Here is a 126006-nt window from a genome sequence, read left to right as displayed (position 1 = left end):
GGACATGTCAATCAATGACGACGTAGAATCATAGAATAGTTAGGGTTGGAAAGGACCTTAAGATCATCTAGTTCCAACCCCCCCTGCCATGGGCAGGGACACCTCACACTAAACCAAGGCCTCATCCAACCTGGCCTTGAGCATTGCCAAGGATGGAGCATTCACAACCTCCCTGGGCAACCCATTCCAGTGCCTCACCACCCTCACAGTAAAGAACTTCTTCCTTATATCCAATCTAAACTTCCCCTGTTTAAGTTTGAACCCGTTGCCCCTTGTCCTGTCACTACAATCCCTGATGAACAGTCCATCCCCAGCATCCTTGTAGGACATCCTGACATCAGTGACATCTTGTGGCACAGACAGAGCTGGGCTCCTGGCCTATGTGATGGAAGCTTTCTACCCAGAAACTCCAGAAAAAGTGCATTAGTTCAGCATAACAGTGGGAGAAACTTGAGAGCTGTGACACAGAAACCCTTTGAAAAGGGATTGGGGAGGACGGTGGACCCCATGGACCCCGTGGAGAGAGAAAATTGAGGAGATGTGGGCAGAATGAAACTTGAAGAGAGCCATGAGGAGCTTATGATGGGATGGCAAAGTACAAGAAATTTCCTGTTGTGCTTTCTGCATTTAGTGAACAGGTACAGCAGACATCCACACACACACTGTCATGACCTTTGTCCTGACCAGATCACACTAGTGTAAGGACCACAGAAACCAATCACATGTACATAACAATCTGAGCAGACATCTGCCAATTTAATCATATCACTGGGCTGCTCTCTCTTCAGTCAGTGTTAGACATATTCCTAGTTTTGGAAGAGACTAGCTTATTTATCATAAAAATGGGCTTCTCAAAGCAGATTTTGATACAAATCAATGTGCCTACCGTGAGGCAGACTGCACAATACGAAGTGGTAGCAGAGGAAGAGACTTTTGTATGCTCTGAGACCACTGTTCAGTAGAGTGGTCAAGCTTGCCCTGAGATGGCTAAAGTGAAACTAATCCTATTGCACTGAGGTGTGCAGGAACCTTTGGGTTAAGGGGCAGCCATGAAAGAGACCCACAGGCTCCATGTAATCCCAGAAAGGTACAAAAGAAATTTGGAAGCTGTAGAAGCACATAAAGGATGGCTTAGAAGGGACCTGTGCAGGACATCAAATGAAACCTCATATTCTATGAACCACCCAGTAGAAACTAGAAACTCAAAGCAGGAGACAGTTGCAGAGGAAGAATCTCCACTGTCTTCTCAGAACCTCAGTGCAAGCCTGAGGGATGCAAGCTCTTTAAGATGAGCTACAACTGTGAGCAGTGTATCAAGATGCATGACTCAGGTAACAGAAAACACCCAAACCTGTCCATCAGGTCTGCACTGCAATTGCTTTTTTAGTTCTGAACAATTTACTAAGTATTAGTTCTCCTTGCAGCCAAAAGCAATCATGCATAGGTCCTTCATCACACTGTAAAAGGCACTCATCCAGGAAGTTGCCTAAGGAAAGGCCTATTGGGTGGGAGAGACAAAAAAATTAAGGACATTTTACATGAAAGCTGTAAAAATATAACCTATCATCCCCAAAACAGCTTCTTTCATTCTTTATGTCTTTGGCCAACTTTCACATGTGTTTTGAAAAGAACTCTAAAGTGATTTAGCACCAGGTATTTCTCCTGAGATAAGATCACAGAACCTAAAGCCTGAAGGCTGGCAAAGGCTTACTGACATCACCTCTGTTGCTGCATCTAGGACAATAATCTACCACTTGTTCCTGACCAATAAAAGCACAATGCGAGGGACTGTGCTGAGCTCCCAGCCACACCTTGTGAAGCAATATTTTTCTGCAGGGGACTTTCTCTTCTGAGTCACATACCAACATATACGTATATATAGACATACCTACAGACAAGGAGCCTATTCATCAGTCGGTTACTCCTAGTACAGGTATTTCTTGGCTAGTTGCTCAGAGTTTTCTGCAGGTTCAGACGTGCAGTAGGGTTCCTGTGCTTTGATATCAGTTGGGTTATTACAGCTGTCTTCAGTTTAGTCAAACACAATACCCTTTATTACAAACCCTGCTGTCTCTGTAAGTAAAGGGGTTGTGGGGATGTAAAATAAGACTGATATTGTCTTGGATAGTCCTTGTGAACCAACCTCTTCTCAGGTTACTCTCTCAGATACTATCTAAATTCAAAAATAGTCTGAACTGTGGCATTTCTAGCCAGATGAAAGTCTTCCCTTCTCCTTGGAAATACATTTCTATTTCCTCATATGTCCTCTGAAGCTGACCAAAAATGGCTTAGGGCATGTCCTCACTGTCTCTGCTTGGTCATGCATTAACAGATGCAGATAAAAATTCAAATCCTTCTGCCCAAATCTAGGTGGGTGAGGCATGAAGAAGCTGCAATTTGGAGGTTAACTGGCCTGTTTAGGCATGTCCATAGTCTGCTTCATCACCAGCTACTCTGACTCTTGTGTCAAGTCACCCACAGACGCAGGTCTTCTCTCCAGAAAGACAGGAGACTTCACAAATAATTTCTGTCAAAGACAAACACCATGACCACTGGATAGGCTGAGGCACAAGATGTGTAACAACTCCCAAAACCCTCTTTCTGGGTGCTTTTCATGTGCATTTGGAGAAGGCTTGGGATAGGGTAAGAGATTCTTCACATCAGCTAGCAGAAGAGTATACAGCTTGAGAGTGACATTGGGGTCCAGGCAAAAAAGCATAGTTCAGGAATTTAGCAATGTCAGGACTTAGGATATTTTGGGAAGCAGCTGGGTAGTTGTGTTAAACAGCTGAAGAATAGGGCATAGGATACTATGTCTCTTTATGAATTTTTGTCAATTTAGAACCTGGCTGATGTGAACCAAGTGCCTTAACACCCTCAGGAACCTGACCCCATGCTCTGACATATCCCATCTTTCTAAATACACCACCAGGCATTTGAAAGCTTTGGGCACGTAGCAGCTTTTCATATGGTAGTACTGTGCATGCAGGCAAGCCTGAAAGGACACTTTGATGTGTAAAACAACATTTATGATTACATGTTATGCCGTCAATATTTTTGTGTACTTAATATTTTTTGGGTACTTGGTTGGATTTAAGCTTTGCTTTATTGAAGTACAAGAGTAGTTTCTTCCCTGACAATTTTGGCGGTGATTGATGTGAGTTTCTACCTTTTGAAAGGAGAATGACATTTTGAGAAAAAGATATAATGAAGTGAGTGGCCCTCACCTCCTCCAGTTCTGCTCAAAACCCAGAGGTCCTACCCCCAGCATTTCTGTCCCATCAGAAGTACCCCCTAAGCACAATAACTGACCTAAAGTCACAGTAAAAGCAATGTTTTTATGTTTGCGTGAGACATCGTGGTGGTTTTTGCTGTAGACAGACACATGATAAGGAATTAGCTATGAATCTGAAGGTATTAAGGTGCCAAGCTGTTTTTCAGTGACCCCAAACTCCCCTTGCTCTCCCATTCCTGTCACCAGAAAAGACTGTGTGAGCTTCAAGAGGGATCAATCAGACTAGTTCAATCCACCTTCTTCAGCTGTGTACACTCAGCCTGCTACTAAACAAAAGCCTTTGTTTAATGCCATTTCGGTGAATGGCCAACTGCAAGATTGTTCAGATGGAAACTGATATGAAATGCAGATTCTTTCAAAAGCACAGCATTTAAATTTTACTATAAATGTCAAAAAGACTAGGGTGAGAGGGAGTGGCTGGGACAATGCCAGTGGTATCTAGCAAAATCTGCATTTTATAGCCTACTTTTACCTCTGTAACTCTTTTACATCCAGCACAACCAGTCACCCAATATTTTTTCTCATGGAGCTTGATCATCTGAATTTGCTGATGCAGGAACTCAGGAGTTTGCTTAACCTCAGTGCAAGTCACACAGGTTGAACTATGTCCCACACTCTCAGTTCTTTGAGATTTTAATTTCATACGTTTGCCAGAAGTGAAAATAGAGTTTTGAGATTATTTGGCCTGGGTTCACTGTGGTTTATCTGTATGTATTTCTCTAGCTCATGCAGTAAATTTGAGAAATTTGGCTACTTCTATGTTATGCTGTTTCACATTCTTCCCCCTTACATGTCACTACATAAGAAATTTTACTTATTTATGAGCTCCATAAGAAAGTCTTGATTTTTAAATTATGTAAAAAATTAGTTGTTGCACAGCAGGTTGCAGCAGAAACCTATCACATGCAGTAACAAACATGAATCTCGCTATTGTTCAATCAATCAGTTGTACACTACAATTTCTTTCTTATGTGTTTCATTTCTTGTCCGTACAGCTGAGCCACCCTGCTCTTAGCATTATTTTACCAAAGGGTAACTCCTTCCTGTGGAAAGAACTGGTGAAAGCTTACTTGATGTCATGAAATAAAGAATAGACAAAAGTGGCAGAGCAAGTACAGAAGAAATCTTTAGAAAAGTCACATAAGCCTAAAAGATCACTTTGGGAGTGTGGGAGGGTTCTTACTCTTGATGTTTCTGACAAGTCAATAATAGCCATGTTAATGTCATCCTTCACCACAAGCAGTGGATGCAGCTTTTGGGTCCTACCTTAGCCAGGCAATAAAAAGGCTCAACTACTTTAAGCCTTTTTCCAGTTCTTTGCAGTCTGTGTCATGCAACAATACCCCTGAAGACTTTTTATCCACCTAAAGTATTGGGGAAGGTGTAGTAAATCCTCACTGTTCTTTGAGACTGCAGTAAATACATGAAAACCTGAGCCAAAGGATTTTCTTGTTAAAATTGCCTATGAAAAGATGTAACAATTGACAGGAACTTCAGATACTGAGTTTTCAGGATCACGTGCATCAACGAAAAAAAATGGTAAGGGTTGCCTCTGATCTCCAAAAAGGTGTTTTTATTAGGTGTCAAAACCAGTATGTTTACACTCAATTCTTTAGTTTATAGACAGGCCCTAGTCTTCCGTATGCACATATTTTCTGTAAAAACAATTCCTTGAAATGGTCTGTCTGTTTAAAAGCCTGAATGATAGCCTGATTATATTTAGCAGGAGCCAGGTAAGTCTAGAAAATGCCTCCAACTCAATGGCATCTGCATGAAACCTTCCACACCTTGTGAAAGCCCTTGAGGCTCTGCAGAGCTCATGGCCAATAGATTTGCCCTGCTGAATAGCCTGTCCCAGAGCAAACATATTCAGCATTACTTGCTCTGTTTTACTTTTCTTGATTTCTACAATTTGTCGCCAACAATTAAGGGGCAAGGTTTTTTTCTTTTAACCTTTATTGCTTGCTGTAGTCATCCATCATGACTTTTCTCATTGTTGTCACTTGATGGTTTTCATTCTTGTTGACACTTAGTTTTGTTCAGTGTGAATGCTTGGAGGGGATTCAGTGACTTAGCATTGTTTGAGTTATGCTCCTACTGGTTTTGCCTCAAACAAAGAGCGATGACACAGACTAGCACAATCGGAGACATGATCCTGTAAACAGTGGGAAGAGTGAAATCATACATGCCCCTAGCTTTCATAGTTATGTAACACAGGAAGACTAGGTGAAACTTAGGAAGAAGATATAGAGCACTGCAACTACATTAAATCATTTGCGGTAGATTCTGACTTGTTTCTTGGATGTATGTGACTCTTACCTTTGATTATAAGAAGATGCCAACCCCTACATAGAATCATAGAATGGTTTGAGTTGGAAAGTACCTGAAGATCATCTAGTTCCAACCCCCCTGCCATGGGCAAGAACACCTCACACTAAACCATATTGCCCAAGGCTCTGTCCAACCTGGCCTTGAACACTGCCAGGGATGGAGCATTCACAACTTCCCTGGGCAACCCATTCCAGTGCCTCACCACCCTCACAGTAAAGAACTCCTTCCTTATATCTAACTCAAATCTTCCCTGTTTCAGTTTAAACCCCTCACTCCTTGTCCTATCACTACAGTCCCTGTTGAAGAGTCCTTCTCCAGCATCCATGTAGGCCCCCTTCAGATACTGGAAGGCTGCTATAAGATCTCCACGCAGCTTCTCTTCTCCAGGCTGAACAGTCCCAACTTTCTCAGCCTATCTTCATACGGGAGGTGCTCCAGCCCCCTGATCATCCTTGTGACCTCCTCTGGACTTGCTCCAACAGCTCCATGTCCTGCTTATGTTGAGGACTCTAGGACTGCACACAGTGCTCCAAGTGGGGTCTCAGGAGAGCAGAGTAGAGGGGCAGGATCACCTCCTTTGACCTGTTGGTCACACTTCTTTTGATGCAGCCCAGGATAAAGTTGTTTTCTGGGCTGCGAGCGCACACTGAAGCTGGCTCATGTTCAGTTTGTCATTGACCAACACCCCAAGTCCTTCTCTGCAGGGCTGCTCTGAATCACTTCTCTGCCCAAACTGTAGCTGTGCCTGGGATTGCCCTGAGCCAGGTGTAGGACCTTGCACTTCACATTGTTGAACTTCATGAGGTTGGCATTGGCCACCTCTGAAGCATGTCAAGGTCCCTTTGGATCCCGTCCTTTCCCTCCAACTGCACCGCACAGCTTGGTATCATCGGCAAATTTGCTGAAGGAACACTCAATCCCACTGTTGCCAACAGAAAGTCCACCACATAAAGTGATGGAATTAATTGCCAAAATTATGAAAAAATTCCAGCCTTTTCAATCATTTTAGTAACAAGTGGTCACTGTGTTCTGACGTTAGATGCATTTCTGCATTTCTGAAAACATGCTTCGTGATCTGCAGTCAGTCTGGGATGAAAATTATGAGTAGCAGGCTTGTTACATAATTATTTTCAAACTAATTCCAGGCTTCTGGTGTGATGAGGTTACCTGGACATTTTCCATCTCTTCCAGGAATATAAATTCCTGCCAGTGTCAGTAGAGGGCTCACAAAATAGCTGAAAGAACTCTAAGCCTGTTGGTATATACTGCAAGAAAAAAAGAATTACTGGAAGCCAGAGCAAAAAGGAGCCAGTAGAATCAAGGAGCCATCAAAGTGTTATGTTGAGGCTGAGGCCTTACATGCAGGAGGCTATAAAGAGAGCACATATGGAAGATAGTGTCTAGCTGCTCCTTCATTTTATTTCTGACAGATAAGGACAGAAGATTCACTGTGACTTTATCTTTTTATCTTCACTGTATCTCTAATGAAGCCATGTTAGAGCATTCTGAACCAGAGCAGTTCCTGGGGTACAGCCACCAATGCAGCTGGAGTGCAAAACACACAGACTGTCTGCTCCCCAGGGACTCACCTCATCAGGTCTTTGGTCTCTGTGCCTATCTCTAGTGTCTGGATCCTGCTGAAGCCAGTGTGAATCTTCCTTTCCACCTCCCTGGGTTTTGGTAGAATTCAGAGTCTGCTGAACACAGGACTCTTAGGACCCATGGCTCTGGTGTCACAGCCAGATATGCCATCAAGTTTTGTTCCCAACTGACACACTCTGTCTTAGAAAGACATCAGTTGAGTCACGTTTTCTTACACTGATTGCTATAGTTGGAAGAATGCTTGAGGACCTTAAAACTACCATGAATAAATCTTCCCTTTAACTTCCAGTGTGAGAAAAGGTCACCCATCTGCTTCTACTTCTTCCAGAAGTTCCAGTGGGATCCATCTGCTGCAGTCTGTGGGAATGTAATGGGATAGATTCTGGAGGCTTTCCTCAGAGCTGTGAACAGCCAGGACTCTACCACTGCTTCGCATAATAGCAAAGCACTTGCATTCCCCTCAGGCTAGCAACTGGAGATGACATTAGACATGGATGTGGTGCTCCAGTCACTCCCTCATCTCCATCCAGGGCTGTACAACAGACAGTTTTGCCTAGCACTGTTTGTTTATGACACCGTAAACTTAAAATACACCTAGTTCTTTGCAATGAGGACTTTCTCTGACTTCCCATTTCCCTGAGGCCAGCTTATTTGCCCTGAGCTGGCTCAGAAGTCTCAACTGTTTAGAAATGTAAAAGAAGATAATAAAGAGTGACAGCTCTTCATCAAGGACACATCCTCCAGCTTGTTCTTTACAGTGCTCAGTAGTTCAGTGTAAAGCTGTAGAATATATTATCACTGGAGATGAAGCAGAAACAGCCTTTATGTGTGGAGAATGAATCCAAAAACTTTTCGGGCATAAGGTCAGGGGTTGAAGACACAAACAGGCTCTCCCTGGGGGGCATCCTTAAAGTAGTGCAATTAATATACCAAGTAACACAAGAGCATTGTTGTGCTGCCAAGTAGATAATAATAACAGATAAAGGGAGAGAAAGCTGCAGGCTCTGAATAGCATTTGCATGGCTCCCATAATGTGTCTGGAACAAGTTCAATTTCTGGTATGTCATGGTGGAAAGAAAAAGCTTTTGCACCAATAAAAAAAAAAAAAAGGATTTAGCAGCGAGATGTTGGTCAGTGGTAAAAAGCTCAAAGCGATGCCCTCATACTCACAGAGGGACTATAGCCTCCAATATTTGGTGTTATCAACTATTGCAAGAGACTCCTAAGTCCTCTTTTTCACATTTGAGCCCCAACAACATCATGCCTACACAGACTTCTACATAGACTGTAGAAGTAGCATCAGCTCTTAAACATTTAAGTCTCATTTCTTGGATTTACCTTCTATGAACTCTAGGTTCTCAAAACAGTGTTTTGCCTCCTTGAAGTGACCACACCAAGATCCACACTTCCCTTCTCTGAGCAGCTGGAACAGCCGTACAGCATTTCCCAAAAGAATATGTCCAAGAAATTTCATTTGGCCTAGGTCCTTACCACAAAGGTGTATGTAACCATGTACAAAGAAGTATGTAAAGGCATTACCTTGTCACAGTTCCCTTCCCACAGACAGCCCAACTTGCTGTTCAGAGGCATGATTCAGATCTGTCATGTCAAGAATGGCTGCAGCTCCACAGAAGGACTTTAGAAGTACAATTATGTCAGCAAAGCCTTTATAGGCTCTATAGTCTGATGGCTGAGGTCCCATGGGGAAGCAAAAATCCTGGATGACCCCTCTCAAATCCACAGAACAAGGGCAATCAGCCAGGGAAGGCTACTCCTCTGTAAGCTAGTGGAGAGAAGGAGAGGAAAATGAAGGGAACAAAGTCTCATGCACTTAGAAGTCTGGTGTTACAATGAATATTTGAGGCATTTCTGCAGAATTAAATTAAAAAGCAGGGTTTCTATAAAGCAGAGAAAAGCCACTGCAATATGAAAGCCTGAGACATCTTACTTCTTTCTACATGTGACTGACATAAGTTGTCACCCAAATTTAAAGCAAATGCTTCTATGTACAGAGTGCAGAAGTTATGGCTTAGAAGAGAGGAGGGTTGTGCATAACTGTGAAATAAAGTTAGGATTTTCCTCAGAGTCTGAAAGGTCAGAGAATGGGTTTGTCAGTCTTCAGCATGGTAGAGATGGCTGGTTTAGCCTGCAATGCTTTTCTGGTAGCCAGGAGAGTAAATGCATGGTGTCAGCTTTTGATAGACAAGATGATTTCCACCATGGGAGGTTTAGAGAGGGAGCATGTAGCCAGCCTAATTGTCCCACCAGAGAAAAGGGCTTAACTAGCTATATTTTGGAAACTAGATGCTGAATATTCCCCTCTTGGTACTTCTTGTTAATTATTTCTTTTTCCTCTCTAATAAAAAATCATGGTTTTGTCCTCAACATAAAAAGGACATGGAACTGTTGGAACAAGTCCAGAGGAGGGCCACGAGGATGATCAGGGGACTGGAGCACCTCCCGTATGAAGATAGGCTGAGAAAATTGGGGCTGTTCAGCCTGGAGAAGAGAAGGCTGCGTGGAGACCTCATAGCAGCCTTCCAGTATCTGAAGGGGGCTTACAAGGATGCTGGGGATGGACTGTTCATCAGGGACTGTAGTGACAGGACAAGGGGTAATGGGTTCAAACTTAAACAGGGGAAGTTTAGATTGGATATAAGGAAGAAATTCTTTACTGTGAGGGTGGTGAGGCACTGGAATGGGTTGCCCAGGGAGGTTGTGAGAGCTCCATCCTTGGTGGTGTTCAAGGCCAGGTTGGATGAGGCCTTGAGTGACATGGTTTAGCGTGAGGTGTCCCTGCCCATGGCAGGGGGGTTGGAACTAGATGATCTTAAGGTCCTTTCCAACCCTAACTATTCTATGATTCTATGAGGAATGAACTTACCAAGTACCAAAGATTTTTTCGTGGAGCTTATTCAGATATTTTATTAGTGACCTCTCTACAGTTCAACTCAACCCTTGCTGTTGCCTGTCAAGACCACAAAGAAAGGAGAGTTGAATAACCATTGGTCCTGTCCACACAAGGACAGTAAAACTTCAAAGCATTCCCAAAAGTGCAGAGTAACTTGGTAGCCGAACTGTATCTCTACGGTTATAGCTTAGCCTAAGCTCTGCTGAGTGAGCTGTGTTTAACTAGGAACACCAGCTTCCACTCCCAGGTTTTGCAGGTGCAGTGACAGAAGTCAGTTTCCAGCTTCACTTGCCTTTGACCGGCACATTTGCCACCAAAACTGAACAGCAAAGACAACATTAATTCTTTAGCTCACACAGAGCTTTTCCTGCTCAGACCTCAGCCTCTTCACACAAAAGGATAAAAGTCACAGCTTTGAAAGTAGGTTTTGACTGACCCATCCACACTCCCATGAGTCTCTGGCATGACAGAATCCTTGCAACTGGATGCAAGGATGAAATAATATGCACCCCTCTACACTCCCTCTCTTCCTTCTGCCACACTTTTGTTGAAAGAATTTCCATCATTCATCAAAATCACTGCAAGATGTGACTATTCCTCTAGGGATATACTTATTTTCTTTAATGAACTCGCTATCCTTTTACCTTACAGAGCTGCTAGAGAACTTTGTCAGGGCCCACATCTTAGAACAATGAAAGAAATCTTGCATGCTTGACTGGAGACCCTATTGACCAAGCAGGACTTTACCAGTAGTTACCATTTTCAGCATTGTTCCCCAACCACCTGGGCCAAACCAAGCATTTCGACCTTTACTATGCCTAAACAAATTGTTACAATCCAATCTGCTTAAAGAAGGTTTTATAGGAAGCAGTCATAGTCAAAGTCATGGATCTCTTCAGTGCTTTTCAATTAATTTTTGTAGCTGTAATGACCAAGTTTCTTTGCATTGATCCTCCTTTGAACGCTGAAATTAACTCATTTACAAGAAAAGTGTCAATGTCTACGCCACAAAGACATGGCCACAGGTCTGGCAGACATATCCAAATTGCCAGCTGGGGTGCTGCTGAGAAGGCAATCATGAAATTCCTCAAGTAGGCTTTGCCAGAGGTCATGCCACTACCAACTACAGTGCTCAGCTAGTTAGTTCAAAGTTGTTCTGCTAGGCTGTGCAAATTCTCACAGAATTGCTACTCTTTTCTCCTCCACTGCTCCAGTCAAGTACAAAGAATGGTTGGGTGATGGCAATAAACTGCAAGACTAAGAAGTAGTACCATAATTAAAAGAAATGTGAGCAGCTACAAGTACTGCAAAAGCAAGAAAAAACATGAAGCTCCTGGAATTTTCCTAGAGCCATTTTTTGACTCCCACAGGAAAGAAATGGGGCTCTTTGCAGTTAATAGTGAGTGAAATTTGAGGTCAGGTCATTCCTTGACACAGAAACCTCTGTGACCAGTTCTCAATGAAAAAAAAACCTCAAAAACCAAAAAAACCCCAGTTCAGTAGTATTACTAGAGTTTATCATAATAAGGCAGCTTTTATTTGTAAAGATAAGCTTTTACTGATAGAACATATCTAGTGCCTCTAGTAAACCAAACCACAACTGTAAAGACAAAATTTTTATGGTCTAACTACGCCTGCAGCAGGGCTCTTTAAGTGGCGGAAAACAATCTATACTCAGCTGGTGGGTATAGATTAATAAAGTTAACTAAATCAATCAGCTGCTTCTACTACTGTCAAGGATCCCTGTCGTTGCTCTCCATCTGCAAATACACAGATCTAGCCAAGTTCTGCTACTACTGAGCAAGACTAGCTGAGGTTTGAAGTTATGGCTCAGGTGACATTCAAAATTAGGCTGACAAATGACACATTTTGAGTCAGGAATGCAAGATAATCCATCTGTATACAGATATTTCTCCAGCATTACTTCATAGTTCCTTATATATGCCCAGAAAGTTCAACAAGGTTTTCCAGAATCTCCTGGGAAAGAATCATGGAGCTGGTACAAATCACGACATCCTTGATACCCATCTCTAAGAAATCTCGGTGACAGAGGATTAAGGAGAGACTCTTACATGCCTTCTATGTGGGTATGTGTGGGGAGGAGATTTAGGTTAACTTAGGTGCCAGTCATCTGAATTAATTCTTCTATGAGGAAACAACAGAACCCCAAGTACAGTATCTTGATGTGGTGATGGAGTAGCATCTCTAATTTCTCTGTAGAGCAATATTCAGAAGCTTCTTGCACATATACAGGTGAGTTAAACAAAATGGGTAGGATTTGAAGAGAAAGACGATGCAGTCGGAAAAAAAAAACCACCAAAAACACCCCTCAAAAAACCAAAACAAAACCAAACAACCTAACAAAAACCAGACACTGATGGTATCGTAAATATCTGTCCTGGAAACAACCCTTTTGTTGTGTCAAGTGGAATCTTTTTTGATTTTCCTGTGAAAGACAAATGATTATATGTTATGGCCAAGAAGAAGGAATGACCTCTAGTTTCCTTTATTGTGATAAAGTTTTGTGGCTGTTTTGCATCCAGGGTAGTTGTTTGATTGCAAACATATTAGTCCAGTAACTTCTTTATTCCAGATAATTGCATTTCTTGTGTGCACCTTCTCCATTCTTGTTAGTGGAGACGTTAAATTAGTGCAATAAGCTATTTGGATATAGGATCCATGGGTAATTTTCGTCCTGCACTTGGTTACCATTCAGAAGGCATATATGCACAGAAGATATCATTCCTAGTGCCAGTTCTTGGAAATACTAGGGTGGACTTTCTAACCAAAGCCACAATCTAATTAATATTTGGTCCTAAAAACCTGCTCATTATAATAATAAGTATACACAGCTTCTGTCCTCAGTTTATACAACCTTTAAATGTCACCTAACCCAGTTGCTCTTTTGATTAAACTTTAAAAAGTAGCCTCAGAATGCTTCCTGCTGTATAAGTATGTAGACTGTGATGATTATGAAATTGGCTTGTTTGGGATGAATACTTTATAATGTTGCAATAAATTCATAACTACCTGAAAAATCCAGAAAGAGCAAGAACATGAAATAGTTATCATCTACTTCTTTTACAATGTCAACTCAAGTTCAAGCCTTCATCAGTGGATTTCTCTTTTTGATAGCTCCTGGTCTGGGTATTCCATTGCGGAGAAAATCAATCCTGATCCTTGGTGAAGCTCGTGATCTGTAGAAGCTGGCAGAGAACCTCTTTAATAGAAATGACAGGGAGATGGTCTTTCAGAGCAGAACATCAGACTGTTATGTCTGGTCTGAACAATCACATCATGCCACAGAGAGAGTCTGGGAACTACCTGCTGCTGCCCTGTTCCAGTTTCGTATGGTTTGGCGTTTCAGTGAAAAATTTGAAGACGTAAGTAAAGAAAGCATCAGAGCTGCCCTATGTGGCAGGTGCTACTATCACACACAAGCAAGAAACAAGAAGGGACAGTCACACAATGTATGAGGAGATTAGAGAAAAGCATGCTCCCAAGCAAGTACTCTGCCTTTGAAGCCGTATCTCTCTGGCTTCAGGTCTACAAAATTTAACCATGTTGATAACATACAGAGGTGGGTTGATCCCAGCCAGCAGCCAAGCACCCACCCTGCCTTTCATTGACAGCCCTTTTCAGGGGGATTAGGGGATAAAAGGAGGGCGAAAAGACTCATGGGTTGAGATAAACACAGTTTAATAAAGAAAACAGAAGGTGCACATGAAAAAGAAGAAAAAGAGGAATTTATGCACTGCTTCCCATTGGCAAGCAAATGTCCAGCTACTTAATGAGAAGTAGGGCCTCAGTCCATGTAGTGGTTGCTTCAGAAGACAAACACCGTAACCACAAATGTCCTCACTCCTCCTCCTTTTCCCCAGCTTCTATTGCTGAGCATGATGTTGTATGGTATGGAATATCCCTCTGATCTGCTTGGGTCAGCTGTCTTGGCTATGTCCCCTCCCAATTTCTTGTCCACCCCCAGTGTACTGGCTTTTCGATGAGAGGTGGGCGAGATAGAAAGCCTTGACACCATGCAAGCACTGGTCAGGAATAGGCAAAACACTGGTGAATTATGAACAGTGTTCTAGCCACAAATGCAAAGCACAGCACCATACAGGTGAAGAAACTTGACTTCATAACTTCATTCCAGCCAGATCGGTACCAATATGAACAGGAAAAAATTAATTGCAGTTATCAAACTACTGTTTTCTAGCACTGCTTTGTTTATGGGGAGCAGCACATAGTGTGCTTTATTTTCTCTGGAGAGAACAGGAGAACAAAAGGAGGATGAAAGCAGATTTTTTTTACTCCTGAAGAAAACCAAACAGCTTTCACACAGGTGTGAAAACTAGAAACCTGGGGCACTAACAGATTTACCTGGACCCATCAAATGGCTAATTTCAAACTGAAATTAATCAAACATCAGTAACACTGTAAAGTGGTCAATGGCTAGGGTAAAAATATGTAAGAACTTTTCTGTTTTTAGCTTCTCTATCATTCAGTTTCATCAGTATTCAAAATATCTCTGAAACAAGGGAAAAGCAGGGCCAATACATTATTTTAACCAGAAACAGGTGTCAAAATATAGAAAGTCTACTTCACCCAGACTATCAATCCAGATGATAAAATCCAACAATGGTGGGCAAAACCTTCAAATATTAACCTGTTTTAACAGGCTTATTCTGTTTAGATTTTAGATCATTTAGAATTTAGATAATTTTGTCTTTTTCTGTGCTGTGCCAGGCCTCAGTGCAAAGAGCAAAGCCCCTCATCTTGAAAACAAGACCACTAAAGACATCTTGTGCAGGCATTCAGAGACTGCAGTAGTGTTAATGTCTGAAGACAGTGGGTTTATTTAGCTTGCAGTAGGGTTAGGGGAGGTTCTTGCAAGTAGTAGGATAGGCTAAGATCTCCACCCCTTGCTGCAATTATAAAGGCACTGACATCTAAGGGACGAGTCAGGGAGGAGTTGAAGGGTTGACTCCTTTCCTCTGGAGCACTGGGTGAGAATGTTACAGAACTGTTTAACTAGTAGGCAATGAATTGTTTCTTGGGATGAGAGCTCATCTCTTTCTTGTGTCTCCCAGTGAGAAAAATGTGGCTGAAGTTTCTTTTGGCTATTCTTCTCCTGCATGTAACAGCTGCAAAGGAACCTGAGCCGTAAGAATGATCATATTATTACTAATAGTATTTATGATAAGGCTTTAAGACAGTGCTAAAATTAGTGCCACTAATTTTACTTTAAATAATAAATACTGCCATGACTAATCTTTTATATCTGGAGTGTTAAGTTAAACTGGAATGTAGATGGGAAGTGAATGATTCTCATTTAATGTGAAGCACACCTTCTGCCTTCTGCAGTACTTCTACAGAAGTTGACATGTATGTTCAGAAAGAACAATAGTAGTAGTAACAGCAGTGTACTCTGCTAAAAGCAGGTGAGTCCAGGACTTAAGTAAAGGACAAAAAGACTAGAGATTGGGTCACTGGCAGAGCTGGGATTGGTTGGGAGCCAGAACCCAGGGCTGGGTTGGTTGGGAGCTGGAGGGCAGGAGTGAGGGGCACTGGCAGAGCATCCTGTATTTAATCTAAACTAATCAGTGGGTACAAAATAACAATGCTTTGTATTTCTCTCATCTTGTTGAGACTGTTTCTTCTTTTTTATGATGTAATCACTTTGATGTTTGGATCTCGTAGGCAGTATGTCCTGATGGTGCCTGCTGTTCTCCAAACTGACTCTCCAGGTCAGGTTTGCCTGCAGTTCCTTAACCTCAATGAGACAATATCCATCAGAGTCATCCTAGAATATGGTGCTGTCAACACCACTATTTTTGAGAAAACCATGACCTCAAGTAATGATCTACAGTGCTTCAACTTCACGGTAAATTCATTTTAATTAATGTCCCAGTGGAAAAGAAATGTAAGGTGGAATAAGACTTGTTGAAGAAAAAAGGAAGCAGAGGAGATATATATAGTAACAGACAAGGAGGCATTTTTAATAAACATAAAAAATTAGGCCCCAAAAAAATGATAAAAGGTGATGAAAGTGGTGGAAGTGAAATGTGTGTCTCTTTTTAGGAGTCCAGGCCACAGGTGTAGTTGTTCAATAGGTTCTGGAGCAAATTACTTCAAGACTAACAACCTCCCCTTGTTTTTCTGTTTCCTTACAGATTCCTCCTGTCAGTTCTGCCCCATTGGCTTTCATTTCCTTCTCTGCTAATGGTACCACAGTCAGACTAGAAGAGCGGCGGTCAGTGATGATCTGGAACACAGAAAGCATTGTCTTCGTGCAGACAGACAAACCCATCTATAAACCAGGACAAAGTGGTGAATATCTATTTAGTTTATAAAACATCCCTTAGGAAGCAATTTCTTCAGACAGAATTTCTCTGCATGGTGTTTTCAGTCTGAGCTACAGCCTAGGCAATTTCTTCAGAGTTTCTGTTAAGACCATTACAGGTGTGGAGCTCAGAAAGTCATCTTCAGGATGGCAGGAGATATGGGAGCCCATGGTATCTATAATTTTATTTGCCCTTCCTTTGATGCTGGTCAGCATCAAAGACAGTCTAAAGACCAAGAGTGAAAGTCATTATTTTAAAATCAATTCTATGTCTTTAAAGACAAAATCATGCTACTTACCTTCTGAGTTCTGATGGCTTTGGACTTTATATTGTTGTTTTTCCTCCACTTATCCTATTCCCTTATGCATACTTCTCATCTGGCAATTGAACAGAGCTCCATGTATGCAAAAAACCATTTGTCTTTATCCATTCCTTATTTTACTCCCAGGCTTTAAGGCTTCTAACACACAGCTAGAACACCATAGGAAACACTATGATGATACTTCTTTCCAGAGCTCAACCAGATCATATAGCCCTTAGATTTGAATCAACTATGCTTTACGTAGGGATGAGTTCTAGCTACACAGATATATAGCTTGAAGGAAAGCTTGCCAATCAGAATATGATGCAACCTAGTTGTCCACAAAACGTGGCTTTATTAGCTGTCAAATGTCTTGGTTTTGAGGTGGGGGAAGCAGTAGTCTAAATTAAATTATGGAAAGGTAATGCTTTTTAAGGACATTTTGGAAACGCACATTTATACTTTTCCTTGCTGTTGTGGTTTAATCCCAGCTGACAACTAAGCATTCACCCTTCCTCCCAGTGGGATGAGGGAGAGATTGGGAAAAGTAACATTGAGAAAACACGTGGGTTGAGGTAAAGGCAGCTTAAAGGGATAGAAAAGGAAGAAAATAATAATGATAATCATAATGACAAAAAAATTAATATACAAAACAAGTGATGCACACTACAGTTGCTCACTATTTGCCAAATGATGGCCAGCCTGTTTCTGAGCAGCAGCCCCTGGCCAGCTTCCCCCCTAGTTTATATACTGAACATGATGTCATATGGTATGGCATATCCCTTTGGCCAGTTTGGGTCATTTGGGTCAGCTGTCCCAACTTCTTTTGGCCCTCCAGCCTTCTCACTGGAGTAGTTCTTTGCTCTCCTTTTATTATTCCTTTTGCAAAAAAACCAAAAGAAACCCCCCAAAAAACCCAAACCAAACCAAAAAATCTGTAGAAGATGAGAACAAACTGAACTAAGAGAAATTACACTGCATTAGGAAAAACTGACACCTCATCTACTTCCAGTAATATTTAGAACTTTCTTCTGTTCAAAGCAACAAACCCTGCTTTAGAGATGGGGAAATGAAGAGGAACAAGTTTGCTTGCATCACGCAGATGGTCACTGAAAGAATTATGGCTGTCACTTAAGACTGCCTGACCGCACAGCAGTTGTTATCTGACATTAAGCAAACTTTCATGAATGAATGTGAGAACTTGATACTGGGGAAAAGTCCCTTCAGCAAAGTCTCTGTAGGATTCTTTTACCTTTAGGTGAATTTTATGAGCTGCATCCTGTGTAAGTGGGACTTCTAGAAGATCCAGTGAAACTGGGAGTTCTAATGAATGCAAAACACTGTGCTCAGCCAAATAAACTACAATTAATGCTAACAGCCTGTTCCTTGTCTTTTCAGTGATGTTTCGTGTTGTTGCCCTGGATTTCAATTTTAAACCCGTTCAGGAGATGGTGAGTGACTAGTAACATTCCCCTGTATTTAAAACTGCTTCTCAAATTTTAAGTAAACAGCTGCTGTGGATAAAATAAAATGTTGCAGAGACTAAATGCCAAAGAATTAACTTGAATGCAGTAGGCTGGATTCCTGACACAACACCTTTTGCTATTTCTGGGGAAGAGGCTCAAAATCCCTTCACTTTGTCACAGCAGACATTATTTTAGCTCTGACCAGAAAGCCCATGGTTCAGTCTCCTGCTATTACTGTACAGCAATTGTTGCTTGCAAAATTTGGTAAGTCATCCACCTGCTACTTTGCCCATTTTAGAAATGGTAAATGCAATTGAAAGTTGTTACCACAATTATTTATCTCATCAAAGGCACTCTTCGCATTGCCATCAAGCTGCCTTCATGCTCATAGTGCATAAAGCAAGAAACAGAAGGGTCTTTACTGGCCTCCTGTCATGTGGTTGTAATGCAGAAGACATCAGAGTGTTACCAAAAGAGCCAATATAATAATCAGAGTTAGGATATAAAATTGAAGAAGCCCTAGTCATGGTTTTCATGCATCTCTGTAACTCCACTTACTCAGCTACTCTGGGATTGCACTGAATTCAGTAAGATCAGAAATGCTCTGACATTCTCATTTGATCTCTTTCCTTTATGTAATGTTCTTATTGAAGTAAAACTGCTGTTAAACCGATTAAAGTAAGTGATGAAGATATCTGATCAATGGCATTATACTGATTATTGATTATGCATCTCTCACAGTCACGGTGAAAAATAATTTGTGTTTGTTCAGCCACCTAATCTCTTCTCCCACTTTGTTTATTCCTTTTTCAGTACCCCTTGATTGCAATTCAGGTAAGAATTCTTTCTCTTTGTACTATATTATTCATCTACAAATAAAATCTAGGGCACACATGCTTGCATTGGTTTGTATGTGTCTACATCCAGACAAATCTTGCTCCTGGGTACACTGACAAAAAATTAGCAGAAACTCCATAAAATCCCAGGATTTTGTTTGAACTTTACTAACATGGAAAACATACCTATACTAATTTCAGCAGTCAAAAGTTGTACTGTTCTTATGCCTACTTTTGTCTCCTTCCCACTCCACCGGTTTTCTCAACTTATTTTTGGGTCTATCTTCTCACAAATCAAGTGTTCTGAAAACTATGAACAAATACAAACTGTGGATACAACTCATAGAATCACAGAATCATAAAATGGTTAGGGTTGGAAAGGACCTTAAAATCATTCAGTTCCAACCCCCCGGCCATGGGCAGGGACACCTCACACTAGACCATGTTGCCCAAGGCTCTGCCCAACCTGACCTCGAACACTGTCAGGGATGGAGCATTTACCACGTCTTTGGGCAACCTGTGCCAGCGACTCGCCATCATATTAATTACAGGTTATGTTAGCACTTCAATTGCATTTTGTAAGGATTTTTAAAATAGCAATTGCAGTTCATGTCTAGATAGTATTCTTGCAAGTTTTCATGTTATTCCATGAAGTTTAGTTGTCATTACTTGGTTTGCAGTGGAACATACATATTTGGAGCTCTATGTGTGTTTTTCTGCAGCCAGTGCTTTAAAGAATTCAGGAAAATGGTGTGAGTTTTCTTCAGTCTAACCAGAATAACTCATGCTAAAAGGTAAATGACACCCTAGTGAATACAGAAGAAATGCTTCCTTCCTTCTTCCAGCAGCTGAAAAAAGCTGGGGATGCTAAAGGCTAAGATTTGTGTGGGATAAGCTCAGCTGAAGTGGGAGCACAAAGATTTTCTTTCTCTCCCCTCTTGACGCAAAAATAGAGCAACATGTACTAAGGAGCAGGGAAGAGCAGTATTGTTCAACATCACCTGATGATTGAGACCAATACTTAGGCTAGCAGAGGATGCCTATATCTGAGATCAAGAGATGAGACTCTAGCAACATTAGCAATTAGAGTACCAAGGCATAATTTATCTCAATACCCATGCCTTAAGCAATTTCCCCAATGATTTAAAGCAGCTTGTCCTACTTTCTTTTTTGTTTCTGGCTTTGTGTGCCAGTAGCAGAAGATTTCCAAGGAAAAAAAGAAAAAAAGAAAAGAGTCTATATTGTTTTCCTTCTGCAGGATCCACGAGGCAACAGGATCTTTCAATGGCAAAACGTGACGTCAGAGATGTACATTATCCAAATTGAATTCCCCCTAACTGAAGAGCCTATCCTGGGGAACTACAGAATTATAGTAGCAAAGAAGTCGGGAGATAAAACAAATCACTCATTCATTGTGGAGGAATATGGTAAATGCCACCCGTTGGTTTTGTTTAGAGTAGAAAATATTATTAGATATAAGCCCCTATCAATCAGACCTTTTGACTGCTGAAACTTCAAACAGCTTCCTGGCAAATGGAACTTCAATCATTTGTCATTAAGAACTGGAGAGGGAAAAGGAAAAAAAAAAAAGAACAGCAAAAAGCCAAATAAGAGAAATTAACCGTTTTGCACAGGTTCAGCCAGGAAAATAGTCCACATAACAAATCAATACATTGATTGCAAAACTCGCTATGACAAACTAACCTTCTTCCAGACATGTCTATGAGCTTTCTTGGCCAAAGCTCTGTAAGGTGTCTGGACATCACAGGTTCACCTCAGAAGCTCTGCTTTCTCTTCAAAGCTTTATAGAAATAATTTAGTGAGCTTTTGCAGGTCAGACCACTTGTCAAACATTTTGACACCCCAGTTCTGAAATCCCATTCCCTCTGTGCACTAACACTAGTGATAAATCCTCATTTTCTCCTTCGTTTCAGGAAGGCCTGCAAGTTTGCAATTTGTCAGTGTTGGTTTTTTTCTTTTCATTCTCTGTCCTAGTGTTGCCAAAATTTGATGTCACAGTCTCTGCACCAGAAAGCCTTACAGTTCTGGATTCAGAATTTACCGTGAAAGTCTGTGGAGTGTAAGTACCAGGTGTAGAGTGGTTAGGAAATATGCTGAAAAGCAAGAACTTTCCAAGGACTGGGGAAAGAGACAGGCTTACTCAAGAGACTAAAATAAATAGCGCCTCAGAAGAGGCTGGAAGTTGGTCAGGGTTGACTTGGTGGTTGGAGCTTTTCATTTACTTGTGTGCTCATCTCATTTATTGTAAGAGTATTCTCTTCCAACTGGTGTTTGGTGAGTTGAATAAATCTTTTGAAAGGTCTCTCCTGATAAAGAAGGATATTTTCACTCCCAATAACCCATTTCAGATGGAGACCTTCATACAGCAAAGCGCCACTGAATTCTAGAAGGGGTCTTAGGGTTCCAGCTGTCTTTAACTCCCCCTTCCAAGCTTAGTCCTTCAGAAGGACCTTGCTTACTCTAAGATCTTGTAATATAGAATCCAGGGTTGAAATCCTGATCCTCTTGCAGATATGAGGAGTTTTGCTTTGACTTTATTGTACCTAGAAGCCCAGTCGAATCTGAACAGTGGATACAACAGTCATAATTTGGTTCATAGATATGTCTGTCCATCATGCTTATAGAGGTATTTATTTTTAGGGACAAGGTAGAATTCATTAATATTTCAGCTTCTGAGTTGTATTATCTTTTGTAACAGGAGGAGAGTTAAGAAAAGCCTGTGAAACTATTCCATTCTCTGGCTTCCCAGCTCACTTCTGGTCCTGGATCTATTCCTGCATATGTTAGCTTAAGTCAATTTTTCAAGCATCACTCATGGACCTATTTCCTTTTCCCACAGGTACACTTATGGCCAGCCTGTTGAAGGGAAGGTCCAGCTCAGTGTGTGCAGGAATTTTGATTCACATGGGAGGTGCAAGAAGAGCCCAGTTTGTCAATCATTTACCAAAGATGTATGATACACAATTGTTATTCCTCTTTGTCCTCTTTATTGTTTTCTTGCTTCTCTCCCATTGCTCATCACACTTTTCTTTCTCTCTTTAATCTTCATCTACTCATCTTGCTAGAGACTCTGGGCGCCTCATTTCTCTTCTTGGTTTCATACAAGCCTGAAGGAGGTCTGACATATTTCTTCTTCATGGCTCTGTTTCCCTTCTGAAAAGTGTAGACAGTGATATCTCCATCAGTCCAGTATAAATCATGTTCAAAGTATTCGGAAAAGACTTCACGTGCTAAAGAAGGGTCCTGTATATTGCTGGCATTCTTTGAAAGCTGTGATCCTTGGTGACAGGATTTTTTTATTTCCTATTCCAGCTGAAGACTGGTTGCCTCTCCCAGGTTTTCAGCTCCAACATCTTTGAGCTAAATCGCATTGGTTACATGAGGAATCTTGATGTGAAAGCTGTTGTCACAGAGAAAGGAACAGGTAATACCTTCTAGACAGTCAGAAACTGCAATGGTGGTGTGGTCAAAAGGAGAGTAGAAGATATTCAGCATCTGCCTGATGACTGCAAGAATGTCTTCCTGAAGAAGATCCATTTTTATAAGCACAGTAACCATCTCCAGGCTGAAGCTATATGAAAGACAAAGTGTATCTTCCCTTGGACATTTCTTACAGGCCTGCAACTCACAGCTGCTCAGATTATTTCCATAACTCGGGTGATGAGCAGTATACAGTTTGAGAATGTGGATCGCCACTACAGAAGAGGAATTCCTTACTTTGGACAGGTAAGTAACGGTGTGGAGAGCTTGTATTGAACATGACTGACAGGCAATCACATAACAACAGTAATAGGAACATTTGGGGCACTGTCTGGGGTGGGTGGTGTTTTCTCCGAGTCTCCATTTTGCATACAGTGTGCTATTAGTAATTCCAAATACTGACAAGTATTAATATACTCTGAGTTTAATTTTGTCAGAAATACTTTGCATCAAAACAATCCAATAACTATCACTTTTCTAACTTGCATTTTTAGCTTGATATAAATCACTGCCTCTCCCTTCAGGACTGACCACCATGTGACAGCTAGAGATTAATAAAAACACTGGGGGATAAGGGAAGAGAGTGAGAGGAATTTAAGAAAAAAAACCAAGGAAATAACAACAGTTTCTGTCTTAAAAAAGCTTTTTCATGATTTTAGGTTTTGTGACAAATCCCACATAACTGTCAGTGGTTTAAAGGGTAGGGATAAATCTCTCTCCTTCAGTTCATTTTTTTCAATAATGGAAGGATAGGGGATATCTTACCTATAGCACATAAAGGAGAGAAGATATTGTCTTTCAAGGATTTTTTTTCCCCTCTGGAAGATGTCTGTATAACTTTCTCACTTAGTCCCCACTCCGATCTCCAGATTGCTGTGCACTTTATCACCCCTTACTGAAGGAAGGGGATCAACAGGCACCCGTGGAATAATGCGCCACAGTGAATTCCTCAAACACATGCATTTGTGCACACTAGAGGTTAACCATGCTGAAAGACACCTGGTAGGAGGCTGGGAAGTCACATCTGACACAAAGCTTCTGCTGCTGGCTTCAGACAGCTTCTTTGCTTTTGTGCAACACCCCCCCCCCCCCCCCCCCCGAATGTCATATTAGGGAACTATTCTCAAAGTCCGATACTCATACTTTCTCAAAATGCAGTATATCCCAGTCCCTGTCCTGGTGCCACCACGTAAGATTCATAGCTTTTCCCTGCTTTGTGAAATGTGTGTGCTGGATGTATATTGTGTGCATTTACTTTTGTTGCATTCAGTCCCTCTGAAGTCAATATCACCCTGAATACTGTTAGCTCTCTGTTATTTTTGTTTCAGAGGTCATTCATCTCTGTGCTGTTTCTGGACAGTGAGGATAGGCAGTGTCTTAAGCTTGTAATTAATATATTATTACTTCTGCCATCTTTCTTTGGGAAAAAAACCAAAATGAAACAAAAAAACCCAACTTAAAATGAATATTCAGTTCTAGCAACCCAGAATTTATCTAATGATGCCTGATATCTTTTATTTGTTTGTTTAACACATGAACAGCAGAAACAGTGGGGACAGAATGAGAAAACAGTTTAAAATAAAGAACTGGAGGAAAGGTCTTCAGATACTGAAAGTATCAGCAGCATACTCTCAAGACTAGCAAAGATAAAAATGGAGGAAAAGGAGCATATCTTCAAGCTGGGAATGTGTAGCCAGAGGTGTCTAAACAGGAAAGAGATGAGACATAAGGAGTTCTTGCTCCGCAAAGGACATTATCAATGATGCAGCAGATGCTGAAGAAGCTCCTGCTCCAAACCTCATAAGATAGCTGAAATAGATGCCAGAATGTGAAGAAAGACATTTCAATTCTTAAATATTGCTTTAAAGGGATTAAAAAAAGCAATTCTGTTTGGCAAACAAGGGAGCACAAAACATTAGCATCTACAAACAAATAGATAACATGCTTGAACATGTCTCACATTCTCTTCTACAGATCAAGCTGGTAGACAAAAACAACTCTCCTATTTCCAGTGAGGTTATTCAGCTATTTGTCAATAACAAGAACACAGCCAACTTCACCACTGATGATAATGGCATTGCAGAGTTTAGCATTGACACATCCAAAATGTTTGATCCTGAGATCAGTCTAAAAGTGAGTACCAAACAAGACTGAACAGAGACACAAAGAGAGATGACTGCTCTCAAACTGAACCCTAAAAAGATGGGATGAAGTTTGAATTCTGGTAATAAAAATAAAGCTTTCTCTGGCTTATTTCATATTCTAGAGGTCTCAAAAATTACTATAAAAGCAGTTAGGAAAACACCTGAGTTGTTGCAATGCAATGGCTGTTGCAAGGCTGTAAGACCATTGTGCTGCTGTTCCCTTACCAGTTTGGCTTTAGATGCAATTCTGAAATAGATGCATTCTATCACCTGATCATTCTGATGTCGGTATGTGATGATTTCCCTAGTGACATGTGTTTTGTTTTCCTTTTCTTCCTCACTCCCTCTCCTGCTCAGGCAACTTATAAAACCAGTGACCGGTGCTACTCTGAAGGCTGGATAGAGCCTTCCTACCCCGATGCATTTCTTTCCATCCCACGCTTCTACTCCTGGACTAGCAGTTTTGTGAGGATTGAACCTTTGTGGAAAGATCTGACCTGTGGGCAGAAAAAGATGATCACTGTGCACTACATTTTGAACACAGAGGGATACAAGGGCATAAACACCATAAACTTCTACTACATGGTGAGTGTGAGGTTGTTGCATGGTTTGTTGCATGGTTTGTTTGACTGGACAGCTTTCTGACAGTCCATTCACAGCAATTACAGCAGTGAGTACTCTTCCAGCTTTTGGATTTCTAGCCAGCACAATGATAGAAGCAACTCTGAGGTGGTTTGGCAGAGCTTCCCATCAGGGAAAGTGATCCCCATTTCAGGCCGTGTTACTCTACCTTATAGTAAAGAACCACCTTCATAATGTCTCAAGACAGGGTTCTTGTCCCTTCCCTCCAAGAAGCTCTTTATGGTATTCCTTGCGTACCCCTTCCCTTCATTTTCCTTTTGCTTCCTGACCAGTGAAAAGGGTACCAGCAGTAGCAGCAGCAGTGACAGCATCCAGCATGCCCCAAGGCTGATTTTTAAGCATTTCAAACCATCTCAATGTATGTGCCCTGTCCATGTACATTGAACTCGATTGCTGCTTTCTCCCTCCAACCTCTGTCAACATATAAATGTATTGCTCTTCTCTGAACAGGGCATGGCAAAAGGCAAGATTGTCCTTACAGGGGAAATTAAAGTTAATATCCAACCTGGTAAGTTAAGTTGCCAATCCATGTGTCTGCATTAAAAAACAATAAGAAGGGATGGTTGAACTGAGGACCAAGTCAGGACTTCCTGGATGTATACAGCAGCTCCTGGGAGGGATGCATCGCTCCCATCCATTTGTGTGTGCATGATACTACCACTATCACCTTAAAGTCAGATTAGTCCAGCACCTAGATCATTTGATATGAGTCAAGTAGTGTCCTGCAAAGATCTTCCCGAAGGATAATATAGAGAATGCAAAGTGTCTACCTTAAAAGGCTATTTGAATCTGGCTATATGTTTGAATCCACAATAAATCTGAGCGTGTCTAGATCTAAACCCAGGCATGTCACCTCCTGGCAAATCCAGGATTTTTCAGTTTATTGTCTAAATAGAGATTTCTCCACTGACTGGTACAGTTATATGCCAGTTGAGGATGGCTACTACTACAGTAGGTCTTTGCAGTTCTCTCCTTACTTGTCCCTTTCTCTCTCCTAACAGATCAAAATGGCACTTTCACCATCCCACTTGTGGTCAGTGAGAAAATGGCTCCAGCCATTCGGTTGCTGGTGTACATGTTACACCCTGACAAGGAACTGGTGGCAGACAGTGTCCGGTTTCCAGTTGAGAGGTGTTTCAGAAACAAGGTGAGAGACACTAAGATACAGCAATTCTTACCTGCTGCCAGATAAATACAAATTCTTTGTGTACACATTCATTTTCCAATTTATTTCTTGTTTCTATCCACTTCTCTCAACATTACTGTCTTCATTCCCCTTTTTTCTCTTTGGCCTTGTGTCTCTCCTCTTTCACCACCTCCTGGCCTTATCATCAAATGGTAAAGCCCCTTTGAACATTAAAACCTGCTTTTTAGGAAACCCATACTACTCCCAGATGGTTCGTGCCTCTCTTGAGCTATATTAGCATGCTATTTGGTTTAAGCTGCCTTTTCTTTAGTATAGTGAGCACACTTCAGCCTTATCCCACTTCACAATCTAATCTTTCACACTTTCGTTATTGAAAAATGCAATTTGCAAAAGAATCACACTTTTAGTTTGAATCACTTGAGGTAGACTTTATTGAAGCTATCAGAGGAATTTAAGTGTGCTTCCTGCCTAAGCCCCCATTATAGCAGAGGCCTGGTCAACAGAGGCAGTGGGGACCAAACATCCCTCTACAGGCAGGCTATCTGTGCTTTATCAGAAGAGCCTTCTGCTCTCCTTCTTGCCCTCCATACACACAGACACAGAGCAGCCCTGAGCAGTAGTGATGAGCCATACCAACATCTCTTTGATACAGGTCCAGTTGCAATTCTCTGCAAAGCAGATGCACTCAGCTTCCAACGTCAGTTTAGTCATTGAAGCTGCTGCCAACTCCTTCTGTGCTGTGAGGGCAGTGGATCAGAGTGTGCTGCTTCTGAAGTCTGAGACAGAGCTGTCTGCAGAAACGGTAAGCTGCCCAAACAAACACATTGTCCTTTTTTTTTTCCTCCTCCATTTCAGTGTCTCTCCACTTGAGATTGTTAGACCGTGTTAACATCAGCTGTTTTTTGCATGTGCTGCTCATAAACCATCTGTAATAGGCAATACACAGCTTTTGTTTCTTGGCAGTTGGAAGTCCTCTTTCATGTGGGGTTTAGTTTAACCAGTCTGATAACAACTGTTATTAGCTACACTTCCCAGCTTGGTGTCATCAGCAAACTTGCTGAGGGTACACTGCCTCATCATCCGGATCATTAATGAAGATGCTGAACAGGATTGGATCCAACATTGACCCCTGGGGTACACCTCTAGTTACTGGCCACTAATCATCACCCTCTTGGTCCAGCCGTTCAGCCAGTTTTCAATCCAGGAAACAGCATTGTTTCAAACAGGCTAACATCTCAGCTCTGGCAATCTGCAGCACATGGTGGTGTAATCAGGATTGATCTTTCCATACAAACAAGTTTTGTGTTTCCTTCCCCCTCACAGATATACAGCCTGCATCCTCTGCAAGACTTTCAAGGCTATATCTTCAATGGGCTCAATCTAGAAGATGATCCCAAAGACCCCTGTGTCTCATCTGACAACATCTTTCACAAAGGCTTGTATTACACACCTGTAATGTCTGGATTAGGACCAGATGTATATCAGTTCCTCAGGGTAAATGTCCTGTACATTACTCAGATCTATTCAAGTGAGTTTCCACTTACGTAGCTTTAGATATTTCTGCAAATAATGCTGTTAGTAAAGCTCATACATGACAAACTATCCTCATGGACATCTGTTCTCAATTGATGCTGGTGCCTACTGTGATTTTCCAGCATGCATAACACTCCCACAAGTCTCAGCATAGATGTCTCTGAGCATGTCTCTGCATAGATGTCTCTGGACATGGTGGAAAAACCGTAATGAGAAAGTGAGACTAATGGAATAAACCTCAGCTACAGTATGGTTATGGCTAACACAAAAGTGTTTTTTTTACAGGATATGGGCATAAAATTTTTTACCAACTCAAAGGTTCGGCAACCAGTTGTGTGTACTAGTGAGTCTGTAAGACCTCCACCATATTTATTGAATGCAGGATTCATGGCTTCTACACACCATGTCAAATCATCAGGTAATATAGGTGACAAGAAAGAGATTTTATCTTTCTCCTTAAATGAAGTGGTATTCATGTGACATGGACATGGACAGTACTCATGAATCATATTGGTATTGATATTTAATATTGGTCTAGCACAAAATGAGGTAGCTTAAGATAATGGCCAATACCCACAAATGTCTTTCTGATTCATGTCCAGTTTCATGCTGGAAAGTGTTGTCAAAAAAAGTGTTGAGTGTCACACAAAACTAACACTGTTGCCACTGATTCCCTTCTGACCAGAGCTTGTTTGGAAAGACAGTGCAACAGTGTGGACAGCAAACAGATAGAAGATCCAAGTGACCTGAGTTCTAGCCCTAGGTATCTCGCTCATATTTGGAGACCAAAGGACTTCAAGTCATGTTTTCTTTCTTTGTGATATCAGATTATACCTTACTCAGAGATACATTAGTTAAATTAATCAATATTTGTGCAGCATTACTGATAATCTCAGAGAGATGCTAATCATCCTTCACACTGGCCCATGCATATTAGAATCTGTCCTTTCTATGAGTCTTTGTTACATGACCCAGGTTTCACTAAATTCCCATTATCTCTTACAAGCTGAAATTGCTAGAGAGGAACGTGGGAAGAGGCTTACTCTTGAGACTATTAGGGAATTCTTCCCTGAAACTTGGATTTGGGATATCGTCTTGATCAAGTGAGTACTACTTCTTCCATCTCTTTGCCTTTTTATTCAGACATACTGAATATGTCCCCCGATGTCCTGCAAGGTGGCAATTCCTTGCCACCTCTTCTTTCCTTCTGGCCTGGAAGACCTAGCTTTTTCAATCATCACCTGACAACCTGCCCTCCTCTTTTCCGTGATAAAATTACCCTGTCCCAAAGACATCTATTCTCAAATGTGTGTACCATGAGTCATATTCTCTTCCTAAGAAAATGAACACCTCTATTTAAAATATGGGTCTGTCCTCAAGAATTCTGAGTTTTCTTTCTAAACTCAGGGAAATGATGAGCAGAAGAACTTTCAAATGGGCTTTTCTCAGAAGACTTGGGTGATAAGTTCTGGGGGAACTTGGATGTGGGATTTCTGCAGATGGAGCAGGAATAATGCTAATTTTCAAAACCTATTGCCTTTACTGAGAAGCAAGATGTATGAAATTTAGCCTTTCTAAAGTCATCCTTTATGCATTCCCATCAGCTCTACTGGAAAAGCCAGCATCTCATATACCGTCCCTGACACCATCACTGAATGGAAGGCCAGTGCCTTCTGTGTGGAAGAGTTGGTTGGATTTGGTATGGCTGTGCCTACCACTCTGAAAGCCTTCCAGCCTTTCTTTGTGGACTTGACCTTGCCATACTCTATCATCCGAGGAGAAGATTTCCTGCTTAGAGCAAATATCTTCAACTATCTTGACCACTGCATTCAGGTGGGTACTTCTGCCCACATTCTTAGACCTTACTGCATCTCCAAAGAAGCAGCAGCAAAATGATTAGTATAGGTGACTAGATCTGTCCCTGCCCTTGATTGACATACTGCTCATTGTATCTGACCATAAACTATCCTGACTTGATTTGTCCTCCCAAACCACTACAAAGCAGAGCGAAACCTGTAGACTAGGATGGGTGTATAAGCAACTGTCTCACTATCCATAGAGGAAGGAAGCAAGTGTTTGGCAGAGTATCATTCATCATCCACAGTCATGCAAGCCATCAATGGCTGTAGTGGAGTCTTTTCTTTAGGGATGTATGTGAAAGTGCAAAGAAATGAAGGGCTTGTGCTTACCAAATGATGAGCAGGAATTGGAGAACAGACAAACCCTTCCTCCCTGGGGTGAAAGTTCACAGAAGTACCAAAACAGGGCACACAATAGTCCAGTACTTGCTCTACAGAGTATTTGTCTAGCTAAAGGCTCTATTGCTCCCAGGCACTGGGGGACAGTACTCTCAATATTCAGTACTTTCCCGGCAAATTGGTTCCAGACAACAGTTACACTGTACTTCTGCGTGGAGAAAGCCTACACATGGTTTAAAGGATACCTGAAGAAAGAAAACCAGGGATCTTTTATTTGGCTTCTTGTTTCTTATGCTGTACCTAGGAACTCTGAAAAAAAGAGGCAGATGTGGAGTCTAGATTTCTTCTGCTTGCTGAAATGTTGAAAATCAGCCCTTCAGTCTCACAAGAAGATCACCACCAAAAAAAGTAAAAATCAAGAGAAAATTTAGGAATGTTTTTTATTCCAAACAGTTTGACCTAACAAAACAAAAAAGTTTAGTGTTTTAAACAACCTAGAAAAAAAAATGCAAGCCTCTGTTTTTGAGTCTTTTGTCTCTTAACCTTGTTTTCCAAGTGTTTCAACAATAACAGAAGAACAAACACTGATCAATGGTTTCCTTTGCAAGTTAGTTCAAGACCATTAACACCAGGTCAACTGAATATAACTCAATATCCTGATCAGGAATCAGATGCATGCATAGGATATTAAACATCTCAATGGAGAATGTCATGAGAAGCAACCTGTTAAGGTTACATCTAATGAATGATTCATCCAACACCATCATCTCCGGCCTTAACCTGCTCTACACTATTAACATTGGACTTAAAAAGAGACTAGCTCACCCCCTCTACCAGTAAAGCACGATTTGCCTATGGTACTAAATATTCATCCCATCACATCCCTCTTTCTGTTCTCAGATTAATGTTTCGCTGTCAGATTCCCTTGATTATCAGGCCAAACTCATCTCCCCAGAGGATGATAGATGTGTATGTGCCAAACAAAGAAAGACTTACATCTGGAATATTTCTCCCAAAGAAATCGGTAAGTGTAAATTTATTAATTAAGTGTAAATCGGTAAATTTGAATTTACCCCTTTTTTCTGTCCTGAGATTGATACTAATCAATTTATACCTCACCTGAAAAACCAAATCCTCTTCCACCCTGGAGAACTTGGTCTCCTACTGGTCTTTCCAGCTGTCTGGGCTAAAGACCTCCACAACTGCAGTGTGTTTATCATTCCCATTTTCAGAGATCAGTTCTCTTCCCACTTCTTACCTAGAGTGACTAACCATTCATTACGTTGCACTACTTAACATCTGTAGATATTCTTTACCACATGAAATTTCTCTACTTTAGCCATCATTCTGCATGACAGAGGTCCATTTTTCTTCCTTTCTGCTACTGTTTAAGGTAACGTAGTATTCAGCATTACTGCAGAGACCAAGGATGTTGAACCTTGTGAAGATGATGCACCTAGGAATGGCAGTATTGACTACAGGGATACCCAGATCAGAGCACTGTTGGTTGAGGTACTGCTGACAGCTCTTACTGTCTGCCCTGTACTCCCTTCCATGAGGAAAGAAAAATGCAGCAGAACTGCCGAAAGCAAGTAAAAGCTTTTCAGATTCCCTAAAGAGCTCCTGATTTGGCTCCACCTTCATCTGTCTGGGACAGGGTCTGGCTGTTCAATCTAAGACCAAGTCCACTCCCATCTGATGTCCTCTTCCATGAGGATCAGTGGGTGTTGGTAAGTGCATGTCTCCCTCATGCAGAGGAGAAACTGGAAATGAGGGACTCCATCTGATGGGAACTCCCTTTTAGTAGAAGCTGCATCAAGTATGAACGTGTAAAATGTTGCTTCAGTCCAGATGTCTTGTGATTCAGGAGGTTGGGGTGAAGGGTGGTTCTTCTGTCACTGCATTTCTTCTGCATGCTTTGTTCTCACTCACTGCTTGTGTCTCTTCTTCCCATGGCCATGCAGCCTGAAGGAATCAGAAGGGAAAAGACTCAAAACTACCTGGTGTGTACAAAAGGTAAAGTTCTTATATATTGCTGTCCTGAGAGGAACTGAAGGAAAGCTTGGAGTTTGAAGTGTTGCTGTCCCTCCCCTTTTTCCTGGAGTTGCCCACATGGCAGCTAGTGTGAGTCTCGCAGTTCAGTTCCCTGTCATGAAATTCCTGTGTGATCTGGTGCATATGTCATGTAGACACCATCTGTACTGCAGCCAACAGTGCTGAGATGCTAAAGGAAAGCTGCTGTGAGACTATCAAATTGAGACATCTTTTTGTGCAAAATCTGTCCTGCATTTCATGCACTTCTAGAAACTCAGTTGACTCATGTTTACTGCTGTACTCCATTTGAAGGATAATTATAGCTTGCAGCTTTCCTTTTCTAGTGGGAATGGGAGAGGAAATGTAAAGCTCCTTTCCAGAACATCTCTGGTACTGACAGCAAACAGTTTCTAAGATTTCATGAAAGCTCTGATTAAAAGAGGCACAAAAGCACCCCTGGCCCTCACCAACCAGCTCTCCCCACAGTCCCACTGAAGAAAGCTCCAGAATCCACAGACACTAGAGCCTGTGAGCATCAGCCTTACCCTGCTCAGCTGGTTTCTGTTCAGCAATGACAGTTACTGCACTATTCGGTCTGGTTTTCACAATTTTGTTTTTTCTGTGCTCCCTTCTCTCTTGATGTCCTTGGTGACAGCTGTGAATTTCTATCTACTGCTGTCTCTTGTGTGCAATTTTGCGCTGTGCAATTTCTACCAATTGTGTGCAATTTCAGTGCTATAACCAATGTTTCCATATAAGCAACCACAGATATTGAATATTTTTCTCCACAGATGATGTGGTTATTCAAGATGTTCCTCTAAGTCTACCTACAAATGTGGTGGAAGGATCAGCCAGAGCTTCCTTTTCTGTTGTTGGTAAATACATGATTAATAAAACATGAAAAGAGACAAAATGTAAAAACATGAAGTGAAAGATTTTTCAGGATTCAAAATGTGAGTTTCCACCCATCAGTTGGAAGCTTTTGAGCAAAGAGACTGATTCTCATCTTGGCCAGGAATGTTCTTTGCTGTATCAGAGAAATTAAGATTAAATATCAGTTACACCTTTCTTCACTCTTCTGTTTAGATTTATTACATTTGAATGTTTTGCTATGAAGTAGCATAGTTCTGGGTTATGACCTCAGCCTACATCAGCCATACTCATGCCAGTATGACCTTTTTCCACTCACCCATCTGCACATCTGAGATGCTAATGGAATCTTTTCAGTCTTTTCCCAAAAAGGACTTGGACTTGGTTACGTGACTCACTAGTCATATAATCTCTGCTTTGTAATATTGGTGATTTCAGCTCATTCCAGAAATCTTTCGCTGGGTCTGTGCTATCTCTCCTAAAAATAGCAGTTTAGAAGTTGTCTATGATACATCTACATAACCAGTGTTCCTTTCCAGCACTAGTTGTTACTTCTGCAATACATGGTTCACTGTAGCATTACTGGGCTGTTCCTCTTTCATCCTCTGGAAACAGAAGTTTTCTGAAAGTTCTACTTTTCATTTCTGAGAAGTATCTGCTTGAAGTGGCACTACAATAGATAACATTTCTGATATGGCCAATTTAGACTAAGTAAGGAAAGACAGGGGAAACATTTCTTTGCTGACTGCAAAACAGAACAGAACAAATCACTTGGCATTGAGAGCTTCATGCTTGTTGGAAAGGCTTATGACACGAGCTAGGCTTTCCATGACTGTGCCTACAGAATGGAAATTAGTGTTTGTTTCAGTGGCCATGAGTTGTACTAATCCTCCCTGACATCTCCTCTTCCCCAGGCGACATCATGGGCACTGCCATGCAGAATGTGCACCAGCTCCTCCAGATGCCGTTCGGCTGTGGGGAGCAGAACATGGTCCTGTTTGCACCCAACATCTATGTCTTGGACTATCTGAATAAGATAGGGCAACTGAGTGAGGAGATCAAATCCAAGGCCATAGGATACCTAGTGAGCGGTAAGAGCTTTGTGCTTCCCTTACACTGTATGCTGAAATTCCCATGGAGGCCCAGTGAGCAGAAGCAGCAGCATGGCTATCCTAGTAGTACGGCACTGCTGCTGTAGCACAGCTCAGTGACCCAAGGATCTGCCCTGATCAAGGCACTTGTTATTTTTGCTTTATCTTCTTTTTTTCCTTATCCTATTTTTCTGAGGCTCAGCTGTTATGTTTCCTTCAAGATTCTGCCTTTCAGTCCTTTTCTCCTTTTCCACCCAGCCACAGCGTGTATCCTAATCATGTTAGCTTAGCTAGAGCACAGAGCTGATACAGCTCTGCCTATTCCGTGACTCAGTGTTCCTGCACAAAATGACCCATGCTTCCGTCAAAGCTCCCGCTGGGATTCCCTGCTGGTTGGTAGATATACACTGCCTTTCTACTCTTTCCTACAGTGGTTTCAGGTAAATCTGATAGTAAACAGAACAGGGTTTTGTTTTTAACTCATGGAACACTTCCTCTTCCATATGTCTGCAGGCTACCAGAAGCAGCTATCATACAAACATCCTGATGGGTCCTACAGTATTTTTGGCACCAGAGATAAAGAAGGGAACACCTGGTGAGTGACTGCGAGTAGAAACGGCTCAGAGATGAATTTGCATTGAATTTACATGACTCAGCTGACATTTTGGTTTGGTCTCCTGCTATCTCTCATGAAACCCAATGCACTGCAGTGCTTTGTAGCTAGGATCAGCCCCAGAGTGAGCAGGACACCCTTCCTGTGTCCCATATAGCTAGAACTCCTTTAACTACTGTCTCCTGGAGGAGCACAAAAAGAGAAGGCAAGCCAACAACATACTGGCTGAAGCTCTTCATGCTTATGCGTGAATGGGAGCATGACTTTTTCTGTTCCTACTTCCAATCCTCATCTCACAGCTTCATCTTTCCCTTGCAGGCTCACTGCCTTTGTGTACAAATCATTTGCACAAGCTAGTCACTTCATCTATGTTGATGAAAATGTCCAGGCTCAAACCCTAATGTGGCTGGCAAGCAAGCAGAAGCCAGATGGCTGTTTCCGAAGTGTTGGGACACTCTTCAACAATGCCTTGAAGGTTGTAGAGAATTACATCTTGGTCAAACTTACACTATTTTTAATGTTAAGAACATGCTCTCCCATTACAGTCAAAAATTATACTTTACTCCAATTGTTTGTCCTCTGCCAAGGGCTAACTTTCTGCACTTTACAATGACTATTTTCTGCTCAGTCAGAATCCCCACACTGTACTTTGAGCACCTGAGACAGGGTTACGGGGCAATAAGCTTGAGAGAGTGATGTTTTTTGAGGAGATAGCAACAGGTTTCTCTTGATTTAAAATCTATTTAAGAGCTTCTCACTCATGTCATTCATTGATTATTCCTCTCTCCATGTCTTTTTCAGGGAGGAGTAAATGATGAGCTGTCGCTTTCTGCCTACATCACCATTGCCATGCTAGAAGCTGGTCACTCCAGCTCGGTAAGGAGACCTTCAGGTGCTGCTATTCAGCTGAAATTGGTCCCCAGTGTTGACTTAGCTCCAGCATCTCCTGAAAAATTGTCTAGATAATAAAGAGAGAGAGAGAGAGAGATTGCAGGAAATATAACTGTGCTCGGTATCTGCACTAGTTGCTGTGAATTTCAGGTTAGATATAAGGAAGGTGTTCTTTACTGTGAGGGTGATGGGGCACTGGAACAGGTTGACCAAAGAAGTGGTAAATGCCCCATCCCTGGCAGTGTTCAAGGCCAGGCTGGACAGAGCCTTAGGTGACTATGGTCTAGTGGGAGGCATCCCTGCTCATGGTAGGGGGGTTAGAACTAGATGATCTCAAGGTCCTTTCCAACCCTAACCATTCCATTGATTCTACAATTATCATCGAGGTAAGCAGAAGGAATTAGCTGTGAAAGAAACAGGACAGTCTTCTGTTTATAGGCAATCATCTTTCAGAGCATGCTGAAACACTACTTGATTTTTCTGATGTTTCCTCCAAAATCCCTGCTGCTTATAAAATTCTGCATTCTCTCTGCTGAAGTCACTATACAAACTAAAGTCCCATTCTCATTGCTGTGATAGTGACAAGATAAAGAACAGGTTTAAAAAAAAGAAATGTTTGATCAGGTGAAGACCACTGTCCTGAATTAGACTCATGTGTTTTTACTGGTTTATTTGTTGTTCTCTTTTTATAAAGTATCCTGTAGTCCGAAATGCCTTTTTTTGTCTGGAGGCTGCATCTGAGAAGAATATCAGTGAAGTTTACACTCAGGCACTCATGGCCTATGCTTTCTGCTTAGCTGGAAAGGCAGAAAAATGTGAATCATTCCTCAGAGAGTTGCAGAAATCAGCAAAGGAAGCTGGTGAGTTTCAGCCTATTTGGGAATTTTGAAAGTGGGAAGAGGGAATAGATCTTACTGGTGGTATGTGGTCTAACCTTGACAATAATGAGACCATAGCCACTGGAACCAACCTCCACAAATAATCTATGGAGTTAATTTACAGCACATCTGTTGCTCTGTACAGAGTACTTGTGAGAAAGAGTCCGGGACACAGTATGTCTCTGAGGCAGCATAGAGCAGTGTCACCGACAACCCATTTTGCTTGCTCCTTACACTCTTTTTGTTCAGATGGCTCACAGCACTGGGAGCAAGAGAAGAGGTATCCATCAGAAAAATCTCCCTCCTTCCTTGACCATGCCCCATCAGCTGAAGTTGAGATCACCAGCTATGTGCTGTTGGCATTGCTCTGCAAACCCAATCGGAATCAAGAGGATCTCACAAATGCCTCAGGGATTGTGCAGTGGATCATCAGGCAGCAGAATCCCTATGGAGGTTTCTCTTCCACCCAGGTACCAAAACTCCCTTCCGCTTCCCAACCATCCTAGGAATTGGGGCAGGTTCAGGGTGCCAGTGGGGCTTTGACTACCTAGTCTTATTTCTCCTTTGTATCTGCTGCCTCAAACACAGAGACCAAACCTTTCTCATAGACAGACCAAAATAATTTCCCCCTTTTCTTCTTAACTATGGAAAGGTTAAAAGCCATACAAGAGTAATTTGACCAGCAGCAAATACAGATACTTGTGTTGGGGATGGGCCTAGAAAATACCAATTCCCGGCTCTTATAAGACCATGAAGTGCTCTGTAGGTCCCTAGAAAACATATGCTTCACCACTATGAAAAACTCAATTGCTCAGATTTTGTTCTGAGACCTTTATATGAGTAGAGACATTTCTTCCACCCTAAAACATATATGCCAAAATGAAATGGTTCCTTATATATGAGAACCCTGGAATGATACACAAATTCAGGGTTTCTTTAGCCAGGATAAAGCGACTCTGCTTCATATTGGAACCATGGCTTCGACCTCTCTGCACCGGTCACGCTGTGTAGCTAATTGCTTTTTATTACTTTCTTTTTCTTCAGGACACAGTCATTGCTCTTCAAGCCCTGGCTGCTTATGGTGGGGCCACCTACAGTCCTGTTACGCAAAATGTAGTGAAGATCACTTCTCAAAAGCCATTTGAGAAGGTATTTATTGTCAACAATGCAAACAGGCTCCTGCTGCAACAGACTCCCCTTCCAGAGGTCTCTGGGAAATACAGCCTAGCAGTGAATGGCAGTGGGTGTGTGCTTATGCAAGTAGGTGTCCACTCTCCCCTTCATTGTGCTTCACATCACACATATGATACAGCCGTGTTTTTGATGTTTCTCTCTCTGACTTCACTTTATTTTTCCTAATTATTTGATTGCCATAAACTATTTTAAAACTCTTTTTCCCATCCCACATTCTGACTGCTGTGGAGCCACAGCATGGAAAAAAAGGAGTCCTTTCTGATCAGCAGCTGGTTTCTCTCTGGGAGGTACAAGTACCTTCATTGTTAAAGAGCAGAAGTCTGGTGTGTCTGTCATTGATGTAAACAAGGATCTTCCACATAAAACCAAGGACATTGCCAGGGAACTTCACTACATCTGACACTTGTTCTTTGGAATGCAAAAAAAAACCTTGGCATGCTTGAATAAAATGGCTTTTCCCTTTTCCAGACAGTACTGAGATACAGTATTCACCTTCCGGAGGGGGCCTTTGGATTTTCTCTCTCAGTACAGACATCAAATGCTTCCTGCCCACTGGATCGACCAGGAAAATTTGATATTGTCCTCATAAGCAGGTAACATGCCATCAACAAACCAGCTGCACAGAAGACAAGACATGCAGGAAAGATTGCTGTGTGTATCCAGTTCTGCTTGTAAAGTCAAGAATCATAAAGTGATCAATGTGTTGATGATATCAGTCTGTAAGACACAATGTCCCAAAAGATCTTGTGACAGTAACTGATGGTGGTAGCACATACTTGGCCCCCTCATACTAGGGGCTTGTGCCTCCCTCTGGCTGCATGAGGCCAGAAGGATGGTCCAGTCTGACAGGATCCTCTGTTGTTTCAGTTACACAGGGAAGCGCAGCAGCTCTAACATGCTCATAATAGATGTGACGATGCTCTCTGGCTTTGTTCCTGTAAAGTCTTCCCTGGATAAGGTAAGCTATAGGAGCAAGATTAAATGAGTCGCCCCAGGGGCTGAGAAGACTGGTTCTGATGAAAACAGAAGCCTGGTTAAGAATCATTCACTCACAAACCCTGTGACATGTTTGCATGGCTGCACTTCTCATTACTGGGTGGAGGGAATGCCCTACAGGAAGCTGTGACCACACAGACCTTCCCAGATTAAAAACTAATTCCAGCTTGAGCAGCTGGCAGCTGCAACTGGGAGCTGACACTGCACAGGTAGGGAAAGAGTGGGAAATCTGCCAGACTCTACAACACCAAAGTCAAGCAGTATTCCTCAAATTAACTGTAACGCCTCTCATGCACTCAGGAAGTGCTAAAGTCAAGTGGCAGGAATTGCTTAGTCCTCTCCATCTATATAGCATCCTTTGGTCTCTATCAGCTGCTAGCTCTTGATAGCTGGCTAGAAGAAGAATCCTGCAGCCATGCAGTGGTAGGGTCTGAGGTAGAACTTGTTTTATAATGTTTTAAAAATATATTTATCTCCAATTCATTGTTTTAAAGCTCGTCGACAGTCATACAGTGATGCAAGTAGAAAACAAGAAAAACCATGTTCTCCTTTATCTGGAAAATGTAAGTTCTGATCGCTATTTATTTGATTTTTGCAAAGAGTGCAAACAGCATGTAATAGATGCACCTACAGTATGAATAAATTGTATGTACCGTGTTCCCTCACTCATCAGTTTTCCCCTGTAAAACTTAAGCTGCTTATTCCTCAAACTACATTTAACATCCCAAACTCCCAAATAGTTTCAAACTGATGCCTGCCCAACTAACAACTGTAAGTTAATAAAAAAAAAGTACATAGAAATTAATCAAAATTCCTTCTCCTTTCAGTCAATAGCAGATAAACACCAGAAAAGAGGTCCCTTTGTGTGTATGTCCCCTTGGTGGGCTTGTCATAAACCTCAGTTCTTCCAACAGGACATGAAACACTGCTCTGCTCTGGAAAGATTTTCATTACATCTCTTACGCTAGTATTGACTAACAAAAGTCAATACCCCAGTGATGTACATTGGTTCCGATAAGTTTCTTGATGGCACACAATGCTTATGTCTGAAATTGGTGGGATTGGAATACCAGACTTTATCATTCTTAAGAAATAAGCTTACTCTTTTGGGACCTTTTTTCCCTCTCTGGCAATAGGATGTGTAATAACTTCAGAATCAGGTAATACGAGCAGGATAAGAAAACTATAACTCTTCATTTCAGTTTCACTGTGGAATCTCCAAATGTATTTCAGATAATGGATGTCCCACATGTGTATGTGTGGCATCAGTGGGATTTGGAATACACAATCTATCAGTTAGCACCCTTGTCTGCTCCAGATGGTGTTGTAGAAATAAAAAGACTTATGTGATCCTCGTCCCTCCATTCGCAGATCTCGCAGAAGAAAGGGAAAGAAATCACTTTCTCAGTTGAGCAGGACTTCGTTGTGACCCATCCCAAGCCAGCTCCTGTGCAGATCTATGATTATTATGAAACTGGTAAGTCTCTGATATTAAGCAGTACAAAGTTTGGGGGAGGGACAAGGGACAGCAAAACACTGCATGCATTAAGGGAGGTACAGAACCAGCCCTCCTGGAACCAAGATTTCTCTGAACTCTTATCAGGATCTGGATTTAGTATCAGGGGAGAGACTTATTTCACTTCTGTGATCTTATGCGCAAGGTGATAAGTGGGCATGACAAGAAAGCTACAAAAATTCACATGCCAGAATGAAGGAGATTTCGAGGATCTCTGGTTTAAGTATGTGTGGGGTGTATCTACCTCCACTGAAAAGCACCCAAAGTGATCTGCAGGCTAATAGGAACATTTCTTTCCTTCTTCTCCAGAAGAGTATGCTGTTGCTCAGTATACGTCACCTTGCAAAGAGGCTGTTGCAGAAATAGACTGATGGTTAGAGAAGGTAAGTGAAATCCAGAAAGAAAACCCAAGCAGGTGAGAAGGTAAAGTATAAAGCAGCATGTGCAGCAGGACTGGCACGGTGAAGAGAGCAGTAACTGTTCTTGCAGAAATGGACTCTGCAGTCATCACCAGGCTTTTCAGAGAGCAGCCAGAGACAGTGGCCAGATCCTGTCTTATGCTGTCACAAGTCCTGTCACCACGACACACGCTCAGTGGACTCCAAGGGAAGACCATGTCACTGTTCATGGGAAGAGCTCAACCTCTAGAGTGAAAGTGAAAGTGCAGAATAATGGAGAGACTGGGAAATACCTTCAGAATTTCCTCAAAAGCATACACACTTAGCAAGGAATAATCTCCCTACAGCCATCCTTGAAAGCCTGTCCTGGCTCAACACAGCAGTTATGCTGACAGTTGTCTGCTGAGCAGTTTCTGAGGGATATGGGCACATATCCCATGTAATCCACACAGTTTTCTGCCAGACCTTGGTCCAGCATTTGTCTGTTTTGCACACAAGGGGCTGATTACCCTGTACCTGAAACCATATTGTACATCCTGCTGGTTTGTTCTCATTGAGGTTATTTTCTTTTGGATTTTCCCCTACAGGACCATCATAATTGTTGGACAAGTGGTCAAGCAACCTATTTTCTTCTGTCATTAGTCCTGACAAGGGCCATTTCACCTTACTAATCACAGTGGGAGTCTGACATCGTTTAAGCTAGTGTCTCATTCTCTGTTTCCTTTCATGGCACATCTCTTTAGATCCATGTCATAATCATGTATACCTTTCCATCAATAAACCTCCCTTTTACGTTGGACATTGGCTTTTCTCAGTGTCACAGAACAGACATTTTAATGACAGTCCACATGTTACGTTTGATGGCTGGAGAGGATGAAGAGAGAAACATGTCTGTCCTGCCTTCTCTCCCAGCTATAGCTGATAACCGCTTGCAGCTACTGTAAATATGCAGCATATTCAGTCCCTCCACCTTCCAGAGAGCAGGACCCATTGCTCATGGTTGCTGAAGAGCCTCTCACCTTTACATAGCCCTGCTGGGGTGCTGCCTCTCCCCTGTAACATAAAAGTAGGGCTTTATGTATGGACATCACAGAGTGACTCTGCATCATGCTTAGTAGAAGAGGTTGAAGAAAGGTGCATGTTTCAGTCCAAGCCTGGCAAGCACCTAGTCCCACACCCTTGATCTGCCCCCTGACTGGCTCTCCAGTCCATGAGACTGGCCAGAGTTTGTCTGAAAGAGATGATGAACCTGGATCATGATGCGTTGTCCCAGCCACCAGCAACAAGCTTCCCTGTTTTCCTGCACTCTTGTCATTGCCCACTTTGTTACGCTTAGAATCCTGGTGGTTTCAAACACAAATGCTCTTTGGCTACAGCATGCCAGAGTCGGTGGGTAGGTGGGTGGGTAGGAAGAGCACGATCCAGGTGTTACCAGAGCCCTCTCAGAGGGTACAAAGGGACAGGGAGGCATGGCTAGAAATGAGGGAGCAGAGCAGCATCAGGAGGGCTCAAGAGAGAAGAATGGATGCATCTCCTCTTACACAGAAGCAACAACCTGGCCAGCAGCCTTCACCCACCCCTCCCATAGCTGCAGCTGCATTGCTCACAGGCAGAGGGGTCCAGACCCATGCTGGCTTATCCACAGTGTAGTGGGGCCATCCACCACACAGGAGTGGGGAGAAAAGAACAGAGCTGTCATGGGGCTGAGGGGGAAGTACCAGCCATGCAAGGGCATGAACAAGAATTTAAGCAAAAATGCAAACTGTTCAAATGCTGGGAATAGTATGTTTTTTGAAGGGATCCATTTCATAAGGTAACTTACTAAAATTGTGTGTGGACTTGGTTTTTTCTTTTTTCACAATGAAAATCATGTCAACACAGAATATTCCTCAGAATATTCCTCTTCCCTAATCAATTTCTTTTGCAAAAGGTACTAAATAATTTGAGTCAGTGTTTCTGAGCTGCCGAGGCCTGGCTTGTGAACAAACTTAACGTCTGAGTCTCCACAGGCAGCAGGGTACCCAAATACTCACAGCATCCATTAGCCATGTGTGAGTTTTAGAATTGCTCAGGGCTGGCCATGCAGGATATGCATGATATTGATGTTACAAAAAGCCATTTCATTAAGTTACACAGATGAGGAATTTGTGGGGCATGAAACTGTTTTGGGTAGAGTGCAGATTTCCATGCTAAGTTCCAAAATTAAAACTTCACTGGCAGTAGAAGGGAAGCCAGAAAGGCTGTGAATTTTGCTTTCCTGACACACCCCAAACTGTAGCAACCATCTGGATTTGAATGAGCATCAGACTGGACTGTAGCAAGAGAAATCAGTAGCTACAGCAACAATGCTGAAAAGGAAATCAGCCTGAGTGGATGTGGGTACAGGATGTGCATCTTTCTGGGGGATTTGAGGCCAATCAAGCCAAGGCTTCAGCATCTCACATGGAACTCATAAAAGTCCCCCTGAGGTCTGGCCAAATGTTATTCTGTTCAGCCAAACATCATTTTCTGGGAATAAACAAGGTCCTGAAAAAAAAAGCAAGCTGCATTTTTATCATTCTTTTGGAGTTTTCTTTTCCTCTTAGGCCAAACCTGAACTATTAAAACATCAAGTGCATATTTTCCACTGCAGACTCTTCCTCTGCAGGCTGAAAATGTAATGTTTATTATGTGATTTCATCCTGTAACTCAAAAAGATACTTGCTGCTTGCAGGCAGATCTAATGAACACCCCATGCTTATGTTCTCCCTCCAGATTTTTACATGTAGACCATGGTCTCCCTGACTCCTACTCCCGCAGAGAACAGCAATATTACTTAAACCGCATCCCAATACCTCCCAGATTTCTGGAAACTGTGTGTCTCATTTCAGTTCTAGGTTTTGTGCACCTGAAACTGAGACAAGTATATTAATTGTTGACTGAGCAAGATGGAGACACCCGCTAGGTTGAATGTCGTTTCTTCCTCTGTAATCTGATAATCCTGAGGGGTCAATACAATTCAGTCCTGGAGACTCAGGGAGTGTTCTAGGTCTTAGATGGTCAAAACTACTTTAATTTTTGCAAGATGTACAGGCTAAGCAAATTCTGTTTCCCCAAGTGGTAAATGCTCCATCCCTGGCAGTGTTCAAGGCCAGGTTAGACAAAGCCTTGGGCAACATGGCCTAGTGTGACATATTCCTGCCCATAGCAGGGGGTTGGAACTGGATATCTTAAGGTCCCTTTCAACGCAAACCATTCTATGATTCTGTGACTCTACGAAGTGTGAAAAAGTCAGGCTCACTGATCTGAGAGATGCCTTGAGCTCCTATACACTGGTTTACCGTGCTTGGTATTGCACATCTCAGTTTAAAAAGCTGCCTGAGAACAGAGACAGATACAAGTACCCACTGAAACAGTTGTGCAGGTCCTTGGACTGAGTTAATAATACTATGAGAAATGGGAAATTCAAAACTTTGCTATGGTTGTCTGCCAGTGCCCTTGTGTCCGCTCTGCAGCTTCTGTACATTGCTCTATTAGAAGTACATTAAAAGCTACACTGAAATTCAGCTTCTTGTGAATAAAAAAGAGGTAACAGAGTATAATCACATGAGAATGTCTTGAACTAAATTGCTCTGTCAAGCTTACTTCTCTGTGTTAAAGCCTTCTTTGTAGAGTTTATTTGTGGCATGGCAATTGCTTTGCTGCTCATGTGGAGTTCACACTGAAGGATCTGCTAAGGGCTGATGCAATGGCCTAGTTAAGGAGAAGAGGACTTACAACTGTTATAGAATTACAATGTTCCACACTCATTCTGGAAACTGAATATAAGCTTTTTTTACTGTAGATGTTGTCTCATCCACAATGTGGGCAGCGGGATTCAAAATCTAGAGAAAGATGAGCTGCAGAGTAGCAGCATTCTCTTGCTCAGGTTCCTCAGTTGCTTTAGCCAGCACTCTCATTAGACAAAGGAGTCCTTGGTCCAGGGAATTTGATTGTTTCATCTTTAGACTCAAATCCTCTTCTATCTCTGCAGTGTCACAGGTAGTAGTGCCAAGCTGTTAAACAATGACACAGCAACACCTCAGCCCTATAACTTCTTTTATCTTCCAGATCTTGTTACCTACTTGATGTTCAGGTCTTCTCCTCACCACCCTCCCTCTGTCAAATATGAATTGTGAATTATGACCAACCAAACCACTCATCAGAGAAAACCAGCAATGTGCCAGAAATGTGCGAATTTCTTCCAACAAGAAATGGTGATGTGTTAAAATGCCTGAGGAAACCCCTCAGTCTTGCTTTCTGATCTCTGTGATGGGTTCATTTGCCATCTGCCTGATGGACAATTAGGGAGTACCATGTCTGTAGTCAAATGACCCCCAACGTCTGATTCGTCAGACAGGTGACACAGAAACATGGTCACATCTATGGCACCACTGGCTGAGAAAGGCATAGCGTCGGTTAAGGGCTTCTTGAGCAACATCACTCATGTACTTTTTAATTTTTTGTTCATAGTAACAATGAAAAATGTCCCCAAAAATGTTTCAGGTGGAGAAACAATGTTGTGTCAGCTAGTCCTGTAGCTCAACAGCAAGAGAAAGCTTCTTTCTGCTCAACTTCCTGAAGGGTCGCCTATTGAGGGTCAAGAAAATCCTAAATGCAAAGCATTAAATCAAATACAGGAAAACTTCTTTTTCTTCCTGTTTCTGATCCTCTTGCAAGCGCAGCACCTAGATCTCCTGATGCCTTTTGATCCTGCCCTGGAGTCCTCCACTCCCCTGCCACACCAGTGCTCCTGCTGGACAAACTAGGACCTCTTTTAAGAACACGATTTCAGCAGGGCTCCTGGACCCCATGTTGTCACACTGTGAGTATAACCTAACAGGTGGGAAACTTAAAATGTCTTATCTGTGAGTGATGGCAGGCAAAATATGAGCGAAGCAGGCAGAGGTGGAGGGAGTAAAGGAATCACCATGCTGTGTATTGACAGGGCTCTGTGTGCATGCTGTGAAAGTGCTAACCTTGCACATTTTTTTCTTTGGCTCAGTACCCATGAAGAGGTGAAGGCTGGGTTATCATCAGAGGCAATTGTGTAACCATGCCACGTGTTTTCTGCTTCACTAGAAGTGACCAGCTCTAGGCCCCACTGATTCCACTTTGTCCTTCCTGTCAAGGCAACATGTCCGCACTCACCCAGTGACCCAAGGTCTGTGCCATGATAAAGCTCATCTGGAAAGTCCTGTGCACTGAGTGTGGGATGCACAGCTGGCTCTCTCCTCACTGCTTAAGCAAGGTCTTGTCCTATTCCCTTCCAATCACTTATGTACAGAGCAGGGTATCCCAAAACAGAAGGGAAGTGCAGTGGTATGATGCAGCCAGAGCAAGCTCTGTAGCAGGACACTGTGTAAAAAAGGGTCCTGATAGAATGGCATGGCCTCCATCTGCATTGCAGCATTAAGGCTCATACCCCTTTCCCTGACCTGAAAAGCCAAGCATGCCCTGCCTAACAAGGTGCAATAGAACAAAGCAGAGTTGCAAGGAAGGATTAAACATGACAGTATCTGATTTCCTTCCCTTGTACTCCATTAGGACTTCTTATCTTGCTTCCCTGTAGCATCCTTTGTCTGAAAAACCTGGACAAACACTATCAGCTGAATCCCATCTCCCCTCTGCATGGGGGAAAGATCCGTGTCTTTGAGCACCAAATGACATTTGGCTTAGCTGTGACACAGAGAGGGGCCTTGACTTACCCGATGTTACCCAGTAAGGCAGTAACTGAGCTAGGTGTAAAGCCCTTGCGTCCTGCTTCAGATGAGCCAGCAGGTTCTGTGCCCGAGGCCCCAGCAGTGCCGAGCAAGCTCCCCTCTCAGCATGGCTGGAGGAGCAAGCCTCCCTGCACAGCCACCACAGGAAGCTGGTGTTGCAAGTACAGCGTGGTCCATCCAGCAGATGACACAGACACAGACTTCTGCCGCCTTCTTCTATAAAAGCCATTCAGAGGGGGCAGTGATCTGGGGTTTCACTTTTCTGTAGCCAAAATGAACATAAAATCTAAATAAGAACAGTCTTGGAAACACCCATGCCATGTAAGTACTGTGTTTTTCTCTACTGGTGCTCTTGCTCATGGCCTTGTGCCATGAAGTTTGGATAGTCTCTGGGGATGGCTACACCATGGCAACTCTGGACACCTCTTCTGTTGCTTCATCACCCTCGGAGGGAAGCATTTTTTCCTTCTATCTGCTCAGCATTTCTCTGTATGCCACTGTGCACCTCCGAAGAGCCTGGCTCAACTTCATTCCACCTGCCTTGAACATCAACAGTAGAAGTGCCTTCATGAGATGCCTGTACTGATGTGAGGGGAGAGGGAGTCCAGGCAACAAAATCACAGCTAAAGCTAAACACAAAGTCTATATGCATTACAAAATGTGTTTTTATGTGGTAAAGTTGTATCTGAAGAGTCATATGACTCGAAAAGAGTATAGTTAATTGTGTCAAGTGCTGTTTCCAGATAGATTTGTAAATGTTTTGGCTTTTTGTCTCCCCTTCTTTGGCAACAGTCTGAGTAATACAAATGCATAAATTAAAACAGGTTTTCATTTTTATTACACCAGGAATTATCTTCATTTCTCTGTAATATCCAATATCCAAAATATCTCCGAACATGTGAACAGCTAGTTCATTTTGTATGTATTTTAAAATTATTAGGTAACATTCACTCATTACTTTTAGTAGATTTAATAGTAGGATTTCAATAACTGATCATCCTCTGTGTGTACCATTCATTTTAAGTTTCAGACAGACACACTACAGATTTCTCATGCTGGAAGCTTAACAACCTTGGTTGCAGCATTTTTTGCAACATACAGCGCATGTTTCTTGTAAGTCAAGACCAAGTTTATATGTAAAGGCGATGTCTGTTATAATATAGCTGGGAAAGCTGGATATGCCCTACTTTGTATAGGGCTTACCCTACAAATGGGCTAGCCTTACATCAAATATAGCTATAGGACTATTTATAAATGCCAGCTACCAATTTAGCTTGCAATTTAATCTATGAAGTGCATTAAAATAAGAGTAATTCATTGATGTATTTGCCATGCCTCAATTTACTTATTTGTTCACATGACACCACAGGAATATGTTATATTTGTCAGCTCAGCTCCCTGTGCCTGGGAAAGACAGTTAATCTGCCACCAGGCCGTTTGTCTCTGGTTAAGATCTTCAACAGGCTACTGAAGTGGATAATCTGTATTTACTCTGATATTTTCAGTTTAATTTGAAGTTTGCATTTTATTGCATATCTTTCTTTATATGCATGTTGAAACTTGCAAAATGTTCATATTGTCTGAGGTTTTGTGATAGATGACCTTCTCTTCACTGTGGCCTGTGAAATATTTTGCCACCCCATTTGTCTATCTGTGTGTTGCTGCTACTTCTATTGATTTATACAAGTACTTTTTCTTGTAATGCTTTTTTGTCATTTGAGATAAATTGCATTGGGATTCTTTGCTTTAGATACACGGGCCAGGAAAACTAATATAATTATTCGGAGTTCCTTTAGAATAAAAATACTGATTTTTTTTTTTTTCAGCCTTCAGCTGAGCACCTAACATGTTAACCAGAGTTGTAAATCTAAGTTTTACAGTGATTTTTTTCTCACCAGTCCCCATGCAAAGCTGATGTAGGTACTGAAAAGAGACATTCCCTTTGTTACAGCAGCTCGTTTCTACCAGGGGCTCTTGCGTGAAAGTGCAGGGACCACCTTAGGCACAATACCACTGTTACAAAGAACTGTTTCCTCAGCTTTTTTCTTTTAACACATGCCTCTTATTGAAAGCCAAAGATTGAAGTTAAGTTTATTGTTTTGGTTTGGCTTTAAGAGCTGAACATTGGGTTACAGTCCTTGAAAAGGCAGAACAGGGACATATTAAATAACAGGTGTCTTTCTTGAGATTATTTACCTTTGGTGACAGTGGTTCCAAAATTGCTTAAGATTGCACACAAGGATTCCTGTAGATAAAAGTGTTGGAGTAGTATTAAGGATATTACAACCACCACAGACACCTTTTCTTCCTGCAGTTGCAGAGGCTGGTGAGCCACTGTTAATGGACAATTAGTTGTCATCTATGAACCTGAACTATAGAAACTGAGAAGAAGTCAGAGGAAAATAGACCAGATTTGGGTTAAGGAAATTAATATTGCACATTGAACATCTTATTTTATTTTCATGGGGAAATATGTTTTCTACAGCAGTCCTAAACTTGAAGGTATAGGACACTTCACATTTTTCCATCACTTTTGATAGGCAATGCAGAGAAGACTGTAAGGCTTATAGGAAATTTCAGAATAAGGTTTGGTGTGACTGGAATTTATCAATATTTATGATGGCCTGTATTAATTTATTAATTGCACCTTTTGTGCCCATCAGTGCAGCTGAAAATAGTAAATTTTAAAGTGCTGGTGGAAAGGAACCTGTGAAGGAAATACAGTGAAAAATTAAATGCTCCAGAAAATAATAAAATAAAATAGTCATAATGATACAGGCAAAGTAGAAGTGCTTCCATGGCATCCGTTTCTTATTGACCTGGTGTCTTGCTCCATTTCAATATGATAGTACCTGGAAAGGAAATCCAATGTGTCAGCACATACAACTTGTCAATCACTGTAATCTTTCTGAGATTTATCTGCAAGTAAGGTAATTTCCCAAATGTTCCTTGGAACAAAATAAAGTTTTAGAATAATGTCATAGTTTCAATTTAGAATTGGAAATAAAGAAGTTTCAAAAATCTTCTGTGAAACAGCTGAAAGATACGCTGCCTTTAAAAGTGAGAGTAAACCTATGTAACCATTCACTTTCAAGGAGGATGAACCAAAATTAATTGTTGTCATTTACTATAGAAATCCACTATGCTTGGAGGGTTATAAGAAATTTGATATAGGCATTTTGGCTACATCAACAATTTATTGTGATGTGGCCTAATTCGAATTCTTTATAATTAACCATTAGGTACAATGTTTCACTTAGGTTTTGTAGCAGCTTAATATGGTTAAGCTGAAAGGATTAGTCACTGAAGATAGTAGATAAACACAGATTGCTTGTTGATCTGTCAGGTACACACTGACCTCAGACACATATGAAGTATTATCATAAGAGGAAATCTCTTTCCTGTGGTTAAAATCATGACTGCCAATTCACTGGTCACTGAAGCCATCACTGTGTATGGCAAAGATGTTGCATGCCCTTTTCAGCACTGCTATCTTTTATTAGACCAGTAGCCTTGTTGGAAGAAGTAGCCAGTCTTTCAGACACATAATCTCTCCTTCAGGTCTGAAGAAGCATCCAGAAGCTTTCAAACTAAGTACAAGTTCAGACCACTTGTTCTGAGCTTCGTGAGAGAGGAACCAGCTGAAGCACCAGCTGACTGCCTGAACTAAAGGGCAGTTAGTGCTTGTGGAGCAAACTGGGCATTAGGGAGTCAGACAGCTAGGTGGTTCCTGGGGGATGAAGAAACAGGTATTTTACACCCCATGGATGGTAAATGGCTTAGGGGAAGGAATTAGATGATAGTGAATAGGATCTCCACAGAATCACTGGTTTTGATGACTCCATAGATCTTTTATTTTAGTTTTCCATGCTCATCCTTAAAATGTATTTTGCATGTGCCCATTTGGATTACTTTTTTAGTTTCAGTTTACAGCAGCCTGAATGACAACAGGCAGCTTGGGATGAGTCGTGTTCCAGCAAATGCCCAGGGCACCATTCCTTTGAAAACTGCTATTTTCCACAAGTTACTTACAGAAGTTGAAGATGGGAGTGAGAGGACAGACGATAGGAGGCACTCCTGGAGAAAGCTCTGCTTATTACTTCATAGTTACACAACCACTTTTTTATCAGTATTTCCATCTCGAACTGATAATCTTCTAAATCTTTCGGTTTGTGTGAGTACATGTTCATTCCTCCCCCATATGGCATTGATATAACACTTTCCCCCAGCAGTCACTGCCTGCCTCCTGACTGTTTTCCCAACTTCTGTGGTTTATAAATCATGTTAAATTTTATTCCACAAGAGGCTGTGCCTGATTTTTGAGCATCATCCTGAAACTTCCTTTTATCCCCAGACATCTCTCCTGGGCCTCTGCACTGCTCTTCCCTGTGTTTTTTCCAGCTACTACATCAGAGTCAAAGCACACTGTATAGCTAATATTCAGTCTTAACATTCACTCTTTTTCAAAGCTTACTCTTCAGACAAAGAGCATATAGGGCTGCTTGTGCTGTTGTGATCTAACAAGCTCCCTTGCACAGAACAGAGAACCTCTGCTATTAATGTGGCTTCACAGAGACGGTTTGTGTTGAAGCTTTTTCTCTTCACAAGGATCATAAATCTCTATAGTGTTACTGAGTCCTTCCACTGCACAGGCACTGGAGGGCATGCTGACAGCCCTACAGCTGCAGTTCTGCAGTTTTCTGGGGACTGGTGCAAAGCAGTCACTTAGTTAGGGCTCTCAGGGAGTCCTCATAGTTTGGACTGAGTATTTCTGCTCAATGACATGCTGGAATTTAGTAAACTTCTTTTCTTACCAGATTGAACTTCTGTATAAGATGCTACAAGCAGAGGTTTGCAGAAGACCCAAGTCAAGTGAGCAGCACTGTTTGTGAGTGACTCTTGTTACAAACAAGATTCATGGCAGCACAGATCTGAATCTGGCAAAGGGAAGAAGGAGCCACCTGGAACACCTGAGACATCTGCACTGCTGGTGACACCAAATAACGGAAGATGATCACCATGATGGGGAAGCAAGGATGTCATTCAACAACATGGTGTAATATTTGTGCATAGTCACAGTGGAAGCAGAACTTATTTCCATATCTAGACTAGCACCCCACCCCATTTTGGTTTATATTCCTGACAGATTGCCTAACCCATAGTAGCTTTATTAGCAGCTTTGTCAGCAAACTACTGCAGTATTCTGTTAACATAACATGGGCAGTGTTTCTCTGTGTGGGTTTCATTTTGTTCTTAAAATACCTATAAAGCTGGCTTTGGGCTTCAAAAGATCACCGTACCCCATATTAGAGTGCTGTGATTGGATGCTGCCCAAAGGGAATATTACCTTATGTTGGACAGAGTTTGGGTTAGAAAGGACCTTAATATCATCCAGTTCTAATCCCCTGCCATAGGAAGGAACACCTTCCACTAGACCACGTTGCTCCAAGCCCCATCCAACCTGATCTTGAACACTGCCAGGGATGGGGCAGCCACAGTTTCTCTGGGCAACTTCTGCCGGCACCTCACCACCCTCACAGTGAAGAACTTCTGCCTAATATCTCATGTAAAGCTACCCTAAGAGAAGATAGACTGTATATTATGCTGCCTTGAGATGAACAAAGCTTTCCCCAACACTGGATTTTGGTGGGTTAAAGGAAGCAGTATTTGAATCATTCAAAGATTTCTCATACAAGCAGTATCCAATAAATACCCTTCCCCCACTTGGAAAGTCTCTGGGCAAATACTGTCCCTCTGTTCCAGCTCCTCCTTATTGCCTCTCCCCACTTCCGGATGGGCCCTGGCCCCCAGCCCTTATCTCCTCCAGCCCCTGGGCTGTTTGCAGAAAGCGGTTATAAAAAGGCTGACGGAGCAGAGAGTGGAGCGGAATTACAAGGTGCAGGAAAACAGCAGCACCGGACCACAGTGTATCTGCTTGACTCACCACAACCTGCTCTGCACCATGGGGAAGAATGGGCTGCTCAGCAAACCAAACATCTTCCTCCTTCTCCTCTTCTTCTTTCCTGGAAACAGCTCTCCTACCACAGAACCGTAAGCAACACATGTGCAAGGGGTGGGGGGGAGGTCTTAGTGCAGCTTTTTCCTTCAGTTTTCTTCCTTTCTGTCAAAGAGCGGTGCCAGTTTCTTCCATTGCTGCCTGGCATCCCACTACCAGCCAAGCCCTGAGCTTCCTGAACAGGGAGCTCTGCCAGTGCTCCCCACTCCCACCCTGAACCCCCTGCTTGTCCAGCCCTGGGACACCTACACCTATCCTCTCCCCAGCTTTGCCAGAGCTCACACTCCTGCCTTGTAGCTGCCTGCTAGTCCAGCTCTGGCTCCTCACAGCATCTTTGCCTGAGTATATTCTTGCCTAGAAACCTTTAGGTAGCTAGGGTTTTGTGGACATGATGCTAGAATCCATGTACTGACCTTTCCTGCAGTGTCCTTATTTCAATCCCTGGGTTGTTTCTCCCTGTTTTCTTGTTGCTTTCAAGCCAGTTTGCTCCCCTTTCTCCTGCTTCTTTCAAGCCAGTTTGTTTCCCTTGGCAGCATCAGATGTACTTGTTCCCAAAAGAGGATGTGTGACCTAGATTCTCCTCTTCCGGCACGGAGCCTGGCACTGGCACCCTCCTCTGGGTCATCCACCCCAGGGCTCAGCAGACCAGCAGCATGGCTGCGGCGCCTGCTCTGCTGAGGAGAGAGGAAGCCCAGGAAGGCACAGGCTGGCTGGAGTCTGGCCTCCCCATTCAGCCTCCCCTACCACAAAGGGTTGCTCTGAAGCCTGTAGTCTGGACAGGAACAGCCTCCCTCCTCAGACCCTGCCTGCTGTCACATATTGTGCCTTCTGCTACATTGTGCTGGCAGAAGCACAGTTCTCACCACCACCATTGCAGCTCTTGTAATGCTTGCTACAGGGATTTCATGCCCACAAGCAGCACTTCAGTAGGGCTAGCATCTGTAGCAGGAAGTGCAGCGCTACTGCTGCTGCTTGCTGTGTGGTCAGAGGTGATGTAGTGACCAACTCAGACTGAAGGACCTTTCACTCGTACTGTACCATCAACCCCTCATTCATCTGCCCTGTCTGGATGCTTCTGGGACAGATCAGCCAGCGAAGTCTGCTGTGACGTCAGGCAGAGGTCTCTGGTGTCCCTACAGTGATCTGATGCAATTAATTAATGATTAAATATTTTATTCATACCCGCCCAAGATCAGAGGGAAAGCAAATGAATTGGTCAGACCTCTCCTCCTATGAGCAACATGCTGCTCTTTGTCGCTGACCTGAGCCCCATTTTGGGAGGGGAGAAGGAAGAAAGGCGAAAGGAAGAGGTGGGGAAGAGAGGGGTGTAGTTGGGATCCACAGAATGAAGACAGAAGCCCCGCAGGGAGGCAGTGGAGTCTGAGCAGTCAATTGCTAGGTAGTATGAGGGTAGTGGCTCTGTTTTAAGTGCCGCAGGGTAGATCAAATATTGCGTACAATCCAGAAGGAAAGCCAGCCTTGAACAGAGACAAAATGAGGCTTCCAACTGAGAGTTGCTTACTGTGCTCTGCACAAGTAGGGAGTTTGCTCCTTTGAGCAGCAACAGTTGCTGCTATTTCTGTCTCCAATGTGTCTGGCTGCACAGGAGACAGTTAAGTCTCAGACTACATATTAGAAAAACTTATTCACCAAGTTAGTGCAGCACTGGAACAGGTGACACAGAAAAATGGTGGAAATTCTATCTCTTGAGCCCTTTGCAATGGTCCTGTTACGGGAGAGAAGTTGGGCTTGAGACATCCAGAGGTGCCTTGCAAGCAAAAATTCTATAAGACACTGACAGCAAGATGATCTTTTTTTCTTGCTCCTGGTCTGCGCTGGAAGGATTCAACAGAAGGTATTGCTCCTCTGTTCTGGTACATGGTTGTGCATGCAAGCCATTTCACTATGCAGTGGACATTCCTGGGAACACACTGCATATGATTGGAAAGGCAGGGTCATGATGGCACTTAAATTGGCACGTATGAATTTGGATTGGTGGAGCTGATAAAATTCACTGCCTTCTTTGGCTGGGTGTTTGTTCTAGGAGGTTGCTGAGAGTCAATACACAGACATTAGCCCATCTTAAGCTAGAGTATTACCTTCTCTATATAGACAAACTCATCATTTTTGCGTCAGCCATTTTCTCTGGGTCACCTACTGTTTCTTGATGCTTGCTTCTGACAGAGTTACTGCCTCTGTTGTCAGAACAGTTGGTTGCATGCAGGGAGGCTGCTGAGGTCTCTTTTGGCAGCTCAGATGCTTTTTTGTCCTGGAATGTCTATACATGGGCTTTGTGACCCAAGTTATCTAAAGCTCTCATAGAACTTTAATTCATCTAGCTCTTTTCACCAACACATCCCAAAACAGCTAAAGGGAGGTCTATAAACAGCATAGTTTATATCCTTGTTTTCAAAGGCAGGGAAGCCGGTGTAAGGGGGAAGTCTATGCATTGGCCAAAATTTCAGCAGAACAGTGAACAGGAAGAGGAATGAGGCCAAATTCCCCACAAACTAGGTCATGCTGTCCCTTCGGCAGATGGGATATTACAGTCAAGTTGCCAGTGCAACTGACAGAGGGTAGAGGAAATCAGATTAGGGGAAGCAGGCACAGGGCGAAGCTGTGGTGAGAAGGCTGTGGAGGAAGAGGAGCACTAAAGCAAGCAGGTATTCACAAGCTCTAAGTCACTCCTGGGGTGGCTGAAGCTCCCTACTTTCACTACTTCTGCAACAGCATGACCAGAGTTGCCATCTGGCTTCTCACCACACTTTATCCTGTTGCTTGGTGGTGAGGGAAACAGAGGTACTGCCTGGGCCCCGTGGCCTCCACAACAGCTTTAGGACTTCCCAAAAGCCCAGATCTCAGGCAATAATGTAGCTCTGGATGAGCATAGCTGTGTTTCCCCAGGGCTGGCACCATGTGGCACTTTAGCTTTCTCCATGGAAAAGTATGAGCAGTCCTGACCACAGGTTTTGCCCCATGCATACAGTGATTAATATACCCTGCAGACTGAACTTCCATCAGAACCTTCTGCTTTGGATAGCTTGTATGTTCACAGGGGAAAAAGAATACTAAGCCCATAAAAATGGTCCATCAGACCAGAGGACTACGTTGGCTCTGTATTCTGTCTACATTGGTGGTCAGTTGCAGGTACTGATGGACCTTGATGAGGAGCAAGGCAAGTACTGTGAAAATGAGTTTCCCATCTGCTGAAGACTTATGGAGCTCCTATCAAAAGTTCAAGGTTTTACTGTGGCACATATTACACCTCTGCTGCTATGTTTTCTAGCCAATTCTGGGCAATTAATTTACCCAGGACATTTTTAATAACCTTCATATCAGGAGTAGCTGATTTTCTTGCCCTTAAGAGCCTCATACCAAATTTTATGTAGCTGGTGCTACAGGGCAGGTAACATACGCCTTCGTTACTGGCAGGTGGGGATTAACAGCTTCTTTTAATGGCCTGAACTTGACTGGACATGCAGGTAAGGCCCTAATTATCCAGCTGGATAATATCCAGTTGGCAACTGCTGGATCCTTTTCATCCTCACAAAGGGAAGGACAGTTGGCTGCTGTCTATTGCTTGTGCAGCCTGGGCACACTGCCCTTCTTGGATTCAGGAGCTCAAGAGCCATGGACTGTCCACACCAGAATTGTATATTCGGACTTTACAGCAGCTGGTAGCTTGAAGTTTCTCAGTTTAAATTTGTACGTTAGTGAAAATGTTTCTGCTCCCTTCTGTAAGACAGCTGCTTAGTATTTTCACGTGGTGGTGTTCACTACACATATTGTCACGGGTGATGAACAAACCATATTTTCTTTTGTGCACATCATGACTTTATATCTTTTTGATGTGACATTTTCCAAGCTGAATTCTTAATCTATGCAGTGTCTCCTTTTATGAAAATCATTCCAGATTTCATATCATCATGGCCATCTTTCACTGAATCTTTTCTTCTAAATCCATTTTTTAAATGCATGCCATATGTGAGATGTAGAATTATACAATGACAAAATAGTGTGTTCTGGTTTGTCCTCTTTTCCTTTCTGAATGCTTCCCTACAGTCAATGTGTTACTTATCACTAAGTGAGAATTTTGCAAGAGTGATCAACAGCACCCATGTCTGAGTAGTAATAGCCCACTTACTGGTACAGAGTATACATGATACTATACACACTGCTGGGCTAATTTTTTTCATAGAAAAAAGATCATAGAGTCATAGAATGGTTTGGGTTGGAAAGGACCTTAAGATCATTCAGTCCCAGCCCACCAGCCATGGGACACCTCACACCAGACCATGTTGCCCAAGACTCTGTCCAACTTGGCCTTGAACACTGTCAGGGATGGAGCATTTACCACTTCTCTGGGCAATTTGTGCCAGTGCCTCAGCACCCTCACAGTAAAGAACTTCTTCCTTGTGTCTAACCTGAATTTCCCCTGTTTAAGTTTTAACCCGTTACCCCTTGTCCTATTGCTCCAGTCCCTGAAGAAGAGTCTCTTTTCAGCACTCTTGTAGGTTCTCTCCAGATACTGGAAGGCTGCTATGAGGTCTCCATGCAGCCTTCTCTTCTCCAGGCTGAACAACCCCGATTTTCTCAGCCTGTCTTGCTCCAGCCCTCTGATCACCCTTGTGGCCTCCTCTGGACTTGTTCCAACAGTTCCATGTCCTTTTTATGTTGAGGACACCAGAACACAGTGCTGCAAGTGGGGTCTCATGAGAGCAGAGGAGCAGAGTCACCTCCTTTGACCTGCTGGTCACACTTTTTCTTCCTCTATAGATTATTATCCATTGATTATTTTTGCATTGTGAACAGTTTATTTGCCATTTTTGCTGCACAGGCCCACCATATGACAAAAGTTTTCCACAAATCTGTAGGTCAGTTTCCACAAATATAGAAGTTGTCCAGTTCCCCTGGACAATTATGAGAAAATTGTATTTCCCACATCATTTAGAAGTCTACCAAAAAACAGGGGTCCCAACACAGCCTCCAGAAATTTTCACTGGTTTTGTTCCTGATCTTTTAACTTTTGATAAAAGTTAAAGGTTGTTCTGCTCTTTTTAACCCTTTGTTTCTGATCTTCTAACCAATTAATCAAAGTCAGAATTAAAAATTTGATTTATTAATAAAAACTAGTAAAATTATCCAGTTTATTGTATGCCAGCTTAGTTTAAGGGTCCTTTGTGAGGGACCTTCGTTGACAGCTCTTTGAAGATGCAAGTACATTTGTGTTACAATAAACCACTGCTCTCTGAAGTCCTTTGTGTGCTCATCTTAATAAGGTCTCAAACTGCAAGCACACACATTTTTACTAAGCATGAAAAGGATTTGGAAACCTGGATAGGCAAAGACAGGAGCGATCAGACAAGTGGGTGGTTTTTCTCAACCCTAAACCTGCTGAATTTTCAGCCTTTCAGCTAATGCCTTTGAGTCTCAATAGGAGATTGTGGGATATACAAAAATAATGAACAGCCTGGAACCTTTCACACCATCCTTACTCCCTGCTGTGAAGCTGAACAAAACATGCTTTGTAAAGGACTCTCTATTAGCATAGAAATATTCCTTCCACTGCAAGCATTTTCCTGCTTTTAAGCTAATTAGTTAGGCAGTTTAATACGTATAAACCCAAAATAAAATGAATGCTCATGTGTACATCCACTGCAATTCATAGGTAATGGATTAAGCATGCTGATTTGCTAATTTCTTTTCACTTAGTACTGTTTCTTTGAAACTGTTTCACATTTCTGATCCTCTTGATTCTTGCTTCCCTCTGTTCCTAGGCAGTATATGGTGCTACTGCCCTTTCTGATACACACTGATTCTCCTGAGAAAGTCTGTGTTCAGCTGACCCACCTGAATGAGTCTGTGACGCTGAGTGCCACACTCGAGTATCAGGGGGAAAACAGGAGCCTGATCGATGACGTGGTGTCAGAGAAGGATGTATTCACCTGCATGCCTTTCTCTGTGAGTATCTCGTCTCTGTGGAATGATCCCTTGTGTTTACTGATGTGGCATAGTATATCTAAACAGTCCTGAAATGAGAAATAAGATGTATTGCAATCAGAAATTTTGAAGCTAAGCCAGAAAAAAAAATAAATTTGACATGGAAAATTAACTGTGGTATCCTCATGAGGAATATTTATCCACAATTATCAGATGCTGTGTCCCACATGATATTTCTGTGCATTCAGGTCTTAGAGAGTTTTTTCGGGATCCTTCATCCTAAAACCTCAACAGACAGAACATACCCCATGTTTGTTTGATCTGTGCAAACCTCAGAGGAAAAATAGTGAAGCGTAATGAGAACCATAGATAGCTGGGGAATGGTTAAAGATAGTGAGGTCCATGAGGTCATTTGTCTTCTTCTGGAGCTTATTCATGACTTTCTCCTGTAGAGGGCTGGTTGGTGAGTAATATAAGCAACTGGACCATCACCTAAATAATGAATCTGGGTTGATTTCCATTTTGATAGATTGTAAGATGGAATAAGATCAGATTCAATATTTCTCTAAGGAAAGTATATAAATGAAGGGAAAAGGTTTCTAGTATTGAAAGAAGAGGAAGAAACAAAATGGAGAAAACTCAAGGAAATGGAGATCTACCATTGCAAAAATTCCTGAAAGGAAAATTACTTTCTTGAGACAGAGGAGACAGGCTCTCCAAGTTCATATCAGAAAATCATGTTTTTCTCTTGCTTCTAGCACTGAGCCTTTGTTGTCTGTTTAACCAACTTTCAGACCTAGCTAATACACTATCTTTCAAAGGCTCAGTGAAATGGAATGAATCAGTAAAGCAGTTATCCTCTTCATTTTCCTTAGCTTCCAAAATCCAATGGCACATCAGTCACGTTTCTCACCATAACAGTGAAGGGCGCAACACTACAGTTCAGGAGCCGCAAGTCGGTGCTGGTCAAGAATTCTGAGAGCTTGGTCTTTGTCCAGACAGACAAACCTATCTACAAGCCTGGACAGACAGGTATGGGGAATTGGGTTGGTATTGACTCTGACAGCAGAAAATCTTACAGGCTTCATTTCCTAGAGGCCCCATACTTTTATTATATTTTTCAGACTTCTTGGGGGGAGTTAAAGCACTCAGTAAATCTTATTTCTGTCAGCTGAGATCTAGGGCAGGTGGTACCTTTGTCATTCCTATCCTATATATAAGGAAGAAGTTCTTTACTGTGAGGGTAGTGAGGTGCTGGAACAGGTTACCCAAAGAAGTAGTAAATGCTCCATCCCTGGCAGTGTTCAAGGCCAGGCTGGACAGAGCCTTGGGTGACATGGTCTAGCGTGAGGCGTCCCTGCCTATGGCAGAGGGGTTGGAACTAGATGATCTTAAGATCCTTTCCAACCCTAACTATTCTATGATTCTATGATACTCCACCCTTCAGGCACAACATCTCAGCCAGATCTAGGCACAGGCTCTGATTTATTCTACAGTACTAAAGGCACAAATCTGGGATGACTTAAAAGCATAGTCTCCCTTGGCTGCACCTGAATAGGCAAATCAGGACAGGCACTCGCAAGCGACAATTCAGTTCAGCCAAGATGTGATTATCCTTCTAAATTTATTTGCCTCTCACCATATGTAAGAGAAAGAGCCTGAAGTAATTGCTTCCATTACTTGGACATTTTGGTTCAACCCCTGCTGATCTATGGAATGAATCTGTGCTATAAATCATTGTAAAAGTGAGATTTCCTAGTAATCACTACAAATTTAACAGTCGAATTTCCTTCTTTTCTGTTTCACCCTTAGTTCTATTTCGGATCGTCTCTCTGGACAAAGATTTCCACCCGCTGAATGAGAAGGTAGAGCCATAATTCCTCATTGTTAGCCATGAGGCTTAATTCCCAATTAACACCATCACTATCATCATCCAGAACCACTGAAGACAGCCTCTAACGCATATGATCATTTCTTGATCACACCATCCTTGACCCATTCCATATCATATCCTGGACACGCTCCACCTGTCTCTTGACTGAGAACCATATGCCATTTTTCAAAGGAATATAGCTGTTTAAAACCAGATTTGCAAAGGAATGTATATGGGTAAGCATGTAGGCAGGGATCTCCTTAAGAAAACAAATGGGTGGGACAAGTTTCCATTGAAAATGACAGATGCACAGTTATTTCTGGCAATGGGTGCAACCACAGGCTTAGAGGCAAAGAAAGCAGTACGACAAAAACTGGTTGAAAGGAACTGGTCAGGGGTGTAAATCCACCCTTTAGTGTATTTGGTAATCAGTTCCTCATGCAGACAAGTTCTTTGAAAATTCTAACTTCATCACATTTTCATACTGTGGTGAGACAAAAAGTTGGGGCTTTAAAATATTAAAGAAGAGATTCCCTTAACTATCAAGAACTAACAAAATGGAGCAAATACAGAAAAGGAAGGTCATGAAGGACATAAAGGACATTTTGGAAGGTTGTTCTACTGCCACTAGGTCCAAATCTGGAAATGTCTTCCATCCATGTATGACTGATATTTCTAACACTGATTTTATTTTGTTCTTTCCCCACAGTTTCCATTTGTCTATATTCAGGTGAGTGAGTAACTACCTGTCTATTATTCCAGCAGAACATGCAGGCACAGAGGTAGTAGGCTCCAGCAATTGCATTTTCAGGCTGAGATGCCAGGGAAAAGATATGGGCACATGACCTTTCTCATTGTGTAATGGGAGGCTGGGTAATCTGGTATCAAAGTAAGTTCCACCAATGGTTCTTTGACTAGGGAATGTGCTGTAGGAACAAAACAGTTAATCAGTGCAAGCTATGCTGTGAACAGAATTACACTTGCCTACAGGTCATATCAGAATGGCTTACTCCTCTTCACAAACAGAACTAAGACTTGTGTCTGCCAAGTGTGGCTGTTTGACACAGAACTGTGTTAAACAAATGAGCAAAACTAAAGGAATAATATTCTGTAAGTGGAGGTTCCCTATCTTCCCAAGCATCACCTTTTTGTCTGGTTTGTTTGGGATTTTTTAACTGTTGAACTTCAGTGACAGATAAAAGTTAATAGGGAGGATGTTTCTGTGGAACATACACAGGCTATGCTCCTCTTTTCTACCCTCCTATCGGAGTGCTGTCACTCTTCCTGTCTGCAAACTTCCACAACAGAGCTGCAGATCTGATGGGCCACTGATGGTCTGTGACTATTTTGAGAAAGAAGAGTAAGAGAGCAATGTGGTGTGGGATATAAGGTGGAGGAAAGCGCAGAACTACCTTCTGCTGAGGCTCTCCTATGTGGTTGGAAGACAGGTCCCTTCCCTTTCAATGAGGTGATACATGACTGAGTACAGGGATTTTATGAAAGGAGCAAGAAGAAATAAACCCTATGCACTCCTCCAGAAATACCACATGCCTTTGCCTAACAAGCTTAATAATTTCTTAATCCTTTTTTTTTTTTTTTTGTCTCAGTACCGCAAAAGGCAATAATTTTAAATCATTAGGAAGGCCATGTTGTGTTTTCAGCTCCAGCCTGTAAGGCATGGTGTTTGTCCATGCTGCTTAAACTGATTCATGTAGGGTTTTTTCCCTGTCCTCACCATCATCTCTCCCTTAGTGCTCCTTCTCAGTCCAGCACTGCCCTTTGGCTTTTACAGATGTCTGCAAGGCAGTCTTGTAGAGTGGGAAATGCATCTGGCAGCACACACACCGTATTTCTCTAGGGTATTTTTGCTTCAGCCAGATCAGATCTGCCAGTGCAGTTTACCACATTCTTGCACAAAATTGGACTGGCCCAAAGGAAAGAGTGGCAGGAGTGAAGAAAGGTGACAGCTTAAAGTCAGAAGTGCTAAGGAAAGAAAAGTTCATCAGTCCAAACCCTTAATGTCACTGATTGATTGTAGTCAGCCGCAAAGGTAGAAGTTAGTATGAGCCTATTATTTCTGAGCTATTACCTTGACGCATTGCTTCTGTCATTAAAAAAAAAAAAAAAAAAAGAAAAGAAAATCACAAAATCCTTTCTGAGGAAAACCAAGCAAACTTTCAGGTCTTCCCTATAAATACATCACAGAAATGGCAACAAGTTCACAAGCCCAGCTGAAAATATTTTCTTGAATTCCTCTTCCAAGGAAGCCTGGTGGTGTTCCTCACAGTATGCATTAAGCTATTCAGCAGGGTTGAAACGTGACGATAAAGAGGATTTGGTCAGGTCAGCAGAGTGGGATGCATTTTACTGACTGTACATCTCCTGGTTACTTCTTAGGAAGAAGGCTGCCTCTTCTGCCCCCTGACAAGTGACCTCCAATGGGGGGATGTCATTCACAACGCTTTTCCTCTAATCCCTAAGATAAAATCTCAGTGCAGTAAATGCACACAGTCACATACCTTGAGTCACATATCTATCTAGAGTAAATAGAATCTTGGTGACAGCCAAGATACAATGCAAAGAGCAGGCAGAGGATGAAAGACTGTAAACATTAACAACTCCTGCTAAGGAGCCAGGAAAAGGTGCATCAAACTTCGCAGCACCACTAAGCTGGTTCAGTAACTTCTACAAGAAGTTTGGAGCTGAGCTGATGAATTTGGAACATAGCCAAATTAGCATAGCTCATCGTGGTTTGTGGTGAGCAATATTCAGCTGTAGTAGTGATAAGACTTCAGCTCCAGCATTAGGAGCAGGGAGAAACAAGAAGATAGAGCACGTATAGTGGGATATACTTTTGTCTGTTCCTGTCTCCACTTCCCCACCCCATCCAAAGCTTTGGACTCTTCCATATTTCTCAGTCCTGTAAATCAATCAGATGTCTCATTCAGCAGATTATGCACTGATTCTCAGCCAGTCTCTATTCCAGGCATGGGAAAAAAAATAAAAATGAGCAGGGTGTATAGCAAGTGAAAGAGACCGAAACTTCCCTCTTTTCTCCCTACGCTCCATTTACTCCTGCTATACATCTCTTAATCTTTTTACTTTGCCAGCCCTTCTTTCCCAGCTTCCTGGCTTCATCCTTCATAAGCATGCAGGTATAGCTGAGGGGGAGACAACCCAGGACCTCCAGGGTTAAAAAGCTTTCTTCCATGCTAGTTATGCAGAACTGAGACGTAAGCACTCACAGATCCTTACAGATTATGGAATACTTACAGCCAGGCATTTCCCAGCCAGGATATATATATATATACTAGGCATTCCACTGCTGTTCCTGGGAGCCTCCTGTACTGTCTTGTGACCTTGAGTTATCCTAACCTGCAGGATCCCCAGAGGAACCGTGTATACCAGTGGCAAGAGGTGGAACTAGAGACTGGCCTTACACAGCTCTCCTTCCCCCTCACCTCGGACCCCATCCAAGGCTCCTACAAAATAGTTGTGCAGAAGAGCTTCTCATCCCATGTGGAGCACTCCTTCAGGGTAGAGGAATATGGTAAGGAGACAAGATATGGGCTGCAAATGGGACTGACAGCAATGCCTTATACTGCAACCTCTCAATTTGGAATTTCCTGGGAATGGCAGGGAGAAGGTAGGGACTGAATACACAGGCAATGGTGTTCAGACAGGGTGACCCTGGAGGTCTGAGTATCAGAAGTGATTGCTCTTCTTATGGCATCTCTGCAACCTGCCTGAGGTTGTATTTGCTCATAGTGCTCTTGGGAGTACAGGGTCTAATAAGCTTCCTGTGCAAGGCTCATACCACCAATTTCAGTTGATTCTGTTTTAGTAATTTTTCAATCCAACAGCTTGTTGCAAGCAGCACTAGATATGGAGTAAGAGATGACAGTATTTTGGTAACCCTGTTTTGCCCCTCTCATCGTCTACATCAGTTCTGTTTCTCCACTTGCAGTCCTCTGCCTTTTTCCTCTTCTCCCTTGTTTCTGCAAAAGCTTGGAAAATATGTTTGATAGAAAACTTCAGTTTGAAGAACGCTCTGCAAACATTACAAGAGGATGCAAACAGACTGGTAGCAGAGGCTGAGTAAGGAGAAATGTGCTGCCCCAGGGAGCATTCTAACCCCAAGTTCTGTAATAAAACTCAGGTATTTGTAGAAGTGTACTCGGGCTAGGCTCTGTGTTTGAGGAGACTGCTTGGCATGTGCTCTGCAGGCTCCCCCCAGCTGTACATGGAGCACTAATGACCCAGTACATTGCTCAGAACCTGCTCTTTCTGGAATATGCAAGGTTCAAAACAAAGAAGATTGTCACTGAAATCCATGGAAGCTGGTTTATTTGGCTTTACATCAGGCTTGGTGGCTAGTATGAACATGGTGAATAACTTGAACACAAACCTGGTTATTATAGGCTTCAGCCTGCCATGCTGACAGATGGGCTGTCCCTCCTCCCACAAAGGTCATTCTGAACATCCCCCAGAACCAAAGATGTATGTCACTTTCTTAGCCTTACACTAACCTAATTGTTCTTTAGTTTGTTCTTCAGTCTTATTTCCATGAATCTCCCCTGTTGCTAGCTCCCTGACAGCCTTTTGACAAAATGCGCCCTGGGGTTGAAACATGGTACTTTGCCTCCCATCCTAATGGCGAATGTATGTATACATATGAAATACATATGTATACAAATGAAACTGTATAACCCAGGGTTGCTTTCCAGTTCCTGGACCTGGTTGTGTACCCTCCCTGCTCTTATTTCTTTGCACTGTGAAAAAATCTATCAGATTCACCACCTGGAAGCAGGCCATTGAATGCTTCTGTCCAGTCCTGGACTTGAGTGCTTGAGGGATTAGGTTTGCAGGTTGCAATGTAGGAAAAGGAATGTCATTTAATACTCAGGAGCAAAATATGTCTTTTATTTGCCACCCTTTATATTAGGCTTTATTTCTGCCTTGACCCTTTGAAAATAAAGACCTGAGAGTCTGTATCTAGATTCATGAGAACGGTGTGGATGCGGAGGACAGCTTCACATGCTACATATTACTGAGCTTAACAGTAACAAACTGTTACTGTTGGGATCTCCAGAACAATAACAAACAACCAAGTGAAACAATGATTCAAGCTGTTCCCATGTGGTAAATTACAAACGCTGTGAATGTGCTACAAATTATGGAACAAGATACACAGGACCATAGTGTCCGGAATGGGCATACCTAAGCGATCTACACAGCTGTCTGAGGTCACATGAGCATGGGATGCAAATAAGAGAAGGTAAGGACTACAACCCTCCTTAATTTCCTTTAAATGCAAACAGTGGTGAAGGCTAAGAAAAACTAGTGAAGGTGCAGCAGGGCTGTGTTGAAGACCCCAGAAAGGTGATGGTTCATATTAAGATGATGCTGGCTCTGTGGCTCGGTTGCTGTGTGGTACACAGCTCTCCTTCACTCTTTTCATATCAGACTTTCTCCCATCTAGTGCTACCCAAGTACGAGGTCCTGGTGAAGCTGCCCAAGATGATCACTCTTAAGGACAAGGAGCTTACAGTGTCCGTCTGTGGTCTGTGAGTCACAAGAGAGTAAATCTCTGTCACTTATCCTTCACTCCTCCTTTATGCTGAGGTCTGAAGGACAGCTGGGGAAGGGTTTTCATGCTTTTCCCAGACATCCCATGCAGCTGTGTTCCACTGTATTAATCCTGAGCCTGCTACTTGTCCTGAACAATCAAAGTGAAAGGTCTTCTCTGGGTTTCTTAAAAGATTATGCCAAACAAATCTGCAGCTCTCTCATATCAGTTTACTGTCTTTTTCTGTCTTTGCATTTATTCAGTTAGAGTTTCTCTGCCAACCATGAACCCTCAAATACTCAGAGATGTCAGATCAGACATCATTTAAACAGGTGGTACAAACCCAGGGTTCTCATTTTTAACTCCTAAATTGTTCCTCCAGAGCCCCTGGTTGGTTTTCTACTTCTTCAGTGAACCCTCAGCAGTTTGTGATACAAGAATGCTTCTGGCTCATATAATATTCTACAATGTTTTCCTGCATTGCTGCAGAGAGCTCCCACCTGGAGCAGATTCTAATTGATAATGGAAGAATCTCAACATGGAAATGTAGTCTCTAGAATCATTAAAATATCACATTAGTCAGGCTTCAAGAAGAAATACTAGGAAGTCATCCACAGTGGTCTTTCAGGAGATGTGTCTAAGTATGACTCTGACTGATTAACACTTTGTCATTATAGGTACACTTATGGAAAACCTGTTCCTGGCTTGGTCAATGTCCAAGTGTGCCGGAAATTCTCCCGTTCTGCTTCAAATTGTTACGGAAAAGAAGCAGAAGCTGTGTGTGAAGAATTCACTAGGCAGGTGAGTCCCAGTATTAAAATGAAGGGGTCTTTCTTATGGGTAATGGACAGTGTTGTCTAAAGGAGGTCAAATCTGTAACTGTTGGGAGACAGTAAGACATCAGAGGTAATACTCTGTCTGGGGAAAAGTAGATGTTCTCAGAGGAAGGCATTCTTAAGAGGTGAGTCATTAAACTGGAAACAGAACTGATGAAGAAAACCCCACAGCTGAAACCCTAACCCCACTGAAGCTAATGACAAATCTCCACTTAGCACCTGTGAGGTCCCTGCTATGGATCCCCAAACCGAAAAAAGAACCTGTGAGAGAATTTTGCAACTGTGGGAGGGACTGGCAGGGAGCACGAGCAAAGAAAAGAAAGAAGAAAGCAAGAAGGTGGTATTGTATATGGGTCAAATACAGAAGAAAGGAGAAACACAAAGAACTAAGGTAGGAGAGGGTTAACAAGGAAACCAGTGCATGCCTTGTAGAACTGAGTGTCAAGTACTTCAGAGAATACAGAAAATGTGTGAATGAAACACTTGGAAACAGGCTGTAAACAACTTCTGATCTTGGAGACAACCCTAGAACATAAGGCTGGGATTCCCTGAACAAAAGTTAAGCGTGTTAGGCTTGGAGTATCTGTTCCTGTTCCACAAGGCACCAAATTTGTTCAAAGAATTCCAGTTTTCTCTCCAATCCCCTGTTTAGGCAGATGCTCATGGGTGTATTTCTGGTGTTGTAAGAACCAAGATATTTCAACTCCAGCGCCGGGGATATGAGATGAGCATTGAGGTACAAGGCAAGATCACAGAAGATGGCACAGGTATGTATCACATAAGGATGGCAAAGTGATGGCAGACCATAAGAGGGGAGAGCCTGGCAAAGATAAGGAAGGTGGAGTATAGACAGGTCTATAAATGCTGTTATTATAAATGCTGCTATTCATAATAATCCCTCTTTACTGTGCTCTGCTTCAGGAATAGAGATGACTGGAACAGGCTCCTGTGGAATCACATCCATCATGAGCAAAATCAGCTTTGACCTTCTGGACTCCCAGTACAGACCAGGGATCCCAATCTTTGGGAGGGTAGGGAACTTATGAGACCCTGGACAATGAGTGGCAAAACAAACTCACAAATGCACAATCACCTCAGATGGAATAGCAGTGTGCGCAGATGGCATGGTCCACCTTGCAGAGGAATTACTGATAGTTGGGGCACTCTTAACAGACACATGGCCTTGAGCCTCCTGGCAGTAAGCCTAGTAAAGACTGGAAGGGCCATTGTTCGGACAGATGAGAATAACATCAGAGAGGAGCAAACATGGGCTATTCCACAAGGCAATGTAATCCACGTGCAAAGGGTGACCACAACACAAGTAGACGTAGTGACCTCATCAACAATGGCACAGTCCCACAGCTCCCAAGCAGGCTAAACAAAGTTGAGGAGGTGTAACAGGTTCCACCAACAGTCCAGTGATCACCAGACAATGTGAGGTGATGAGTCAGGGCTGAGCTCAACCAAGGAAGTCCAGTTAGTCAGATGGGAACAACAGGAGAAAGAGCTGGGTGTAGGTCTACCTCCAATGTAGCTTTAGTGAAGGACTGGGGCAAGGCACAAGCCTGAAGGTCCCAAATGAGGTTGGCCAGGGGAATTAAAAACTACTGAAGAACTTAGGGCCTAGATACATAAATTCCTTGGACCAATAAGATTGTTTTACTGAGAATTTTCTCAGTTGCTCCTCAGACAACATAGCACTCACCTCAAACATTTCCACATTCATGTCTTCTGTTCTTCTGTGCAAAGAAACATCCTACTTGGCAAGAAAGAAAAGAGGGAAGAGGTTTTAGGATTTGGGAATTGTTTCCTGATTGTAGTCTAAAACCTGAAATTTGTTTTTGCTGTTAGGTGAAGCTGGTAGATGGCACTGATGCTCCAATTGCCAATGAAACCATCATGATTTCTGTGGATGGAGACAGGTACAAAGGGAATTACACTACAGATGAGCAGGGACAGTCCTGGTTTTCCATAGACACTACCACCTTCACACAAGCCTCCCTGGAAATCCGAGTGAGTGGCAGAGACAGGGCAGGGGGACTGGGGTAAGACTATGCCTTTCTGATCAGCTGGGGAAATAGCTACCCATGGTTTTTCTCTCTTTCTGCTAATCGGAAAATATAGCAAGTTTCTTCGTATGTCACCTCTCTTCTCTCCGTCTCCTGTGCATGTTCTCTACCTTTGTCTTAGAATGGGAAATATAGAACATACCCAGAGTTTTCCTGTGGATTTTCATGTGACTTGTTACGTGGTTTTCGTCAGATATAAACATTTATTCTTCTTTATCAGGCTGATCATAAACCTGAGCTGAACTGCTATGACAGCGACTGGATCACACCTTCGTATGAGCATGCCATGCGTAGAATAAGTCGGTTTTACTCCCCCAGTAAGAGTTTCCTCAAAATTGAGCCAAAGCCTGAGACATTAGGTTGTGGCTCCCCCACAGAGATCCAGGTGCATTACATCTTCACACCAGAGGCCATAGGAGAGCAGAAGAAAATTACCATTTACTATTTGGTAAGAATTATTTGTGCTTACTTTGACCTATGGCTACAGAGAGCATAGTGACATACAGCTATCAGCACTGCTATGTGGTCAGTCCTTAGCCAGTGATGATAGGGAGAGTTTGAAACAGAAAGTGTGACCTGTGGCAGGGGGGTTTAAACACATTTCCATAATGTTTCTCGTGTTGTCTTCAATATACAGACATGGTTAGGGTGTACATGTTTTATTAAGAACATAAGAGAGACATAATGTTGGTGGAGAGAGCACAGTCATGGGCACAGCCATCCAAGGCTCATTTCATAACACTTCATTCCCAGTTTTCCCAACTCCAAATTCTGGTCCATATATGGTCACAGCCCAGAAACCAGCAGCCTACAACAAAGAACAAAGATGAGGAGGAGGAAGGCTGTCTCATACTCAGTTTTGTCCCTTGGTAGTCGTCTGACTACTGAAACTAAAGCAACAGCTCTGACTACCATAACAGAAAAGCCCAATAAGCTTAGAGCGTAGGTTGTATGTCAGAAAAAGTTTGGAACACCACGGTAATTGGAACAGTCTATAATGTGCTGTCACTGAGAACTGTGAATTGGTTCATTTTGAGGGGCAGAAAAGAGACATTAATTCATCTGTGACCAACGATCTGTCAGTTCACTTGGGAGAACAGGAAGAACCAGGTGAATATTCAAATAGAACTTCTTTTTCTCCTAAGTTTGTTTTTCTGGTTATCTCGTTTAATGACTCTAGCAGAAGAGATGAGAGCAGCCTTGGAGAACTAGAAGAAATCAGTGGAACAGACCCTCCTGTTCTGATGGATTTTACAGAACATCGGGGATGGTGGTTAGACTGCCATTACAAAATAAGAGAATAGAACATGTGTTAGAGATGTCCGTATGCTTATTTTCAAGACTCCTAACAACAAATTGAAGCACAAGATTCCTTTTATCCCTATAGCCTGGGAAAGCTGCTTTTAAGAAGATATATATAAAGCATGCAACAAAATAGTGAGGGAACTTATATTTTCATAGGTGTGGATCCCACAGCTTGAAATTAAAATATGGTTCTATGGAATAGATATCCTACATGGAAAGTAATTGTAAAGCCAGGTCTCACCAATGAGGAAACACTGGTCCTCCTAGGAGTGCATATTTTTGCCTCCAAAGACATAGTAAATTCCAGTCTGTCACTTGCTTAGTATTTTCTTGGTTTTGTTCACAGTTAGCAGTGCTATTCATATTCACACTCTACAGTTAATCTAGTGAATGTTCATTTTTCTTCCCTTCAACACCAGTAGCAAAATTACAGAAAGGCTTCTCTGTCACATAGGTGATGGCCAAGGGAGGCATTATATTGGCAGATACCTATGATCTGACTGTGAATCCTGGAAATGGTGAGCAGAACTTTGCATTTTAGCATCTTTGATGAGAATTTGGGGGGTGTATAAAAGCATTTAATGTTTGAATTGAAATGCATTCTCAAAATTAAATCTTCTAAATGAAGTGGCTTGGGTTAGGTTTGTTTTCTCTAGGTTCTGTCAGGTCCTATGTTTTTGACAAGAAAATTTTAGAAAATTCAACAAAAAGTATTCATAATGTTTGATTCTCAAACCAACTTTGCCCTATTCAGACTGCGGATGCTTACCAGTGTTGCGAGACTCATATGTACAGTGAGCAGAAGAGCATGTCTCCTTTTCTCTATCCCTTCTTTTTTTTTTGGTCTTGTGTCACCCTTGTAAGCATGCAAATACACACATCCCTCTATTCTAACCAATAAATTTAATTTTATTCAAGTAAATGTCCAAGAGTTACACATTTCAGTAACTGAGACTGGCTATGATGCATCTTTGAAAGTCTTTTGATGAATGAGACCTGATGGATATTTTGGAAGTGTATGAGAAGGTGCATAAACCGTGGGTATAAACAGTATATGGAAGTAAAAGATCTTGGGTGTTGCATATGCATAGGTAGTTCTGCATCCTCACTAGTAGCAGTGACTAAGCTAACACTCTGGCTAATACCAAGAGATGTTCTGTTACCTTGTCCAGATTGCTCAGGCCCAGCTAGAACAGAGGGGTATTTTCCATGTGGTTCAAGTGACAGTTTGGTGTTCCAGCTAAATGCTTGCTTATCAGTAACTTCAAAAAGTTTTGGCTACTCTGCAACCTTGACTGATGCTGCCTATTACAGCAGTCCTTTATTTCTATGGTTTTTGTAGATGGCATAAGATCTTGGAGTTCAAGAAAAAGAAATAGGTTGGGAACATCAAGAAATTATGCCAGATGTTAACTTGGGAGAATCTAGAAAGCATGTTGAGGCCCACCAAACTCGTTTTGTTTGGCTATTACATGATCACTGTCTGAATGCAGGTGTCTTCAGCAACAGCCATAGACTTTAGTCATATATCAGTATTCCTGCCCCTGCTATCTAAAGATGTTCAGCATGAGTGAACTTATCTGAGGAGGGCAAATGTGTATAGTGGAACTTCTTGTACATTGCTTAGCAGTTTTTCTCTTTGTTAGTTTATGGGACATTTCAGTTGACCTTCCCTGTTGAGGCAGCAATTGCTCCCCTGGCACGAATGCTTGTGTACACCACTTCACCCAGTGGGGAAGTCATTGCCAGTTCAGCAGATTTCCAGGTCGAAAGTTGCCTCCCCAATAAAGTAAGTATAAGCCAGGGTTTATGCAACCCATGTTTGTCTTGTGTCCAGTAGTTCAGTTCTGAGTTCCATGGAGGCAGAATTCACAGCAGGTTCATGAAATGGTCTGACCAGATGGTGACTGAGGACAAGGGATAGAAACTCCAGAATAGGTTACTAAGCCATAACTATAAAAAGTGGAGCAAGACAGAATAAGAAGGCATCGCTGGCCATTATTAATTATATTCATCAAAGCTGAATATATATTGGAATGTCAAGGCACTAGCAGAGCTCAGTTTACAAGGCTGGATGCTTCAGTATAATAGCATCTAACAGCATCTGGAAATGTGTCTGCTTTAACTTCTTTGTGGAATTGCAGGTCAGATTGAGTTTTGTACCCAAGGAAGGTCTTCCTGCCTCTAACACAAGCCTGCAACTCCGTACTTCACCGAGGTCCCTGTGTGCACTCCGTGCTGTGGACAAGAGTGTTCTCCTTATGAAGCCTGAAGATGAGCTCTCTCCCACCTCTGTAAGTCTTAGATATTTCTGTTAATGAGCAAGTATGAGAACCAACAAAGTACCTGTTGACACCACTATAGACATGAGGCCATGTATTTTTATAGCTGCATTTACGACACTTCTTTTTAGAAGCTGGCTTTTATCAGTGGAGTGTTAGGTGGTGTCTGTGTCCCTGTAAGTTCTGACCTGCAACATTTTGCCCTGATTCTTTGTGTTTCCCCAGGTGTATGATCTTCTCCCAGTGAAGGAAATCCATGGTTATAGCTTCAAGGACTACTACCTGGAAGAAGACAACATAAATCCTTGTGTGTCACTTGACAACATATTATTAAATGGATTTGTCTACACACCCATTTCTCCTGATGGTGAAGGTGATGCCTATGACATTCTCAAAGTAAGTGCCAGCCTTTCATATTTCTTTGGTTTTCCTTTTTGGAATTCAGTCTCCTCTTCTCACCTGTTCTGAAAGGCTTTTTAATTAACTTTGCTGTGAGTTTTTTAACTTCTGTATGCAAGACAATAACCAGGCCCAGGCCCTACACCTATGTAGCTCACTGCTGGTACCTGAGTGCTTCTCTGAACCATCAAAACTTTTAAAGGTCTCCTCATTGCTATTAGAGATACCCGCAAATCGACCCAAGTAAGGAAACAGTCCTGAAAGTGACATCTGGTACCATAATATTAGAAACTCTTCCTCAGTCATACATATTCTCTATCTGGTGTAGATAGGTCTTTAATAAAGTGACAGCTACTTTAATAACCCACAAACTGACCTGTACCCATCTAAAGAGTCCTGTGCAAGAATTTTCGGGTACCCGCAATCCAGTGCTTTTCACATGTCATTTTCACCCTGGCAGATGTCCCCCACGATAGACTTGTGGCCTTAGCTTTCCATCTGATCATGCCAGGATTTAGCCTTAGAATGAGTGTAACATGATAAAGCTTCAACATCTGGGTTGAACCAGTCTATCTGGCATTTATATACAAGCCGTTGTTATTCTAATTGATACCAGACTTAGGTACGTCTATTCTTGACATACTAGAAATAGTTTATTTTCAAGTGTGCTTGCATATTTTTTGTTCTTCTTTCTTTTTGTTTACTAGGAATTGGGCTTAAAAGTCTTCACTAGCAGCAAGATCCATAAGCCTGAAATCTGCCAGCATTACCCAGGACACATGATGGAAAGGAGTTACAGTGGTTCTAGTACCTTCTTCATTTTACAACCCCCCCCCCCCCAACTGCCTAAAATTTACGACTTCTATTTCTTTGAATACTAATTACGCCAGGCAGATCAGATTATATTCAGATATGTTGACCTAATTCAGGATCACTCTTTCCTGGACTCAGTCCTGAAAAATGAAACTGATCCACATCTGTCTCCTTATCCCCAGCTGGACAGCTAGTACCTGGGTGGGGCTACGTGTGCTTGGTGACTGCAATGCCAGCCCCTGAAGCAGAAATCCTGTAGGCACTAAAGCAGTCTGACCGCACAAAATAGTGGCTTTTTTCCCCTCAGATATGAGTCCAGCTATGGAAACCTTAAAAAAGGAGTCTCTATTTCTAGGTAGTCACATTCCAGCAATAACTAAAGGAACTACTAGGGCAAAAGCGGGCCAAGACAAATAAGAAGGTGGTACAGTTCTGTGGGCAGAGGCTGAGAAATTTGGCTCTGTTCCCCACAATGCATTCACACGACTAAGAGTCTGGGTAGGTCATGTCACTTCTTTGCAACTTTAATGATTGTGAAGATAGAATAATATTACCTTTTTTATCTGAATAGTTCTGAGATTAGAAAGGTCACATAAAACACTTGCCTATGCCACTTCCGGTCACTGGGTTTCCTGGTGCAGTTTCCCAGCTCCTATTAAAAAATTGTAGCTTTTTGTCTGGTGATAGCTTCTAGCCTTCTATTTATAACAGATCAGATCTTTGGTTTTGAAATGCAGGATTTCTCTTCAAAGCATGGCCTGAGACAGCTGGCTGCTTTGAGAAGATGTTAAAGATTTCTAAGGCTGAAGGAAAGCCTTTCATAAAGCACACCACCATGCAACACTGACAAAGCATCATGGTTCCTTCACTAATGGCCAGAGATGCAAAGACCCATATTAATCTCAAAAGAAGCTTAGATAGAGGAGGGGAAGACTAAGTGTGACTTCTGTGTCTGGTCATGAATATCCATCTATTCTTCAACCAAATTTAATAAACTATATGCAACTGTAATATCTCAAGTCAGTAAGTTCCACATTTGACTCTATATTGCAATAGAAATGTACCCTCAATAACATCATTATACATGGCTCTTTTGGCACTGCTGGGTTTGCTGGCAGTGGGGGAAGAATGCTCAACCCCATCCAATCTCTGTAAGAACAGCAGCAACATTAGGAAAAATTAAATATTGAGATGACAACAGAGAAATACATGTGTTTCCGTTGGCCAAGGTTTCAAAGCTGTTCTTTCAATTTTAAGATTTTAGCTAAGAATAACCACCGCCTGGAAGGAAAATATCCTCCTGATTTAGAACGGAGTCTGACATGTCTTTTTCTTTCTTCCTGTCCTTGAACAAATTTACTCTAGTGACTGCATTGAATCTGCTTGAAGATTTGGCCTATGAAGTAACAGATCATATGGTTGCTGGCAATCCTGTGGAGACCATCCGGAAGTACTTCCCTGAGACATGGATATGGGACATAGTTACAGTGAAGTAAGTGTTTATGGTAATGCAGAGTGTGGTCACTGGGGCAAAACCTCGAGAGATACTTAAGCCTCAATGGTAGTATCAGTATTTCAGTAGGAGAGGTATTTCTAGTAGACAGAGGGATTTTTCAAGGTCACTAAGTATAGGATGCTTTGGGGGGACACGCAAAAGCCAGTGCCTATATGGAGCTGGTCAGGAGTTTGCTGTCAGTAGGTGTTGTTCAGTAGGCTGAGAAAAATGTAGATGATCCCCAGAGTATAACTGAAATCTTGTTCTCTGTCCCTCACCAGCTCTGAGGGAAACGCTGGTCTAGATGTGACCATCCCTGACACCATCACCGAGTGGAAAGCCAATGCATTCTGCATTTCAGCAGACACGGGCTTTGGCCTGTCCCCAACAGTGACCCTCAGAGCCTTCCAGCCCTTCTTTGTAGAGCTCACCGTGCCCTACTCTGTAGTGCGTGGTGAGTCCTTCACGCTGAAAGCCACCGTTTTCAACTACCTGACCACCTGCATCAGGGTAAGACACACGCACAACTTTGCTCAGCCTGACAGCTTTGGGAAGACTACAGTGGGCCATTTATAACATAGTTTCCCCAAGTCAGATGGCTTGTCTCTGACAATAATTTCATGTAGGTGTACTTCCGTAGGTGTTCTTGGTTTATTAAATGAAGGGGAATATGTTTTTCTGACAACGTTTTGAAATCTGCATTTGATTCAGAACCTAAAGCTTTGCTGCTGAGGCCCCCAGCTTTGTCATCACAGGCTGATGTGGTTGTCCTATAGAAATATGAAACTTGGGTTATCCACAGACCACAGAGTCATTGCATACCCACATAGAAACTCTAGGTTCACCAGGGTGAATACCTGTGTTCAGTCTTCAGTCTGATCTCATATAAACATCTCACAAAGTATCACACCATATTTGCTTGAATATGTAGACTGTGTTTTATTGCATCTGCCCCTAAGACACTGAGCAGAGAGAACCATATAGCTTCGCTATTCTTATCTGCATTTTCTTCATCAACAAAAAAGTGGTTAGTCTTTGAGGCTGGGAGGTTAGACAAAGAAAATACCAATCGCCTTTGCTCAGTTGTTTATAAATACGATTTTATTCTGAAAGGAGTGAAGGTGAAACAAGGAGGGGCACTGATCCAGCCATTCCAGTGCACTCTCATTTATTTCCTTGTCTTTCCTGTTTTGTTTACCATTTTCAGGTTCCTTATTCCATTCTCCCTTGTTCCTTACTAGGTTTTGCACTGCTAGAGTTTTACCTCTTCACCTGACTAATCATGAGGGGGATCTTTAATTCATGGCTAAGTTTGTAGTCACTGCTTTACCTTTACTACACAACTTGCCCATGCTCTCCATTTTCCCAGAATCCATTTCCAAGATACACATCCTGTTCTTTGCACTTACCTGCCCCATCTCTTACAATTGTACACACCTCAGTCTTTTTCCACTTTATCACCCAGTTCTTGCTCTGCAATATACATAAGGTTCTCAGTCCCACAGTATAACCAGCTCCGCTACACATACCTATGTATAGCACTGTGTCCTGTACCTCAGCTTCTCTGCAATTCCAGCCTTCATGACACCTCTCTGTACAAATGGCAGGTCAGTGTGTCTCTGGCTGAATCTACTCATTTTCTGGCTACACTAATAGAGAAGCAGGAAGAATCCTACTGCATCTGCATGAACGAAAGGAAAACTGTGGCTTGGGCAGTAACACCAAGATCTCTAGGTAAGAAGAAAATGCTGGGATGAGATATTTGTGGATGGCATCAGATCTCTGGCGTGAGGAGCTAGGTAACTCCAAACCTGTCTGGAAGGATTTTGTCTGTGCCAGAAGTGAGAATTCCAGCCCTGAGGTTGAGACACTACACTAGGATGTGGCATCCAGGTGCTAAACAAACTAAGTTGTATCTATATGCCATCATTTTCTTAACATTTGAATAGAAGTTACAAATTCCCTTAATGTGTGCAAAGCACTCAGACATCCCTGTTATGGAGCTCAGAATGTCTCAGCTTAATGTGTCTGGGTCTGAAATATTTTAGTCAAAGCTTGCTTTCTCTAAAGCCTCACAGAACAAGACTGATTTACAAGACCCGCCCCTCCACTACTCTTCTTCCTGATGGACTAGCGCTTGCGGGAGTGATCATCACAAAGGAGGTGGCCTGCAAGGCTGCAGCTGGATCAAGATAAAACACTGTCTTGAGTTTAGTTCTCCTCTTGGAAAAGCTTCTTTGTAACACACCAGAGTGCTCAGCACAAACACAGACCTCTATGTCCCTGGCACTGCCCAGCAGGGCTGGCTAACTCCTGTCTCCTCCAGGGCAGGTGGAGTTCTCGGTGAGCACTGAGGCCCTGCAGAACAAGCAGCCCTGTGGAAACGCCATCGTGGAGACTCCTGAGAAAGGGAGGAAGGACACGGTCATCAGACAGCTGCTGGTGGAGGTATGTGGGCTGCTGAGTTTGGTGTCATAGAAAAGTAGTAATAATTTCATGCTCCACTGCAACAGTTGTATGAGAGGGGCTTTCTGGTTTAGCCGTGATAGCAGCAATAATGGCTTGTGTGACTCTTGCTCTGCACGCTTTTATAAAAGAAGCATTGATAAATCTCAAAGGCCAATACAGCCCATAACTCCTAATGTTGCCATCTCATACTAAAAGCAGGGTATTACATTACATAGTTGGACAGAAATAATAAGGCAGGCAATAATGGCAGATTTGTCCCAGACATATCATCTGGGAGATAAATGAGAACTCCTTGGTTTTACCTGTAATAAATCACAGGGATAGGTTGTAAATGGAAGACTTGCCAGAAACATTATACATCTGCTCCAGCACACGGCCAGTACTCTGGAATATGGAACAGTCACCACAATCTACTAATATTTCCAAACAAAACTACCATCATTGTTCTGAATTGTTTCTATTACACTCTTAAGAATCTTCAAGCAGTATGAACTAACTACTTCTTTTTTCATTCTTTTGTACTTTTTTTTCCTTAAGTAGTGTTTTGCAATGATAAAACCACAGTTTTTCCCATGATAAATAGCCAGTCATAAAGTTAATCCAAACCAAACAAATAGCAAACCAAGAGTACTAGCTCACAGTTTAGCAAAATCTATATAATATAACATGTCATAGTATTGTCAGTCCTTCGCATGACAGGAAGGAATAATCATATTTAATAAAATTAAGTCAGGAGTAATATAATAATTTAAAACATTGCAACTTCTACTTACATTGCAGACATCCCAATTTTCAGTAAGGCAGAGCTAGGATTCATGTAATACATAACTTCATAATATGTTTTGCTAACCTGAATATAATGATGGAGCAATCCTATCTGTTTGGCTTTTATTTATTTATTTATTTATTCCCTTATTTACAAATGAATTTGAATGTATAGTGCATTTCATGTATCATGGCTTGAATAATGTTAACATTTCAGGAAAACTTCCTAATTTCATATATGCCCTCAGGAAAAAGAGTGTTTATTTTGTTCTTTCAAGTGTATAGTTCTGCTATCCTCAAAATAAAAAGGACATGGTACTGTTTGAATAAGCCCAGAGGAGGCCAAGAGGATGATCAGGGGCTGGAGCACCTCCTGTATGAAGATAGGCTGAGAAAGTTGGGGCTGTTCAGCCTGGAGAAGAGAAGGCTGAGTGGAGACCTCATAGCAGCCTTCCAGTATCTGAAGGGGGCCTACAAGGATGCTGGGGATGGACTCTTCCTTAGGGACTGTAGTGATAGGACAAGGGGTAAGAGGTTAAAACTTAAACAGGGGAAGTTTAGATTGGATATAAAGAAGTTCTTTACTGTGATGGTGGTGAGGCACTGGAATGGGTTGCCCAGGGAAGATGTGAATGCTCCATCCCTGGCAGTGTTCAAGGCCAGGTTGGACAGAGCCTTGGGTGACATAGTTTAGTGCGAGACGTCCCTGCCCATGGCAGGGGGGTTGGAACTGGATGATCTTAAGGTCATTTCCAACCCTAACTATTCTATGATTCTATGATACTGGAAGATAAGAACTGTACAGTCTTTTCTCCCAGGTGTTGTGGGAGTGACAGTAACTGACTGAGCATTAAAATGATTTCTCTTAGGGTGTCTGAGAGATTACTGGTTTTATCCTATTGTACTGAGGTAATTAATCTACAGCAGGCCGTGACTGGATAGAATGGGAGATTAGCATCCAAGGCTGAACAATTAATTAGCAGGAGTGGATACAGTGTAACTTGCTTGGAGTTGCATTGTCCCACACACATGGATGACAACATCCCCTGCAGCAAGCAGTGCATCCAAGGGAGAGAGCAGGGAGTGTGCCAGAACCCATGAGGTGTCCTCTTGCCCCTTGGAAAATCAAGCCTTGCTGAGAGCTAGTTGGGAAACAGGATGTTTTCTCACCCAGGAATTTCTCAACTGGAAAGGAAAATCTTTCAAATAGTTACAGTTACAGTTGTTTTAATCCCTTGTTGAAACGTTCAAAATCAAACAAAACAATGGATTTCTCAGTTGCATTTCATGATGACATACTGAAACACGCAAGAAGATGCTTTTTTGAACTAAACCATTTAGCTCTGTCATAGTTTATCCTAAAAGCTTTCCTTTTTATTTTTATTTTTGTTTTTGCCCTACTCTGTTGATCTAGAAAGGATCTTTTTAATCCTTTCTCTGTCACTACATTGTATTTTCACTGTATGAGAAAGTGAAGGTAATAATACATTGTTTACATACTGGAAAAAGAATTCAGCTAGCAAAAGTTGGGAATTTTTTAAAACAACGGGAACTCTCCTATCTGGAGCAAAAAGGAAAAAAAAAAGATGTGGGGATCCAACTGAAATAAACTGTGACAAAATGTTTTCTGATAAATATTTGACTCCTTAGTTTAACGCAGAATGTTTTCAACCAGCTCAACAGAAAACAGGTTTTCTTTCCCAACTTCAAAAATTAGACTAGAAGTTTTTGAAATAGAAGGATATGATCACTAGTTGACTGTGGCATGTGTTCAAATTCTGGGTGTTGTAACATGTCACTTGCGAGTGCATTGAAGTGCTCTAGTTGGTATCTGTCAAAGCTCTTGCATACATATTCTACTGGTGTCCCAGGCACTCAGCTGTCATCGCAGTGTGAAGTGTTTTTCTAGACTGCGCCAGGGTGGGTAGTACCTTGGAAGACAGAACCCTGTGGCTCTGTTAGCACTGTTGGTACTGTCATGTTGCATGCTATCTGCATCATACCCTGTGAAGTCACAGGGCCTCTCTCAGTAGTAAGAAAGGAAACAACATGTATTAAATTTCATGCTTGTAATTAGCCAATATGTTATAGTCTTCAATTATCCTCAGTTTAGCATATTGAGGAAAAAAACTTTAAGCCATTTGTAAAACTTTTTGGTATAATGAATTTTTACCACAGGAGAATTTATAACATTTTAATTTTCTTAAGGGTCCCTTTTAGGTTGTTTTTTTTTTGTTGTTGTTTCACATATTTTGGGTTTTTTTCTTATCTTTTTCCTCAAGCCGGAAGGGACTGAAGTGGAAACTACCTACAACTCTGTGCTGTGTGCCTCTGGTAAGAGTGTTTTGTTTTCTAAGACTTTCTTTGTGAAGATAGAGACTAAAGATGAAGGGAGATGACAAGGTTTTTGAATCCTCCACTCTGAGAAGAAAGGTGTAGGGATCTGATAAAACTGAATGAACTAGATGTATGTCCAACTAGTAGTGAAAATAATTCTTCCTATAGAAGAATTTATTCATATAGAATTTATTTAAATATAATTTATTTATTATATTATATATATTTATGATATAATTTTTATATTTATTTTATATATATTATATATCATATATTATTTATTATATATATTTATTATATTATTTATTATATATTTATAATTTATTCATATAGAAGAGTTGAGTCTGTAATAGTCCCTGCAATTACAGAGGCAAAAGCATATCTCAGGAACTAAGGCTGGCCAGGTCCCTAAAAGGGAGAGAATATCTGTGATTTAATAGGGTTATTGCTAATGTCTTTCATTCAATAGGTGTAAATCACAAACTGGAACTGCAGTAAGCCAGGCCTCCCAACCAAAGCAGAAAAGGCCAGAAAAATAGGCTAGAAAGGGTATTTGTCAATCAAGGCCTGGCGATGTAGAAGCCCGTGATTGCCTGTGTGTGAGGGCATTGCAGGCCCAACACAAAATTTGCAGGATGGGAAGCTTTCACAGCAAAATTACAGATGAAGGGATTTGTTGAAGGCAGGAAACCCCTGCACAGGGGATGGTGTCTCACCCTCTTACCTGCTACTCAGACATGAAGATATATCTGCAGTTTTAACCAGATTGATCTGTCCTTTTACAGCAGAAAAGTCAGCGTCACAGCCAGTCTCCCTCGTTCTCCCTGAGACTGTGGTGGATGGCTCAGCCAGAGCGTATTTCTCAGTTTTGGGTAAGTAAAGCATTTTCAGAGTGCCACATGCTGTTTTGAAACACTGATATGTTTCTTCAGGCTTTGCTCAGCCCACTGGCAGGCCCTGAACTGTGCTGATTTACACTGGAAATGGTCCCGTTCCCCAGGTGACATCATGGGCACTGCCATGCAGAACCTCCACCAGCTCCTCCAGATGCCGTTTGGCTGTGGGGAGCAGAACATGGTCCTGTTTGCACCCAACATCTACGTGCTGGACTATTTGAACAAGACAGGGCAGCTGAGTGAGGAGGTCAAATCCAAGGCCACTGGATACTTAGTGAGCGGTGAGTGTTTGCTTGTCTGTTGGTTCCTTCCCTTGGCGATTGGATAAAGATACTACTGGCCACTAGCATGTGTGATCTGGGGGAGGCTGCCCTTGTGTGTTCTCTGGAAGGAAACACGGTACTGTGGTAGGTCAGTGCACACAATACAGTATCTATAAGAGAGAATCCTGTGCTCAGGTGGAGGTGCAGGCTGAGAGCAGAGAGCATCCAAACAGGAACATAGAAGATGTCCGGTACTGACAACAACTCAGGAGTTGTCGTTGTAAGAAAAGGGATGTATAAAATACATAAATGAGTCTGTAACCATTCATCATGGTGGCTGCTTATGTAGCTCTCAGACTACATAATCATACATAAATCTTAGGATTAAGATTTTAGAAGTGTCACTCACCTTTGACTAGGCCAGAAATTTGACACACGAGCTAGGTCATGTTGGCAAACATAATACCAGTACATATGGACACAGTGGGTGTCTGCTGACTAACAAGGGACCGGTTTTACTCAGTTATGTCACAGAAAAATTGCACTTACTCCAATGAAAATGACCCTGTTTTCTGCATCTCCATCCTGCGTGGGGCTCACCTTTGTTGAGTTCTGCCTTGGAAACCATTTTCCTATTTCTCTAAAGTCTGGAATACATTTACCTCTCCTCATCAAGTCTAGGCAGAGAGCAGCAATGACCTCAGATACCCAGTTCCCAGATGGTTTAGGGAAGAGGATAGAAGTAGTCAGAGCTTTGTGTTTGCCTGAACTTCCGTGATAACACTGAGCAGTGTACCTCACACTTGTGCCATTAGAAGAGGGATACTGTGTCCTATGTCTCCTACATTTCCTTTGCATGGCTCCCTGAAAAGTACTCTGGCAATTAAAATTTTCTTCCACTCTTTTCAGGGTATCAAAGGCAACTGAAGTACAAACACTGGGATGGTTCTTATAGCACCTTTGGGCCCCATTATGGGCAAGTGGGGAATACCTGGTAAGACTTCAGTACCACTGGCTTTTCATTTCTGCTTTTCATGCCCTCCTTTTCCTAAGTATTCTCTTGTGCCTGATCATTGTGGAGGTAGAAATGGAGGTGGAGATGAAATTACAATCATGACATCATAGGATAATCATGTAGGATAATGGAGGAGGGAAGGATGCTAAGGACGAGGCCTTTTAGGTTTGCAGTGCTGCACTGATAGCTACTTAACCTCCCCTGACACCCTTCTTCAGCTCAAATGAGGATGACCTGAAGGATGCCCTAACTAGTTGTTGTTAGCAGAAGATGCTGGTGAATCTCCAGAGTGCCATTGGCTACCTAGCTGCAGCCCTCAGGGCTATGAATGACAGGCTTCAGCTAGCAATGGTCCATATCTCACTGATTCTCTAAGCTTGCTCTCAGTTTCCAGCCAGCCCACTGTGATCGGGTCCTGTAGCCTTTACTCCATTCCTCCAGAACAGCGATGCCCACATAGGTGCTATGACCTCTGATGGATATAGGGATTGCTCAGGATATCTCAGTTCCCTGTATCACTTTCAGGCTCACAGCCTTTGTCCTCAAGTCCTTTGCCCAGGCCCGGCCTCATATCTTCATAGATGAGAAGCACATCCAGGATGCTTTGGTCTGGCTCAGTCAAAAACAGAAGGAGAACGGCTGTTTCCGCAGTTCTGGCACACTCCTGAACAACGCTATGAAGGTAACGTGTCTACTTTGTCGGCTTCACATGGGCTTTGTCAGGCTAGAACTTGATCAAAAGTCACTCTGGGACCAACAGAGCTATTTCAGCACTTGGGGGTTGGGAGGAGGGGGAATTCTATATGTGAGCTATCACAGAAGCAGGAAGAAGCCAACAGTATCTTCTGAAGGACTTACCATGAGAAGGAGGCTAGGAAGAATTTGTCACTGCAGGATGTAGATACGTACCACAGGGAAAAGGCAGTAGAGCTGTGTGGGATCAACATCTACTTTTCTGATTCCCTGGGATCAACATGTACTTTTGTGATTCCCTGCAGGGTGGAGTGAACGATGAGATCACGCTGACAGCCTACATCACTATTGCATTGCTGGAGATTCCTCTGCCTGTAACTGTATGTGTTTGCACCCCAACCCAAGCCACAGATGGTACTAACCTGCCCTACTAGTGCCCCCCACCCACAGATTATCAGGTCCCTTTGCCTTTGAAGGAAGAAATCCCATGTGAATATTCTTTCCGTTCAAGCCTAGACTGGAATAACACTTTCCCTCCATTTTCCTCCCCTTCCCAATCCTGTCTCCCATATACACAATTCGCTTAATCTTTTTCTGAGTTCTTTTGTGGAGAACCATGTTTTTGCTCCTTTAAAAGAGTACAGCTTGGATTAGCAGAGTTAAATATTATTTAAATCTCTGAAACCAGCCAAATAGGTTTTCTACATGCACAAAAATTTCTTTGTATTTCTTGGAATAGTACGTTCCTGTTGAACCACTTGCGTGGGCCAATTATGTTGACACGACAGCACAAGTCTGTAAAAAAAAAGGTGGAACACTCAGGGATTCAGTCTCATTTTCTCTGCCTCTTCTCTATTGTTTTATGGGAAATTCCCATCCTTAGCGCTTGGGGAATAAGGCACACCTATAGCCAATAAAGTATACCTATAGGGAATAGCAGGTAATCTGTGAAAAGCCTGAGGACTACTTAAAAACAATGTGGGTTTGGTCATTCTGATCCCTGAGTTTGTGATCCCTTCACTGTGAGACAAGGCTGTGGCGCAGCTAAAATCAGGGTGCGAACTGCAGGAGAGGGACTGCTGAGCCATGATGCTGTAATCCCTCCACTCCAGATGTAGTAGGAGCTATTTTGTATTGAATGTTTTTTTGTATATAGTAAGAACTAGCAGAAGGAATTCTTTTGTCAGCAGGGTGACATGAATGACATTAACTTCACCAAAAAAGTATGCTTTCTTTGGTATGTGTTGTGTTTAAAAGGCAAGTTTTCAGGCAGAACTGCAACGGATAACAAGGATGTTTTTCCTCTCCCTGCCTGAGCCTAAAAGTATCACTGAATGTGAAGGGGTTTATCAGAATCTGATTGCAATATGGGTGCATTTCAAGTTAAGCTGCATGAACTCCTGAGGATAGCACAGCCTTTAGGTATTTAATGCTACTTATAAGAATACAGAGTATTTCCGTAAGTAAAATAAGCCATATTAGACCCCACATAAAAAGTTAGTACTGTCGTGAGCGTGTGTATGCCATGTCCTGTCATTAGACTGAAATCCTCCGCAGCACTTGCCTTACAAACATTAGTAAGCATAGGACAATTTAGGGGAGGCACAGACCCAACCAATTTTGCTTTTATTCTTTGCTTTCTCAGAAGCAGCTGAATTGCTTCTCCAGAAGTTATCACAGAAGAATTAACCTTGCCGTAGTCACCCTGTGACGGCAAAGTACAAAGCCACTGAAAAATAGGTCTTTTCTGTCTAAACCATTGATTAAGCTGTGAATGTGCTGTCAGGCTTCAGATCATGGCATGCTTCCCCTGCAGTGTTATTGCCTCAATTTTATAGCAGTTTTGCCATCACAAAAGAGGAATAGGCACGTAACTTGCTGAAAGGTCATGTGGTCACAGTATCTGTTACTTAACACTGTGTAAAGTACACAACTTTTATTTTGCTATAGCAATTGTGCTCTTAAACCATACTTGAGCTGTTGGCTTCCAAAAGACATGCATTGTTGATGTTTACAAGTCAAAAAACATTCTGGAAAATAGAAAAACATATATTTTTTCTTGTGCAGAGAAAGAATTTACCTCCAAACTAGAAGCTACAGTTCCAGCTAAATGATTTTTTTTCAGAAGGACCTGGAAAGGGGTAACTAAGCAATAAAAAGGAAAGGATAGAACAGAGGGTGAAAGCACAGAACAGCCTCAGGGCGGTAGCTAGAGGAGGAAAACAAGTATCCAGTATATCTACAGAAGTATATCAGAGAAGTCCCCATGCCCTGAGACACAATCAGGTCAGTAATTCTTCTCAAGGCAGAAAGATTAGAGCCCTGCTTCACAGTCTTCAGAAACAAAGTGGGGAAAAAACATTAAAACAAGATATATTAAAGAATAGCAGATAACAAGATAATGGTTCCCCATTTGTTCCAGTGGGTATTGGACCTGAAAGGGAAGGGATACACAGTAGTACAATCTTTGTCAGCAGGAGAGTGGGGATGTCAAGGATCCATAGGTATCGTCCAATTCCTATTGTTCTAAGACAGATCCCTGTATGAGCGCTGGCTGCTCCAGCTCAGTCTCTCTGTCCTCCCAGCACTCTGTGGTCCGTAACGCCCTGTTCTGCCTGGAAATGGCAGCAGGTGAGAAAGAAAACCACGTGTACACCAAGGCACTAATGGCATACGCCTTCGCCCTCGCAGGGAAGGAGGAAAAGAGGAAGGCCTTGCTCACCTCACTTGAAAGGGAAGCCGTGAAAAAGGGTGAGTACTTCCTGGTGGGAAATCTCTTTCACTGGCATTACATCATCCCTTGAAGTGTCTGCAAGTGTCTGTCAAGGCCTGGTCACGTTCCTTGGGTTGTTCTGCCTCACAGAGCTTGTCACTCTCAAACCCTGGCTTCTCCACTTCTAAAAGGGAAGGAGTGTCATCATTCTTAGGTCCCTGGTTTCTCCAGGTGCCCAAGTCTGTGTGAACTTGGAGTCTAGGACAAAGAGGTACCCAGCCTGAGGACTGAGCCTCAGCAGTCTCAGCCTAGTTGCAGCAAGCGAGGAGCTGTCTCACCCTTCCCACTTCATCCTATGTGGCAGATGCATGCTGGAGGCTGGAGGCTCTGTCCTCCCAACTGGACTGGCAGCAGGTCAAGAACTCCCTTGCAGTAACTACTACTAATTGCTTGTTGTCTTGTCTCCATGCTCCCTGCCTCCTGTGAAGATGGGTCTGTTCACTGGCAGCGGCCTGGGAAAGAGCCAGAGGTTGTTCTCCCATCCTATCGCTCCCGGGCTCCCTCTGCTGAAGTGGAGATGACGTCCTACGTGCTCCTTGCTCACCTCACCATGCAGCCGGCACCTTCCCAGGAGGAGCTGTCATTCGCAGCTCTCATTGCAAAGTGGATCAGCGCTCAGCAAAACCCCAACGGGGGCTTCTCCTCCACCCAGGTGAGCTGCTTCCTTTCGGCCACCTCACACCTCAGTGTCAGAAGGTGGGAAGTGTCAGAGACCCAGGTGGGAGAACACTAGCGTTTGCCGGGGCTGGCAGCAGCTGTAGCCCTGCAGTATCTCCCTGCATATCTATCATGGTTGCCAGTCTGCCAAGAGGCTAAGAGGCAGGAAGTGCCTCTGGGAATGACTGATGCCTTGATTCATGTCCTGGTTTTCTTGATGCATTGGGGCAGAACGTTAGGGACACAAGGGACATGTGTCTGTCCCTTTGGAGGGGGCTCCCACTGCAATTGGTCTGTGCCTATGAAGTTGCTGCTTCACCCTGTGGCGAGTGATGGAGGCTCTGCAGAGCTCTGTGCCAGGTTGCTCAGGCAATACACAGCTGCTGTGCAGAGGGCAAAGGAAGAGAACAGAAACATGTGAAAGGTGCTCTTTTCCTCTGTCTTTTCTGCTGAAAACTGGAGGAAGTGAAGAATGGAGAGGAGGGTGCCCCCCAGCAGCAAAGGGCAGGCTGCAGGAGGACAGGCTGTGGACGGGCCAATGGCATCCGCCTGGGTGCTGGGACCCATCTCTTTCAGGACACGGTGGTGGCTCTCCAAGCCTTGTCCCTGTACGGAGCTGTCACCTATGCCAAGAGCGGAGCAGCTTCCAAAGTGACCCTGCGATCTGGAGAGGACTTCCAGCAAGATTTCCAAGTGGATCCCAGCAACCGGCTGCTGCTGCAGCGCGTGCCCCTGCCCCGGGTGCCTGGGGAGTACAGCACGGAGGTGTCTGGCGAAGGATGCGTCTACGTGCAGGTGAGGGTGATGTGGGCCTGTGGCGCCCTGGCAGGGCAGCCCCTGGCCAGGCAGGAGCCAGACACAGGGGAGAAGGAACCGGGGGAGAGGAGAAATGGGAGGGAAGGCTCTGGGAGAGGCAAGAGGAGAAGAGCAGAGGTATATAGAGGAGAAAAAGCAAGAGTAAAGGAGGGAAGGATCCTCAGTGTGGGGGAGCTGTGAGAAGGGGAGAAGTGAGGAGGCTGCATGGGCAGGGGATGGTCTCTCTCATGTGTTGAGCACGCACACAGGCTCACTCAGAGCCGTTGGCTCTCCCTTAGACAAGCCTGAGGTACAACGTGCAGCCCTCGCAGGAGGATGCCCCCTTCATGCTTCATGTGTACACATTCCCGGAGACATGTGCAGACTCCAAGGCTCACAAGGTCTTTGACATCGGCATAAATGTCAGGTGAGTCTGTGTTTTGGTCTGAGCCTTCCTGAGAGGCTGTGGGAGCTGGAGGTCTGGTGAGCTGGTCTGGGAGCCCTGGAGGGGCAAGGCATCTTGGGGAAGCAGGGTGGGAAGCAGCTGGGCTGGGATGAGAGGCTACAGAGGAAGGACGTGTCCTGCAGTGGTGGAACTATGTGGGCAGCCCAGGGCTGGGCTACTGAGAGCGTGTGTAGATGGCTGGGAGAGCCTGGCACAGCTGGAGAAGTAGGTGCTGGATTGCCAGGACATGATGGGGTGCCAAGTGCAATGGAAAAGGTGTAAGCGCCTCCAGCTTTGACTTGTGGTGCCCTGTGCCTTTGTTGCTTGCTTCCTTAGTTACACTGGGGAGCGCAATGGCTCCAACATGGTGATTGTGGATGTGAAGATGCTGTCGGGATTTATCCCTGTGAAGTCCTCTGTGAGGAAGGTAGGAGCCTGCTTGTCAAAGAATCCAGCTTCTTATCTTCAAGACACCTTCCAAGTATCTGTAGCAATCTAGAGGGCTTCAGGGTTTGAATCAGCTTGATCTCAGCATTGACATCGGCACACTTGCTTTGTACCTCTGAGGAACGTAGGACGCACATGGTATCTTTCTTCACACATATATGTCCAGGCATCTATTTCCATATTTGAAGGAGTATCTAATTCTTCTCCTGGTGTTTTCTCCCATGTCAGAGAACACTCCAATGCTTCCAGCCTTCTGCTGTGGAAGAGGGCTGATTGAGGGATGCCAGCAGTAGCACTTCCTTCCCACCCTTGAAGTATTTACAGTAGTAGCTTGTAGTAGCTCAAAATACATGCCCTATTTTGACGTGAGACCAAGAGCTGGCAGATCATCAGGTTTGATTTCAGGGACTCAGGAGCTTTCAGATATGTGCAACAACTGTGACAGTCCTGGTGCCTCATTCCAGTTTTGTGTTGAGGAGGTGCAAGAGCATGAGATAGTGGAAACTGTGAGAAGACTTACTGTACAGGGCTTCACACAAGAGTGCTTGCTGAGTCTTTTGGGAGGTACCATCTCTGAGCTTCACTTCTCAGCATCCACCTGCTAAGTTTCCAGTGATGAGGAGAAGCTTATGTGAGTTGAAGAACTGACTAACTTCCCTTCAGATCAGCAACCTCTTCTGTATCTCCTCTTTCCAGCTTTCAAACACCTGGTTTCACCAGATACAACGGACAGAAGTCAGCACAAACCATGTTCTGCTGTACATAGAGCAGGTGAGTACTGACCATGGGCTGCATGGGGCACTCGCCAGCACACTGGTAGCAGCGTGCACAGTGATGGAGAGCGTGCTAGGCATCCCTGTGCTTGTAAACATGAAACCTAAACCTGTCTGCCACTGAGCTTGTCACTCGCTCACAGGAAACACGTCTGTCCCCGCCCTCCGCAGGCTCTCCCTCCACCCGCACACCGCACACAGCCTGGTCCCTGACCTCCCCACCAGCCAGAGCCTCCCGCACTGTGGAGAAAGGCCCCAGGGTTTCCCCTGGCCCCTCAGCCCACAGCCTCCAAACCCGCAGGGTCCAGAGGACAGTGAGGGAGCCTGCAGGCAGTGCGCAGGGATCGGGGAGCCCAGGGCAGTCCGGAGACACCCTGAGCCTCCCCCACTTCCCTTCGCTTCCCTTCCCTTCCCTTCCCCAGCTGAGCAGCGAGACCCTCAGCTTCTCCTTCACGGTGGAGCGGGACATCCCTGTGCAGGGCCTGAAGCCGGCTCAGGTGAAGGTCTACGACTACTACGAGACAGGTGAGTGCAGGGCCGGAGTGCCCGTGGGAGTGAGGACGGGCAGTCGGATGCACGGAGGGGCACAGGGGCTATGGGGACCCACAGGGGCCCCTGGCCTGGGCTCTTTCCCTGCCCTGCACTGCCTGAGCAATCTGAGCACAGGGGGGCCCCGAGGGCTGGAGGCCACAACCCTGCCCTCCCCCCTCTTCTCCTCTCCTCCTGCCCCGGCAGGCCCCAGAGAACACTGTGGGGGTCATGTCTGCTGTGCAGCCGTCCTGCCCCGAGGGACAGGGCAGAGGAAGCATCCCTCCAGCCCTCCCAGGCGGTGGCAGCAGCCTGCTGTGTGGCCTGGGACAAAGGTCTCTCTGGTACCCATCCCTCTGACAGCCCCCTCTTGCCCTTCCCTTCTCTTTTCCAGATGAGTTTGCCACACAGGAGTACAGCGCTCCCTGCGCCACAGGTAAGGTAGCGATAGCCCCACCCTTTGGAGCTCTCTGTATCTCTTTCATTTAATCTTTGGTCTTCCAGCCAATACTTCCCTCTTTCTGCTCAAATTTGGATGAGATTGGCCCAACTCACAGGCACAGATTTTGTATAGAAGTCTGAGAACACAGGAGGCACAATGTTGTTGTCTCATTCAAAACATCCCTGCATTCTCAGAGTGATTTCCATAGTCAGGTTCTGGCTTCAATGAAGGTTGTGTCCTTACTGTTTTGTTAGTGCCCCTTGGACTTTTCAAGTTTCTTTTATCATTCTTGTTGTCTCAGATTTGAGGTATCTTTTGGTCGTTCTTGAAAGCTCCAGCTAGTGTAGCTGTGGGATCATGCTGAGGGGACTTGGTTCTTTCAAACCGCCTGGCACGCTCCTCCCCAAAAGCACTCTGTTTGGGAATCCGGAGCAGTAGAGTAAATCAAGACCAAAAAATAACCAAAAAAGCAGCATGTCATGGTCTGACCTATCATGATCTCATGCCATGCTCCAGAGCCTCCTGCCTAAGCCCAGCATACCTTTTCACTAAAGTTGTAACTTGGTGCTGCTCTCAACCCCTCATTTCCTACTCTAAGCCTGAAGCCGTACCCGTAGCAGGGAGTTCTAATTGCAGAGGAATCCCCCCCAACCCTTGTTATTGAAGAGGTGTTTGGCTCTTACAGGAACTTGGGCTTTTCTCTCTTGTGTGGTGACAGAAAACTGTCCGGGTGGTAAACCTCCACCTGTACACACAGCTACGTTACTCATCTGTGGATCACAGTTCTCCAGTATGGCACACTAGCCTGCTTAGCAACTGTATGTGACAAAGCCCACAGCAGTGCTGGCACATTGCAGCATGCCTTTAAGCAACGTCATTCCCCTTGGATCCCAAGAGATGGCAAGTTTGCCTTTGGTAGCTACTATCTGGAACAACAGCTACCCTGCTGCCCAAGCAGGAGAGGGTTACTTTCAGGCGGAAGGTATTCCTCACGACCCTAGGTGGCCAGCCCTCAGTTTTGGTTTGGAATCTGAACTGGTAGGATGGAGAGGCTATGATTTTTTTTGGGGGGGGGTTCTCTGCAGTTCAAGGCTATGTATTTGGCTTAGGAGCACAGGTAATATAGGTGCTTCTGTGGAAGGCCCTGACCAAGGATACTTCTTCTGTCTTATATGGCGTCTTCCAATATGAAGATTGGCAGATCTGGCTTCCCATCAGCTTCAGCTGTTCGGAATACGGAGCACTGTGACCCTGGGAAGTGATTTTTCACATGTCATGACTGTGTACCTAAAAGCGGAGAAAAAGTTATTTGAACTTGGGGAAGGCAAAATCTTTGTCTCTTGTTGGCGGTAAATGATGACATTTATCCCCTTTTGTGTCTTCTTGTCTTGGAGAAGAGCCTGAACTCCCAAGCTTTTACTCCATACTGCCTTCTAACCTGGACTGTGTCTGTAGGTACAGCCGTGTTCTGCTGATTCTTGATCTACAGCCTTCCTTCATGGAAAAAATTGTGCTTAAGTCCTAAGATAGTGGGAAGGGTTTAGATCTTTGCCTCCATGTCTGTTAAAAGGCAGAGATTTTATCTTTCTTGGAAAGAATGGGAAGTTACTACTTAAGAGGTTCATCCACTGGGCTAGGTGTCCAAAGGTGATCTGTACTGACTAAAAGGCAGATCTCAGTTGCAAAGCTGAAAGCTTCCTTCCCTGCCCTTAATAGTACTGGTGCAGCAGATTTCTTCCACTCTACAGAGAAACAAGAACACTTTAAGAGCATATTTCGTCGTTGAGTAGACATCCTTCCTGCCTGTTTGCACTGTGCTCCTGTGACCACCCCCACTGTGACAAGTCCCACTCTGCTTATCTCTCCCAGTGAGTCAGAAAAAGTCTCAGCTTTCTATCAAACATACATAGTTTTAAAGGTGACATGAGTGTTGAGTGCTATGGATGTCCCTCAACCCAGGTCAAACAGCAACTCACTCTCCTGTACTGTGCTTCACATACAATTCAGCCTTCCCAAACCCACATCTTTCTCTGTCTCAGCCCGAGAAAGGGAACTGGCATATCTCTCTCAACTCCTGTAACCCCTCCATCTTCTTCCATCCTTGCAGAGGAAGCAGACCAGGGCAATGCATGAAGAATACTCCCAGTTGCTGGTACCTGCCTGCCTCACTACCACCACCACCAACTATGGAGTGACAGATGAATAGTGCCTGCAAGGAATGCAAAATGAATTTTACAAACAAATTAACTGTATTCACCAATAATTTTTGAACAGTTTATTCCCAATTCTGTTTCTTCCTGCTCAAACTCCCCTCACAGCTTTAATCTCCCTAGCCTCTTATTTAAAGAGCATCCCATCCAGCCATAGCTGTGTAAAGGGCAATAAGGCTGACAAGTAAGGAAAAAAAAAGATGGAATTAATTAAGTTGGAATCAGCCTTTCTAGTCCATCTCACTGTTATGTACTCTGAGCTTGTCACCTGAGATCCTGTCTATTCTTAAGAACAAATTCTCTGGCTTAGAAAGCATAACCTTGATTGAATTGATTGAACTGATCTCTACAGGTGCCTATCCATGTCTCCCACAAGTAGGCAGCCGACATTGCATGACATTCAGCATCTGTGATGCGCCCCACAAACACCCCTTCCAGGATTGTTCCTTGTTTGTTGAAGTGGGAGGAGATACACAGTCCGCCCTCTTAGATTAGAGTGTGCATGAGGCAGCAGGAAGGATGTGTGCATGGATTACAACTTCGGCTGCTAACTGATAAAGGCCTACTTTTCAGCTGAAGCTTGTGCCTTCTTGTGGAAACTTCGCTATCTTGGGCCTGCTGCTTCTGGGAGATTCCCAAGGAGAAGCTAAGAGCATTTGCCAGTAACCTACCTACCTAATTTCAAATGCACATTTATTTAAAGCATAGAGTTGCTTTGGTGAAACCATCTATAGTCATCTTAGACATCTCCAGGAATGCTTTTCTTGGTTTTGTCCCATTAATTTCTGGTTTTAAGTGGCAGAAAGATCTATGTGACTGTTCATTCTCACAAAATGCTTACTGTTAGGGTACCACAGCTAATCGTGTATCCAAAGTATGCACAGTTAGTTGTTCCATGCATTTATTTTTTTTAGTGTGCCTATCCAGTGTTATTGAGAACAAATAAAGTTCTTCATCTGTTTTCCTAGATATTAATATTATGTGACTTTGTCTCCTGTGGTGTTTGGTGTTTCCTCACTCAAAATCTTTTTGAAACCTCATCTTCAGAGAAGTCTATGGAATGAACTGGATTCAGTGAAAGCTGAGTAAATTTTCTAATCAAGCGTGATTACTAATTGTGTTTTGGTTTTATTTAGAAATAGTAAAACAATGTAATTTCCTACCATGAGGCAATTATTTTTTCCAAGTTCTCAAAGCAACATAGCTGTTGGTTGCTGAATTAAACTGGTTTGATTTTAGACCATTGTGATTGGCCTTTGAAGCATGCCATGAATGTTCCATGGGGATAGGAATTCAATGTTCAGTGTAGTTTCCTACATGGTATGCTGTGGAGGACCTGCAAGTTTGTGACTTTGATTTACAGCTTAGTAAAGCAGAGAGATGTTAAACTGCTTTACAGATACAGGCTAGCCAGGAGGCCCCAGATGACAAATGAGGTGGCTGCCCAGGGGTGACAGTCAGGTGTTGTCTAATTTAAAACCAGGCAGCAGAAAAACATTGTGTTAACTCTTTCCATGGTAGACAGCCATTATTCACGTTTTGTGAATGACTCTAGTAATTTTACAGACTTTTGTATTAAATTATCATGATGGCTATGACTTTGTTTCACATGAGGCAGAAAAAATCAAACACCATAGCCGTGTAGAGCACTCACCAGAAAACAAATTAAAATGAAGAGGCTGTTACCATCCACCTACAGTCTGCTGTGAAAGAGGGTCTGTATTTTTAGCCCTGTGTCTGTATGCACAAATTTGCAGACCTAGCATTCTTTAACCCATCACAGAGGGGAAAAGGATAAAGTCCTCATGGAAAACACAAGGGGTTTGGCTCATAAGGTGGCCAAGTCACAAATGGTGTTCCCCAGGGCTCAGTATTTGGGCCAGTTCTGTTTAATATGTTTATCAATGAACTGGATGAGGGGATCGAGGGCACCCTCAAGAATTTTGCAGATGACACCAAGTTGGGTGGGAGTGTTGATTTGCTGGAGGGCAGGAAGCTCTACAGAAGGATCTGGACAGGCTGGATCGATGGGCTGAGGCCTATTGTATGAGGTTTATCAAGACAAAGTGTCGAGTCCTGCATTTGGGTCATAACAACCCCACGCAACACCACAGGCTTGGGGAAGAATGGCTGGAAATCTGTTCAGCAGAAAGGGACCTGGGGGTGTTGGTCGACAGTCACTTGAACATGAGACAGCATGTGCCCAGGCAGCCAAGGCAGCCAGTAGCATGCTGGTTTGTATCAGAAATACAAGCAGATGCCAAGTGATCGGGAAGTGACCATCCCACTGTAATGGACACTGGTGAGTGAATCCTGTGTTCAGTTCTGGGCCCCTCACTACAAGAGAGATATTGAGGTGCTGGAGCGGGTCCAGAGAAGGGCAACAGAGCTGGTGAAGGGTCTGGAGCACAAGTGTGATGGGGAACATTTGAGGGAACTGGGGTTGTTTAGTCTGGAGAAAAGGAAGATCAGGAGAGACCTCATTGCTCTCTACAGCTACCTGAAAGGAGGTTGCAGCAAGGTGCGTCTCCCAGGTAACAAGTAACAATGAGAAATGACCTCCAGTTGCACCAGGGAAGGATTAGACTGGATGGTAGGAAGAATTTCTTCACCAAAAGGGTTGTCAAGCATTGGAACAGGCTGCCCAGGGAAGCAGTTGAGTCACCATCCCTGGAGGTATTTAAGAGCCTTGTACATGTGGCATTTAGGGACATGGTTTAGTGGTGGCCTTGGCAGTGCTAGGTTAGCAGTTGGGCTCTATGACCTTAGACATCTTTTCCAACCTAACCAATTCTGTGATGCTATGAATGACACCGCTAAGTTTCTAGTCCCCCTCTGACTTCAACTGTTCAGAAACAAGCAGACACTGTCTTCACTGGGAAAGTCCACAGATCTTCACTTCTATCTGGCCTGAGATTGGACAGATTCACACTGTCCTTCCACCTCATAGCAGTGATTTCAAAGGGGTCAAAGGTGATAGTAATCAGAGGCTTATGTCCAAGGATTATCTTGCAGAAAATACTGAGTTTTAGAGGCAGGGAGCCAAAATTCCAGGGCATAATGGACCAGGTAGGATTTCCTCTCTTCCTGGAGAACTGGCGAGTATGGATAAAAACGTCCTCACTGCCAAAATGCCTTTTGGCATTCCTCAGGAGTGGCCAACCACCATCTTTCCATGGGTGGCTCTGGATTTTTATCTCAAGCCATTATACAGTCTGAGCTATGGATAGGACAAGAGACAAGACAGAGTAATAAAAGATAAGGCCAGAGGCATTTGATGAGAATCAAGACTTAATTTATTTATAGTGTTACTTTCTTTTTGCGGTTGAAGTGTTCCCCTCAACAAGATCTTCTGGGAGGAGTGATAGGAGCCGATCCAGCAAGACTCGGACAAGATGTGCTTTTCAGGCATTTCCCTGTTCAGTCCCGGCTGGAGTTGGGAAAAAGACAGAGTGAGATAAGCATCCTGGTGAAGCAGTGTACATCTCTGTGTTCTGGTGGCTATATGACTTCAAGCCCTGTTAAAATCTGGGAAACTGCTTCATCTAAACTGCCTAGTTGCAGACAAATAACAGAATGGGAATGGCTAGGAACGTTCAAGATATCCATGCTACAGAGAGCGGAGGCAGATTTATCCTGAAGATGTATGAGGTATTCTAGTACACATTCTCTCTCAGCACCTAGATTCCCCAAAAGAAGGCAAAAAAATAACCCAGGGCAGAGCTTGAAAGGTTCCTACCAAAGACATGAATAATGTCAAAATTTCACCAAGATGTTTGAAAGATAATTCCTCAATACCCTTCTATATCTGCAGTGTGGCAAATTTGGCCCTGAAAATGACAGAGACACAAAAGGCAGAGTGTGGTGTTCTGCCTCAAGGGAGGTTTCAGTCTTACTTGTACAATGTGATACACACACAGAGGAAAAAACAAGTGCCTCTGTGCAAATGAAGGCAGCAACACTGGCATTCCTTTTCTCGTGAAACAAGACGAAAGCTGTATCCCATCTCAGACAGGACATTAGGTGGCAGCATTGTTTTTCATGTCTGTACTGAGGCATGCCTGGAGACTTGCTGAGAGGATACACAGACTGAGGAAACCAAAGATCTGCAAAAACTCTTACTCGAGACAACCTGCGATAGTCCACGCTGGAACTTCTCAGTTGTTACTGTGCACCTTACCTGTGGCGCAGGGAGCGCTGTACTCCCGTGTGGCAAACTCATCTGGAAAAGAGAAGGGAAGGGCAAGAGGGGGCTGTCAGAGGGATGGGTACCAGAGAGACCTTTGTCCCAGGCCACACAGCAGGCTGCTGCCACCGCCTGGGAGGGCTGGAGGGATGCTTCCTCTGCCCTGTCCCTCGGGGCAGGACGGCTGCACAGCAGACATGACCCCCACAGTGTTCTCTGGGGCCTGCCGGGGCAGGAGGAGAGGAGAAGAGGGGGGAGGGCAGGGTTGTGGCCTCCAGCCCTCGGGGCCCCCCTGTGCTCAGATTGCTCAGGCAGTGCAGGGCAGGGAAAGAGCCCAGGCCAGGGGCCCCTGTGGGTCCCCACAGCCCCTGTGCCCCTCCGTGCATCCGACTGCCCGTCCTCACTCCCACGGGCACTCCGGCCCTGCACTCACCTGTCTCGTAGTAGTCGTAGACCTTCACCTGAGCCGGCTTCAGGCCCTGCACAGGGATGTCCCGCTCCACCGTGAAGGAGAAGCTGAGGGTCTCGCTGCTCAGCTGGGGAAGGGAAGGGAAGCGAAGGGAAGTGGGGGAGGCTCAGGGTGTCTCCGGACTGCCCTGGGCTCCCCGATCCCTGCGCACTGCCTGCAGGCTCCCTCACTGTCCTCTGGACCCTGCGGGTTTGGAGGCTGTGGGCTGAGGGGCCAGGGGAAACCCTGGGGCCTTTCCCCACAGTGCGGGAGGCTCTGGCTGGTGGGGAGGTCAGGGACCAGGCTGTGTGCGGTGTGCGGGTGGAGGGAGAGCCTGCGGAGGCTGGAGGAAAGTACCAATAAGACTGAAGGATCAGCAAAAGTCAATGAGATTCAGTCCTATTATCAGAGCTACGGTAGTTTAGAGTCCCAGATCTTTTGACCTGTGTGGCCAAATTTCTCAATGCCTGCATTTCTGACACATCCTCACCCCAGACAGATTCTCACCTTTTCCACATACACTAGGACATGGTTGGTACTGATCTCTGTGCGTTCAATAAGGGGCTGGCCTCCCAGCTGAAGAAAGAAGATCAAGATGTTACTGCATTGAAGGTGGTCTCTCTGTGCCCTTTGCCCAGCCCTATGGATGGTATGTACTATGGATGAAATATTGGGGTATTCAGGGAACTAAGTCAGCAGCATGGAACAGCCTCCTGGGTCCCCAGGCCTTCCTTTTGCCAGTCTGGCTGAGCAAATATGGCCTGGCTCCAGCAGGAACTGAGCATTGGTTCAAGCACAGTGATAGAATGATTCAATGCAAATCCATTCCTTCTGCTTGCTAGTCCTAGAGGATCTTACAATCACTTTTACTTTCCAGACCATGCATCTGCTCAGCACCTCAAACAGTGACACAAAACCCTAAAAAGTTAAAATGCGAAAAGGTTGTCAAATAAGCAGAGGGACAAAGGAAACAGCACTTCTTATAAATGTCCTGTGCACAGACACGACTTTAGGAACACTACGATAACAATCACCAGACAACAAAACCAAACGAAATCATAAGTCATTAGTCTGTTTTTCCTACATTCCTCACTGTCTCCCATTCTGCTGACCTTACACCAGGTACGAAAAGAGCACTGTTCACAGCAAGTGTGCAGATGTCAATGCTGAGATCAAGCTGATTCAAACCCTGAAGCCCTCTAGATTGCTACAGATACTTGGAAGGTGTCTTGAAGATAAGAAGCTGGATTCTTTGACAAGCAGGCTCCTACCTTCCTCACAGAGGACTTCACAGGGATGAATCCCGACAGCATCTTCACATCCACAATCACCATGTTGGAGCCATTGCGCTCCCCAGTGTAACTAAGGAAGCAAGCAACAAAGGCACAGGGCACCACAAGTCAAAGCTGGAGGCGCTTACACCTTTTCCATTGCACTTGGCACCCCATCATGTCCTGGCAATCCAGCACCTACTTCTCCAGCTGTGCCAGGCTCTCCCAGCCATCTACACACGCTCTCAGTAGCCCAGCCCTGGGCTGCCCACATAGTTCCACCACTGCAGGACACGTCCTTCCTCTGTAGCCTCTCATCCCAGCCCAGCTGCTTCCCACCCTGCTTCCCCAAGATGCCTTGCCCCTCCAGGGCTCCCAGACCAGCTCACCAGACCTCCAGCTCCCACAGCCTCTCAGGAAGGCTCAGACCAAAACACAGACTCACCTGACATTTATGCCGATGTCAAAGACCTTGTGAGCCTTGGAGTCTGCACATGTCTCCGGGAATGTGTACACATGAAGCATGAAGGGGGCATCCTCCTGCGAGGGCTGCACGTTGTACCTCAGGCTTGTCTAAGGGAGAGCCAACGGCTCTGAGTGAGCCTGTGTGCGTGCTCAACACATGAGAGAGACCATCCCCTGCCCATGCAGCTTCCTCACTTCTCCCCTTCTCACAGCTCCCCCACACTGAGGATCCTTCCCTCCTTTACTCTTGCTTTTTCTCCTCTATATACCTCTGCTCTTCTCCTCTTGCCTCTCCCAGAGCCTTCCCTCCCATTTCTCCTCTCCCCCGGTTCCTTCTCCCCTGTGTCTGGCTCCTGCCTGGCCAGGGGCTGCCCTGCCAGGGCGCCACAGGCCCACATCACCCTCACCTGCACGTAGACGCATCCTTCGCCAGACACCTCCGTGCTGTACTCCCCAGGCACCCGGGGCAGGGGCACGCGCTGCAGCAGCAGCCGGTTGCTGGGATCCACTTGGAAATCTTGCTGGAAGTCCTCTCCAGATCGCAGGGTCACTTTGGAAGCTGCTCCGCTCTTGGCATAGGTGACAGCTCCGTACAGGGACAAGGCTTGGAGAGCCACCACCGTGTCCTGAAAGAGATGGGTCCCAGCACCCAGGCGGATGCCATTGGCCCGTCCACAGCCTGTCCTCCTGCAGCCTGCCCTTTGCTGCTGGGGGGCACCCTCCTCTCCATTCTTCACTTCCTCCAGTTTTCAGCAGAAAAGACAGAGGAAAAGAGCACCTTTCACATGTTTCTGTTCTCTTCCTTTGCCCTCTGCACAGCAGCTGTGTATTGCCTGAGCAACCTGGCACAGAGCTCTGCAGAGCCTCCATCACTCGCCACAGGGTGAAGCAGCAACTTCATAGGCACAGACCAATTGCAGTGGGAGCCCCCTCCAAAGGGACAGACACATGTCCCTTGTGTCCCTAACGTTCTGCCCCAATGCATCAAGAAAACCAGGACATGAATCAAGGCATCAGTCATTCCCAGAGGCACTTCCTGCCTCTTAGCCTCTTGGCAGACTGGCAACCATGATAGATATGCAGGGAGATACTGCAGGCCTACAGCTGCTGCCAGCCCCGGCAAACGCTAGTGTTCTCCCACCTGGGTCTCTGACACTTCCCACCTTCTGACACTGAGGTGTGAGGTGGCCAGAAGGAAGCAGCTCACCTGGGTGGAGGAGAAGCCCCCGTTGGGGTTCTGCTGAGCGCTGATCCACTTTGCAATGAGAGCTGCGAATGACAGCTCCTCCTGGGAAGGTGCCGGCTGCATGGTGAGGTGAGCAAGGAGCACGTAGGACGTCATCTCCACTTCAGCAGAGGGAGCCCGGGAGCGATAGGATGGGAGAACAACCTCTGGCTCTTTCCCAGGCCGCTGCCAGTGAACAGACCCATCTTCACAGGAGGCAGGGAGCATGGAGACAAGACAACAAGCAATTAGTAGTAGTTACTGCAAGGGAGTTCTTGACCTGCTGCCAGTCCAGTTGGGAGGACAGAGCCTCCAGCCTCCAGCATGCATCTGCCACATAGGATGAAGTGGGAAGGGTGAGACAGCTCCTCGCTTGCTGCAACTAGGCTGAGACTGCTGAGGCTCAGTCCTCAGGCTGGGTACCTCTTTGTCCTAGACTCCAAGTTCACACAGACTTGGGCACCTGGAGAAACCAGGGACCTAAGAATGATGACACTCCTTCCCTTTTAGAAGTGGAGAAGCCAGGGTTTGAGAGTGACAAGCTCTGTGAGGCAGAACAACCCAAGGAACGTGACCAGGCCTTGACAGACACTTGCAGACACTTCAAGGGATGATGTAATGCCAGTGAAAGAGATTTCCCACCAGGAAGTACTCACCCTTTTTCACGGCTTCCCTTTCAAGTGAGGTGAGCAAGGCCTTCCTCTTTTCCTCCTTCCCTGCGAGGGCGAAGGCGTATGCCATCAGTGCCTTGGTGTACACGTGGTTTTCTTTCTCACCTGCTGCCATTTCCAGGCAGAACAGGGCGTTACGGACCACAGAGTGCTGGGGAGACATAAGCAGTGATTAGTTGGCTTTGGACAAATGAGGTTTTTGCCTTACTAACAGCACAGCATTCCTGTGAACTTTGAGGAGGGGACTACCAGGATGATGTCTAGGAGCATTTATGGTACACACATTTCAGAAATACCCAAATTATCAGCATAAAATGCTTATATCACTAGAGGTTAACAACTAAGTCCTTTTTCCAATCTGGAACAAATTCTGGTGCAAATTAGGGTGCAGCCACGTACAGTTACAGGCAGAGGAATCTCCAGCAATGCAATAGTGATGTATGCCGTCAGCGAGACCTCATTGTCCACTCCACCCTGCAGGGAAACACAGAGTTAGATGCTGACCCCACCTAGCTTCTCATCGTCTATCTTTTCTCCCAATCCAGCAGGAATACTTTATTTTGCATTTTAGACCCTTAGCTTGCCTCCTCCCCATTGCAGCTAATGTGAATGTACCAATACCACTTTAAAAGTGCAGATTAGCCTTCATTTTCCTTCTATTGTGACAATCATACAGAATGGCATTTGGCTTCCTAGTACTTGCCGTTGACTTGGGAATTTCCCATCTGCCTGTATGTTCAAAAAGCTCAAATGGACCCATCTGACTTTTGGTCAAGTTCTATCCTTATAAGGAAAGCCAACGAATTAGACATGTTACCTTCATAGCATTGTTCAGGAGTGTGCCAGAACTGCGGAAACAGCCATTCTCCTTCTGTTTGTATGACAGCCAGACCAAAGCATCCTGGATGTGCTTCTCATCTATGAAGATATGAGGCCGGGCCTGGGCAAAGGACTTGAGGACAAAGGCTGTGAGCCTGAAAGGCAGAAAGCAGTGAAAGGGCTTGAGCAGGCTTATTGTGTGTCTCAGGTGACAGGCCTCACGTGCACATCATATGTCTGGAGAAAGAAAGAATGCCTGGGGAAATATGGGCGAGTTAGTCAGAGAAAATATATATTATATCTTCACCTCTAAAAGTATCTGTCAAAAAAACCTGTTCCCACCTTGATTTCTTGTTCCTCCCTTATATCATAAAATCTTGTGATCCCTTTGTGTTGAAGGACAGTGGTTGTTGATCTGTGTCTAAAAAAATATCTCTTTGGAAAAAGTAGGGAATTGCATGACAGCTAAACATCTGCATAACAGTAATACTCGAAATGACATGGAAGAGTAATTAAGTCCCTGCTAGCTCATGGTCTGGTCTCTAGTGCAGGACTCTTGTCCTAGAAATCCATGCCTCATGGGTTTCCCAGAACTCCACAGTAAAACAAAACAAAACCATGTTAAAAGAGTTTTTGCTAGAGTTGTTACAAGCAGTTATGGAGCAGAAGCAGGCAGGTGTTGGCACGTTGGTTGCCTGTTGGTGCAGTCAACGTGCTGGCACGAGCCATGTACCATTTCAGAAAGTAAAAGTAACAAAAGGTGATGAAGTCTTTCATTCTTACCCTTACCTAAAATTGAAAATGCATGGCAACGATATGCTGGAGTAACTCAAAACTTTGCAGTCAGTCACACTGGCAACACACATGCTTCTCAAGGCTGTCTTTGCTTAGTAACACAAAAGCTCTTGAAAAAAAATACAGCACTGCTCTTGGCTTATCATCTTTTTCACTTATATGGAAACATCTTTCCCAGCAGCCTTCTCAGCAGATGCTAGTCTAGAAGAGCTGCCACTGCAACTCTTCAGCCTTCCTCAGTTGGGATGTGAAATCCCTGCTCCCTTCCTCCCCAGTTTATCTCCATTTCCATTATTCTGACAGACATTCTTGTCTGTCATCGTCCTCAGAGCTGCTGGTGGAAGGATGTGCTTTAGATACATAACTGGATGGTGCAACCTATTTCATCAAGTAGGAGGCAGCACAGGGACCACACCAGATCTGGAAAGTCTGCTGATCTACAACAGCATTTCCAATTTATTGTCATGCAGCATTTATTATAAATGTATAGATGAGAAAGAGAAGCATACAGGGAAGGCATAGGCAACATTGAAATCTCACCAGGTGTTCCCTGGTTGGCCATAACGTGGTCCAAAGGTACTGTAAGAGCCATCTGGGTGCTTGTAGTTCAGCTGCCTCTGATAACCTGCAATGGTGGGTTAAAGCAAGATTCAGATGCCAGAGGAAGTCTGCTGAGGGATGGGAAAACAGAAAAAAAGGTGTATCAGCAAAGGCAGAGAGGATAGGTCAGTCCCATGCTAGTCAATAAGAAGTACTGGTACATCCCCACCTCCATGCACTCCTTCAGGAGGAAGGCAGGACATATTAATAACAACTGACCAGTAACTGTTAGCAGCTCACCTGACAACTGTGCACTCCATTGCAACCCAATTAAGGAGCAGAGAAAAGTGTGTGCAGTGATCAGGTACTCTAATGCTTAAGCAAAAGAAAATAATAAAGGAAAAAGCAGTAGAGGGCCTTCTTGGGCATACAGCAGAGACCATCTATGCATGAAGAAGCTCTCTTTCCACATCTGGCCATCATTTGACAGAACCACTACAGGCAGGATCTGGAAAAAAGCCAAAGCAGAAATAAAACAGACTCTATGTGCTCACCGCTCACTAAGTATCCAGTGGCCTTGGATTTGACCTCCTCACTCAGCTGCCCTGTCTTGTTCAGATAGTCCAGGACGTAGATGTTGGGTGCAAACAGGACCATGTTCTGCTCCCCACAGCCAAATGGCATCTGGAGGAGTTGGTGGAGGTTCTGCATGGCAGTGCCCATGATGTCACCTGGAGAGCAGGAGATTCCAGAGGGGTATTGACAATACTCAGGGCTGGCTATCATAATCAGAGGGAGCTATGGAACAAGAGAAGCAGGAGATTCAGAGAAGAACAAAAGAAAATCTGGATTGATAAAGATCATGGAAGAAAACACAGAACAGTGGATAAAAAGAGGAAAATGAGAGAAAAGTTAGAGTACTGGCAGAGAACCCTGAACAAAACGACATGCAGAAAGGGGAAAGAAAAAGCACAACTGAAAGTGATGAAAGACAGGAGTGAGGTGTGTTGGACAGCAGGAGCAAAAGCAGTGAGGTAGGAGGCCAAAACAGAAGGGCAGGAACACCATGTGGTTCTTCTGCCAGGCTGATCACTCACCCAGCACTGAGAAATATGCTCTTCCTGAGTCTTGTACCACATTTGAGGGTAGCAGAAGGAAAAAATTCTCTTTCACAGGCACTCCTGAAAGAGAAACAAGACCCAGATAGCTTCAGTGCAGTCCCAAGAAATGGAAGGGAAGGGAGCCTCAATGAAACAAGAACACTTCCTATTACAAAGTATTTTACTTCAGTCACTCCATTTTTCCCTGGCTCTAAGGCAATCTCTGTAACAAATCACACCCAGCCATTGTTAGGCATGTAGATTTTGTCCTCACAGTTTTTGCCTGGGCACACTAGAAAATAGAAAATGGCACTTCTAATCCAGTGTCTGCACATAAGAGAATAGGGATGCAAACTTTCATGCTAAACTTTCATGAGTCCTAGCTCATCCTCTGATGCTTAGGTAGGATGGTCCATTCTCTAAGGCTTTCTTCTGTCTTATTTCTCAGGCTTCCAACTGATGGGGCATGTTTTGATTACCTAAAAATATCAGCCTATCTAGAATATGGTAGAGGCAGCATTACCTTCCTCCTCCAGGCATGTCCCACCCATCAAACCACACAGGAACTAATGGAGAGGGTGAGGAGAGCGGGTTTTACCTTTTACACAGAGCACAGAGTTATGGGCCATTTCCTTCTCAACTCCTTCAGGCTTGGATGAGATGAAGGAAAACAAGAGAAGTTAGTGAAACAGGAAATACAGATAAACAGAGGAATCCTTAACAAGGACAAGGGGATACGTGAAAAGCGAGTGAACTGAAGAAGGAGGGGCAGTCACAAACACTCTCTGAAATACAGAGCTCTGAAATAATAATTTAAGCAAGTAAAAGAAATATGATCCTAATAGACTGGTGTTATACATGGAGTAAGGACAGAAAAAGGAGAGGAGAACACTGCAGGACTATCACATTGGTGACCTGCAACTATTGTACACAGTAAAAGACACTTAACATCCTTGTAACAAAAGGACTGCAGCATTACAGCAAGTGCTGTTGTTAGCAAAAGCACACAGTAGCTCTAGAGGGCTGTCCTGAAGAGATGTCTGCAGTGCTATTTATCATAATGCTGCAGATGCCTTAGGAAAAATAAACATGCCAGTTAGTAGTAGAAAGGGAAGATGATAATGTCTGGCAACAAATATACAGATACCATACCACACGGTGTGCAAACATTAGGGGGTTTTATGATACAGAGAAAACCTAAGAACATAGAATCTACCTGCCAGATGAACACACCCAGTATAATAAATTAGCATTTTCCTATACGCAGTACTCCCACATAATAGTTCCTCCTGTACCACATAGCATCAGTGACTCTTATTGCTACAGGAAACAGAGAAGTAGTAAAATTTTAACACATTTTCAATGACTTTTATAAAATCTGGAGTTTTGAGGGGATTTGTCTACAGGCATTGAATTTGCATAGGTGCTTGTGAATCCCCCACCTTCATCCTGGTGACAGACTGTGGTATCAAACCCGAACTGTGTAACATTCTGCTTAAGAGGCAGTTTGCTTGGCCACTCCAGTATCAGAGAGGCAGCATGTGCTGACTGGCAAACCAGTTGATGGTGTCTCACGAGGAGGAGAGAGGCTGTAAATAGGGTGTATTGAAACAGGTGGCAGGTTGGGAAGGATGAATTGGAGTATGAGTCCTGCTACAATAGGGGTTAGGGAAAGTTTAGAGTACTATAAGACACATTGCACAGCATTATTAAGCTGCAGTTTTCATGCAGCCCTGCCGAAGTATAAAGATGATGCATCATATTGCATAGAATCATAGCCCAGCCCAGGTTAGATGTGACCTTGAAAGATCATCTGGTCCAATCTTTCATGGGAAAGGGAGCCTAGATGAGATTATCTAGCATCCTGTCCAATTCCATTACAACATATCCTACAGCCTGTGGGAAAACTCAGTCCTGCCTTCCTGTAGCCCACATACCTCCACCAGCAGCTGTCTGATGACCGTGTCCTTTCTCCCTTTCTCAGGAGTCTCCGCGATGGCGTTTCCACAGGGCTGCTTGTTCTGCAGGGCCTCAGTGCTCACCGAGAACTCCACCTGCCCTGGAGGAGACAGGAGTTAGCCAGCCCTGCTGGGCAGTGCCAGGCAACAGAAGTCACTGCCGCTTCCTGGAGTTTCAACTTGCAGGCTCATTGATCATACCTGGGCTCTGGTTCTTTCTTACAACAACATAGCTGTTTATATCAGAAGCCACCCTGGAGCACATGAGCAGCATTGCCATTGAAAGGTGACCCTTTTCCAGAGCCTAGTACACCACAATGGTGGGATTTACCAGCCTCAAAGCTGTTAAGCGCATTGCTACCCCACATGTACACCACAGCTCCTACCACAGGACATAACAACAACAGTGAAAACAAAGTATGAAGATCCCAAGGGGAATCATCTAATCTCTGGGAAAAATGGAGCTGAGAGAGCATTCCTGCTGGCCAGCCATGTTTCTGGCTTCCAAAGATAGTCTGCATGGGCTATAAGGCTTGATTGTACTGCATGCACTGCCAGACACAGCCTTGGAGTCCAACAGCCTGTGCCTCCCAAATAACACCAGATGAGACAGAGACTTGGCTGCAGTGCTTCCCAGGAAACTACGTTGCTCTTACACCTGATGCTGAATGGGGAGAGCAGCACAGAGAAACCCTTCCTGCAGTTTTCAGCTTACTGAGACCTTTACCTAGAGATCTGGGAGTCACCAGCCAAGCCACGGTTTTCCTCCCATTCTCACAGAGACAATAAGATTCTTCCTCCTTTTCCACCAGAGTAGCCAGGAAATGAGTAGACTGAGCCAGAGTCACACTGATCTGCCAGAGAGAGACACAATCAGGGAACAGTGATCATGGGAGACAGGGAGCTAGGAAGCTATAGCACTAGCTATTTCTGCAGTAGCAAAGGAGTAAAGAGCTGGAGTTGTGGGTTCTGCATTTGGAGTATATAGGAAGAATAACATAAGAATTTTAGGGGTCTAGGGCTATTCAGAGATAAGAGGTGTACAAGAAGGTACACAAGTACAGAGAAGGATTTAAACCTTCCTTACCCTGATGCAGGTGGTCAGGTAGTTGAAAACGGTGGCTTTCAGCGTGAAGGACTCACCACGCACTACAGAGTAGGGCACGGTGAGCTCTACAAAGAAGGGCTGGAAGGCTCTGAGGGTCACTGTTGGGGACAGGCCAAAGCCCGTGTCTGCTGAAGTGCAGAATGCATTGGCTTTCCACTCGGTGATGGTGTCAGGGATGGGTACATCTAGACCAGCATTTCCCTCAGAGCTGGTGAAGGACAGACAGCAAGGAAAAAGAGATTATTTTGATGGCATTTTGGTGACTATCTGTACCCCTTTTTGCCTACTGAACAGTACTGCCTGTGTGAATGTTCGGGCCATCCCATCTTCTTCCAGACCCACAACTACTCCTTGAACAAAACTAATCATGGTTGAAGGTAACTTCATCTCAGAGGATTGCCAAGTGAGCTCTGCAAACAAGGAAGGACTTTTAGGGATTGAAAAGGCTCGGTAAACCTGTGAGAATTCATATTTTCACCTTAAAAAAAACAGTTTTATTAAAAAGGAACTAACCCAAGGTGCTCACCTTATAGGTACTAAAATCCAAATCCAAGTTTCTGGGAAATACTTTCGCACTGTTTCTGTCAGCAGTTCAGGAGTGGCTGATGTGGGATAAAGTCTACCTGCCAGAGAGCCTGAATCTAGTAAGATGGAAAAGAAATCAACTTCTGATAATTCCAAACAAGGGAGATCTACATTATCATCATGCTTTGGTCTGAGAAAGTGGCAATCTATGTGGCAATCAGGAGCTGTGCTGGCAGCAGATGTTTGCTGTGGCTGTAATGAGCACTGGTACCAACAGCAATGAAGTTTTGGGGTCAGAGCCTATCAGCCGGAGGAGCTACCCTTCCATTTTTTCCTGCTGGTCTCCAGTGAATCTCAGAATTTGGGGGGTAGTAATTCATTAAGTTAAAACAAGGATGTTAGAGCAAAGAGTTATTCAAGGCCAGGTTGGACAGAGCCTTGGGTGACATGGTCTAGTGTGAGGCATACCTGCCCATGGCAGGGGGGTTGGAACTAGATGATCTTAAGGTCCTTTCCAAACCTAACCATTCAATGATTCTATGATTCTGTGATTCTACGACCATCTGTGCAAGAAGCCTTTTCCCTTTTGGGTGCCATCTTAATGTGATATCCTTCTTCATCCTACCAGGCCAGCTAGCAATGGAACATCCCGTTGTTGCAGTTTCTTTGTAGGATCACTGTGACTGAGAAAAACACCTCCCTGCCAAATCTATGGCCTACTCAGGAACTAGGCTGAAGATGCTCGAACTAAAACATGCACCTGGAATTTGAGAGCGGCAAAAATAGACTTTCTGACTAAAACAAAAATTTCACATGAAAAAAATTATTCCTAATAAAATATTCTAAATTTGGGGTGAAATTTGGTTAAAAAAAAGCCCAACTTCTGATCTGCCAGTCTTTGAAAGCTACCTGGTTCTTCTGAATTCAAATGTGGAGTTATCAAAGTTTGTCTGTAACCCTTTACAACCCAGCAAAATAGATAAGCCTCACACTCACACAGAAACTGAAATTCAGTACTGCTTCCAAGGATTCAGTTCATAACCCCAGCTCTTGTTTCAGGATTCATCCCAAAATACAGATAGGATCTTAGTCAATATAGGTGTGATGACAAAACCCAATTCCTTTACCGCTTATCCTCATTGCATGCATAGGTGCTCCAGACATGACTGAAGGTGCACCAAAGCCGACTCCTGCAGGCGCGTAGCTCTCAGTGCTGCAATACCAAGGTTTCCTCACCCTGGTATTTGTGAAAACTTTTAAACCCATTCCCTATGAGAGAGAAACCCAACATGGTTTTTTGTTACAGATTCCTGTTTAGGTCTACACAGCAGACCTGTCACTAGCATTTTACTGCCTCAAAAGGGGAAGCTGTTACTGTCTGTGGATTGGACCTTGAGACGGGTGCCTGGGTGGCTCAGAGAGGCCAAGGGATACATCCTTTCTGTTTCTAGGGCACTGATTCTAGCCCAATTCCAGCCTAGGGGTCAGGATGAGCCAGGGAGTAGACACAGTTTTCTCTCCAGAAAGAAATGTCTGTGGCTACGATGAAGCTCAAGGACATACTGATTTATTTGAGGTAATACTAATGGCACAGAATTATTTACCTCCCATTAGAACCTCATTTCAAGTCAGCCTTGAAGCTTTCCCTGTCTGAACAAAACTTTGAGACTGATCCCTTTTCCACCAAGGGGGAGCAAGACTGGCAAGACATGTGAAGCTTATGACTATCACTGAACTTGACTCTGGATAAAAATTAGTGACAGATCATTCAGAAACCCTTCCCTTATTACATTATATTACTTACATCACATCATGTCATAGACGGCCTAAGCATTCTTAGTCCTTCTCCTACTCCACTCTCTAACCATGCAAGAGGGCTATACCTTTAGGATGCTGTAAGCGTCTTCACTCATCTCCACTACTGGAGAATAGGTGATCCCATCCAGAACTATCTTCTTCACAGGTACACAATCCTCCAGGGGATCCTCCAAGAGCACGTCTGAACCATGCTGATAGTCATGCAATTCTGTCACTGGTAGCAAGCTATACACCTAGGCAGAAACAGCCAAGGTGTCAGGCATTTTCAGTATCCACTGTCACAAAACATAACTGAGGTAGTTAGATGCAAGCACCACAACAGTCACACCATCTGCACATACATCCACAATGCCATGGTCCAACCTTGTGGTAGGAACAACAGGAATTTGGGAGTCAGAAAAGAAATCCGGATTTGGAAATACTGCCACTTTTGTTATGGACAGCATGTTACTCTGGTTATTATGGCTCAAATATGTAAAAAAATTACACTGGCCAGCCCATCTGCATTTCTTTGTCCCTGCTCAGGGATTGTCATTTGATGCTTGGCATGAGAGGAACAAATTCTCTTGACACTTTCAGACACTACTCTAAGAAAACTAACCCATGGCTGGAAAGAGTAACTGAAGAATTATTATCAGACACACAACAGTGTTTGTCTCTGGCCAAAAGGAGCACTCACCTTAAAAGAGCTTCCTAATTGCCATCCCTACAGTCACACAAAACCCTTAAGAAACAGCTGTTGCCCAGTTCTCATCTTTTTGCCTTCTGCAGAGGGAGCTGAGAAACAGAATAGGGCAGCTCTCCTAAGTCAGCACTAACAGGAGGGACTGTTCACTGTTTCTACTCCAGCGCTGGGTTAATCTGACCAGGTTCCGACTTAATTCACAGACTAAGCACTTACAGAGCTGGCTGACAGGTCAGCTTCTGGCTTCATGAGGAGAACGCTCTTGTCCACAGCACGGACAGCGCAGAGGGAGTGCGGGGAGGCTCTGAACAGCAAGTGAGCATCAGAGGAAGGCAGGCCTTCAGAAGGAGAGAAGCTTAAGTCCACCTGTAGCCACAGGAAAAGCCATGTTACAGATGCCCTACTCGTGCAGGACTTTTTCCTCCAGTTGAGTGCATCAGTTCCAATCCTACAAAGTGCACATCTGCGCACACACACACCTCCCTCCCTTTGTGCTACTGCAGAGCCAAGCTTCCTTCCTGCAGTGCCAGAGGAATCAGCACTAACAGTTCTTGTCAACTTCAAGTATCACAATTGCACATCAAACTTTTAAGGCAGTTTTGGGGTTTATGACCACTGTGAATGTGATGAGATAATCCCACATTCTGTACTGCACCCAGATCTTGTATGTGGAGAGAAAGCAGGCTTGCAAAGACCTTTCTTAGCAGATTCTTTGGTAACATGAGAAGCAGTAATGCCCTGGAGCAATATTGCAATATCTACTGCCTGCTAATGATTCTGAAGAATAGGCCTGTTGGCTGAGGCCTGTTAAGACTTGTGTGTCTTCCCCAAAACCTAACTTGCATCTCCAACATCTCCCTGTTAACCTCTGGAAGCTCTTGCTAGAAGAAGTTGTCATCACCATCTCACATGACTTTGTAATTAGATGGCTGATTTGCATAAATCTTCCCTCTTCTTAGCAGTACAAACCCTCCTCTAACATGCAATGACCAAAGCATCCTCATAATAAACAGGCTGACTGACAAAGCAGCATCAGCTGCCAGTCTTCCCCATATCCTAACCAGTCCACAGCATGCTTTCTGCTGATACTGTCCACCTCTCCCAGGGTGGACTCATAATTTTGAGAATAGAAACCCAATATTCTTCAGGAAATGGCAGCATAAGGGCTCTAGCAATCTTGCTACTAGGAAAAATGTCTGGAACAGAGATAGCCCGAAGTCTGTCCTATCTGGTCTGACAACAGCTTTGAATTCATTATGCTTTCAGAGAGGAAAGCAGGATCTAAGCATGTAAATCACTTGGCACTTGTCTTGCACCCAGACCTTAATGTAGTACATAGTATGAGCTTTAATATATGACCAAAATTCAGGTGACCAGGCTTCTACAATGATACGAGTCTCAAGAACTCATTTATCTTGGGTTTTAGCAGTGCAAGGGACTGCTTTGGCAGTGTCCCATCCAGTATTCTGAAGTCTCAATAAGAATTTTTGAGGTTGCTCTCTTCTTACAGCTCCTCATACATCAATCTGCTCTTCTACAAAAGGAATTCATGGGGCTATAAGAGAATAATGGTCCACCTGCTTACAAAAAAGGTTTTATTGTTCTGCACTCTTTCAGTCTAACTATTGCTCATGCAGCATCCCGTGCATTGCTCATACAGCACCACTGTGCATTGCTCAGCAGGTTCAGGAGAGGTTTATCTCCATTTACATGCAATAGAAATTAAAATGAAAGGATGAGCTGTACGGAAGTTGAAAGAACTGACGAGTATTAGCTTTGCCCACTGGATTGGGGTTGTGTGAGTTTTATTTTTGCTCTGTGACCTCACACGCAGCCACCTTACTGCTGGAATGAGTTTGTGTGAAATACACGTGTTGCAGTATGACATAAGATATGCATGCCACCCTCCTGCCCCCCTCTTTTTCTTACCCAGGACCATCTGTGAGATCAGTGGATGTAACTAGTTGCCAGGAGGGGTTTTATCAGTGTAGTCCTTGCTAGCACTGTTTTTCCAACAGCTGATCTCCTCCAAGCTAACGCAAACCAATAAGTAGGGTTGTCCAGCGCTAGTAAATCTAAAGAAGCTAGTTTAGCCAAGTCAAATCTAAATAAGTGAACTAGAAGATGATGCAGTCTGATGGCTACTCCCTCAAGAAGTGGACACATACCTTATTCCTGAAACACTTTTCTACATTGAACTTTGCTGAATCAGCGATCAACTCCCTGCTGGGGGAAGTAGTGTAGACAAACATCTGGGCCACTGGAGCAATATCAGCTTGGACAGGCAGCTGTAGCAAGAAGACCCCGTTGGCTAGCGAAAAAAACAAGAGCAAGAAGTTAAGGTACAGGAAACCTGCTTCTCCAGCAGCCACAAGTCTAGGTTTGACTTCATGCCAAATTTTATCCTAGCCTAGATGAAACTCCAGGCCTCCAAGTGGGATGAACGGGTGCTCACAGAGATGTGAAAGTCTCACTATCTAACTGAAAAGGCCCATTTCAAGTCCTGTTTTCCAGTGCATAAGTATGCTGAATTTTGATTCAGCTTCTAAATACAGACCATCAGTCTGTGTCTTCTGAGAGTAGTGGAGCCCCAGAAAAGCAGTGTCAGAAGAAAGACAGCTGACATAGGGAATTAGAGAAAATCTGTGCAAAACCTAAATAAAGGCAGATAAAAGAAAGCTCAAACTCTTCCCATATTTTAGGGGACATGGAGATGTGAATCCCTGCATTTATATAGAAGCAGCCTGAATGCTTGCCACAGTTGTCCTTCCACGAAACTGACAATTTGGCAGAGGATAGGAACTCACCATTTTCCTGGTTCAAATCCAGAATGTGGGTGCCTGTTTGCTGAATGATTCCTTTGGCCATCACCTGAATGGAAGGAGAAACCCTACTGTGACTGAGGTTATGCATAAGACAAACCCTAAAGAGGGGAAACCTGAGAGGAGAGCAGCTGAGCTGTGTGAGACCTCACACCCTGCTCAGCTGCTCTCTGCCTCTCTGTAGCAGTATCCCAGTGCTCACCCAGGCAGCACTGGGACATCTTTACTCTTCTGCTCCTAACCCAGACCCTACTTTCTGTGCGAGAAAACATTTGAAGCATGATGGGAAAGTATTACAAGCCTGTTGCCACAAACCACATTTTTCATCTCCGGTTCCCCTACAACTGCCAGTGGCAACCTCACTATATGGCAGGTGCAAGCTTACCAGGTAGTAAAAGACGATTTTCTTCTGCTCCCCTATGGCCTCTGGAGTAAGGACATAGTGCACCCGTACCTCTGTGGAAGAGCCACAGCTTAATGTCTTGGACTTGGGCTCGATTTTGAGGTAGCTATTACTAGGAGAGTAAAAGCGCTTTAGTTGGAGATAGCCATCTTCATAATATGGAACAACCCAGGAATGGTCATAGCAGTAAGGGTGTATTTTATGAGTTGCCTGGAAAAGGAGAAAACACATACAGATACTCAAACACAGGTGTCAAAATCCATGGCCTCATATTAAAGGTTTGGTATGTTCCATATTTAAGCAAAAAGGCAGTCTACAGGAGAAAACCAACCAACAAACAAAAAAACCCATGAGTTTGGAAGATGCAAGATAGGGTGGTGGTATCCTTAGCAAATTATTGGGAATGATCTCACTCCCAGGAGGCTGGAGATTGTCTCAAACAAGCTGAATCATACCAGTTGTTTGTATCACCTCAAGGGCTCTTTGCACTAATACCTTGCCCTCTCTAATATGTTGGTTTAAAGAGAAAAGAAGCTGACTTTCATTTTTCTTCTCATTATTGGTGCTGGAGAAGGGTTAGTACTGTTCAGTTCAGAGATTATCAGTGCCAAGATCAAGTTAAGGATGCTACAACAAAGCAGTAGAAGTCCCCACCTAAGAATTCAAAACCGAAATTGAACAGAAGTTTAGGAGCTCAGCGAGTCCAGGTTTTGTTACAATTTAAAGCTTTTTCTTAAAAATTAAAGCAAGAGGAAGATAATTCCCATATAGAATGGCTCTACTTCAGCATTTCATGTGCCTTATATGCTTTTATTTCCTCTCTTTCTCACTATACTTGGGAATTCTTGCCTTTTCTTTACCCTGCAAAATTTTGAAAACTTTAAGCACCTGGTGGTAAGTTCTGGATATTTTTTAATGTTTCTAACCTATGACAAGAGAATTGTAGGGAGAAAACATAATTCTAGACAATCTGCCCTATTCCAGGGTGAGATATTACAAAATGTGCATTTTACACACATACTGCATTTACCACTAAAAAGAAGGATGCTCAGCAGCACTTCTTTTTCTCAGATGAACAAACTAATTCTGTATAAGGGAGAGAATTTCTGTGAATAGTTCATACTCTTTTTCTCTTTATGTAAGGAAAAAAAAAAGGGGGAAGAAAAAAAAAGAGAGAAAAAAAAGGAAAAAAAAAAAAAGGAGGAAAAATCAAAATGAGGATCACTTAGAAACTCTGAATGCTAAATTAAACCCTGAGAGATTGCAGATTGCCTCAACTGACCGTAAAAGATATTCAGGTAAGATACTTGGGAAATCATTTAATTGAAAAGACAGCAAAGCACTCCACTGTGCAAGTTAGACACACCTTTGAAACAGATTTGTCTAATTACGGCTGGTGATGCCTTGGAGCAGAATGGATTATTATGATCTTATGATATTACTTCTAATCCTATATTGCTATTGCCAAGCAGAAGTCAAATACTTACAAGCTAAGTGCAAGTTGACACGGTTTGTTGTACAACTATTTCCACCACACTGGTGTCATGGTTGGCACAAACAAACAGGAACAAGAAGCTAAGTGCTTTTGCACTTAATTTCTACCTCCCCTTCCTCCCTTCACCACCTCCTGTGCCTACAGGACTTACCCTAATTCCAACAGAATCAGAGTTTAACTTGGAAGTGTTCAGAGTAAACTGTGCCCTGCCTTCTTCATCTGTTGTGTAGTTGCCTTCCCCAACTCCTTGTAAAGAAATCCTCACAACTTCATTGGCAATTGGAGCACCAGACCCATCCACTAGTTTCACCTGGAAGAGCAAAAACAGTACAGTATAGAAGGAGAGGAATGCCTGTCACCTGAGCAGACTGATAGACCACCAAGCTAAGGATGTTTGGCTCATGTCAGACAAGGAAGCCTCCACCGTGCTTTACAAGTGTATCACCCATTTCTTTCAGAGAGAGCTGCACACCTACTGAATCTCACTTCTTTAGCCCTTTCTTATCTTCACCTCCGGGTCACAGGAGTGGATGTAGAGACTGACATGCACTCACACCCTTAGGGCTCCTATTAAACGGGTGACTTTTACTTGAGTGGAAAGTGGAAGCATGAGGACAGAGGGGTAAGCACAATAAGGTCTGTGCTCTCAGCTGCTGCTCCCCACTTTGAAAGCCTGCAGAGTAGAAAAGACCCACAGGGCATAGCAGCACTGAGGTCCAACGTCTTTGCAGAGCAGGCATGTGTGTCTATCCAGGAGGTTCAGTAGCATGATTGTTTGGCACTCACAGCATTCCATTCTCATGGTTTCCCTACCTGCCCAAAGAAGGGGATTCCAGGTTTGTAGTGGGTGTCTGAATTCTCAAAGGTGATTTTGGTAATGGTGGCTGTGATCTCAGAAAAACTTGTTCCAGTCAACTCCACTCCTGCAGGAACAAAAAAACCCACAACATTTAAGAATTAATTTGCCTCTGCCTGACCAGAATTACTGGTCCAGGCTCCTTTGCTGGACCAGCAATTATACTGATGGTCCTGACCTCTGGGTAGGAAAACTTCAGGATTCCAGAAAAGCAAGAATCTGCTTTTCTCCCTCACTCCTACTTGATGGTCCCCTCTGCTGGTATCTTGTGGGCTTACCACACAGCTCTTTGATTTAGGTGATTCATACCTGTCTCCTCCTCTTTAATCCTAGCCTCCACATGGAGCTTATTCTCATATCCATTTCTCTTGAGCTGGAATAACTTGGTCTTTACCATTTCAGAAATGCAGCCATAGTTGTCTGTCTTCTAGAGAAAAACAAGCAAGACCATTATAGTCTCATTTATATAATGTTCATCCAACTTAATGAATCCACCAGTGTGTTGCTATGAACTGGAAGTGGAGCCGAATAACCTCACAGATCATTCCCCCTGTTGTTTTTATCAAAACTGGAAAAGCACATAAATAACATGGCAAGGAGCATTTTAAAGTACTTTCAAAAACACCAGAGCAAAGAATCTGCAACCTCAAAAATTTTTGTGTATGTGTCTGAAGTTTGAAATTGCAAACACTTGATACAGAAGCATAAGGAATTACTCATGTGTCTACCAGACAGGAAATATTTGTAAGGCATCAGGCACATTAGAACATAGCTGCTACTGAAAATGCACAAGCTGTGTGAGTGATACATAAACCAAAGCCTGCGTATGTGTAGAAAGAAGATGACAACTAGTAAAATATTTCCAAAGCTTGCCACCTCTCTTTCAGCATTTTCATGCACAGGGCAGGTCTCCACAGAAAAAGAAAGACATGTCTGGAAGAAAGGTTAGCCCTGGAGCATTCATATTTTCTTTTAACATAGATAACAGCAGTGGCAGAGACAATTGTGGGGACCATACAGTAACAGACACCAAGGACCACAAGAATGTCTTCTGCTTGCTTTCTTGTCCTGACATACTTCCACAATTGCTGTTACCCCAGCTTCTGTCAATTTAACTTGTACTGTTCCACCTGGCCATGCTCCAAACACCATTCAGGTTTGCTCTTGTAGACTTGTCAGTCTGAAGAATGAAGAAAGTGATTTTTTTTTCTGTCTGTATTAACCACTGCTTTTAAAGCCATACTCCTTTCCTTCTTTAAAACTGCATCACCTTTCTCCTGATTTCTGCTCCTCTTCTGCTTTTAACACCAATTCTGATCCCACAGAGTCTCTAGTGTAAGACAACTCCAACTCTGTTCTCATCACCCATACTTTTTCTATCTCACTTCTCCATTATACTCTACATTTCATCTGACCTTTTTTTTTCCTTCCATCTCTTCCTTCTCTATAAGCTTCTTGCCTTTACACACATCTTTCTTACTACACTGACATTACCCCTATTTCTACCTTCACATTTCACCTTGCACCCAATCTTCTCTCCTTCTTCAAGCTTCCTTAAAATACATGGATCCTCTCTCCTTTTCACACTATGATTGTACATACTGGAGCAAGCCTGTACATGGCTACAAGGCGTGCTAAACAGCCAGTGTGACCAGCAGGTGGAAAGAGGTGATCCTGCCCCTCTCCTCTGCCCTCATGAGACCCCACTTGGAATACTGTATGCAGTTCTGTCCTCAACATAAGAAGGACATGGAGCTGATGAAGCAAGTCCTAAGGAGTACCAAGAGGGTGATCAGGGACTGGAGCCCCTCCCATACAAAGACAGGCTGAGAAAATGGGAGCTGTTCAGCCTGGAGAAGCTGTGTGGAGACCTCATAGTAATCCTCCAGTATCTGAAGGAGGCCTACAAGGATGCTGAAAAGGGATTCTTCATTAGGTACTGTAGCAACAGGACAAGGGGTGACGGATTCAAACTTAAACAGGGGAAGTTCAGGTATATATAAGGAAGAAGTTCTTTACTGAGAGGGTGGTGAAGCACTGGCACAGGTTGCCCAGAGAAGTGGTAAATGCTCCATCCCTGGCAGTGTTCAAGGCCAGGTTGCATAGAGCCTTGGGTGACATGGTTTAGTGTAAGGTGTCCCTGCCCCTGGCAGGGGGGTTAGAACTAGATGATCTTAAGGTCCTTTCCAACCCAAACCATCCTATGATTTTATGAAATAAACCATACTTTCTCCTATCTCTCTGCCCAACAGAGTAATCATGACTCACCTGTTCAGAGAACTCATCACACACTGCTTTAGCCTCTTCACCATAGCAGGTGGTGGCTGGGTGTTTAAACTTCCGGCAGACGCGGAAGCTCACAAGGCCAGGAACAGGCTTCCCAAATGTGTATCTACCAGCAAAGAGGATTGACAGAAAACCAGAGCCATTAGGAATGTAAGAGAGAGGGAGAAAAATTACTAGCTCACCCCCAATGTAGCCAGAACTCTTCCCTAGAGCTGCCTCCAGGATACAGCAGGGTCATCACAGGAAATAAAAAGCAGAAAGAAATTTGGTAATGTTTTAGGATCAAGCTTGGCTACAGAGGCAGGTGCACTGACTACATCCCTGAGAATAACACATAAGTCTTCAGAATTCATTTACCTTAACGCTGATTTAGTTGAGAGGACCCCTCATCTTGGAGAACACGGTGCAAGTACCTACCCCACTGCCCCATTCTGATGAAATGGTTTGTGTATGTATGTGAGCTGGGTCTTCAGCCCAAGCCATGGCTCTTCCTGCAGGATGCATGGAACATTGCTATGTGGAATTGAATGAGGTGGCCCAAAGGTATGAGGGCAGCTGCATCACTTACAGTTTCTCTCAACAATGACAAGCAGAAGCCACAGTTAAAACATCGTTCCCAGATAAAATAAACTGAAGTCCTCTTCCCTTGCACTATAGCTGGTGTGAAACCCTCTATGACTCAAAAAATATGTTAAAAAACCCTCCCAAAAAACTGGAAGAACAATATGTTTCTACATGTTACATACTAAGTGCCCCAAGCAATACTTGTTGCCTTTTGTCAAATGGCAGATGTAGCCTGTTTGGTCCTGGGACCCCAAAATGAATGAGAAATGTGATGAAGTACCATATCGCAGTCTCCCAATTGGACTTTCAGCAGCAGCTGAAGAAAAAACTGAAACCAAGGAGGCCTTGAAAGAATGACACTTACAGACCACAAACTGTCACCTTCAGCTTCTCATCAAGAATGGTGATCACCTTGGGCATTTTCACTGTTACTTCGAATTTTGGCAACACTGCAGCAGAACCAAAGGAAAACAGTCTATGTAGTGGGGAGTAATATACGAACGAGACATGAAGGCTACTCAAAAGCTAGTCTTAAAAATGACCTGAAACTTTTGCATCTAAATTGTCAGATTTTAGAGGTTTCTGTCACCCGCACATCCCACTGAAGTCAGTGAAAACCACAGGCACTGAACCAACCACTGTGCCAGGTAAGAAGACAAGATTATTACACCAGCGATTAAAATACAGCAGCTTCTTAGATAACACATGGATTACCAGTCCCACAGCAGTTGGATACAGTAAAATAAGAGAATTAAGTCAATAAAGGTCTCCCACAAACATATAAAGCTGGGACAGCAGCCTGGTCTCTGAATTTCCAAAGCATGTAGATCTTACTAATCTGCAAAACAGGAAGACTCCATAGCTTCCCCAGTGACTTAGCAGAGGGTGAGATCACATCTAAGCCCAGCTGCAGGAGGGAAAGTGGATGGTGACTCTTTGGGAGAATTAGGAGGCATTTAGGGCACGGAACAGCCTTGCAATTGAAAGAGGTCAAAGGACTTCCAGATTCATCTTTCAGGACTCATGTCAGCTGCATGAGCCAGATCATGTCAGACCACAAAACAAGGAGAGCTGCAGCCTGCTTGCTGGGGTGGGAAGCTATGTTGGTTGCAACCGTCTGCAGGTGTGTATTAGGACACCATTTTCTAGTCAAGCAGAAGGAACTGCACAGGGGTGAGAGCACCAGAGAGAGGTTAAGGCACTAAGGCATCATTCAAGCTACAGGCTTAGCTTATGGGAGAGAAAAGGCAAGTCTGAATTTACAGACAGCCCCAGCCCACACCAAAAGATCAGGACTTTGGGCCTTAGGCAGCAGAAACCCAGACTTATAGCATGACACTTGACAGGGGTGTAGCCAACTAGAGCTTTTTAGGGCTGTAGCCCTAAATCACCTCTGCAAGGAGGTGAGGCTTGTGGCTGACAGCACGTTGCTCCTCCTGATGGGAGCTCTGTTGAGGTGAGCAGTCAGAAGAGCTGCGCTGCATAGCTTGGGGCTTAATGAGGAGTGGATACATGTCGTTCAAGTCCTTCAGTCTTCACTCCTCAGAAAGGGACGATGCTTGAGAGGGGGAGGACACAGAGACATTTTTCCAGCCATGCTGGACATCCTGGTCAGATCTACCACCCTGTTCAATTAAGCTTTCATGCCCCATGGGACTAACCGTTAGGAACTTGAAACTGAAATGACAGTTACCATACTCCTCCACAGAGAAAGGATGCCAAACTGTCTTCCCAGAGGCCTTCTGTACCACCACTCTGTAGGTCCCTTGAATAGGTTCAGAGGTGAGGCTGAAGAACAGCTCGATCAATCCCATGTTTAACTCTGCCTTTGTCCACTGGTATAGACGGTTTTGCTTTGGGTCCTACACAGAATGTGATCACAAGGAGAATGTGAGAACACTGGAAGTCTGCAACCAGAAGGTCCTTTCCAACCCTAACCAGTCTATGATTCTATGATTCAAAGCAGTGAGAGGAGGCCTAGCCCCAGTGTTTTAGGAGGCTGCATAGCAGAAGAGGGGGGCAATACCAAAGTTGTGTGGTGAGCTCAGGGTTGGACAATAGAAGGAGCTGTAAGCTGAGCCCAGAGTACGTTTGCCGCCATAAGAGTTAAAACTGTGTGCATTCACATTAATGAAATGGACCTGCTTAATTCACAAACCAGACAAGAATCATCTTGAAGCAATTGGTCAAGCAATTTTGGCCAGGCTGAGTGAAATATATGTGAATGTGAATTGAATGTTTGTACATACCTCAATATACACCAGCGGAAACTAGAAAAAGAAGAAAGGAAACAGCACGTTTAGACAGAGTGCAAGCAACACAGTCAAATGACCACGGCTATGACCATGTTTCAAAGAACAAGCTGATCACCCAATGGGATAAGGAAAAATGTTCCTGGTATGGAGAAACAGATGATTTTGAGATACATCAAGAGTGGGGACAATCCCTTGTCTCCATCAGAAAAGTAAGCTGACATTACTAACTCTGGATGATCTGCAATGCTAATAAGAGCAGGTGAGCACTCTAATAATGGCAGCCTTGCTCATTGCTGATGTGCTTACACCAGCACCATTCATCACCAGTTTGTCAGACCTTTCCAAGAATGCAGAGGGCACCTTTACACAGAAATTTGAAGAACAGACCCTGTTAAGATCTGAGGTAACCCAGGAATTACACCATTATCTCAATGTACTGACAGCCCTTCTTTCCTCCCTTTCCCTGCATAGATGACTTAATGCCAAATAACTAGAGAAAAGGAAGTATTATCCTTACCATCTCGTTCAAGGGACGGAAGTCTTTATCCAGAGAAACAATTCTGAACAGGACTGATGGAGAAAGGCAGACAGTGAGGTTCCACAGTGCAGTCACCAACCAAAAAGCACCAGTTGCAAAAACAAATGGTACAACAGAGAACAGAGCTGTTCTCTTCTGAAGAAATTCCATTTGTTAGAAAGCTAAGACATACTAGAAAGTTAGTCATGTAAGAAATTACATTAATAAGAGGATGTTAAGAGCAAGTCCAAGGCAGTGTGAACATCTTGCTGATCATGGACTATAATCTCATTAATTCGGACCAAGGTTAAATTTAAGTTGTCTTTATCTACTTTGCAAAGACACATTTTTACACTGGAATTCACATAGGTCTTCTAATTTTGTCACAACTAGACTGGCTTTTTAGGAAAGATGAACGCAAGCAAATTATTTCAGCACTTGGTTGCAAGTTTCTGTTGGCTCTGGATGGATAGAGAACTCAGTGCCTCTTTTAGGACATTCATTTCTGTCCAGGACAAATTTAGGAGATCAGTGGCCCAGAAGAAATAAATGGCTTATATAGTTCTCTTCACTAAGCATTAAAAATATAAGCCTTAGCCATGAGGTTGCCCTTCCGATCCCCACTGAAAGCAGAGGATATTTGGCCAGCACAATCCAACAGTTTTAATGCAAATTTTTGTTTCAAATGCAAATATCCAGCCCTTCCCTGGTACCTGTCTGTCCAGGCTTGTAGACGGGTTTGTCTGTCTGGATGAAGACCAAGCTCTCATAATTCTTGACCAACACTGATTTGCGGTTCCTGAACTGCAGTGTTGCACCCTTCACCATTACAGTGAGAAACGCGACTGATGACCAGCTATTTGATTTTGGAAGCTGGAGAGAAAGAAGGCAAGTATGTTACAGACCACCTTTAAAGACTGAAACTGGCCTTCATGAGAGATCTAATATAATCCTGATGGACACAGCACAGAGGTGAGGGGAACTATAATCATCAGGAACAAGAGACCAATCTTTACTTGTCCCATATCCTTACTCATTCCTACTTCTGTGAAGTGATTGTGCAACGACTGTGCAGCAAAAGAACTCCCAAATCTTCTGCACAATATTAAGAAATTCTTACTGCCCTAACCAAAACCCTTCTACCCTTTTCCTTTTGACATTCACAGGGGCAATGGAATAATCCCCAGTCTCTTTCAGATAATGCCCCTAGTCCTTGCAGAACATTTCCCTTTTTGAACCAGACATGCCAGATCTCTCTGCATCTCTCTTCAACTGACAAAGTTCAGTCTTCAGCCTATATCTGACACAGGTGCCGAGTTCAGTATCCTGCAGACCAGTTCTTCACCCTTCAGGCTAAAGACGTAATCGATGCTCTGAGCCATATGACCAACTTTCCTAGTTGTCCTAGTTGTTATAGTCCCTAGGGCTATCACTTACATTAAGCTATGAATTTCCTGCTTCCCTCTCTTTTTTAGACACAGGCAATCACAGCAATATGTTCTTACATTAATTCAGTGTACATATCCACAAGGAAAAAAAATATCTGAGGTCCAAAAGCTTTACCCCAATTTGAAGTTACTTGAGTGATAATCTGTGGCTGTTGAAGGATGATGTGGAGAGCCATTTGAAGAAGCTGTTCACCACTTCTTTCTCCTGGCCTCTTATCCTCCTGTTCTAGAGAAGGGCTGCGTTTCCAGGATTTGGCATTTCCCAATCAGGGAGCATGTTAAAGAGATCTCAGCAGTGAGAGGGTGTTGAGAATGGACATTAACATGAACAAGAGGGAAGCAAATACTTACACAGTGTTACTCTGGTCTTTGCCCTTAGAGTTTACCTTTGGCATAAGAGACCAGCCAACAAGGATGAGATACTCACAGAGAAAGGGATGCAGGTGAATACATCCTTCTCTGACACCACGTCATCAATCAAGCTCCTGTTTTCCCCTTGATACTCGAGTGTGGCACTCAGTGTCACAGACTCATTCAGGTGGGTCAGCTGAACACAGACTTTCTCAGGAGAATCAGTGTGGATCAGAAAGGGCAGCAACACCGTATACTGCCTAGGAACAGATGAGAAGGACAGGTCAGAAGAACCAGGAACAGGCAAAAAGAGCTGTACAGAAAGAACAAATAAACCAATCTGATATAACAGCCTTCAAAGTACAGGGAGTAAGGTGCATTTTCTAGGAGCATAATAAGGTTTCCAGCATGTCTGTAAAGGAGGGAAAAGCAGGCCAGTCTCAAAAGTAAAATACCACAGGAAATCCTCAATGCAAATGTCTGGAAGGGATGTGTTTTTCCAGGTTCTGGCACAACAGCAGCATTTCCTCCTGGGACCCTGAATAATGCCAGTGTGGAAAAGTCAACTGCCACCTTTGCTAGACACCATCAGTAGGATCCAGGAGCCACATGACTTGCAGTACCCAGTGAAGAAACGCCATTGAGTACACACTGCAAACTGCAGATTTACTCTCATTCCTCTCAGACACCCAGAACTGCCACAGAGTGGTGCCAGACCTTAAGCAAAACAACTGGAGCATATTTCAGGTTTCCAGGGAAGGAAGTCCTCTGTCTCAGCCCAAGCTGGGGAACCCTGCTCAGTCCTATACAGCCTCACTCTCAGCGGAGGAACCTGCTTGTAGTATCCCCGTGCCCAGAACCGCATCTGGGAACCCAACCTGACTCACCTAATGGCAACAGTGCTCCCTTTTGGGTGGGCAAGGACTGGCCTCTGATGGCCCCTGGGCAGCAAGTAGCTGGGAGAAGAGCTTAACACCTCAGCAGTAAGGTAGGGCATCCCTTTTAGTGGTAGGGGAGGCTCTGACATCTTTATATCCATCATATGCTTATCCTGCATTTGATGAAAGCACTGCAGCACAGCCTTGCTGTGCTGGGAGGAAAAGACATTGCTGAAAAGACATTGCCAAAATCCAGAGAAGAAAGTTTCTGGGAAATCAGGATCCCCTCGTGCACTGCTCCTGCCACACATGTACACGCATGAACACAACACATTCCCTTCACATGCAAACGGGGAGAAAGGGGATGAAGAAGGGATGCAGCACAATATACCCTCACAGACTTTAGCAGTCACAGTATGACAGTGCCACATAACCATGAGTGAGAAGGGAATTTTCATTCCATTGGCTGAGCTGAAAAATGTGAATTAAAAAATAAAGCCATTTCTGGTCAGGCCAGATCTGTTATTACCGACCAAAAAATCACTCCCGTCTCCCGGGCATTCAACCTGGGAGAAGGGCAGTTCAACCCAAAACGAAACCTTTCAACGCCTTTTCAAAAAAGTCTGTCTCTGAGAATGTGTAAACAGTTATAAAAAGTTGCCTTTCAAAAGAACCACTTTTGTTCCGAAAATTTTGTTGTAACCCTGTCAATCCATCAGCTCACTGCAGCTGCAAAGGTATTCCATAGACATTCTCCTCTTTATTTTTTCCTTTTTCTTTTCTAAAGTTTTACTGATATCTCAATTTCACAGACTGCTTTGAGTCCCCCTGAAGCAGTAGAGTTGCTGTTTGCAGAAGACACTTCACCCAGCCCTGGTGTCTTTATTCCTGGGTGAAGGAAATTAAGATGATAAGAGGCAAAGCAACAGACAGAGGAATACAACCCGGGGCCTCCTGCCTGCCCAGAGACCCCCCTGCATATGTGTAGCTTACGGCTCTGTGGCAGGCGAGGCGTCTCCAGGAAGGAAGAAGAGGAGAAGGAGGACGACACTTGGTTTGATGAGCAGCCCGTCTCTCCCCATGGTGCAGAGCAGGTTGTGGTGAGTCAAGCAGACACCCAGCCTGGTCCAGTGCTGCCTGTACTCCCTCTCCGCTCTCCGGGTCAACCCCTTTATACTCTCCTCTGCAAACAGCCCAGGGGCTGGAGGAGATAAGGGCTGGGGGCCAGGGCCCATCCGGAAATAGGGAGAGGCAGCAACAAGGAGGAGCTGGAACCAGCAGCTTTGAGTCTGGGCCGGCAGCCAGGTGCTGGGGGGAGAGGGAGGGGAGCTGCTCAGCAAGCTGGAGCTGTCTCTTGTTTGGGGCAGGGCAGCCGGCAGAGGGGGAAAGGCCGTAGCCAAAAACAAGAGGCACTAACAGCAGAGTATAAGGGGAAGGCCTCCATTTCTGGCAGGGCTTCCTGTATGGAGCTGGCCGCAGCGCTGGTTATGGAGGCTGCTGGAGGAGCTCTTCAAACTGGGAGCAGGAGGCTGAGCTAGGGTTTGGGAAACAAGAGTGGTGTGCTAACCCCCACTTCCAGGCAAGATCTGAAAACAGAATGCAAACACTGAAAACCTTCCCCCTCCACCCAACCTGTGTCCTTGTGCTCCCTGTTCCTGGTCCCACCAGCGCTAATGCCAGGAAAACGGTGCCAGAGAGTTTCTGGACAATTAAGTTGTCTAAGATAATCTGGCCTTCACCCGGACAGAAACAGGGACAGTGACATGATGGAAGCTGCCAAAGTTCATCCCATTAACAGAACGTAACACATTAACCAGTTCCCCACAGCAGCAGCTGCCTCCACACAGCAGAACAGACGTGGCCTGTGTCTTGCTTTCCTCGTACTGGCTCTTGTTCCAGCCAAGTTATTGGCACATCTCATTCAAAGTACTGCTGTTTG

General features: G+C 43.7%; 3 protein-coding genes across 3 annotated transcripts; 2 read left to right on the top strand and 1 right to left on the bottom strand.

Moving 5' to 3' along the window:
• Positions 1-15180: 15180 nt before the first annotated feature.
• Positions 15181-40705, top strand: LOC308233026 (ovostatin-like; the record flags this gene model as incomplete). The annotated part of the gene is given in 36 exon segments (XM_080639523.1): positions 15181-15198; positions 15202-15302; positions 15840-16023; positions 16313-16469; positions 18183-18235; positions 19064-19084; positions 20345-20513; positions 21082-21166; positions 21947-22058; positions 22420-22531; positions 22724-22833; positions 24562-24720; positions 25089-25316; positions 25824-25881; positions 26375-26520; positions 27173-27322; positions 27844-28014; positions 28339-28471; positions 29060-29156; positions 29658-29886; positions 31152-31275; positions 31645-31763; positions 32216-32267; positions 33077-33160; positions 34070-34246; positions 34760-34841; positions 35178-35334; positions 35661-35735; positions 36445-36610; positions 36878-37098; positions 37673-37888; positions 38291-38415; positions 38690-38780; positions 39313-39381; positions 40190-40295; positions 40644-40705. Coding segments are annotated over 36 exon segments (4419 nt in total).
• Positions 40706-52266: 11561 nt separating this feature from the next.
• Positions 52267-92574, top strand: LOC308233022 (alpha-2-macroglobulin-like; the record flags this gene model as incomplete). Its single annotated transcript, XM_080639510.1, is given in 38 exon segments — positions 52267-52400; positions 52402-52524; positions 58267-58450; positions 59305-59461; positions 60242-60294; positions 61012-61032; positions 63684-63852; positions 65785-65869; positions 66549-66672; positions 67360-67474; positions 67629-67738; positions 68559-68720; positions 68997-69224; positions 70536-70599; positions 71728-71870; positions 72226-72375; positions 72589-72759; positions 73470-73569; positions 74941-75067; positions 75352-75580; positions 76678-76804; positions 77397-77518; positions 80587-80638; positions 81430-81513; positions 81642-81818; positions 82710-82794; positions 83341-83497; positions 83814-83888; positions 86094-86259; positions 86710-86933; positions 87515-87733; positions 88033-88160; positions 88515-88605; positions 89322-89396; positions 89821-89923; positions 90321-90362; positions 91264-91406; positions 92476-92574. Coding segments are annotated over 38 exon segments (4818 nt in total).
• Positions 92575-94576: 2002 nt separating this feature from the next.
• On the bottom strand, positions 94577-125302 carry A2M (alpha-2-macroglobulin; the record flags this gene model as incomplete). The annotated part of the gene is made up of 36 exons (XM_080639498.1): positions 94577-94716; positions 96759-96800; positions 97198-97300; positions 97720-97788; positions 98484-98574; positions 98929-99056; positions 99356-99574; positions 100156-100379; positions 100830-100995; positions 101244-101318; positions 101662-101818; positions 102999-103083; positions 103553-103729; positions 104096-104179; positions 104697-104748; positions 106036-106157; positions 106784-106910; positions 107144-107372; positions 107691-107799; positions 108817-108958; positions 109573-109740; positions 110409-110558; positions 112361-112503; positions 113000-113063; positions 113400-113627; positions 115064-115222; positions 115726-115835; positions 116078-116192; positions 118037-118160; positions 118983-119067; positions 120312-120480; positions 120868-120888; positions 121391-121443; positions 122104-122263; positions 123266-123449; positions 125061-125302. 36 exons carry the CDS (start codon positions 125300-125302, stop codon positions 94577-94579), a joined length of 4716 nt encoding a protein of 1571 aa, XP_080495624.1.
• Positions 125303-126006: the final 704 nt, after the last annotated feature.

This window comes from Psittacula echo (genome assembly GCF_963264785.1).
Source record: "Psittacula echo genome assembly, chromosome: 1".
NCBI lineage: Eukaryota > Metazoa > Chordata > Aves > Psittaciformes > Psittacidae > Psittacula > Psittacula echo.
Note: the sequence above shows the minus strand (reverse complement) of the source record. Positions and strands in the feature narration are given on the sequence as shown.